General features: G+C 32.7%; 12 protein-coding genes and 1 non-coding gene across 15 annotated transcripts; 7 read left to right on the forward strand and 6 right to left on the reverse strand.

Moving 5' to 3' along the window:
* Positions 1–7,766: 7,766 nt before the first annotated feature.
* Positions 7,767–9,869, reverse strand: LOC123891553. Its single transcript, XM_045941432.1, has one exon. It carries the CDS (start codon positions 9,867–9,869, stop codon positions 7,767–7,769), a length of 2,103 nt encoding a protein of 700 aa, XP_045797388.1.
* Positions 9,870–16,239: 6,370 nt separating this feature from the next.
* LOC123921589 (probable sodium/metabolite cotransporter BASS4, chloroplastic) lies at positions 16,240–29,726 on the forward strand. Its single transcript, XM_045974194.1, has 14 exons — positions 16,240–16,610; positions 17,282–17,369; positions 17,469–17,576; positions 17,687–17,754; positions 18,971–19,049; positions 20,115–20,173; positions 20,323–20,391; positions 22,172–22,285; positions 23,256–23,277; positions 26,651–26,718; positions 27,291–27,376; positions 28,818–28,947; positions 29,098–29,199; positions 29,270–29,726. The coding sequence occupies exons 1-14, from the start codon at positions 16,425–16,427 to the stop codon at positions 29,339–29,341; spliced, it is 1,251 nt and encodes a 416-aa protein (XP_045830150.1). The 5' UTR covers positions 16,240–16,424; the 3' UTR covers positions 29,342–29,726.
* LOC123903425 lies at positions 25,874–25,996 on the forward strand. Its single transcript, XR_006807999.1, has one exon. It is a non-coding gene; the product is annotated as a small nucleolar RNA snoR80 (small nucleolar RNA).
* Positions 29,727–38,478: 8,752 nt separating the features above from the next.
* On the forward strand, positions 38,479–44,626 carry LOC123924057. The gene is made up of 5 exons (XM_045976827.1): positions 38,479–39,289; positions 42,116–42,434; positions 42,645–42,856; positions 43,559–43,820; positions 44,093–44,626. The coding sequence occupies exons 2-5, from the start codon at positions 42,174–42,176 to the stop codon at positions 44,387–44,389; spliced, it is 1,032 nt and encodes a 343-aa protein (XP_045832783.1). The 5' UTR covers positions 38,479–39,289; positions 42,116–42,173; the 3' UTR covers positions 44,390–44,626.
* A 2,196-nt stretch (positions 44,627–46,822) lies between these two features.
* Positions 46,823–50,100, forward strand: LOC123902995 (protein trichome birefringence-like 36). The gene is made up of 5 exons (XM_045952844.1): positions 46,823–47,262; positions 48,464–48,635; positions 48,712–48,893; positions 49,144–49,302; positions 49,541–50,100. Exons 1-5 carry the CDS (start codon positions 46,946–46,948, stop codon positions 49,842–49,844), a joined length of 1,134 nt encoding a protein of 377 aa, XP_045808800.1. The 5' UTR covers positions 46,823–46,945; the 3' UTR covers positions 49,845–50,100.
* Positions 50,101–50,791: 691 nt separating this feature from the next.
* On the reverse strand, positions 50,792–55,007 carry LOC123884743 (lipoyl synthase, chloroplastic). The gene is made up of 8 exons (XM_045933930.1): positions 54,160–55,007; positions 52,886–53,049; positions 52,449–52,539; positions 52,196–52,353; positions 51,804–51,975; positions 51,451–51,561; positions 51,035–51,215; positions 50,792–50,997 (listed from the first exon to the last, which is right to left on the reverse strand). Exons 1-7 carry the CDS (start codon positions 54,505–54,507, stop codon positions 51,129–51,131), a joined length of 1,131 nt encoding a protein of 376 aa, XP_045789886.1. The 5' UTR covers positions 54,508–55,007; the 3' UTR covers positions 50,792–50,997; positions 51,035–51,128.
* On the forward strand, positions 54,674–57,254 carry LOC123884749 (urease accessory protein D). Of its 2 annotated transcripts, none has more exons than XM_045933941.1 (9): positions 54,674–54,813; positions 54,937–55,079; positions 55,370–55,435; positions 55,839–55,913; positions 56,048–56,092; positions 56,179–56,412; positions 56,567–56,649; positions 56,729–56,894; positions 57,015–57,254. In XM_045933941.1, exons 2-9 carry the CDS (start codon positions 54,948–54,950, stop codon positions 57,126–57,128), a joined length of 915 nt encoding a protein of 304 aa, XP_045789897.1. In that variant the 5' UTR covers positions 54,674–54,813; positions 54,937–54,947; the 3' UTR covers positions 57,129–57,254. The 2 variants fall into 2 exon arrangements, with proteins under 2 accessions (XP_045789897.1, XP_045789906.1); XM_045933950.1 differs by having other exon boundaries at positions 54,762–54,813; positions 54,940–55,079.
* Positions 57,255–57,672: 418 nt separating this feature from the next.
* On the reverse strand, positions 57,673–60,604 carry LOC123903207 (L-aminoadipate-semialdehyde dehydrogenase-phosphopantetheinyl transferase-like). The gene is made up of 4 exons (XM_045953135.1): positions 60,427–60,604; positions 59,950–60,339; positions 58,969–59,140; positions 57,673–57,938 (listed from the first exon to the last, which is right to left on the reverse strand). Exons 1-4 carry the CDS (start codon positions 60,540–60,542, stop codon positions 57,750–57,752), a joined length of 867 nt encoding a protein of 288 aa, XP_045809091.1. The 5' UTR covers positions 60,543–60,604; the 3' UTR covers positions 57,673–57,749.
* A 3,610-nt stretch (positions 60,605–64,214) lies between these two features.
* On the reverse strand, positions 64,215–66,903 carry LOC123903048. Its single transcript, XM_045952911.1, has 3 exons — positions 65,993–66,903; positions 64,848–65,002; positions 64,215–64,657 (listed from the first exon to the last, which is right to left on the reverse strand). Exons 1-3 carry the CDS (start codon positions 66,636–66,638, stop codon positions 64,403–64,405), a joined length of 1,056 nt encoding a protein of 351 aa, XP_045808867.1. The 5' UTR covers positions 66,639–66,903; the 3' UTR covers positions 64,215–64,402.
* A 3,569-nt stretch (positions 66,904–70,472) lies between these two features.
* LOC123891564 (LON peptidase N-terminal domain and RING finger protein 3-like) lies at positions 70,473–74,448 on the reverse strand. Its single transcript, XM_045941443.1, has 5 exons — positions 74,176–74,448; positions 72,848–72,902; positions 72,015–72,124; positions 71,219–71,492; positions 70,473–70,531 (listed from the first exon to the last, which is right to left on the reverse strand). Exons 1-5 carry the CDS (start codon positions 74,446–74,448, stop codon positions 70,473–70,475), a joined length of 771 nt encoding a protein of 256 aa, XP_045797399.1.
* Positions 74,449–78,122: 3,674 nt separating this feature from the next.
* LOC123887270 (disease resistance protein RPV1-like) lies at positions 78,123–82,442 on the forward strand. 2 transcript variants are annotated; one of them, XR_006801418.1, is made up of 5 exons: positions 78,147–78,531; positions 79,151–79,692; positions 80,341–80,537; positions 80,879–81,163; positions 81,634–82,442. XR_006801418.1 is itself a non-coding variant. In XM_045936557.1 (3 exons), exons 1-2 carry the CDS (start codon positions 78,464–78,466, stop codon positions 79,575–79,577), a joined length of 495 nt encoding a protein of 164 aa, XP_045792513.1. In that variant the 5' UTR covers positions 78,123–78,463; the 3' UTR covers positions 79,578–79,692; positions 80,341–80,901. The 2 variants fall into 2 exon arrangements, 1 of the variants encoding a protein (XP_045792513.1); XM_045936557.1 differs by lacking the exon at positions 81,634–82,442 and having other exon boundaries at positions 78,123–78,531; positions 80,341–80,901.
* Positions 82,443–122,986: 40,544 nt separating this feature from the next.
* On the reverse strand, positions 122,987–124,618 carry LOC123891578. Its single transcript, XM_045941467.1, has one exon. It carries the CDS (start codon positions 124,616–124,618, stop codon positions 122,987–122,989), a length of 1,632 nt encoding a protein of 543 aa, XP_045797423.1.
* Positions 124,619–136,978: 12,360 nt separating this feature from the next.
* LOC123891587 lies at positions 136,979–138,556 on the forward strand. Its single transcript, XM_045941478.1, has 4 exons — positions 136,979–137,151; positions 137,534–137,987; positions 138,101–138,249; positions 138,346–138,556. The coding sequence occupies exons 1-4, from the start codon at positions 136,979–136,981 to the stop codon at positions 138,554–138,556; spliced, it is 987 nt and encodes a 328-aa protein (XP_045797434.1).
* Positions 138,557–144,179: the final 5,623 nt, after the last annotated feature.

Below are 144,179 nucleotides of genomic sequence, written 5' to 3' on the forward strand. Positions count from 1 at the left end.
ATCATATATAGTATAAGTCATATATTTAATACATGGACCTAAGTTTTTGGCGATTTTTACAAGACTTATGTTTTTACTAATATATTAATAAGGTAGCCTAGTTTTTCATAATTTTTACATTATCTATATTTATATTCATATATTAATATGAAGACCGTACCTAAAGTTTTTTGGTGATGGTTTTACCATTGCTCTTTTTCTTTTCTTTTTTTATCAAATATTATATCCTTTCTATTTTTTTATCTTTTAATCTACTTTTCAATAAATTACTATTTCATGTTACCAAGTGAAGAGCGGCAACATTGCGACTCCCTTTTAACTAAAGCACTATAATTTGACTGAAGATCATACCCCGGTTTAACCCAAAACACTATTAATCCTTAGTCTCCGACTGATGATTATATTTCGGTTGAAGTTAACGACTTAAAAATTATACTTTATATGTTAATAGTACTTCAGTTGAAACGAAATATAATTCACAATTAAATTATACTCCGGAGTACTTTATATTTAAATTTTACTTTAATTATTTGATTTTTAGGATATTAACTTCAACTCAAGTATAATCGTAAGACGAATTATGCTTTATTTTTAAATTTGTATTTATTTAAATATTTTTTAAGTCATTAACTTCAACCGAACTATAATCTTATGTCAAAATATATTTTATTTATATTATTTTTATGTCATTAACTACAACAAGAATAAAACATTCAATCAAAAACTATGACTAATAGTTATTCGGTTAAATCGGAATATAATCTTAAGTCAAATTTTACTGTATTTTTAAACTTTAGATTATTTAATTAATTTTCAAGTCATTAAAGCGGATAATCTTAAGTGAAATTTTACTTTATTTTAAAATTTAAATTTATATTTGTAATTTTAAGTAATTAATATCAACAGGCATATAACCATCAGTCAAAAATTAGGGTTAATATTGTTTCGGTTGAACCAGAGAATAATCTACTTCTAATATAATAAAATTGATTAGGCTAAATTACACTTTTGGCCCCTTAACTTTCACAAAATTGAGGTTTTGCAAAAGAGGCTAAACATAGGGGGCCAAAAGTGCTATTATAAAAGTTGGGGGGCCAAAGTTGCAAGTTTGTGAAAGTTAGGGGGCCAAAAATACAATTTAGCCAATTGATTACTATCAAATTTACTAATTTTTCCTTATCAGTTTTAATAATATTCCAAATTTTGACTTAGATAATATTTTATTCTCAGTCAAAGACTATGGTTTGAATTAGATCAAAGTCTTTGGGATGATAGTAGTTTAGTTGAACTGGAGTATAATGTTAAGTCAAAATTATACTTAATTTTTATAATTTTTAATTCATTAACTACAATTGGAGTATTAATCTTAGTCTAATACTAGTGTTAACGGTGCTTCGGCTAAAAAAAGTATAACTCTCAGTTAAAGATTATGATTTTTGAATTTTTTTTTTCTTTCACCCTCTGATTCCTAGGGGAAGGGGGCCTTAGTAGTCAAGAGTTCGGAGCGAGTTCTGGCATCAAGTGGTTTCAATCCACTCCCAAATGCAGTTGCGGGGGATCAAACCGTGGTCCTCCCTACAAAGTTCAGTGCCAATCACCACCGAACCAACTAACATTTGGTGGTTTTCGAAATAATTTTAGTTAAATTAATGATGTTGCGGCTACTCCGTAATCATTTAAAATTATATAAATCGTATTTACATTTAATCCAAAATAGTTAAATTGAATAAACAGGAAGCAATTAATAATATTCCATATATAACGTATTAATTGTTAATATATAGATAATCATACATATATGTACTAAGTGAAACGTTTTATAGGATAATGTCCTATTCAAATGGTTAAGTTATCTGCTTAATATGTTTAGGACCCGTGTTCAAATCCAGGTTTTATCCAAATTGCTTATTTTTTCTTCTTTTTTTTTCTGTATTTTCTAGGTGTTTATTAAAAAAAAAAAAAATTAACAAAAATGTCAGGGACGGGAATTGAACCCGCAACGCGCTTTTTAAAGGAACAACACTTCAGCCACAACGACACAGGAATAAGTTTTGCCTTTGTTTGCGTTATATGATATATATAAAATCTGAATTGATAAAAATACTAAATTAATTGCATCGCCTTCAACCTTCAGTCGGGTCACATCGACCCGTTTACAGACCCGCGAAACCAGCACCAAACCCGAAAGTTGCAGCACATTTAAATGTCGAAAATAATAATTAATTATCCAGAAGCATCACAAAAACTATTTACAATACATTTATGATTTTAGTTTTGATTCAAATAGTGTAAAACAAAAACCTGGGTTTTAGATCTGAATGCTTACAAAGAGGGAACTCAACAATTTGAATGCTCACAAAAATAAAACGAAGAAGAAGATTATGGATTTTAGATATGAGTTTCTCTCAAGTTTTGAGCTTGTTTATGCCTCGTTTGAGTTGATGCCAAATTTTAACAGGATATTGAGGAAGAGATGAAGAACAATGATGTTGTGATTTTTTTTAGTTGTATTGTGATGTTGTTTTAATTAATTTTTACAATAATAATTTAAATTAATAAACAATATAAAGATTGGGCCAATTGTGAAAATAATAAAAGTATATAGAACATTTTATAAAATAATAATTAAAAGTGTGAGAGAGAAATAATCCAGTTGTCCAATTTTAATTGGATCCACATCAGGTGTGCTGTTTGCACACCTCTTTGTGAATGTAACCTAGAAAAAACCTTTTTTTTTACTAAGCTAATGAGTTTTTTTTTTTTTGAGTGCGCTGGATATGCACAGACAGTGTTAAGTTGTCTTTATACGGTCAACCAATTAAAATTCTTAATTCTGCCATGTCATATTAATAATTAAAAAATAAATAAAATAAACACAATTGTTTATGTGTTGTGCAGCACTCTCGTCTCATCTCTTCGCCCACTATTTTGTGCCCATGTGACAAGTACAGGAGGAGACAAATGGATACTGAATGGTTTATACGGTGGTTCATGGTGTTTAGATACTTTAATCAAAATTTGTTTGCACAAAAATTGTTATGGGATGATTTTTCTTCCAACCCCTCGTCTTTCTTTTTTATCTTCTAAACTGACGTTTTTGTTCTTGGGGTACTTCGATTTGTACGAACAGAATTAGAATTAGTTTTACAGTTTAACAATTTCGGTTAATACAAACAAACTGAATTCATGTTCTGCTGCATCTATGAGTTTAGCAGTCGTCTTCTTTCTCTTACCTGCATCCCATTTGATTTTCTTTTGTTCTTTCGGTTTCATCATATGCAACAATTGATGGACCTTAGAACAAAAATTAACCTTCCACACAAATCAAATTGTTCAAAACACAGATTAGCAATACATAGATTTTAAAAATAAATCTATTTGAGAAATTCTCTCAAGAACTTTGAATCCTCATCTCTAAAAATCTATTTGAGAAATTCTCTCAAGAACTTTGAATCCTCATCTCTAAAAAAAAGATTTTTCTAGCACTGGTGGAAAACACAGAGTGAGAATAAAACACAACTCCTTGCTTTATTTTCTTAAGTGCATTGCAGTAGCCTTACATTGGTGCTGTCATTGACCATGTACTCACCTCCACCAACCCCAACTCCTACCTTGGAGGAAACGCTGCAACAAATTTTCTGTTTGAAAATAGTCATATGTCGAATATCGTCACAATTTTTTTTAAGCTAACACTTCAGATGGCGGTGTTATTAAACTTATTGCTCTAGCTTCACATGTAAGCTTTTTTGAGGTAAAATTTATCATACTATTTTTCTTTAACTTTATAACAAAATTCATCACTCTTTATCTTCATTTAGGATTCTACTTTTATTGCCGAATATCTTTACCTTGATTTGTGTCAAAGTTATGTATTGTGGGAGAGTAGAAGACCCAGCCACCCAACATGCATTTCACCTTTGGATTGGACATTCATTCAAAAGTTATTGAATGAATCTAGAGGTGAAAACAATGACACATGTAGAGATTCTTTAAGAATAAATGAACATTTAAACAAAATATCAATTATCTGTTTAAAAATGGTTCCCTTTCTATCTCACTATCCTCTCACTTGCCGCCGCCGCCATTGTCAAGGAATTTCTCATCGGATGCTGCTTTACAAATGGAATCAACTGATATGAAGAAGAATACAATGGAAAAGCTGCTGGAGAAGAAAGGGAAGTCGGTGGTCTCTATTGAGCCACAAAGAAAGAGGCATTTCCTCCAATCTAACCCATAACCAAAATCTATACATGAAAAGTATGCATGTATCTCTCACTCGACGCTGCCACCATTGTCAAGGAATTTTTTTTTTTGTGGTCTTTTATGTTCTTTAAATTGTTTTTTTTTCTTTCTTCTCCAATTTCTGAATCTAACGACGTTGAGATTCTTTTGCAAGGTTCCTTGGCAAATTAAGGTATTTTTTTTATCGTCCTTTTCATTTTTTATTAGTAAATTGATAAATTTTTCGTTCCTTTTTTTATTGGTTTCATGCGTCGAATTGGGTTGTAGATAGAGTGGTCGATCATGGTTGTTTTATGATTCTTAACTTTAAATGTGATACCATATTATTTCTATTCTTGCTCAATTATTCTAAGTCTCAATACTTACATATCTTGACATTTTATACCGTTAACATTTTAAATTTGTTTATCGAAGTGAAGTTTTTCTATTTACCGGAATATGGACTACGTGATATTATATAAAACATAGTCATAATAAACTAAATTACAAGATTCCTGCCCTAGAAGTTTTTGGGCTATCCGATAATCTTTTAACGTTTTCTCCTCCGATTCTTGTAGCGACAAAACATGGGGAGAGGGCAAATTTTTAGTCATTCAACATAGACTCGAAATTATTATCGTGGATTAGTCGACCCATGCAAAAGTTTGTATGTAACTCAGTTGCCCATACAACTTTGCCCTCGATTCTGGACACAAATTACATAACAATATGTGAAAGTGTTTTGTTAGTCGGTTCAACTCGCACACGCCGGCACTTAAGAATAAATCAGCGTTTAAACAAAATTTCAATTGTCTGTTTGATAATGGTCATATAGATGTGGAAGATCGGCACAAGTTTTTTTAAGCTAACACTTCATATGGCGATGATACTAAAATTATTGCTCTAGCTTCACAGGTAGGCTTTATTGAGGCAAAATTGATCATGATGTTTTTCTTTAACTTTATAACAAAATTGATCACTCTATTATATGTTTATCTTCAATTAGAATCCTATCAAGAGGAATTCTACTTTTATTGCGGGATATGTTTACTTCAATTTGTGTCAAAGTCATGTATTGTGAGAGAGTAGAAGACTCAGCCACCCAACATGCATTTCACCTTTGGATTGAACATTTATTCAAAAGTTATTGAATGAATCTAAAGGTGAAAACAATGACACCTATAGAGATTCTTTTAAGGATAAATTAGTGTTTAAACATAATTTCAATTATCTGTTTGAAAATAGTCATACATTTGTCGATGATCGTCACAAATTTTTTGAAGCTAACACTTCATATGGCGACGATATTAAATTATTGCCCTAGCTAAGTTTTTTGAGGCAAAATTTATCATACTGTTTTTCTTTAACTTAGTAACAAAACTCACTATATTTATCTTCGCTTAGAATCCTATCAATAGATATTATACTTTTATTGCTGGATAACTTTTGTTGGGTTTTGTGTTTGGCTACATTTTGTAAAAGCCAACTTTGCCAGATGCTGGACAAAGATGCTGCAGCATCCTCGTACAGCATCCTGATGCTCTGTTTTAAGTGCAGAATTTTTTCTGTCAATCTCGTTCAAGATTTGCTTCAAATATTAATTCCAGCACGTGTGTATATGCAAGACGAGACTTACTGCACAAGAATTGTCCAAGTCGGCCTAAGGAAAGTTATTAAAAACAAAAATATAATTATATTATATTTTTGTTCGTTTTTTTTTGTTTGGTACAACACAAAACATATTTTCAATTTTAATCTAGGTTTGGCCGCAGCTGTTGCAAGGGTTTTTTCTGCAACCCTAGCTTGCCCATCAAGACATTGAAGACTATAAATATGTGAAGCCTCAAGGCTATTGAATGTGCGATTTCTAAACCTTGTATTTCATAAAGCGTGCGTTTTAAAGGTTTAGTGTGTGTGTCTTTTGTGAGCCTTTCTTGTGTCAATCTGATGCAAGTTTAGGACTGTGTTTGTGTTGTTGTAAGCTGCTCCTAAGCTTTTAAGCACGGAGTTAGTTTGTGTGATTCACTCATAAGCTTTTAAGCAAGAGTGTTGTCTAGTTTCTAGGAGAGTGTCTCCATCCTTATCGTTATTATTTGCAGCAACATAGTACGTGTTGTTAGAAGGAATTTGGGACGGGGTCTCATTATCTAAGAGGTTCTTAGGTAGGATTGCATTGGTAGTGTCTAGGTGATAAGTCAAGTACCGGGTGTTGGTCGAGGGCTTTGAACTAGAGCTATTATAGTGGATTCATTCCTGGATTGGTATCCCCCAGAGTAGGTGACGTTGCACTGAACTGGGTTAACAATTTCCTGTCTTATTTATTGTTCTGCAATTTATTTATTTATTTACTGTGTTCTGCGACTGTCTTGCTGCAACGTGTGCTATAGCATCTTGTGCAGCATTGTGTTCACTGCGTGCCAGATTTCAATTGGCATCAGAGCAGGCACCCTTTCTGGTTATAGGGTGAGCTCCAGGGAAAATGTCTGGCAACATTGAAAAGGAAGGAGGGCTTGTAAGCAGACCACCGCTTCTAGTTGGTGTCTCCAACTATGATTATTGGAAATCACGCATGATTGCTTTCCTAAAATCTATGGATAGCAAAACTTGGAAGGCTGTTCTGAAAGGATGGGACCCCCCCGTGGTCGTTGACAAGGATGGAAAGCCAACACTTAAACTAAAAGCTGAGGAGGACTGGTCTAAAGAAGAGGATGAGCTTGCTTTGGGAAACTCAAAAGCGTTATATGCATTATACAATGGGGTAGATAAACACATCTTCAAACTAATCAAAAAATGTGTCTCAGCAAAGGAAGCTTGGAAGATTCTTGAAACTGTTCATGAAGGTACTCCTCAGGTAAAAATGTCTAAATTACAGATTCTTACTACTCAGTTTGAAAATTTACGTATGAAGGAGGAAGAAACAATTCAAGATTTTCATATGACTATTCTAGACTATGATAATCAATTTGATGCTTTGGGGGAGAAAATTCCCGAAGAAAAGTTAGTAAGAAAAATGCTTAGATCACTTCCAAAGAAATTTGATATGAAAGTCACAGCTATGGAAGAAGCCAAAAACATATCTGAGATGAAGCTGGATGAACTGGTTGGATCACTCCAAACTTATGAAAGTGTTGCAAATGGAAGAAGTGAAAAGAAAAATAAGAGCATTGCCTTCTCATCTAAAAATAATGAAGAAGAACTGGAGGATGAAGAAGAATCTAATGAGAGTATCTCTGAGGCCATGGTGTTATTGGGAAAACAATTCAACAAAGTTCTGAAACGAATGGATAAGAGACCCAGATCAAATTTCAAAAACAATGCTCCAAGCACTATGGAGTTTATTTCTCCCCCTTTTTAGCCATAAATTCTGACAAATAAAGTCAGTACCACAGAATAGGAGCAAAACAAAGATCCATAGAGTACCAAGTAGCACAAAGTCACAGATGTCAGAACATAGGGGATCACATAGTACATGTTACAAACCATAAGGGCTAAGCCTTAAAAAAAAATAACATCCAAAATAAGAAAAAGTTACAGAAGGAAACAGTTCATATTGAGGGACTTTCATCAGAGGCCATCTCCTCTTCAACAGTGTCACCACCTGCAAGATCATCATCATGGGAAGCACCATGGGAAGGACCAACTCCATCCTCATTTGCTTGTGACTGCTCAAGCTCCAAGGCTTGGATTACACCATCTACCAGCTCCTTCTTCTCACCTAGCATATTACTAACCTCCCTGAGATTAGCAATCATCTGTCTCTTGGTCATACCTACAGCTGGTGTCTTCAAAGATGCTACAGCAATGTCTGCAACATGTTTTCCTTCCAATAATCTAAAATCCATGGTTAAAGCTGAGGGTCTAGAGACAGGCACATCAGAGTTAGTGCAGATGTCAGGATGTTGAGACAAGATAATACTACAGATCAGAGTGGGAAATGCTATAGGCATTTTTACAGCAGTAGAAGAGCCATGGAGAACTGTAGCATGAAAAATATGAGTGCCATAATCATAGCATGTACCAGTACCTACAGCAAATATAAATTTTGCCAGACCTGTAGATACACTGTTGGAATGTGTAGTGGGGACCCAGTTAGAAGCTGCAATTTTGTTGAGAAGTGCATATTTGGCAGTCAATTTTGCAGCAGGCAACTTTCCAATCCTAGGCCAAGTCTTCATACCACCACCTGTGAGAATGCTGCAGATCTTTTTCATAGATACTTCTAACTCAGGTGAGGGATCAGTACTCCTTCCCAGACTTTGATTGATGATGGCTGGAGAGAAGTCCACACACCTTCCTCTAACAAAAACTTTCAAGTACTCAGAGCTCAGAGGATTACCACAATCAGCTGTAACATTGACCAAGAATTCTCTGGTCAATTTCTCATAACAGTTTCCAAGACCAGTCACAGTCTTCAGCAGCCCAGCCTTATTGATCACGTCCATAATCTCTTGACATTCAAGAAAGTCTTCATGCAAGTTTCTTTCCAAAGCTAATCTTCTGTTAACCACAATTTTCCACCTTTCTGCATTTTCTACACGATGGAAGGATATATTATCAATAGGAACAGGAGGAATATCTTCCACAGTCTTCTTTTTCTTAGCAGCCTTCTGTGGGGATGCTGCAATAGGTGCTGCAGCATCATCCTCAAAGTCTGAATCACTTGAGGAGACAACCTTTCTCTTCAGGCTTTTCTTCTTGGACTCAGAGGGTCCAATAACCTTACTCCACTGCTTCTTAGGACCAACAACAGTAGCCTTCTTTTGTGGAGTCTTGGCAGGGGTACCAGAGACATCTTTTTCTTTGCTAGCACTACTTCTTAACCTCCTAGACATAGAGGCAGGAGGTTGTCTTACACCACTAGAATTGAAGTTGTCAACATCAATTACAACTTGATGACTATCACCAGGATTATCATTAGCAGCAGCATTAGACAAATGATCAGCATCAGGAGTATTATCAATCACATTATCAGACACAGGATGGATAATAGGAGTATTAGGATCAGTAGAATTAGGGACAGTCTTGTTAGGAGTGTTGTCAGGACCAACATTCCTCTCAGGAGAATCAGCCACCAAAGAGCTATTAAAATCAACAGGCACTGTAGATGCTGTAGCATGATGTGCAGCATCCTGCTCAGTGGAAAATTTCTTAATTAATTCCAACACAGAGTCAAATTTGGCTTTAGAATAAGCCCCAATATCATCATCAGCACTAACAGAGGTCTCTAAATCCTTTTTCCCCAAATTCTCAGCAGACCTAGGGTTTGATAATCCTAAGGGAACAGACTTTAAATCAAACGGAGAGGTTGTTTTCTCATTTACAGTTGCTCCAGCACTAGCATCAACATTTGGTTCTTCTAAGTTCTTAATGTATAGTTCATGCATTGTATGAACAGATTTGGAAACAGATTTAGATTTCGATTTCTTACCCTTTTGATTCGAAACCTTCGTTGTAGCAGGGGATGAAGTTGATTTGCGTGCTCGACTCCCCTTCTTACTCGACGAGACCTTCTTCGTTGTCGATTCTTCTGGAAACACGGTTTGTAAGGGATAAGCAATGGTGATTTGTTGCGAGAGTGGGTCGATTGGGGGTGTTAGTGGTGGTTCGTCGTTGTTCTTGGTCGGCGAAGTGATTGGAGAGTTTGACATGATGATTTTGATAATAGGATGAAGGTTTTGAGAATGGAGATTGAACCGAGAAGTTGGATGATCGCTGTAGTGAGAGAACGGGAGAGAGTAATGCGAAAAAATGAATTGGAGTAGTTGGAGAGATTTTAGCGTGTAATGGAGGAAGTTGTGGTAGTTACTTCCTAATTTTGCGTGCATCAATGAATGAAAACTGAAATCAACTGCACGCTCTCCAAACTGTAATTGCTACAAGTCTTCAAACAGGCAGACTCCAAGTTTGCCTCGCAATTTTTCAAATTGAACTGCGTCAAGAGCTTTAGTGAAAATATCAGCTAGTTGTTCTTCAGTGGCAATGTGCTCAAGCTTCACAACTCCTTCTTCAACAAGATCTCTAATAAAATGGTGCCTAATATCAATATGCTTTGTCCTGCTATGTTGGATAGGGTTTTTTGATATATTGATGGCACTAAGATTGTCACAGAACAATGCCATAGCATCTTGTACCACATTGTACTCCAGCAACATTTGTTTCATCCATAATAGCTGGGAGCAGCTGCTACCAGCAGCTATGTACTCTGCTTCAGCTGTAGATAAGGATACACAATTCTGTTTCTTGCTGAACCAAGAGATAAGGTTGTTGCCCAAAAAGAAACAAGCTCCTGAGGTGCTTTTTCTATCATCTGCACAACCTGCCCAATCAGCATCACAGTATCCTACTAGCATAGAGTTCTCACCATGAGTATATAAGATCCCATAATCACATGTACCATTCACATACTTCAAAATTCTTTTTACTTGAGCAAGATGACTCATCTTTGGCTCAGCTTGGTACCTAGCACACACTCCTACAGCAAAAGTAATATCAGGCCTGCTGGCTGTAAGATACAATAAGCTTCCTATCATACTTCTATAGAGACTTTGATCAACATCAACCCCTTTTTCATCTTTTGAAAGCTTCAAATGAGTTGCTGCAGGTGTTCTTTTATGAGCAGCACTTTCCATTCCAAACTTTTTCACTATATTTCTTGCATACTTACTTTGAGAAATAAAGATAGTATCTTCCATCTGCTTTACTTGTAGCCCAAGAAAGTAGGTTAGTTCACCTACAAGACTCATCTCAAACTCAGACTGCATTTGCTGCACGAAATGCTGTACCATCTCACTAGACATTCCTCCAAAGACAATGTCATCAACATAGATTTGTGCTATTAGAAATTTGCCTTGATCTTCTTTCACAAATAGAGTCTTGTCATTTCCTCCTTTCCTGTAGCCTTGACTAATAAGGAACTCAGTCAATCTTTCATACCATGCTCGAGGTGCTTGTTTTAATCCATATAGAGCTTTCTTTAATTTGTAAACATGATTTGGAAAGCTTGGATCAACAAACCCCTTTGGTTGTTCCACATACACTTCTTCATTTAAGTACCCATTGAGGAAGGCACTTTTCACATCCATTTGGAATAACTTGAATTTTAGAATGCACGCCACTCCTAGAAGTAATCTAATGGATTCAAGACGAGCAACCGGAGCAAAAGTCTCATCAAAATCTATCCCTTCAATCTGTGAGTATCCTTGTGCAACCAGCCTTGCCTTGTTTCTGGTCACAGTTCCACTTTCACCAGACTTATTCTTGTAGACCCATTTGGTACCAATTACATTTGCATTTTCAGGTCTAGGAACCAAGTCCCAAACTTCATTCCTCTTGAACTGATTTAGTTCTTCTTGCATAGCATTTATCCAGAACTCATCAGTCAGAGCTTCCTTCACATTTTTTGGCTCAAATTTAGACACAAAACAAGCATTAGAAACTATGTCAAGTGTCCTTCTAGTAGTAATTCCTTGATTGGGATTACCAATAATCAGGTCTGTAGGATGATTCTTTTGAGTACGAGTAGAAGGTCCTTTCTTTGGAGTAGCAGAGATTTGGTCAGATGCAGTAACCTCTGTATCATTCTTTGATTCATTAGTAGTTTCACAATCTACATCACCTGTTATAGATGCTGTAGCATCTTCTGCATCATCTTCAGCAGTTTCACTTGAGGTGTCATCTATTACCACATTTATAGACTCCATCATGGTTTTGGTTCTATTATTATATACTCTGTAGGCTCTACTATTTGTTGAGTATCCCAAGAATATGCCCTCATCACTTTTAGGATCCATTTTGGTTCTTGGTTCTCTATCAGACAAGATGTAGCATTTACTACCAAACACATGGAAGTGCTTAACAGTAGGTTTCCTCTCCTTCCATAATTCGTATAGAGTAGTTGTTGTTCCAGATCTCAGGGTGACACGATTATGAATATAGCAGGCAATATTCATAGCTTCTGCCCAAAAACCATTTGAAAGCTTCTTTGCATGTAACATTACCCTTGCAGACTCTTGTATGGTTCTATTTTTCCTTTCTACTACACCATTTTGTTGTGGTGTAATGGGAGATGAGAATTCATGTATGATGCCTTCAGAGGCACAGAAGTCAGAGAAACTGGAGTTCTCAAATTCCTTACCATGATCACTTCTGATCCTTAATACCACATTGTTTTTCTCCCTTTGAAGTTGAATACATAGATCTTTGAACACATCAAAGGTTTCTGATTTCTTTCTAATAAAATTTATCCAAGTGTATCTAGAAAAGTCATCAACAACAACATATGCGTACCTTTTACCTCCCAAGCTTTCAGTTTGCATAGGACCCATCAAGTCCATGTGTAGAAGTTCAAGAACTCTGGTAGTGGTAAGATGCTGCAGCTTTGGATGTGGCATCTTGGTTTGTTTTCCAATCTGACAATCTCCACATATGCTACCTTCTTCAATTTTGAGATTTGGCAGTCCTCTGATGGCTTCTTTAGATATTGCTTTCTTCATGCTTCTTAGATTAAGATGACCAAGCTTTTGGTGCCATAGTTTTACTTCATCTTCTTTAGTGATTAAGCATGTTGACATATTTGCTTCTTCTTGGGGAACCCATAGATAGCAGTTGTCTTTTGATCTGACACCTTTCATCAAAATCTCACCTTCGTTATTTGTAACCAAACATTCAGACTTGGTGAAGTTTACTTTCATTCCTTGGTCGCATAGTTGACTAATACTTATCAAATTTGCAGTCAATCCTCTTACTAACAGCACATTGTTTAGTTTAGGCAAGCTATTACTTCTGAGCTCCCCTATCCCAACAATTTCTCCTTTTGCACCATCACCAAAGGTAACAAAGCTGGTTGAATAAGACTTTAAACTGACAAGAAATTTACTTATTCCGGTCATGTGTCTTGAACAGCCACTATCGAAGTACCAGTCTTCCCTTGATGAAGCTCTAAGTGATGTGTGAGCAATCAGAGCAGTAATCTCTTCTTCAGGTTGAGTTGTATCACTTTTCTTCTCATTTTCATCTTTAGGTTTCCATTCTTGTTGAGTAGGGGCAGTTGTGGAAACAGGTTTGTGCTGAGGACGTCTGTTAGGGTACCCATATAGTTTGTAGCAGTAAGGCCTTATGTGCCCTTTTCTACCACAGTAATGACATCTCCAAGCATGATGCTTTCTTCTATTTCTTGACATGGGATGCTGCTGATGATGCTGCGGCTTTTGATAAGGCATCCTTTGCTTTTGAGTTTCTTTAGGCTCCATGTACATGAGGTCAGAACTGTAATTTTTGAATTTGTTGACATTTTCATAGCTAAGCCCAATATTTCTAGGCTTTCGAACATTTTTCTCTAAGATTTCCTCCAGTTGTCCATCAGCCTTATGAAGTTTGTCAAGATGCTCATCATCTTTATACAACATGTCAGAGAATTTTCTCAGCCGCCAAATGTCAGTATTTAATTTTTCAATGACTTCTTTAGCTTCTTCAAGATCAGAGGATAGATAATTTACCTTCTTTTGAAGTTCCTCCATCTTTGAGATATTCTCAAATTTTTCTGCTTTTAACTCATTGATGGTTACCTTTTGTTTCTCAATAACCCTGCAGATCTCAAGATCAGAGGACAGAAAATTTACCTTCTTTTGAAGTTCCTCTATTTTTGAGATACTCTCAGATTTTTCTGCTTTTAACTCATTGATGGTTACCTTTTGTTTCTCAATAACCCTGCAGATTTCTTCACTTTTAAGACAAAGTTCCTTGTAGGATGCAGCAAGCTCTTCGTAGGTTACCTCTCCATCATCAGATTCTGTATCAGATGTAACAATACCTGTTAAGACTGAGATATGTTTAGCAGATACAGATGCTGTATCATCTTCTGAGTCATCATCCTCAGACCAACTGACAGTTAGCCCTTTCTTTGCTCTCTTCTGATATGTTGGGCACTCAGGTCTGATGTGACCATATCCTTCACATTCGTGACATCGAATGTTTCTGTTTAAGTTTGACTTTTCATCACCTTTTGGTTTTCCTTGACTTTCGCTGCTTAACTATTAAGGAGTTTATTTCTCCGATCTTGAATCCACTATGTGAGAGCTTATTTCTCTCTGTCTGTACTTTGAGGCTAAGATGTGTTATGTTCCGCTGTTGCATGCCTCTGATGCTTACATGCTAGCTACCTTTTCATCTGATGAAATTTTACCTTCTTTCCTAGTTGGGTGCTCATGTTGACTTGAAGGAAAGTTTAAATAGCCTAGCATTGTTCTACTTTCTTTCCTAGTTGTGTGTTTATGTTGACTCGAAGGAAAGTCTAGATAGTATCTCTCCATGCACTGGGCCAAAGTTGTTTTGGCCAAAATTTGCCAAAGGGGGAGATTGTTGGGTTTTGTGTTTGGCTACATTTTGTAAAAGCCAACTTTGCCAGATGCTGGACAAAGATGCTGCAGCATCCTCGTACAGCATCCTGATGCTCTGTTTTAAGTGCAGAATTTTTTCTGTCAATCTCGTTCAAGATTTGCTTCAAATATTAATTCCAGCACGTGTGTATATGCAAGACGAGACTTACTGCACAAGAATTGTCCAAGTCGGCCTAAGGAAAGTTATTAAAAACAAAAATATAATTATATTATATTTTTGTTCGTTTTTTTTTGTTTGGTACAACACAAAACATATTTTCAATTTTAATCTAGGTTTGGCCGCAGCTGTTGCAAGGGTTTTTTCTGCAACCCTAGCTTGCCCATCAAGACATTGAAGACTATAAATATGTGAAGCCTCAAGGCTATTGAATGTGCGATTTCTAAACCTTGTATTTCATAAAGCGTGCGTTTTAAAGGTTTAGTGTGTGTGTCTTTTGTGAGCCTTTCTTGTGTCAATCTGATGCAAGTTTAGGACTGTGTTTGTGTTGTTGTAAGCTGCTCCTAAGCTTTTAAGCACGGAGTTAGTTTGTGTGATTCACTCATAAGCTTTTAAGCAAGAGTGTTGTCTAGTTTCTAGGAGAGTGTCTCCATCCTTATCGTTATTATTTGCAGCAACATAGTACGTGTTGTTAGAAGGAATTTGGGACGGGGTCTCATTATCTAAGAGGTTCTTAGGTAGGATTGCATTGGTAGTGTCTAGGTGATAAGTCAAGTACCGGGTGTTGGTCGAGGGCTTTGAACTAGAGCTATTATAGTGGATTCATTCCTGGATTGGTATCCCCCAGAGTAGGTGACGTTGCACTGAACTGGGTTAACAATTTCCTGTCTTATTTATTGTTCTGCAATTTATTTATTTATTTACTGTGTTCTGCGACTGTCTTGCTGCAACGTGTGCTATAGCATCTTGTGCAGCATTGTGTTCACTGCGTGCCAGATTTCAACTTTATATCAATTTATGTCAAAGTCACGTTGCAAATGAGAAATTAATGTTGGTAAGTAGCAATAGTTGATTTTTATGGTACTTATGGAGCTGTTGATCGAACCTACAATCTCTATCATATGACCCAAATCCCCAACCATTAGACCAAACCTAGTGCGTTTTTTTTTTTTTTTTATGGTACTAATGGAAAATTTAGATGTACAAAAGTTCGAATAATGTTTTGGTTTACAATGGAGCTGTTGATCGAACCTACAACCTCTATCATATGACCCAAATCCCCAACCATTAGACCAAACCTAGTGAGTTTTTTTTTTTTTTTTTTTGCTTTCATCACTAGTTTAATTTAGTTCGGGGGTCAGTTCTGACATAAGTGGTTCCAGCCCCCTCCCGATCGCAATTATGGGGGATCGAACTATGGTTCTTCCTATCAAGTTCAGCGCCAATCATTGTTGAACCAACTAACGATTGGTTTGAAGGTCAGTTCTGACATCAAGTGGTCATTTCCCTCCCGATGAGTTTTTTTTTAAGCATATTTTTTTACGGAATTTTTGAAGGAATTTTTAAAGAGCTAAAAATAGAATTTGATATATTTAAAGGGATTAAACATAGATAAATAAAAAGTTAAAAATAGGGTTTTTTCTTTTATTTTTTTTCTTTAAATAATTTAAAATTTGGTTGGTTCCCACTTGACCACAAACCAAAATTTGGTCGCTATTATCAACAAAATCTTTTGCTCGTAGTTCCCATCACCACCATCATATAACCATTCATTCATTTTCAGGACTGTCATGTCATTGTCAACAGCTAGTTTTTTCTACCACTAGTTGCCATTACACACTCCACCTCACCCACCGCACTCCGCGGACCTTATGGCGGGAACCGCCCATTTACTCATCCTCACGGCGCATTCCGCCACCACTTCCTCATTCCCTCGTCCAAACCCTCTATTTCTCGCTTCACGCCGCTGTCATCTTCACTCCGCTGTTAAATCCTTCACTCTACGCCCTGCTGTTTATGTACCATCTCCCTTCAGGGCCTGTGCTCAATCCCATCAGGTTCTTTTTCTCCTTCATCCCCATGATTATAAGCTTCAAAATTTAATTTGAGGAATTGAAACTATCTCTTTTTCATTGAAACTATCTCTTTTTCATTAACATATTTATATTGAATTGAATAGTGGTTAGTTGAATTCCAACTTTATCTGCACTTATTATGATATGTGAAATGACCTGAAGATGAAGATGTCTTTACAAGTAGAAATAATCTTCACCTTACTAGAGTTAGGTCCAACCCAAATTCTAAGATGATATCATAGCCTTCTTCAAGATCTGTTGGGCCAACTGATATCGGGTTTTCACTATTGGATCACCCACCATTTATATCCACACACCACGTCCAATAGTGTTGAGCGTAAAAGGGTGTGTTAAAGAGTCCCAGATAAAATGGCTTGAATATGAGTTTATAAGTAGAGACAATCCTTAGTAAGGAACCCGGTTTTGTAGGGTTGAGTTAGACTCATCCTAAATTCTAAGATGTAATATTTGTTATCTGAACTTAGCTAAATTGCAGTTTCAATATCTGGGTTTTATGTTTTAAATTAAATTTTAAGAATAACTATGTGGTTTCTAAAGTGTAATTCTTCTTTGATAAAAGTAATGGAGTTTAATGATGTTATCTGCATTTAAGAATTATTTTTTTGTTAATTGATTTGATTTTGGAAATTCAGATAGATGGTAGTGGAGGCAAAGAGGCAAAAGGACTGACTTGGGTGGAACCCATTTTGAGATTTGCTAGGGGCAATGTTTTACCCTTAGGTGCCTCTTTGTCTTCCTATGCTTTCAAATTTTGTATTTGATTATGTTTTGAGGGGTAACTTAACAGTGCTGTTTGTGTTCTTTTGAGGCATTTTGTAGCTCTGATTTCTGCGGTGACGTTAGGATTAACATATCCTAGTCTTGGTTGCGCTGTTGACAAATATCATGTGTCCAAAATTGGGCCGTTTGGAATTTTTGTTATCTCAGGTTAATGTTGGAGGCTAATCTTTTTTGCATCTATTTGTTGTTTTGACTTTATGACAACTGGGTCTCTAAAGTGTTCTGTTATGGGTTCTACTGCATGGTTTATCTTGTAGGGTTGGTGTTGCGAAGTGAAGAAATTGGTGCAGCTGTAGAAGCATGGCCTGTTGGACTCTTTGGGCTAGTATGTATGAACTTCAATTTTCTTTTTATGTGTGCATATTATAGACTCATTCACTACAACCTTGTTTGGAAATGCTTCCGTAGATTTGATCAATCTTTCAGCCTAGATTTGATTGATGTGATTGTGCTTGGACTCTCATTGTTTAACTTGAGTGTTACATGATGTTGCTTCAAATTTATGATCAAATTATATATACCCCTATGTTTTAATTTTCCCCACTTAAAGTAACCGAGATAACTAAATAGGATACATTTTTTATACCCTGTCAAACATTATCAGCAATCTTGTGCAAGGAAATAAAGGAATTTCTCATAATGATGGCTCTGAGTCTTTACTTTTGTGGTCAAGAATAAAACTCTTGACTTGTAAGATTCAACTGTGTATGCCTGTATGTATCTTTTTGTAATACAATAGCAACTACTAAGCTTTATCGTGCTAGGTGAGTTTGGCTAGGTTGCTGAATTGACATATGTTAGTTTCCTGAAACATAGATTCTATGGAAGTAGAAATATAGGGGGTGATTTGTTTATAATAAGCTTCACCAAAGGACGAACCTTTCGGGAGAACCCGAGTTTGATTCTTAGGTGGAACCATTTCTTGGCTAGACTTTACTTACCTCGCGGCCAACCTCCAGATTATTAGGGCCCCCTTCCTTCCCCTAGGAATCGGAACGTTAAAAAAAATAAAAAATAGGGGGTAATTTGTTTATAATGTGGAAATTAAAGAGAAGAACAATCAGCAGAGATGTTTCCAAGAAAATGGCTCATTATTGAAAGACACTCTCCCTCAACAACAGATGCAATACAGCCCGTCACTCCAAAACTACCGGAATATCCAGCCTGCAGTACTTGTTACATTGCTTCTCACAATATAATAACTAACTCACCCTCCTCATGCTCCATGGACCTCACTTTCTTAACCAACTCCCAACTTTCAGCATGCTGATTTCAAGACTCATATAACTTTGGGCCTTCTTTTGAAAACCTTCCATCTCTTGGTTTCACATTACTATTGATCAATGGTTTCAAGATTGGGATACCTATCTACACCATTTTGTTCTATCAAATATGGATTATCTATTTATCTCAAAACTTGTTATGTTATCCCAACATCAAAATTTGTTCTTTTTATATTTGCACATGTTTCAAAAACATTCAAATATGGATTTTTTTTTAAATGTCTGAAAATGTAACAATCTCCTTTGTTCTTTATGCAGGTATCTATTTTATTTCTTACACCATACTTTTCTAGGCTAATATTGCAAATTCAGCTCCAACCCCAAGAATTTATTACAGGTTTAGCCATTTACGTTCTAATCTAAGCATAAGTCAATGTTATCCATTTACATAGTACTTTTATCATGATGTTGGATTGCTTTGATCTTGTGTACCCTCATTGGTAAATTTCTGAGCTTAAATCTTTCTGAAGCGGGGAATGGGTGGGGGGCATTTTGGATGGCGGGGAAGTACTCCCCGCCCATTTATATCCCTAGCACAAAATACAAAATTAGTAGGCCCATGACAGACTGCTGGTTGTGGAGTCATGGCTATACAAATTGTGCATCTGTGCTTCTTGTAAGCATGCAAGTTGCATTGTTGGCCATTCTAGTAAATACTCCTCTAAATGAAGATTGCCTGCAAAGTGCACAAGGTATACACCCTTGAATTGTGGGGGTTAGGTAGCTCAATTAGTTTGGTTTGGGATAAGGGTTGAAGGAGTTAAAGGACTAGAGTTCAAATCTCGATGAAGTAGAAAATACTAACATAACAATTAATTACTAACATTTGCCTATCCAAAAAAGAAATACACCCTTGAATTTTAGATCTTGATGTAGTTTTAATTATTGTTGGATGCACTCTTTTGCACATTACAGCTACACTCATTCTAGATGAGCCTTGTCCATTTCTCTATATCTTGAAAATCCCACAATGCTAAAACCAAATGCCCCACAGCATTCTTTCAAAAAGGACACTATGCTTTACTTTCAAAATCTCAATCATGGAAAAGGGAAAAAGGTTTTCTATGTTGAGCGCCACCTGTACTTTAGCTTGATGGTAGCCTGAGACCCATGCTAAATTGTCATAAATAGCCAAACAGCTATGACCATAAAATTGCCCAACAAGTTGCTACTTATTATTACGCTACCACCATGCTATCTCACAATTCTTGGAAAGGTGGAAGCTAATTTCAGAGTTTTTGTAACACCTAAAACAATACGTCGTTCTCTCTCAATTTTGATCTCATATATTGCAAAATTTCAACAGATTACGGTCTCTAATTTATGTACTATTCGATCACAATTGCTCTCATGGTTGCCAATTTTCATGCATATCAAGATACAAATTTTCTGGTTTCTACAGGGCTAGCCATATTTTGCTGTATGCCAACTACATTATCAAGTGGTGTCGCACTTACCCAGGTAATGATTATGTTCTGTTCTTTCTTCAGTTGCCTTTTTCCTTTTTTTTTTTTTCTTTACTTTCTATCCCTCTAAATTTTATATACCTTGTTTCTAGCACTTGCAGTGCAGTTGGTTTTTATCTGAGTTTTGCCACTTTGATTCTGCAGCTTGCTGGGGCAAATTCTGCACTGGCTCTTGCAATGACAGTAATATCTAACTTGTTAGGAATATTAATCGTGAGTCTTGAACAGTTGCTTATTTATCAATCATCTCAATTTTAAATTTGTTTTGCATTGTTTTGTAAAGTTCTTTTGCAGAATAATCATATGCTGTGTTGAAATTTTAGGAATTAAATGGAGAGAAAAACGTGAGAATCTATTTTGATAGAAAATATTGGATCTTTCGGAAAAACTTAAGTGTGCTGGCTTAGGATCTTAGGAGTATGAATGAAAGGAATCTTCTCGTAATCTTTGCAGCCACACTTTGCAACTAACACAGCACATCGTTATATAGAAAACCAAGAGTTGTAACATACCATGAAAACACTTTTAAGGAAGTAATTCCTAATTAGTTCAGTGTCTTGTTGAACTAGTATTTGGATTTATGGACTTGAAACACGACTCTAGGAATATCAGAAATAACCTCTTACCCTTCCTTAGTACTCTGAAAGTTCTAGAGATTGAAGTTTATCACAAAAGTAAAAAAGAAAATTGTTAGAAATTAGGATTCTTCTTCATGAAGATACCTGTAAATTGATCTTTGTATTTGCAAAACCTTTGCTCGTTATTTCTTTTTTCAACCTTTGGTATGATAAGACAAAATCTGACCTTGACTATGCTTTGCGTGATTATACAATACAGATTTCTTAGTCATTGCAATCAGGATTATGGAAAACAGGATTCTTTCCAATTTTACTAAACAACATTTTCAAACTTAAGCCAATAAACAAACATCTAAACATAACAGTAACATAGAAGGATAGAGAAATCAAACTCAGACGACATATACTGGTTGCTCTTGTCCACCACAGTCACATCTAGTTTCCACTAAACTCAGTAGAATTTTCACTATGTCAAAATACTCTTCACAACTTCTTTATCCTTTTCAGGCTTTACTATCCATTCGGCAATTCACAACCTCTTCAGGCTCATAGGTCAAGTATTCTTTTTTGAGACAACTTTAGGCTAAGACACTTTTTCACAGTCACACAACTAGCTAGCTTACTATCCCAAAGTTTATAATAGAAGAGTGACAAATATTTGGTGCATAGCTCGAAAAACACTTAAAAGTGGATTATACTAGTAAAAAAAGCTAAGGAAACAACTACAAACTGATAATAAGTGGAATGGACAATTTTGGCAGTAGTTTTCTGAATTTGGAGTGTAATGATGTAATACGTTTCTATTTCCCTCCTCTGATTGATCAAATCAAACATTAGAGCTTTTTACAGCTTGGGAAACTGTTAGGACAAGCCTCTGAAATAGTTGGCAGGTTTGTGGTAAAATTTCCAACTTTTCAAGCTAGACTAACCATTTATTAGAGTTTGACAGAGTTATTTATACATGTTCTTAGAAACCTACCTTTGTGTTAGAGTATAGTTATTTATATATGTGCTTATTAGGTTATTTTATACTATTCGAAGAACCTATCTTGTCTTGATTTTATTTTTCGGTATAAATATAGACACGGAGTGTCAGACGTTCCTTGTTGTATTCTTCCCATTATTTTCTTTAACAATTAGTATAAACAAGAAATTATGTCAGCATTTTGCATCAACCTTGTATACTTCAATGTCGTATCTTTATAGTAGTAATGTTTTTTTTTCTCGTTTTCTTTCGTCATCAAGTTCCGTTCATTTCAACTGGTTTGATTGTGATTTTATTTATCCTTCTTTATTTTTTATTTTACTATCTTTCTAAACAATGTGAATCTTTTAATCTAGATATTTTTTTCTCCATCTAATCTAATTATTGGTTTCACTGTTTTATTTTTTGACAATACTTCATCTTCTTCTAGGTTCCATTTTCCATCACAAAATTTGTAGCTAGTGGAGTTGGAGTGACTTTACCCACCAAGCAGTTATTTAAAAGTCTTGTTCTTACCATATTAATCCCCCTTATTTTGGGAAAGGTAATTGAGTTTTCTCTTTCACATATCTTTGATACAGAATATGCTATTGTTTGAATACTTTAGAAGTGACGTGGTTTTGGACTGCAAAAATATATCCTTCTATGTGAATTTACTGCTAGGTTTATGTTTGAGGTTGTTTCACTTTCCAAAGTTGTAATGCTGATTTTTGCAACTATGATGTGGTTTGACTAACTACATGATATTCCATAATCAAATTAGTTATTTTTTTACTATCATGAGCCATCTCAAAAGTTAGGTTGCTTCATGAAAGTGTGTGAGTGATTTTAAATCTAACACCCCACTTATACAAGAGCTCTTTGGGCTTAAAGTGTGAGCAGCTTAAGCATAACACCCAAAGCTTTTGATGAAATTCACACTTATTTAGAAGAACGGGCCTGACAAGGACCAAACTCTGAAATATTTTTCATACAAATGTTGATATGATGTCATGAGTCAAATATCCCAAAAGATTAAGCTATTATGTGAAAACACATAAATAGTTTTTATCTGACACCTCCATTACTATTTTTATGGATTATGCATTTTCAAATTCAATGTTCCTAAAATAACATATAATTCTCTTTAGAAACAGGTAATATAGCAAGTAATAGGCCATGTGATTTGGCATTGATATTAAATTGTACAGGCCACCAAATTAAAGTTGAATAATTGAGCCAATATATTGGCCATATTTTTCAAAATGACTCTTCAAAATATCCTATCTTGCCACTTTTCTTATTTCTTGATTGCAGATGTAGTTTTTGTGTATTTCATCTTTTACTGGTTGACCACATCATTTTTGTAGCATCATTTTGTCAGAAATATATTATGTTGTAAACCCTTGTTGTAGTATGCATTTGTGTATGTCTTGTCAACAATTTGAATTTTGTCTGAGGTTGTACTCAAATTATTGTGTTACACTCAGTTTGTTAAAAGTATTTTAATATTTTTCATTGCTTTGAATGGACAGGTTCTACGTGAATCTTTTAAAGGTGTGTCCTATTTTCTATGCTTGTTTGTCACTTTTATTGACAGAAAAATAAAATAAAATGATTCTCATTATTATATGAAGAAATGACAGGTAGTGAGAATGAAATTGTAATGCAGTTCCCTAGAAGTCTTTGTTGCAAAGCACTATACAATAGTTATGGGCAAGTTATTTTGTAGTATTATTTGCTTGTATGGCACTTGTAATTATTTCCTCATATCTGACCATTTTGTGAAGTGAAAGTTGGTCAACATAATCCCTCAATACATAAGAACATAACACATAACAACTGATAAAATACAATCCATGTAGAATAGATAGCTAAACCCTCAACAACACACCATTTAGGGAAACCCCATTTGAAATGTTACTATGTACTTTATTATACTGCATAAAAGCTAAATGCACCTAATCTTAAAAATTATGTGACCATAGAAGCCTCTTTAAACATAAGAAAGGGCTTGATAAATTTCAAAGAGAGGTTGGTAGGCTTGTTATTGTAGTTAAGAAGTTTCTTAGTCAATTAGTTAATGAGGGATGGGAACCCTCCGTAAGTAGCCCTTTCCAAACCACCGAAAACCAGCTCGGGTACCAATTGATGCGTATCCATTCCAAAACACTTGGGCAACCCTCCCTTAAAAGCTAGCTATTAAGGGGCAATAACCAAATCACTTAAATACTTCGCCGAGCTTTCCATACTACCCAATGTGGGACTTGGGGACCACATGATGCAGAAGTCCCTATCACAACACTAGCTGCCGTTCTTATGTACTAGTGAAGAAGATGGAAGGATTACGAGACCCAGAGTGTTGCTTTGCCATTGTTAACTAGCCGGCCACCATTTTGGGTTTCAAACTCCACATATTAATCCCCACTTTCCTTATAATCGTGGTTGAATTGGTTCTCCTCATCTTTTTCTATATTTACAATAAAGGGGACTTGCACGTGTGAGGTTTTCATCATCCTTAGGTTCAACCTGCAACCTATTTGGAACTGGAATCCAGCAAAATGTTATATCCCTTACATCACTGCTCCTTCAAATCCTCCTGCAACTTGATTTTTTAATGCCTCCAACATCGCCATCCATGTTTTCATTACCATGTCTGGGGAGGCTAGTGGCACCAGATCGCCAGTCAGAAAATTGAGGTCCGACCGGCATGACAGCTGCGAGAATTTCTCAGACGTCCAGCGGGAATTTGAACCTGAACTCGGCTTCTAAATGTGCGAACTCAGCGTCGGAGAGACCAGGTTGCACCTGTATGCCTGAGTTATGGAGCTGGGTTATTACTTTATCCTCCACTGAAGAAAATGAGAACAATCCATTGCGTTCTAGGAAAGAAGAGGAGGATGAGGATGTGGTGGCTCGGGTCAATAACCGGCATAGACCGGATACATGAGTCGGGTTTAAGCCAATCATCCTACGGTCCACCTCAACCATTGTATTGCAGTTGAGGAATGACGCGAGGCAATGTTAGTATGTGTGTTGTTTTGGGTGTATTGTGAAGGAGAGAAGTGGTTAAGTGAGGAAGAAGGTGAATGTGAATGGTGTGTTTTCAAGAGACAGAGAGAACTTTTGCTTTTACACAACCTTCTTTGATTTATAGCTCTAAAAAGAATGTAGCCCACTATTTATTTTGGCGATTCTTTATTTTTCATTTTCCTCATTGCCATTGTCCTTTCATTATACAGTAAATGAAACGCTTTATTGCAAATGATGAATTGGAAAACAAAGGGAGATTTGAACACATTTGAAGGGGCAATTGCAGTAACATGCAGAAGAGGAGTGATAGAGAGGGTTTCCCTTTTGGTCGGAAAGATAGATAATTTGCAGGTTCCAAATGTCTAAAGCTTGTAAAACTGAATTTTTGTGTTCAAAGTTTTTTTTTTTTTTTTCCCCTTTCAAAGTTCTTGTATGTATAGAGTATAGTATAAATTATATGAATTATTTATCTTGTATTTATAATCTCTGGTATAGTGATCACCTCACTATTCAAGATTGATAACCATGGTTCCAAATGCTCGCTGCATTATGTAACACCGCTGTTTGCTAGCAATCCGTCAGAACCCAAGAGGCTATAACTACCTGAAGACAAACAGCCTATGTAATGTGACCTAATCCCTCCTTGTTCCTACCACTGGAACTAGTTTTAGACTTCACATTCTTAGAAAACCACTTCAGTTGTGACTCTCTCATGTCCATGCATGGAAATCCTCATAATAAAGTAAGGTACTTCCAACCTTTTCAGTCATTCACCACTCACCACATCGAGTCGTCTCCCTCCTACCGCTTTTATCTCCCTGTTCATCACTTATGCCACCCATGCACCTCAAAACTGTTCTTATTTGTTTCTCCATCCCCGTCATCACCTGCTCCAGGTTCTGGCTGATAGATGACTGAAGCTGCTATCAAACCTTCTCCATCAGACTTTCTACAACTATCAATCTGCTCTCAATTATTGTCAGGACCTTACATGCTCCCCATGATTGGAAAATTCATGGTAAACTCGAGGAATATTTTCTTTCTTTTTATTTTTTTTTAAAGAAAATCCATACAAAATTAAGCAGAAGGAAATGTGTAATGTGATAGGTTTGCATCCATTACCAATTCTGAAGGATTTATTGTTACTTTCAGTGTAATGGCAGACACCAGATCAATGGTGCGGTGATCCTGATTGATGGTTGTTATTCAGTACCATTTGGTCTGGGAAACGCCTCATACATTTTTATTTTTCCTATATTAAAAAAATAATAATCTGATAGGTTAGTTATGTGAGATGAGTGTTAAGTTAGTTAGTTAGGCTGAGTTATTTAATAGAAATAATAAAGCATGTGGCCTATAAATAGGGAAGAGAGATTAGAGTGATCATCTTGTCATTTGTATAGATTCGTGGCCTTGCTGGCAATGGGAAATTCTAAACTCTCTTGAATAGTTAGGGATTTTTTACACCATAAACAGGGATTTTCCCTTAATTCTTCCACTGTACCAGCTGGTTTCTATTATAATGCTGCAAAAGATAAAATCAGAGTTGATTCACTCACTCACCGACTCTTTTCCCCCTTTGCCTTATTCACATGTACATTCTTCCCCAACCACTTCCGCCTAGCCAAATTAGAATTGTTTGTCTTCAGGGAAAAATTTGCCTTTGCCCATGTTATGGTAAACCTGGTTTATCTGCCTTTTTTTTGGGTGTTCAGCTGATGGGTTTTTGCTTTGATTTTATTTGCTATTGGCATACACACTATAGTAGTGTAATTTTTTTGTTCTCTATTTAAGAAGTGTCTTGCTCTCTTTTGGTGTTTTTTCTCCATTTTTCTATGCAATATTGCAATAACATGATGTGTAGAAACTATTTGTCTTGATCAAATTTGCATTACAGGTGTTGCTGACTTTGTTGACGGAAACCGTAAGCTTTTCTCAGGGATCAGTGCATTTTTCCTCAGCCTGGTAGGACCGATTCCATTGCAGTGTTTCCTTATTTCCTTTCTCCAAGTTTTATTTTGTTGTCTTTAATTTGCATGCTTTTTCAGTTTCTTTAAATTAATTATGTCATTGCACCGGTGGTATCTCCATTTGTTGATTTTTATTTTGAAATGCATATAGTTCTATTAACGGCACAAAGTAGAGAGGTAAGTGAGTGAGGCATCTGTTGAAATTGATTCACGAAATCCCTGTTCAAAGTGAGCCATCTAAATATAGATAGATGACTAACTCTCAGTTTCTGGGGAATAATTATTCCTATCATGATTTGACCTTCAGAATTTTATAATTCCTTAGTTTTTTACGCGTATGTTGTATAAAGTATAAAGACAAGGATGTATCAATGGATTTTTCGTGACTGTTTATAGCCTTTGATGATATGTTTATATTTGTCGCGAGGAATACTCTTCCCTGTTTTAATTTTTGTCATCTTTGGTAACCAGGTAGTCAGAGATCAACACTCTTTGTACCGGCAAAATCATATTTTATCATCAAGGTTTTACTGGAAAATTATGGTCTAATCAAATATTATCATGCAGGTACCATGGACACAAGTGAGCAAGTCAAGGTCACTGCTGCTAATAGTGGAGCCCAAAGTTTTTCTTATCGCTATTGGACTGGGAGCGTACGTCCAGCATGCTTGAGTTTGTTTACATTTTGGTTAATATCATGTGATAACTGCAATCTGTTGTCATTAGTTTTCAAATACTGATTGATTATTTTAGAAATATTAATTTAGAGTAAAAAGAAACTAACTAGATTATGCATTTCATTCTACAACTGATAGTTTATCAAAAAATGAGTTCCAATATCAATATGTAAATGTTTTATGGTCTGTGCACCTGGTGCTGTCATTTTTTACAGACACACCACAACAACTACTTTATAGTGGGTACCTTGGAGTCTAAAATAATTGATATTATCCGTTGGTAAAGTAATTAATGATCGATATAAGATTCACATCATAGAAAATCATGAGTTTGTCGAAATAACAAATCTTGATTTGCTCACTTTTTTTTCTGCTTACATGAGAGGAGCCAAATACTTTACAAACTATGTTCTGATTGCCCGTAAATGTTTAATTCTGTTTTTATGTAGGTTATTCTGTTAGGCAAGGCACAAACACTGCTCCAACATTCAAAGTGTATCACAGTAAAAGAATAAAAATAGAAATTAACTTAGTGTCTCCTGTTTGGTTAGTGGCTGTTATAGCCGTTAGAATTAGTTTAGAGTTTGGTTAGTTGTAGCCCTTGTGACAGTTGTGTTAGTTCGAGGGTCAGTTAGCAGTTAGCGTTTATAATTTGGGAGGTCTATATAAGGATTTCCAAATTTTAGTAGTAGGGGAGGAATGACCTTTGCAGATTTGACCGGATTACCAGTGTGAGCAGAGCTATTGTCTCTCATGTTCTCTTTTTCTTTTGTGATCAATGAAGCTCAGGAGTGAATAATCCCATTTCTGCCCATAAGTAATTTGGAGTTCATTAACTTTTGAAAAATGGGATTTTCTGATATTTGAAATTTATGTGATCCGTGTTACTGGTTTTAAGCAACATTGATTGAAAAATGGGAGTTTCTAACACTGGCAGTCATTTGAACATACATATATAGTCGTCTGATCACATGAAGTTTTGTTTAATATTTTCTTTTGCTTAATTTATTACAGAAGGCTATTTTTAGCATTGGTTAGTTAGTTATTTTCTTTCGCTTAATTTATTACAGAAGGCTATTTTTAGCATTGGTTAGTTAGTTAGGTTAGTAAACCAGTTAGGAGGTTAAGAAATTCTTTAGCACAATTAGCTCTATAAATAAGATCATTCGATTTATAATTCACATATTATCAGTTACAATGTTACCTTCAGAGTCTTATGTTATTTACCTTTCACATGCATATGATATGGAACCATGGCACTCTCTGATTACCAACATAATTCGTTAGAGAAAGTATTGGAGGGGGGCACTAGGGTGCAATTTAATTTGGATTAGTCACTATTAATTCATTGTTTTAAAGGACATCCAACATAGATGGAGTTATGGTAACTAACATCGACTTTCATGGTGCATTGCAGACTTCTTCATGTGACCTTATTGGTATTCAATAGCATTGCCGTCCGGAGTCTTTCAGTTATCTCAGGTGGTGAAAAATCAACTTTTTCTCGTGAAGAAAATGCCAACGCACTCATACTAGTTGCAAGCCAGGTGAAAATTCAATCAGTATTTTCTTATTTTCTCAAGATCTACGAAATGAGTTTCAACATATAAGAGGCAATTCTGACAAAATCTATCATGAAATAGTTAGTTATCCTTCATTTGATCTTATCTCCAAAAAAATGTTTTCATACCTTTCAGAAAACATTACCAGTAATGGTAGCAGTTATAGAGCCACTTTGCGGTGCATTTGGAGAATCTGGGTTACTGGTTCTTCCTTGTATCGCAACACATCTAATCCAGGTTATTTATCTGTTTTTTGAACAATGATTTCTAATATTTCATTCTTATGCTAACCCAAAACTCATTGTAGATTATCGTGGACTCTTTTCTCGTAAACTTCATGCATCGCAAAGACAATCCCAATAATGTCAAGTTGGCTTAAGGAGAGCAAATTTTAGTCATTCTGGCAGTTGGTCGCAGCATATTGTTTCCAATCTTTACTATAATTCAATTTATATAATGGATATAGTAGAAATAATCTCTAATTTCTATTCACTTATAGAGGATTTATATTTATTTCTCTATGCTTATACCAAAGCATCAAGTAAGCAGTTCCCCTGATGGAAGTTGGTTGATAGCATATTTGGACTTTTACATGTTCTCATTCTCCAGCTGAGTGTGATGAAGTGATTAGTGAATGCTACTTTTGTTTGTATTTGGGGTAGTGAAATTTACAGAGAATTATTGGCTTTCTGAAAAGCAATGTATATTGTTCCTTTCATTGTTTAAGTTTAATTAGATTTGAGTTAAGTATATTTTGATCACTACAAAATATGAATCATTTACTTCATGCTAAAAATTTCTTCTATAATAAAAAACATTCCTTTTTTAAAAATCCCAAAATACCCTTAATTTTTTTTTATTCAAACTCTTCTTTAATAACTTCCAAAACCAACTACTCTAAGCCACTAGGTTTGGTCTAGTGGTGAGGGGTTTGGGTAGTACGTTATAGGTTATAAGTTCGATCCCCAGCTAATTGTAAAAAAAAAAAACCACCTACCCTTCTTTAATTTCCAAAATCAACTACACACTAGCCATTTCTATTCATTTGTTCCATTCAATTAGTTTACACATCTTCTCCATATTTCTTCAACAAAATTCATAAAAAAGAAATATATAAAAAATTTAGAATATAATCTTTTACACTAACTTAGCATAATAAAAAAATTGGATTACACAAACAGCTCTGACCACTAGTAATAAATAAAGACAAACCTATTTTATATTCCAATTTTAACCCTACCTACGGTTACCAAATACAAAACATGAGTTAAGCACGGACACCGCGACACAACACGGTGACACTGTTAATGTGAAAAATATAGGACACCGACACCACTGCATATTTATAAAATATATAAATTGCGAATCAAAATATATACATGTAAATCTAAGTTGAACAAGTTATTTCTTAAAAAAAGTTTTAAAACAAGATATGATAATATTTTACCTTGATTTATCCATCTACTTAAAAATATTGTAATCCAATTAATGTCTTCAATCCCTCGTTAATCAATATTGTTGTTTTGAAATATCTCCATTTCCATTTTTTAGGATGTTTTTAAAAATGAACTTTATTAATGGGTTCAAAATATTTTTTTCTGGATAATATTTGTCGATACTTTTTCTTTTAGAAAGAAAAGTAAAAAATCTTGTAGATATGTTTGATATCTACTTAGAAAACAATTTTTTTTTGGACACTTGCCCGACACGTATCGTACGAGTGTCTTACAGGTGTTATACACCGATTAAAGGAGTGTCAAAGTAAAGGAAAAATTGAGTTTTTGGGACACTGGTCTGAGCTATCCGACACATGTCTTACGCGTGTCATACGGGTGTCAGATACCGTCACGTGTCGGACACCGCGACATGCCTAATCATAGAGGTGTTCGTGCTTCTTAGGAGTTAAGTAACTTCCAACACTTCTGTCAAAAATAAAGTAACTTCCAATGAAATGGTTTTTATCAGAATATGATCAGTCATTGAACTTGTGTGTTTATCGGTTCAAGGTTCAATTGGTTGAATCGAGGTTCAACTAGGTTAGACTATTTTTATTAAATATATATTTTTTATATTTTAAATAATAATAATAATAATATAATAATAATAATAATAATAATAATAATAAACTAAAAGTTAGATATTATACATAATTTTACACTATTAAAAATTGAAGTCCATATAAAATTTTATAATTGTATAATTTAAATTAAAAAAATAGTTATTGGAATAGTTGGTCATTTTTTTCTTTATATTTATTCACATAGTATTTATTTAAATTTGTTGGTAATTTACAACAAATATAAATTTAAGCGTGTTCCGTAAAATAAAATAAAGTGTTTTTTTTTGTTGTCAAGTAGCCTAGTGGCTAGAATTTCAGCTTTAGAGCTGAATAAGTGGGAGTACCGGGGTTCGAACCTCAGTCCTTGCAATAATATGCAATATCCCTATCAATTGAGCTATGCTATGGGGACAAAGTGTCTTTTTTAATCTCATTATTAATAAAATAAATAAAGTTAAGTGCTTTTTGTAAATAAAAATAAGTGTGTATTTATATATGAACTACTACATGAAGTCTCACATTGGAGAAATCTAATACCTATTGTCTTACCAATGATTATAAATAAGTCTTTGTAAACATGTTTCTTACTGCATTTGAAGTCTCTCACTTGACTGGTCATCATTTAATGTGACTTTTTGGTTGCATGAGATTTGTCCTACTCAATTTGTGGTTTTTTTGTTAATTAATTTTTTCAATTAAAAAACTAAAGTAAAATTTTACCGGTTCGGCCGGCAGGTTTGTCCAACCCACTGGTTTTTAACTGGTTCATGGCCAGTTTTCCGGTTTCAACTTTGGTTCCTAAGCAGGACAATTTTGGGGTCAAATCTGCCCGGATGCAGGCCCGGTTCCTAGTCCAATCGGTCGAACCGCGTGATATGGTTTTCACAATCTTGATTTTTATATTATCTTCCACTTTCATAAGGGAAAAGTGATTTAAAAAAAAAAAAGTAAAGTGAGAGAAAGAGAGGGTGCAAAGATGGAAAAATGGAAGTGTGTCATAGACATGTCGTGTCCTGTTATGGTGATGGAGCATTCAACCTTTTTAACTATTCATAACACAAGCAACGCCATTAAATGATACGAAAAAAAAATTAGGGCAAAGGTATGGAATGATTTCATTTTCTTTGTCAAACTGTTAATTTTAGTTCGTGTGTTATCTGCCTCTAGCATGAGATGAGTATTTTTTTCTATTATGATTTTGTATGTTTTCATAAATACTTTTGTATTGTATGAGTATTTTTTTCATATCATTTTGCATTGTATGAGTATTTTTTTCTATTATGATTTTGTATGTTTTCATAAATACTTTTGTAATATGAACAAAAAATAAAGAACGACTGATTCAATGTCTAATTACCGACCCGAATCCGCTGAAACCGAGAAAAAAATTAATTGTTGGGTGGTAGCAGGTCGGGTCACAGGTTGACTAGATGAAATAAATTGGGATAAAATAACCAATTCACGTTCTCATATAAAATAACCAATTCACGTTCTCATATAGTGGATTATTGGGCTTAATGATTGGATCAAAATGGAAGCCCAATTCACAACATATAACCATAACATTCTCAATCAGTATAAGTACCACATTCATTATGAACTTTCGAGATTGAGAGAAAGAGAGAATGACGAATTGAAACCCTAATTTCCGCCGCCGCTATCCCTCTCCATCGACCACCTCATCTCTATCGGGATCTTTTGTTTTGAAACCCAGAAAATAAAATGTTTGTCTCAAAGATGTGTAAGTTTTCATACATTCGTTTTCTTCACTTGTTTGAAACCTTCTCTCATTTTTTTGATTCCCGTAATTCGGTTTCATTTTTTGTGTTAGGTTTGACAGACTTTTCCTATGAATATAGATCCATTGAAAGGAAGGTATATGTTTGTTTAAAGTGTTCGCTATTTTAGTTTTGGTTTTAATTTTTTTTCCCTTATAGAGTTTTAATTGTTTGTTTTGTTTTTCTTTGTATGTTGTTAACCGGTTCTCTAAAGAAGAGAAAGAGTTTGATTTCAAAGAAGGTATGTGTTTTTTTTTATTGTTAGGGTTTCGATTTTACTAGTATTTGCTATGAGAGATTAGGGATTTGCATTGAATTAGACCATCAAAACTAAAATTGGAGAATACAAACCATAAATAAAAATGAATAAACTTCAAACCTAAAATCCATTCATGTCGGTACCCATAAATTCATGAAAAATATCTTGTGACTAAAATTGCATAATAATGGAGAAAAACGAGATTTACCCTGAAATGTTGTAGTCGAACCGGGACAAAGAAGAGAGCACGTAATGTTGTTACAATATAATTTTAATGGTTACTGTTGATTAAATCATTGCAATTGATCACAATGTTAGAAAATAAGTGTTCTCATGAGGAGTCTCTCAAAGAGAATGAGGAGACCGACAAGATAAACAATCGGCAGGAGCAGTTCGAAGATGAAGATGGTAAGATTTTTTCTTTTCTTTCTTATCTCAATTATGTAAATATTGCTTAATCCTTAATTGATGTTACAGCTTGTGGAATCACTTAAAATTCCAATGTTGGTTGGAGGCAAGCAATTCTCCGAGAGTTAATTTAGACTCTGTGTGGGAATAGGCTAGGCAGTGCTAGGCTTTGCCAAGCCTGAGCCTGACCTGTCATAGGCTTATCTTTTAAGCCCAAGCCTGACCTTTTGAAAGCCTATCTGGCCTGTTAGCCTGTTTAAAAGTCTATTTCACATGAACATATTTATATAATTAATTATATTTATTTTTAAAGATACTTATGAACTAATAAACCAATGTCCTTTTGATATTTAACATGATTTTAAGACTTTGACTATATATGTTAATCATATTTCAATTCTAGTTTATAATAATACATTTATATATGTGAAAAACTAATGTAGTAATAAAAAATTATTTATATTAACTTAAATAGGCCGGTCTAGTAGGCCAAAAGACCTTTTTAATGGCCTTCAGCAGGGCCTATTTAATTAAATAGGCTTATAAAAAAATCTTGGCCTGCTCTATTTAAAGAAATAGGTTGGTCTGGCCTGAGCCTATGTAGGCTAGGCCTTAAGGCCATGTAGGTCTGACCTATTCCCACCTATAGTACAGAGGTTGCCATGCCAACATGCGTCTATTATGAAATTCAACCGAAAGTATTCCTTAATTTACGAAAGGAATTCCGGGGATTGAAGAGGGTGTGGTGAAGCTTGTAGAGCTATCCTAAAAATCCAAGGATAGTTGGAGGCAAGCGATTCTTAAGGAGGACGAAAAGGTACAATATGAGGGATGAAGAGGGCATGGTGTAGCTTGTAATGTTGTACTAAAATCCAAGGATAGTTGGAGGCAAGCGTTTCTTCGGGAGCACAAAGAGATACACTTCGGGGGCCGAAGAGGGTGTGGCGTAAAGTTATGGAGGTACCTAAAATTCCTATGGTGGCTGGAGGCAAGATCTTCAAGAGGGTGGAAGGCATTCCGAGGGTTGAAGTGGAGGTGGTAAATCTTGTGGGACTACGAAGGGTAGTTGGATGCAAGAGGAAAACTCAAACCGGGAAGCTTGCGGGTCTAGCAATGGTTGTTGGAAGCAAGTGGAGGTTGGTGTCAAGATCAATATTCATGTGAGACTTGAATTTGATCTGGTGTCTTGAATGGTAGTTCAAGGTTAGAGAGAGCAACACACTGGTTGAATAAAGTGGAGCACATTTAAGTGACTCGTATAATTGTAATGCAGAGCTATAATGGAGATATGTGGAGACATAGATGATTGTATTTCAACAACTAAGGCTGTAGAGTTGGCGTTTAAATTTGATGATGAGAATGATTTGAGTAGTTTTCCCTTGCCTAGGCAAGATGATTTCAGTAATGGGGGTCCTCCATTCTAGGTTTGTATTGTTCTTTCCTTTGTTTCCTTTTGCTGACAATAATATTTTGGTTGAGCCTAACTTAACCCTACAAAATCACCTTGTAAGCTGAGTTATGTCTATCACTTAAAACACATTTTTAGGCTATATCTTAGCCACTACCAGACTCTTAATACACTTCCTTATGCCCAGGACTAGACATTTGGAATGCTATTCGAGTGACCCAATAGTGGGTGGTCCAATGTGTCTAGGATAGATTTCGAAACCATATTAGAATATGAGTTGAGGTTAGCTCAATCCTACAAAATTAGACCTACCACGTATAAACTCATTTTCTATCAATATTTTCATCCAATGTAGGATTCTTAACTAATAATTTGTCCTTTATTAAATGACACAAAGTTTCTTACATTCTCCAATAGGAAATACCTTGGCCATAAATAATCAGCAAAGTATAGGAACGCTAATATCATCTTACATTGGACTTTACTCCAAGTGCTTGTATTATATATATTCATCGCAGAGAAACCTTGGAAAAATAAGTTATTCAATAATCACCTGCTAATACTTTGGTGATAAAAAAATGTTGAAGATGAAAAAAAGTTGAATTAACAGGTGATTATTGAATAATTTATTTTTCCAAGGTTTCTCAGCGATGAATTGATATAATATAAGCACTTGGAGTAAAGTCCAGTGTAAGATGATATTAGCATTCCTAAACTTTGCTGATTATTTATGGCCAAGGTATTTCCTATCGGAGAATGTAAGAAACTTTGTGTCATTTAATAAAGAACAAAATATTAGTTAAGAATCATACATTGGATGAAAATATTGAAAGAAAATAAGTTCATACGTGGTAGGTTTTGGTTTTGTTGGACTGAGCTACCTCAACTCATATTCTAATATGGTATCAGAGTCTATACACATTGGACCACCCACTATTGGGTCGCTCGAATCACACTTCAAATGTCCAGTCCTGGGATAAGGAAGTGTATTAAGAGTCTCATAGTGGCTAAGATATAGCATAAAATGTGTTTTATATAAGTGGGAGACATAACTTAGCTTACAAGGTGGTTTTGTAGGGTTAAGTTAAGCTCAACCAAAATATTATTGTTAACAAAAGGAAACAAAGGAAAGAGCTATACACACCTGGAATTGAGGACCCCCATTACTGAAATCAACTTGCCTAGGCAAGGGAAAACTACTCAAATCATTCTCATCATCAAATTTAAACTTCAACTCTACAACCTCAGTTGTTGAAATGCAATCATCTATGTCCCCACATATCTACATTATAGCTCTGCATTACAATCATATATTAGTCACTTAAATGCGCTCCACTTTATTCAACCTTGTGGCCCAGAATAGTTTGTTTCTAGGCCACAAGGCTGAAACGCGTGTGTGTTTGCCAATTTTTTTTTGGAAAAATTAGCTTTTTGTAAGATACTTGATTTAGATTCTGTTTTATTTTAAAGCAGATTTGGTTCTAGTTTTTAGGCATATATTTTTTCTATAAATAGAGGTTGCTATTGGTATAGAAAAATAAGAGAGTAGAGATGTAGGGAGTTCAATTAAGATTTGCCGCCAACACAAGGCTAGAGTTTTAGAGAGAAACAAGGGGGTTGTCTCTAGATATAATCCTAGGGTTGGGCAAATGGTTATTGAATACATCTTGGGTAGTCTAAGCCTATGTTAGGTTGAGCGTCAGAAACAACCAAACGCACATTAATGGCATAAAAAGTGATTTTACCATGTTATTTTGTTGTTTGGGTTTTCAAAGTAAAAGTTATTTTCTATTCCAGACTCACGTTTACTAGAAGCAGCAATTAGTAGCTTCTGCGTTTCATTGAATCAATTCTAAATTTTAAGTTTTGTTTTCCAAAACCATCTTCCCTTTTTACCCTTGTCTGCCATTGTTGTTGTTCAATTGAAATAAGTCAAACATAGAACAAAACAAGGAGTGGAGGGTTTCCACTGAAATAAGTCGTACATGAAAATTGTAAAAATATCATAGCTTGTAATTGGATAGAGGAGATTTGATTTCATCTCTTGCTGGTTGGCATGTGCGATGCAGTTTCACTGTTACAAGAAGAGGAAAGTTTCTTCTTGTTTTTTTTGTCAATAAGCTGTTTTTTCTTTTTAACAATAAAGAGTAAACTATTTTTTTTTTTTTTGTAAAAGAAAGCTAATGTACTCATATAAGGATAAACACCCAATTTGTGTAATAAAAAAAATGTAAAGACCCGATATATTATATAATAACTTGAACTAAACAATGTCCATTATAGTAATTATACCTTCAAAAACAATTTTAAACTAAAATATCCAAACCACATCAATTGATAATAATCACTTTTATATTGACATATCCAATCATAACTCAATTTAACTAAATTCACTTTTAACTAGCTAAAATCAATTCTGTCAAACTCAATTCTACCAAACTCAATTATTATCACCATCAAACCAAACACATACTAAATCATTGAGTCTTTCCTTTATTGTGTTCTTTCTTCTCTCCTTTATCTTCTTTATCGTTGTTATTATTGCTTCTTATCCGCTTCATTTTGATTGTCGTTTTTTTTGCTCCACACATCAAGTATTTCATTGATGTGATTTTCGACGAATTCATAAATGTTTGTCATCACAAATTCATTCATGATAATGAGATCAACAAACATATAAATGAACTTGTTGCTTACTATGGGTGAGTGTGCGCATATAAATAAAGGTATGTATGAAAAAATTAACATCAATTTATACATACATTAGCGCAATATAAATAGGCCGGGATTTGAATTCCAAATTCCCTACTCCAAACTTAAAATGTATGAGTATCCACTAAGCCACTTGAAAAAGAAAAAAAGTAAATAAAGTTACGTGAATTTTTTTGTCCGGACTTAAAATAATTGTTATTTTAAAAAAACTATCTATTCCCAACAAAAAAATAATTTGTACGAAAAATTATTTTTATGCCAATCAATAGAAAAACCACACAGACGGGCTCGTCTGACCGCTAGTTCAAAAATTACTCTCGAAAATATTAGAATGCAATGTGTATTGTTTCTTTGCCAAGTTTCCCACATTCTCTCGAAGACTGATATACCATTAACTTTTGAAAAATGCTAATCAGTATTTTTGAAGTATTAGTTAAGAAAATTCAATATAGGAAAATTAGATTGAATTTATGTAGTCAATATTTATATATTATAAAAAATGTTATTTTCAATACAAAATTTTCTTTTCAGGACACTAATGCATGATTCTTAATTTTTATTGTACTATCTGATTAATATTATTTGTATGACGTTCAAATCTTTATTTTTGTGTATACTATAGGAATATCAAATATTAATGATAATTTTGTATATATTAATGATAATTTAGTAAAAGTACTATTACCTCAAACTACTAGGTTTGATCTAGTAATGAGAGATTTGAGTGGTATATGTCATACCCAATTTTTGACCTAAGATCCCACCTCATATTCTCATCTTTGGATTCCATGCATCCCTAACAAAAATCCAAAAATATGTCAAATTAGGTAAATTTTTATTTTAATGACCATTATTTTTTTCCTTTTCCTTTTATTAATATTATTATTATAATAAAAAAAAGAAAAGGGAGAACACGCAAAACAGCAGCGAGCACGCATTCCTCTCCCCTGTTTCAGCTTTCTCCATTCCTCCCATGCTTGGTCAGTTTTGTTCCATCACTTTTCACTAACCCTAACCAAATTCCACACGCAAAGGCAATCAGAAAAGAACAACAGTACCATTCCTTCAACTTTTCATGACTTTTTCTTCACTAAACTCACACTCTAACATAAAGCACAAATCAATTCATTCTTTCTTTGCAATACCAAATTTTCTTCCAAACCTCACTTCAATCAACACTCAAAATTATCCATTGAACATAAGCCTTCATCAACAAATCTATAAATGAGAAACCAAATCAGAACAAAAGGGGAGAAAAATGGAAGAAAAGAACAAGAGAAACACAGGAAATTGGGGGGAGTGAAATTGAAAACAAAAACAGAGAGGCAAAAACAAAACAAACACATCAGTAGCAAAATCCCATTTTCACCGATAATCTCCTTTGAACCTCATCACCATATTCGACCATTAATCTTCCATCTTTCACTCAACCTCCACCATCTCCAAACACAACCAATTTCGACAAGCCTCAGCAACCACATCACCGGACCACCACCGAACAAACAGAATAGAGATAAGAAACAGAGGAAGGAAAAGAAACCGCCGCCGCTATTCCACCGAACCTCCGCCACTACCGAATCCCATCCAACACCACACACCACGGTGAATCCCGCTCACTGCTGCTGTCGCTATTTTCAGACGACCACCGCATCCAGTCGCCGGCGTCTCTCTCGCCGCCGATCTCCCTCGCCGCTGCAGTCTCGGTTCACTCTATCTCTCTCATTTTTTTTTTCATATGCGTTTTATCTGTGCTGTTTCAATCCCATTTTTAAGTTGTTTTATTTATGGCAAATGCTAAATAGTGTTTTCGGGGCACTCTTTAAGTCCTTAAATAATAAGTTTTTTATAGAATTTTTATGAGAATGCGTAAAGTCAACTTATTGAAAATTGTAGTGTTTAACTTTTTGAATAAAAAGTTTCTTTAAATAGAATGTTTAAAGAGTGCCCGGGGACGTGCCCCGGGGACACTCGTTAGCAAGACCCTTTATTTATTCTATTCTCTTTTCTTTTGGGCTGATGTGTTAATATGAACTCTAATCCATTTATCTTTTTGCACCCATTGATTTGCTAATAATAACTAAAAACACAAAAAACACCAATTTTAATTTCTTTTCTTTTGAATAAAAAATGACAAAATACAAAAAATATCTCTTTTGTTAGTTTAATTTAATTTTGTCTAAATTCAAGGGAATGAATTGTTTCTGTCATTGTGTAATTCTTGTTTGCTTACATGTTTATTTGTCTATCTTTGTATTTTTAGACATTTAAAATATAAAACCCTAAACATTCAAAAAAAACCAATCTTCAAAAAAAGAATCTTATTTTAAGAAACCTTGACTTTCGTCAAGAGATTTTCAACTTTTTTTCAATAAATGCTTTAACACACTTAAGCATATTCAAATATTTTCAAAAGAATAAAAAATACAAAAACTCACCCAAACCTTTTTGCCATTTGGCTTTTGACTTTAAAACTTTTCTCAAAGAGTTTAGACATGAGTCATCTATGGTTGAAAACTCAAATTCCCCATAACATTTAATCAAAAGATATTGATTCTTTTCCACCTAGTAGAGTTAGTGGCATACTTGTTGATTTTATATCCAAGTTGGAGCCCTTCCCTATTGTGAAGCAAAAATCTATTGTCATCATGTTTGTGGTGGATTAAAGGAGTTTTAACTTAAGATGACAACTTGTCTCTTCTCCTAAAAACAATCAAACAAACCACTTTATTATTTTTACCCCGAACTACGAGGTTTTGATCCTTCATTGGGACGTAGGCATGAGACTTTCAAGTCTTTCCAAATCAAAATTAATAAAAAAAATATTTCTTTCCTCATCTCCCCAATCATTTACAAGCAAACAATTTTAGCCAAAACATATATATTGCAAGAGGTTCCTATAGAGTACTATAGATGCTTAGGGTGCTAATACCTTCCCTTTGCATAATCAACCCCCGTACCTTGATCTCTTATTGCATTGTTTATTGCTTTATTGCTTCTTTAGTTTTGCATGTTTATTTGTGGGTTTTATTCGATCTTTTCCCTTTCCCTTGGATAAATTAAAGTTCGGTGGTGACTTCTTATTTTGCGAGTCAAAGTCTAATCAATAGCTTTGATCTCCGAAAATCACCGCGACAGTATACATGATGTCCTAGACTCGATCCTCATTGTCAACATTGTAAACAAAAAAAGTGTTATTACCTCTCCTTTTTCTTTTGCGGAATTATCTCTATATTTATTAAATTTTTTTAATATGTGAAATTGACAAATGGGTTACACAAGAAAAATCAACTGTTTTCATCCCACTTAATTTAATACTTCCGATCTCTTTTATAAGAAGTAAAACAAAAAAATTACAAAGATTAAGGAAACACATTATAAATAGTTATTTTTATTCAATACTCATATACATTTAAATTTATTCTAACTTTTTATTGCTTTAAATTTATACTTTGTTTGGTTCGAGGTAGATGGAGGGGAAGTGAGAGGGTAATCTTGACCAAAAAATGTTTCTTTTTATTAATTTTTTTTAAAAAAAGTTTTTTATTCTTGAAAAAAAAATTTAAAAAAATTTTAAATTGGTAAAGGGAATATTTGTTTTTGTTTTTAAATTTTGTTTTTTTTTCGAGAATAAAAAGGTATTTTTTTTAAAAAAAATGATTTACTAAAAAGAAATCATTTTTTGTCAAGATTACCCCCTCACCTACCTCGAACATTTCTATTTTTGTTTACAATGTTTTAGGATTTTCTTTTTATTTAGATATATGATCCAATTTTTTTTTTTGTTGACAATATAATGTTATTTAATTACTTTTAATTCTACTAACTTACTTATTTTTAATATTCTCTTTCATAATAAATAAGAAAATAAGTGAAATTAAACATTTAATACATTTGAAAATTGATCAAAATTTCGTATAAAAATAACCAACAAAATTTTCAGTTTTGTTTCATATAAAAAGGACGGGAGGAAGAAATGGTATATAAAAGATGCCCTTCATTTAATGTCCAATTGCTTAATGCAATTAAATGAGACGAGGTGTAGTTTAGGGAGATATTTTTAAATGATCACGTCAACAAATAATTTACTTTCTTTACATTTGGTCATATAGTCACCAAAAGTGAAATAAATACTTAAAAAAATAATTAAATAATATTTATTTTTCAAATTATTAAATAATGTAATATTTTTTGTGAGTGTGACCAAATATAATTTTTTTGGTCATGTGACCATCTAAGAATATCTCGTACTTTAGGTAATAAAGTTGAATTTTTAATATCTGAATACATAATTAGTTTGACACCTATGGATTCTACGAGACTCTATTGATTAGTCTATGTAATTACTTACAGAGATATCCGGTCTATGCAAAAAAAATTATCACTTTTTTACGAAGTAATTAATTTTGGTACGAAGTCATCGCTGCTAATAAATAATTATCTTTTTTTTTTTATTTATAAATAATTATCTTTAATAATTGTTTAAGTTGTTAGCTTTGCTTATATTTAGCATGTTATGTTCACTTGAGCAGGTGAGAGTGTTGGCAGTGACATAATTTTTTATAGTCTCTCTACTTTTCAACCAAGAAAATGTTGACAAAAATTGCTTCAATTTTCTTGATTGGAATTTTGGCTTTATCATATCAAGCCATTATACCACCACCACCAAGAACATGTGGTTTACCAGGTGGTCCACCTATAACAGCACCAAGAATAAAGCTCAGAGATGGAAGACACTTAGCCTACAAAGAATATGGTGTTCCAAGACAATTAGCCAACCACAAGATTATATTCATACATGGCTTTGGTTCATGCAGACATGATACAGTGATTGCAACAAACGTTCCATCGGTAATAATTAAAGTTGCATACTCCCTCCAGATACATCTGGACTACTTTTTAGATTCATTGAAAAACTGATATATCTGGACCAGATACATCAGTTCTCTATTGAACTTAAAAAGTGAATTTTTGTTTATAATAGTACCGGAGAGAGTATTCACCTTGTTTTGGTTAATTTTTCCTTCCATTTGTTGATTTTTATTATTTTAATATTTTCAGGGGTTGCTTGAGGAATTGGGAGTATATATAGTGTCATTTGATAGACCAGGGTATGGAGAAAGTGATGCTGATCCTAAAAGAAGTGTGAAAAGTTTAGCTCTTGATGTTGAGGATCTTGCAGATAAGCTGGAATTAGGATCTAAGTTTTATGTCATGGGATTTTCTATGGGAGGACAAGCTGTTTGGGGTTGCCTCAGATTCATTCCTCATAGGTAACACCATTAATGCTCCTTATTTTCTGCTATATCAGAGACCACACATTTTTTGCTGTTGATATTATGGTAGACCATAGTACTATGCCATACCATAGGTTTGGTATTATGTTAAATTATTATAGTCAAACATTTGGTGCAAAATAGTAGTATTAGTTTTAGCCTTTTAAGTCCATCCTAAAATGTAATTCAACATCAATGATAATGACACTTCATAAAAAACTACAAGAATGAAAGAATTAAAATATTATTTGAGTTAAAATAAGAGACTAGAAATGCAATTATGTCAATTTTAGAATATCTATGCATAAAATTTAACCTAAATATTCAAAATCGTATTAAAAGTAAATTAATCTAATTAAAATTCATTTCTTATGTCCCGTAAGTGTAACTCAGTTGAGAACTACAAAAGATATTATTGGAGGGGAGGGCCGGCCCTGAGCTTAGGCCAAGAGTGCCATAGGACCCAATATTTTAGGGGACCAATTTTATAAGGGTCTTGTTAACATGTGCCCTAAGGGCACATGTTAAGATATCTCAATATAGAATTTCCATTTTTGCTTCCTTAACATGTGCCTTAAGGGCACATGTTAACATTATCCATTTTATAATAGTGCTATAAAAAATTTTACTTGAGATCATCAATGTAACAAGGTAGATATAAAAACATAGACAAAATGACCCTGGATTTTATGATAACAGACTTGCAGGGGCAACATTATTGACTCCGGTGATAAACTATTGGTGGCATGGGCTTCCTTCAAACATGTCCACAAAGGTCTATTATGACCAACCTACACAAGACCAATGGGCAGTTAGAGTTGCTCATTATGTTCCATGGCTTACATTTTGGTGGTTTACTCAAAACTGGTTTCCTACTTCAAGTGTAGTACAAGGCAATCCTGCTATTTTCTCTCCCCAAGATTTATCCATTATTTCCAACTTCGATAAAAATGAACATAAGGTACATACATACATACTGCACCTATGAAGCACGGACACAGATACCAGACACGACATGGACACTGATAATATTTGAGAAAATGATTTAATTTAGTGTAATCATAAGTGTCAGTGTCATGTTGGTGTCTGACACCGCAACACGGCTAACCTGAGAAGTGTCTGTGCTTTATTGGTACTGCACTCATTTTACATTAATTGTTATATGCAAAATGACCACAATATAATCAACTTTAACTCCATTTAATGGCATCATTCTTTAAATTTTTAATGCAGTCACAGGTGAAACAACAAGGTGAGCATGAATCTATATGCCGTGACGCGATGATTGGATTTGGAAGTTGGGATTTTGATCCACTTGATCTTGACAACCCTTTCCCAGATAATACAACCCAAGTTCATCTATGGCAAGGTGCTGATGATCGGCTTGTCCCCGCTACGCTGCAACGCTATATTGTTCAAAAACTTCCATGGATTCAATACCATGAAGTGCCAGGTGCTGGACACTTGTTTCCATATATTGAGGAAGTGAGTGCAGCTATCATCAAAACACAATTGATGGATACAAAATAGTGTACCAAGTTAAGCTACCATTGTTACTTTTGTAGTGTTTAAGGCTTGTTAATTTGTTTTAGATTCTTGGTGTTTTGATCCCTTTAAAAGTGCAAATTGGAAGTGGTATTTAACTGTTTACACTTACCAAAATTTGAAACAAACATGCACTAAAGTTAAACTTAAGACATGAACCTATTTTGTGTTTCAACTATGTTGTTTGATCATTGAAATTCTGACACTGTATGAGTTTATCTTTTCTCTCTTCTACTTTTTATCTTTTACACTTTAAGCACATTTTAAAAACACACACAAGAAGCAAAGGACATACCGTATTTGACATCAATATTTTGATGTTCGAACATCATTTCTTTTAGCGTTAGCAATCTTATACTGTGCATTTATATTCCAATATTGCATAATTAATTAATATGCTCAACTAAATATAAAGTTGTTTCCATCAGGTGAAAGTTTGCTAATTAGTATTGACACCAACCAGCTTATAACTTTATAAGTAAATATACACTTTTGGGTTACTGTGCATATCCATATCCGTAATGAAAGTTTTTGTTACTTGGGAGGAAAGGAAGCATGACAATGGATTGACAAGATGAAGATGGATAGTTTCAAAGTCTTCGGTACATTCGTGAGACGGAGGTGTGAGGTTGTAAAGGGGCCATTATAAAATCTAGGTTTCTCTGGGTCAATGTCTAAACAATATAGCACTTTCAAACTCCATTAATTAAACAAACATCTTAACAAAACAGTAACAGAGAAGGATAAAGAAATCAAACCCAGATGACATATATTGGTTGCCCTCGTCGTCTGCCTCGGTCTCGTCTAATTTCAGTAGTATGTCCGGTACTCTTTATTTCTTTATCATTTTACAGCCTCTTTAGGCTCATAGGTCAAGTATTATTTGTTGATTTAGACAGTCTCTTGAAACTAAGACAGTACTATTTTGCTGTCATTAGCACAACTAGCTAGCTTGATACCTCAAAGTTTCTAATACAAGAGTGGCAAATATTTGGTGCATAGCTCTAGAAACAGTACTATTTTGAACTGATAATTGCATGACCTAATTACCAAGTTGCTGACATGCCTCATGCCTTGGATTTTCAACTATGATTTTCACAAGGAGCTAAAGAATGACTTCTGCACCATACACCACTTGAACCACTCATTCATGTTAGACATGGCCAAGAAACAAATCAACTAGGATTTCACAAGGGCTCAAGTGCCTCATGCCTGTTCCCTTTTTGCTTCCCAAGTTGCTGATATATTTACTAAGGCCTCTAACCCAAAATTATTGCATGACCTACTTACCAAGCTTGGGTTGGTGGACATTTTCCACTCTCTATCTTGTGGGGGTAATAGATGAAGAAATTGAAGACAAGTCAAAGCAGAGTCAACACTAGTCCCTTTTAATATGTGTCATATTCTATTAGGAGATTGTTAGTTTGTTATGCCATGCTGGCATTCAGCTATGGTTTTAGATCATTACTTTACTCTTTTCTTGCTTTGTATAAATACAATCTGTATTTACTTTATTTCATATATTTAGAATCATAAATTTTTCTTCATCTCTGAGATTCTTGGATCATGAGATCCACCGAGAGTTGTATATGTTTCTAAGGCTCTGAATTTTATAAGACTGTTTGAGAAAATTTATGAAATCAACTTATGAAAATTGTCATAAGTTCCCTAACATGGCTTATGAAAATAGTTCGTAAAATATATAAGTACAATTAATTTATCTATATTTTATCTTTTTCTATAAAAAATTTCTTAAAACAAAATCTTTTGCCATAAAAATAGCTTATGTAAGCTTATACATAAGCATTATCATGATAAGCGCATGTGCTATTAGCTATTTATCCAAACTTGCCCCTGAGACTTAAATTTAGGTTTAAATATAATATTACTCCCTGCAATTATAGCGTGTATTGGTTTTAGTCCCTATAATTTTATTTGTTTGGATTCGGTCCCTGTAAAAACAATTGTTTTTAGTCTCTGAAGTCACCTTATTGGACCATGTGGCGCTATGTGTCTCTGAAGTCACCTGTCCTTATTGGATTCGGTCCCTGTAAGTTGTAAAACCATCAATTTTTAAATTTACAGGGATTAAAATTAAAAAATACTATATTTGCAAAGCTTAAATTTAATAGCTATTGATTATAGAAAATGTATTGTGTGTATAATCTTATACCGAAGGAAAGAAAAAACAAGTCATCTACACTAAAAAGTACTATATACTGTTAATGTTAAACCAAATTAAAATGAACAATATTGGCACCAATCATACCAACCAAACACACACCTACTTATTCTATTTTAAGGATCAATTTAATCATGAAAGAGAGTAAAAGGTGTCTGAAAAAAAGGTAACATAAAGAAAAAGATGATATATATGAATTACTACTACAGTGTCAGCAATGGCATTAAATACAAGTAACATATATCAACTGGTCCACCACCACCCCGTAACTCATGCCTTAATGAAACACTTTACTTCAAACACCAACCCTTTCAACTCTACAAATCCCTTCTCTCCCTTATTTGACACACTTCACTTCAATGGCAACACTAATCACTCATTTGCTTTCTTGTATCTTGTTGTTCAGCTTCTTTCACTGCACATTGTGTCTTCTTAACCCTGAAGATGAGGTTGGCTTTCTAGTTGAACCTGATGGTTTTAACATGGTTCAAAGGAATAGAGATTCTAGCAAGATATGTGACTTTTCAGTTGGGAAATGGGTTTATGATGAATCTTACCCTCTTTATGATCCTAACTGTCCTTATCTCAGTACTGCAGTTACTTGTCAAAAGAATGGTAGGCCAGATTCTGATTATGAGAAGTGGAAATGGAAGCCAAATGGTTGTTCCATCCCAAGGTGTGTTCACAATATTGCCACCCTTTTATTTTCTTCTATATACACTCATTTATTCAATATTTATTTATCTTGTTATATTTAGAATATCAAAATGATTCATGGAAACCAATTTTCCCTGCATTAATTTAACAATGCAAAGTTGTAGTTAATTTAGTTAAGTATTATATGGTTAATTTGTTATTTGTTGGTATTTAACCCTCTGGTTCCTAGGGTAAGGAGCCCCAGTAATCTAGAGTTCGGCCACGAGGTAAGTAAAGTCTGGCCAAGAATTGTTCCCACCAGGAATCGAACTCGGATTCGCCCTAGGGGGAGCTCTTTAACCACTTGAGCCCAATGTCTTGGTTATTATACGGTAAACATTGGTTATTGAAAATTGTGAAATTGTAGTTTAATAAACAACAATTTTGACAGTGAATTGAATCAATCATCTACTTAACAAAATTAATCACAGTTTTGAATGTGATTAACTAGGTGTCTTAGGTGTAGGAAAAAAATGGGTGTCTAAGACTGAATATCATTACCATGGTTAGGCACAGAGAATTGAAATTTCAATAGTTAGTATACCTTGCATCCATTTACTTGATAAACAAAGTTTTATAAACTTAGTTGGACTTTTTAGTTAATTGGTTTGAGTATTTACTTTTCACAAGCAGAGAGTAATATATTATGTATTTGTTACTGTGATTTGTGGCACTCTTGTCACCTTTTATTTTTATCTATGTTATTCTTTATCAACTTTGAGTAGGAGAGTGGAATATGGAATGTTACTTCACCTTAACATTTCATTGATCTCAATTAACCCCATCTCCTACATGTAAAACTTCCACAGATATGTTAAGTTGTGCATAATGAGGTCGTAAATGGAATAAATGATCAAATTCATCCTAAAAATTGTAAATGTTGGTCATTTTAGTCCTTGAATTTCGTGAATAGACAACTACGTCCGCAAATTTTTAACACATCAATCCTTTTGGCCCCTCAAGTGTTTTTGTTAAAGAGTATGAGCTAGACGTTAATTGCATACGTGACATCCTACATTGACTCCGCATCATTGCAAAGTCACAAGGACCATTTTCATGACTAAAATGACCGTCATTTACGAAATCAAGAACCATGTTTGTATTTATGTAAATGGCTTTCAATACTTTGGTATATGAACAAACTCCTTCTTATAAACTTAACTTGTTCATCACTTGTACAGATTTGATGCACTAAGGTTTCTTGGAAAAATGAGAAGGAAGAGAATAATGTTGGTAGGTGATTCAATAATGAGAAATCAGTGGGAATCTTTAGTATGTTTAGTGCAAGGTGTAATACCAACTGGTAGAAAAAGGGTGACTTATAATGGACCTGCAATGGCCTTCCATGCTATGGTAATAAACACATTCATCAGACATATTATTTTTTCTTTCTATGTAAAATTATTGACCTCATAATTTTCTCATGAAGGATTTTGAGACATCGATTGAGTTTTTCTGGGCACCACTGTTAGTAGAACTGAAGAAAAGTCCAGAAAACAAGAGAGTTTTACATTTGGATTTGATTGAAGAAAATGCAAAGTCTTGGAGAGGAGTTGATATCCTTGTATTTGATTCAGCTAATTGGTGGACTCGCTCTGATAAAACAAGCTCGTAAGAAAGTTTATTCATCAAACTGTTTTTATTAGTATCATAGAAAACTTTTGAAAATAAGCTGAAAGTGAAAACAGATAATGAACCAAGGTCAAATAAGTTTTCATAAGCTATTTTCATAAACCCTCTCAAACAGTCGCACAAGTGCTTATACCGACAGATAATGTCAAATACGTCTATCCAAAGAAGCTTAATCTTAAATTTTGAATGAATGTTTCACATTTATATGCTTCTTTCTTGACTAGTACAGGTGGGATTACTACATGGTGGGCAATAATCTGATAAAAAACATGAATCCTATGGTTGCTTATCAGAAAGGACTCAGTACATGGGCAAGGTGGGTGGATCTAAATCTAGACCCTCAAAAAACCAAGGTCATTTTCAGAAGTATGTCACCTCGGCATAACAGGTACTATCTATTTTTATATGCCTAAAGCTTGTTTATCTTTTTCTAAACAACAAAAACCAAGTCTTATATCCTACTAAGTGAAGTCGGCTACATGGATCAAACGACACTATAATATGCTATTAGAAATCATGTTCATAGCCAAACCAACTATTGACCTCTAAATCTTTCTTAATAGTTTTTCGCCTATAGTTTTTCTTTTGGTCTCTCACTGCCTATAGCGATTTGGTTTCTTGTGCAGAGAAAATGGTTGGAAATGCTACAATCAGAAACAGCCTATACCGTTTCTCAGCCTTCAACAACAAGCTCCTGAACCTTTGGTTGTGCTCCAAGGAGTGCTGAAGAAAATGAGGTTTCCAATATACCTGCAAGATATTACGACGATGACTGTCTTACGCAGAGATGGACATCCTTCAGTGTATAGGAAGGCAACACACCAAGACGAGAAACAAAAACAAGGAATAGGCCATTCCTCTGATTGCAGTCATTGGTGTCTCCCTGGTGTGCCTGATATTTGGAATGAGATGTTGAGTGTACTACTTTGAGTGTAGTAGAATGTAACGTTAATATGTTTTGGTTCCTATACTCGCTTTTTAGTTCTTAAATCACAAAACCGCATGCTATTAGTCTTTTTTAGCTTACTAGTACCTGTTGAGTTTGCATTTTCCTCTTTCATTGTGATTCCATCTATTCCCATATGTGGTAAGTTACTTGTTTGCAAACATTATTTTATCATTTTCAGTAACTATCTTCTGCAAATTTATTTTTGGCGAGTTGAAGAATGTGCGGTTGGGAAAGACAGAGGCAATGTTGTGTGTAAAAATACGTTTCTTTCTTTTTGTCTTCAACAAATCTAGATAATTTGATTAAATCTAATGGTATATTTCTTATGCTCCGCCGGTGAGGGATTTTAATGAGCTCTCACCTTAGAAGTCGCCATATATTGAAACACATGTGTTGATTCTTAGAAACATAAGGGGAAAAAAAAGAAAATAAATAATTAACATTAAAAAAACCTGAAAAATAAGCGCATGAGAGAGTGAAATGCTAACCAAATGAGTGAAAATCAAAAGGGAGCAACAAGATGGCTCTAAAAAGAAGCTTTTGGAGCTGTTGCAGTTGTAATAATGTTGTTGGCTAAAAGTACAAAAGCAGATATGCATACCATAATATAATAGAGAAAAGTAACAGCACAAATTCCAGACATCCACCATTTCCTCCTTTGATTTTGTGGCTTTTGATTTTGAGAAATTTTACACAGATGAAAGAATCCAACCAAAAAGAAACCAAGGAGCAACAATAGTGGAAAAAAGAGGCAAAAACAATTACAAATTTGCCATATTTTAGATGTTAATTATCAGCTACGTTTAATTTTTCAAAATTATTATCATCATTATTATTAATTAATATTAGTTTGAATTCTATATTTCAAACATACAAAAGAAGAAAATATAGAGGCGCCGAAAAGAAAAACAAATTTGTACATGAGAAGTGTGACAAAAATATTAATTAGTTTACAACACAAGTCTATCCACTATTATCGTATTGAAAATAGAACTATAAATATCTCTAAATCATATGTGATAATGAGTTATGAATGAATCAAATAGAATTTCTTACTGAATTAGTTAATATAGTTGACTAAAATTAAAAAATCTGTATGTCTTTGCTCCAAAGCAATAGAAGACACTTGTATATTTGGATCCAAAAAAAAAAAAAGAAGACACTTGTATATAGCTGATCATCTTTTTGTGCAGGAATTGCAAAAGCAGCGAAAATCTCATCGTCTCTTGCGGCTTGCTATATATCCATAATCACATAGCGAAGAGTTACAACGATGACCCATTTGCATTCTTGGTATTTTCTCTTACCATTGTCTGGACAAACAGCTCCCCAGCTCGGTATGAAGATCGTACCTTCACAACACAATTATAGGGCTCACGATCAAAACGACGGAAGTTCAATAATGACAACAATCAATATGTTTGAACAATCTATCCATCAAGATGGTTTATCCAAGAGGACAGTTAGAGGCACAGTGCACATTGTTTTAGTCTATTTAGATAAATTTGTTGTTTAATTGCATTGCATAAGGTCATATACCAAAAGAAGGGATGCAATGACATTTTAATGCGTCTGTAAAGAGCTTACCAGTGGGCCGCTGGCTACATAACGAAAACCGATAGACTCTCCATATTCTTTCCAAAAATCAAACTTCTCAGGCGTAACATACTCTTTGACAGTCAAATGCAAAGGAGTCGGCTACAACAATAACATTTTTATTAAATTACATACAATCCACAACAATGAATCAATAGGCCATAAATTTAATTAAACAGTCAGTAGGCCATAAATTAAATGAAACATGAAATATATAGTAAGATGGTGTGAATGATTAGTAGCATCATCTCTAATCATGCACTGAATATTCAAGTTCATTTTCTAAGGTTACGAGAAGAATGCAAGGGAAGAACCAAAGCACTTCACAATTCACATAAGCTTACCTGCAAATACTGACCAAGAGTCAGAATATCTACATTTATGGCCCTCAAATCCATCATTGTTTGCTTCACCTCATCATCAGATTCTCCAAGTCCCAACATTATCGAAGATTTTGTTATCATGCCCTCTTTGCTTTGTTTTGCATGGTTTAGAACCGATAAGCTTTGTTCGTACCTGCAACCATACTACACATAAGAAATGGAACTAATGATGATTCGGAATGGAGAAAAGCATGCGTAAGAAAACAGAAGGTAAGTTTTAAACCATGTTCCATTATACTAGTAGGGATATTAATATTGAAGAATGAGGTAACTGTAATTTATAACTCAAATAACAAATGAGTCTGATTTTTAGGGTTCTCTGGCAAAGTAGTTGAATCAGCATTTCAACTTACCCAGCCCTTGGATCTCTAACAAGTCTTTGAAGCCGTTTGACTGTCTCAATGTTGTGAGCAAAGACATCTAAACCTGAGTGAACCAGAGTTTCTACAGCCTTAAGATCTCCCCGAAAATCAGAGGTTAAACACTCAACCATGATCTCAGGTTTGAGATTCTGCAAAAGTAATAAGAAAATGTTATACTCACAATTTGCATTGTATGCTTTCTGTAAAATGAATTTTTAAACAATAAAACTATATATCAATGCACCTTCATAGCTTTCACAGTTTGTGCGAAATGCCCACTTCCTCCATCAGGTATATCATCACGATCCACACTTGTTATGACAATATAATCCACCCTGAAAAATTAGGAACTTGTAAGTAATAAGGTATTACAATTACAACCGCAACCAAGCCTTATTTCATTAGGTGAGATCAGTTATAACGACCAATCAATGTCGTTAACAGGGAATTGGATGCAAGAAAAATCGTATGGAGAATGTCATATAGCCGTGTAAGAATTGAAGGTTGCACAGTGTGTGTGTGTGTGTGTGTGTGTGTGTGTGTGTGTGCACACGTGTGCGCGCCTCTGCGGATTGTTAAATCATGTCAGACCCATTACGCAGGAATTAATGTGTTGTTCGTGTGAAGATTGTTAAATCATGCTCCAACTCATTATAACATATTAGCATGTAATATACGCACCCCCAACTGGCAATGGCCTTGGCAGTATTTTCCGGCTCCATAGGATCAGGAGGTGCTGGGTTTCTGCTGGTCTTTACAGCACAAAATCTACATCCACGAGTGCAAGTATCCCCAAGAACCATGATTGTGGCAGTTGCAATACCATCTTCGCCTCCATTCCAACACTGTCCATCAGAATGTAAAGGTTGAGTTGAAACTATTTAGACTCAAACATATAAATAGGAAATAATTGTAATCAAATACATTTAAATAGTTCTCTTTCTATTTTGATTCAAAATTAAACATTGTATTAAATGATACTACATAATGCAAAGTAATGTGAAATATATAATATAATTAAGACCAATCATACCATAAAGCTATGATCAAATATTAAACAAAAGCAATGTAAGCAGTCTCTGTCACCCGTAACCCCTAAGTTATAATCAAATATTAAGGAAGTATGTAAATGCTCATACCAACAACACTGAATCAGACAACAAACACGACACTGACACAAACACACTGACATAGACACCGATAATAGTTTTAAGAAATAGAAGTCATTTTTTTAAGCATTTTTTTAAAACATCAAAATATATTAAAATTCAACAAGAGCACAAGAAGTACTAATGGAGCAAAAGAGTATAATTCCTGTTAAAACACACGCCATTCCAATGCAGACCAGAAAATAAAACAACTTGACAGCTATCAGAACCAAAACAGATAGCCACAAAAACCTGACCAACAAAACCTCAGCATCACAGAGAGAAAACACAGAACAAAATCGGAACAGAACCTCAACCAGGAATTACACAGTTTCTATCGATTATTGGGTTTTTGTAGGTGTCATGTTACCGACACTACATTATACATGTTAGACACCGGACACGCCATCAATCTAAAGCGTCTTTGCTACATATCTACATGCCACTCTTTGCTTGTATCTTATAACTTTCTAGTCTGTTTACCCAAATCACTTCCTCAGCAACACATCACTAAAACAAAACAAAAAAAAACTAATAGCATAGAAATATATATGAATCAAAATGAAGCAACTATCTTCATCAAAAATCAAACTTTCAATCAACCCACTAACCAAAATCAAATTTTTAACAAACCCATCTACTAAAAACCAAAATTTCATCAAACCCACTTCATCAAAAATCAAATTTTCAAATAACCCACTAACCAAAAATCAAATTTTCAACAAACCCATCTACTAAAATCCAAAAGTTGAATAAAAAAAACCAGTAAACTGAAAAATTCAAAAAGAATAAAAGTAAAAATAGAACCTCTCCTATATTGGGACACTGTGCTTCTACACAGACAGTGTTGAGTTTCAACTGAGAAATAGATTCCTTAATTTGAGAAAACCTTTCACCCTGAGGAGCTTTCTGTCTCAACCACTCCGGCTTCTTCACATTCGGGTCTCTACCAGTAAATGGACCCAACCCACCTGGGTAAGGTCCATTCTTTTTCTCCGATTCCATCAGCTTTGGTATCGCAATAACCTCGGAAGATGCAAGAGATTGATCATTGGCTTGACATCGAAGTGTGAAAGAGGAAGGTTTTGTTGTTCCATGAAATGGTATTGTGGAGAATGAAAAAGAACAAGGTTGGAAAAGTGTTTGCTGAAACATTATTGAATTATGCAGAGGAAGAAGAAGAAAACTATGTTTTATGCATTTTGCAGTTGGTTGTTGGAGCCCAACTTTGGTTCCTCCGTCTGTTCGAATCGAAGTGTGGTTTTAGCAGCTCAACAACAAACAACAACGAAAAATTACAAAAAACAATTGTAAAAATATAAAATAAATAATAAAGGAAAGGGAATTGACAATTATGCCCTCTGCGTTCTCTTTCTTCTTCTGCCGTAAAGGAGTATTTCTCTGCTTGTTTGTTACAGTACATTACCTGGACAGCTGCTTTTTGTCTTCATCAAATCACGTGTAAGAGATTCTTCTTTTTTTTTTTTAATTAATATTTTTTTTAGGAGAATTAGTATGATGAAAAATATTACATTACTTTATTTTGATTTGTGTTGTCAACTGTGAAAATGTTTTTCAATCCAGCAGATGCAAAGATGAATAATGGCAAGGAAGAAGAAGAAAAAGAAAAGGAAATGTGTTCAGTGGTAGTTGAAAAAGTGGGAGGAAGATCATCAATCATAAGATGCTTATCAAGATATCCCCTCAAGTTCATCACACCTAATAAGGTTTTCATTTTCAACAATCATTTATTTTATTTTATTTTTGTGAATTAGTTTAGTAGCTAGAAATTCAACCCCTTTAGGTGAATAAGTGGAGAATTCCCGGGTTCAAACCCTGGCCCCTGAACATATAATTGTGATGTTTCTACCAAGTAACAACTGAGCTATGCTCACATAAACATCTTGTTTTTTTATCAGTCACCTTAAGTGCATAGTTGCATGCTTAATGATTGTTCAAAAATGTTAGTTTGGCAAGTTGGAATAACAAGGTGGTTTTTTGTTATTCATTTGTTTAGGTGGGGCCTTCCAAAATTGATGCTGTTTGGGTTTATGTTCTTAATTATGGAGGTGGAATTGTATCTGTAAGTTGCTTTCGTTTTATTTTTTATCCTGTGCTTGCTTTGTGACCATTGTCATCTGTATCTTTCGATGCATGCGAGTTGTATTTCATTTCAAAGTAAATTTGAATTCAGTCATGAATCGCGGTGTTATCTATTTTGTACAAATTCACAATGTGAAATTGTGAATTTGATTCATTCTGATGAATATAGAAACTTGAATATTGAGTAACTTTGAAGTTCCTATATGATATATTGATTATGTTTTTTGACCATGACGCCTGTTTTTACTTACAATTAAAAAGCCCATATTTTATTGATCATGTCTCTTAAATTAAAAAGAAAATATTCATTCACGGTTTGTAAAATAGGTCTTCTAATTCACAATTTCAATCGGATTTGATGATCATGCTTGTGTGGTGTGTAGGGTGATCAAATTTCATGCAATTTTTCTGTTGGAGACGATTGCACCATGGCGTTAACTACACAAGGTTCTACTAAGGTTGCCTATTTTTACCCTTTAAGTGGTTTATTTTAAACTGTGCTGTCTTCTGGAGACGATTAGCTGTTTTGTATTCACCCTGGTAAGCTCAGCTTATCTTTATGTTATTGATAATATTGTTGTTTCTTTTTTAGGTCTATAAATCTGTGGGATCTAAGTGTTCTCAACAAATATTAGAGGTAAAGACAGTGTCTTTCTATGACTTTTGGCGGGTTTATTGGTTCCTAATGACAACTAACAACAGTTAAATTCATCTGTGTAGTAGGCTAGAGTAGGAAGCAATGCGCTATTTGCCATCATTCCAGATCCTGTAACATGTTTTTCCACCGCAAGATATCATCAGAAACAAGTCTTCACCGTGTCTTCAGACTCAAATTTGGTCATTGTTGATTGGATTACTAGTGGACGCCATGAAAGTGGAGAAAAATGGGATTTTGATCTGTATAGAAGCACGAATAATATATTCTTGGATGATGGTCAACCTTTGTTTCTGGATACGGTAATAGTTTTTCTGTTCTTGGCTATGCTTGTTACCAATTTTACTTCCAAATTGCTTGAGCTTGAAAGATGTATACTTAGTTAAAATATCTTATTCTCTATTTTAACCTTGTTTTCCTTGCTATGCGATTTTTTCTTAACCTTGTCGCAAACAGATGTTACTAGAGAAAGACAAATTTGGCCGCGTAAAGGAACACATGCTGGACTACCAAGTAATTGCAATGATTGTACTCTTAGGGTGAGTGGTTTGTGTTGCCTTACTTATTATTCTAGATTAATGTGTTATGTTATTTATATGACATGCTTTATAATTTTAGGCCAAAGATGCAGTATATCCAAAATATAGTGCAAGATAATGTGAAAAGAATTATGTATGAGCAATTACACAATCCTTCTGCTGCATCGAGTCACCAAAAAAACAAGGCTGACTTTTTCACGACAAAACCAACCTTCGTGGCCTCTTGCAGTGTCTTTGGTCCTAAGGTAAACTATAAATTAGTTTCAGGGTTATTGTTTTCGTTTTCGACATATTTTGTTTATATCCACAACTTTTGGTTATTATGAGTAGTACTTAAGGTTAGAATTATGTTATTTTGTGTGCAGAAAATCGGTCTTATTGTTCGAGTGGCTTCTGTGACAACTGAATCTGTTTACAAGTTTCTTCGACAGCAATTGGCTCCATTGGAGCCAATGATCGGGGTGCCACCGTACAGGTAGAGGAAGTGTTATCTGAAGGAGCATAGTGGTTTTAATTGCAGACCTAGATTTGTATAATAAATTTTGCATTCCTTCTGTTCATGTATATTATATATTCATGATAATAAATCTCCCTTCTATTTAAAATGGTGTTTTACTTCATCTAACTGAAGCCATATTGTGAACCTTGTATAACTTCTCTTGCCATGTTGTCATAACTCTGCTGAAAAACTTGCAAATCTTGTTCATCATCATGGATACAGTAAAGCTCATTTTTACTGAGTATCAATTCTGCTGCTATTTTGTTTGAACAAGGCACATTGCATGTCCTTGCCTTCAATAGGATTTAATAGCCCTGTTGTAGGACAAAGTGTTCCTAACATTTTACAGCTAATTGAACCAAAAAAAAAGCCTTGTTATTTTTGGATTTCAAATACTCTTTTCACTTGCTACTTCTTTCCCAAATTATAAATTGTTTTGAATATGTACCAAAAAAAAATATTAAATTGTTTTGAATATTTCACACAATTTAAGAATGTAATCAAGTTTGCATAGAAAAGAGAAATTAAAAGATATTTTACAAAATTATCTTTCGTCAATGTTTTTATTATATAGCATTTCTTCTTAGATTTACAATAACATCTAACTTATGTGTTCACAATATAATGATTGCTGTAAAATTGAAATAAGTTGTTCTACACTTAGTTCCACAAAGTCTACATTTGGAAGATGAAGACCTATATTATATTCCTCTTCAGTAAACTCTACTTTTTTCAATGTTGATTTGTAACTAATATCAGCTGATTTTGGAGGACCTCTTGCAATCGCCACCTGTAAAACACGAAAAAAGAACTCAGTTTAAGATACGAAAGTTTAAAAGTAGAAGCATAAACTTTAGAATTCGTCATTTTAGTGGTTCTGTAAAATCTACATTTTGCTTTCACCTAACTGAAACTTTAGAAATAGTTGGTTTATAACTTGGTACAAAGTATGAGAGATTTTGGATTAAGATTCCACATAAGCTAGGTATATTGCTGCTCCATATAATAGAGTAAATTAATACCCTAAATCGTTCCTAAGATTTAGCACTTGCATCAGTCAAGTCCCTTTGTCGAAAGTCCAAAATCTTCTCTAGCTTTACCAAACGTTGATCATTTTGGTCGCTCTGTCAGTTTCAGACTTTCAGTTTGTTAACACAGTTGGTAGAAGCAGATTGTTACTGCAGCAAGTCAAAATGGAACACTTTTTCCATCAAATTTTCCATAGGGAGCCTCCGAAAAAGAAACCATCATGATGTTAGCCATATCTCTTGCTTCTAATTCATTCAAACTTGGAAGCATAGCTATGGAAGTATCAAGAGAAGCCATTTATAACAGGGGCAGAGTTTTGTTAAGCTGACTTCATTCTTTGTTCTGAATTCTGATAGTAGTCTTTAAGTTTTCTATTAGATACTGCAAGAACTTCTTGTGATGAATTTTCATCCAAGTCATTGTGTTTGCATGAGCGCACACGTGTCCAAATTTGCATGAGAATGCATTCAATATCAGCTGTTTTAAACCACCTTAATAGCCTTCATTGAGCAGTCAAAATTTATTCATCCCTTGTACCGATTTGAACTCGAAAATCGAAATCCAGCAAAATGGTCATGGCTAAAGTATTCCTTTTGTAGAACTATATGATCCACCATTCAATAGAAACATTATCATAGGAATCGTTCCTATGTGTGTAAATTTCATGCCATTATGATCATGGCAGTTCCCCTTAATTTTACTCAAGGGAAAGGAAATGAAATGCTAACAATATTGAATATTGATGCAAAAACAATGGAATATCTATCTACCAGAGTTAATGAGGAACTCACACAGTGTCTTTCTCCAAGTTCAATCAACCAAAATCTCCACAAAGCCATAACCTCCCCATCCATTGTAGCTGATATATTAGTCCAATTCGTGTGAGAAAACTCCACTTTGTTCAACCCTTCAATAAGTCCACTCCCCATGGCTTTGACATATGCTTCTTTTAGGCTCCAATACCTGCAAAGCAAATGCAGCTTTAAATTTTACCATGTCCCCCTATATGGTTCAAAGAATCATGTGGCATTCTACTATAGTTTCATGCTAGATAACAATATATCATCAGATCAGACACTATCATGATATGCATAAAAAAAACTTGAATGTCTACTTCATGTTATGCGTCAAGGAAAAAAAAATCTACTTCATGATATTTTTCTGAATTATGTGACAAACTGAATAATAAAACTGAACAGGAGCATAAATCCACAGCTAAAACCTAATTGGGCATTTTTCATTAAGGTTATGAACATAACATAACATCTCTTTGAAAATAAGCTAAAAAAACATAGTCCAGGCTTTAACTGATGTCCTTTCTTGATTTGCAATCATGTAAAGAATGTAAATACTGATATTCTATAAATTTGGACAGAACTAATCTGAATTCTGAACCACAAACATTTATATCTAGGGTGCATTTGATCTGCTACAAAATAAGGGACTATACAATACAATTTCAGTTGTAGTGCATTTGATTTTAAAATTGTTTCTGAAACTGGAGAAAAATTGAAATTCTTGTCTTTCGCTAAACCACAAAACAATTTTTTGTCTTAGGTACAAGTTGTCTAAAATACTTAAATAACCTTTTGTCTACCCAACATCGTACAAGAGAACAAGTTGTTCAATACCTTAAAAGTTAAAAGGTTGTCCTATGTTATTATGTCATGTGTTATTATATTATATCTAGTACTTATCTTTTGCAAATCGAACATCTTGTCTAGAATGATAAAAAAGCACAGAATGATAGAGTATAAGCAAAGTGTACATACTTGTAAAATTCAATTAACACATGATTAGAAGTGCCGGCATTGATAATGTTATCCCATTCCAAACTCGAAAAATAGGATGAAAAAAAGCGAATGAATTCTGCAACAGTTTCTCCTTGAGGTGGTATATCAAAGGAAACAATGTCTATCCCCACAAGACATAAAGGTTCAGATGCTATGGCCACATAATCACCATGATGAGATACATTGAAATTAAAATTTGGGAATATTGTAAGACCCAATTTATCATAATCTAACAAATCCAGAAAAGGTTTGTTTTGTGAAGTTCGTTTAATTATGAATGGAATATTGATTTTGATGAGATCATATAGAAGGGTATATTGTAGCATTTGACTGATAAGTGCTCTTTTTCTGTCTTCAATTTTGAAAAACCTGGCAGTGGCAGAGACAGTGAGCAACACAACTACATGATCATTGTTAAATACTTAAATTGATTGATGAGAAGGTAGAAAGAAGTACCTGGTAATGGAAGAGTGTTGTTGGGAAGGGAGAAGGGAAAGAGCGAAAGAGAACTGAGTGGGTTTTGGATTCCATTTTGATATGTCTACTACCCATCTTCTCACTCCTTCCTCCATTCTTCTTTCTTTCTTTCCAAACCAAACCAAACCAACCTAAAGTCAACTCACACAGATTCTGTATTAAATTTGTGGAGTATTAATTACTCCCTCATATCGCAACGAAAAAATTGTAGCACAATTTATGTCGTTTTATACTATCAATGAAGTATTTAATATTATTTTTTTTATTATACTCTTAATTATTTGTTACTCTCTCTTATTTCAATTCTTCAATTTATTATTTTCATATCATAAATGAAAGACAATTTTGTAAATCAACTCATAATCTCTTTTTTCCATACAACATTGATTATTTTTCTTAATATGTGTAAAAGTGTCAAAACGACATATATCGTGGTACGGAGAAAGTAATTTTTTTGTTAAGTAGTGGCTAGACTCTCGCACATTTAAATGTGAAGAAATATGGAATACGGGGTTCGAACCCCGGCCACTCTAATGATGTTTCTGGTAGCTACCCTTTGAGCTACACTTATGAGGCAAATTAAATATGTTTTTATCCCTACATTTTGGTACACTTTTAAAAATTAGTCCCTACATTTTTTTATTATATTTTTAGTCTCTCACGTTTTTGTAGTTTTAAGCCTCTTTATATGTGTTGGCCTCCTGGGCCGAGGCGGGCCGGCCCCTTGGAGAGTTCTATGGCCTCACCACTTGACCAAATATAAAGGCTTATCCGAATCGATTAATTATTTATATTTCATTAAATTAAATAATTTTGCAAAGGAAATTGGAATTTTAAAAGAGTTTTATTGTAAATGAGATTGCATACTATTTATCATTATCATGGGTGTTTGTTATCATCAATGGTATACTATTCTCAATTTTGAATAATGAGATGAGATTCCACATTTTCGCTCGTTTCCTAAGGATACTTATTATATTTTGTCCCTCTCGTCAAGTGTTTGGCTCTACTTTTCTTTTTTTTTTATAATTGGCTTTACTTGTTTTTTTTTTTATATAATGATGAGGGCCTAAGCCCAGGCTCTACTTGTTTTGTTCATGATGTTTCTCCTGGTTGTGATAGATTGTCTGCAAATGTTATTAAACGTGTATTTTTGGGTTACTCCGAGTTCAAAAAGAGTATCAATGTTATTGTCTATATGTTTTTGTAGATGTTACTTTCTTTGAGGATGTGTTTTTTTCTTTTTATGATTCATTGTCTATAAAATCTCAAGATAAAATACCACTTAACACTTTTGGTATTGAAGTTTAGTATTTTCAACGTCAAAATTACGATTTTATGGGACAAAAATGTAAGTTGGGACAAAATTAAGTCAATTAAAAATTGAGAGACAAAAAAGTTTGATTTTAAAATAAAGAGAGTATTTTCGTTGGTGTCATAAAGTTAATGATGAGTTTACGTGAGAAGAAAAGAATATGGAAGCGACTAGAGGTAGGAGAAGAGAGGAGTTGAGCGTAAGTTTACTCTATGGTTTAGTTCAAACACACGGTTTCACCATACGCCTTTCTATTTTTCTCTCATGGAACACCTAATAGTAGATTTTCGTCCATCCTTGATATATATATCTAAAGATTGGTACAACTCGTGACCCATCAAAAGATTTTGTTCCTGCTTCCCCCACTGCGTTTTGCCTCTTTTTTAGCTTTTATATATATATATATATATATATATATATATATATATATATAGGGGTTGCTAATTTACTCTCTCCCCCCTATCCCCTTCTCCTTCTTTGAATGTTTTCCATGTATATGTAAACACTAAACAAGAAAGGTGACAACATGGTGCAAAAGAAATATTGGAGAACGAGCAACAATGGGGGGTGGAAAGCACAACACAAAATGAAAGATATGAACAATCAAAGCTTTATAATTTAAGGTGATGAATAAAATGTATATTTTCCAAGGTAGAAGAGGAAAATAGTGCTCTAAAAATTTATGACTTTACATTCCCATTAATAGGTTTTGTGCGTCATGTTTAAATGATTTAAATTGTACAATATATTTTTAATATTTATAGTATGCTAGCAGCACACCCTTCTATGGGTGATATTCAGATTGATTTCACTAAATTATGTAGACTCTAAATAAATTTAGTATGATTCATTTGAATATCAACCAATAAAATAATGTATGTTAAATAACATAATTGTGATATGACAATACCATTTGACTTTTGATCCATGATTTTTTTTTTTAATTTTATTATATTATATATCCAAAATAATTGCCATTAAAATAAATTCAAAATAATACACATGATAGGCAAATGGATAACAAATTGCGCTACTAATTTTTCTTTTTATAGGATCAAATTACCTGAACTAGACTTGGCTAAACCCAAGGTATCAAACTTAGCTAGACAGATCATACAGTGGACACACTCTAAAAACAAACAATTACTTCTTGACGGGGACACATGAACCACCAGTTCATGCCGTCTGCCATCAGGCAACACTTATACTAAGGACAAACTTATCAGAGAATGTTCTAAGTCCTTACAAGCCCTAATTGTCCTCCTATATAAAATTTGCCTTAGATGCTTAGTCATGTATGTCTTATCTACCCCTAAATACTTCCCATCTTCGACGCATATTGACTTCATCGTCTGAGTGTCTACATGTACCACCATCAACGACCACCAACAATTCATATTCAACGACTCACTATCAGCCTATCATCCAGATATCAAGTCCAGAGAAGATTAGTTTATTTTATATATATATTTGAAATACTTGCAAGATGTAGAAGATTGCCAATGATGATATCATATACACCAATTACCAAAAAAAAAAAACTTATTACATTGACATATGATGTTTGTATTTTATGTCCAAATCACAATTCACTAACTAAGAACATCTCTTAGGCCTACAACACTTATCTGAGATTGGTGAACCGTATTAATACGATGTCTTGGAGATAGGAAAATTTCTTTTAGCACACCCCATGTTTCTCACACATCGTGCTGATCAAGTCTTCTGCACCAATTAAAGGCCTGTCAAGTGGATGACAAAAAAATTCAAAATTTTCCCAAGAGATCTCCGGGGAGCGTTAAATCTTAAAACGTTAGTGAATTTAAATATTTTTTACCCATCCATTACCTAAATAGCAGTCAGAGATATTTTAAATATTTAGCAGGGCTCACAAGAAAATGCAGGAGGTGCCAAAAGAAGCTCTCTGGAGATGGTCTGTGGCTCAGTCCAAATCCGATAACTGTAATTTTATTTGGGCCCCAAGGATTGCCTCTCCAGACAACAGTTGGATAATTTCTCAATTTATCTCTCAATATTGTATAAAGATGTTTTCTCTCCCCACCCCCCGTGATTCTTTTATACCCCTTGAATTTCCAAAAAACTTCGGTTTATAGAAACCGAAGTTTTTTTTGCCTTGAAAACCGAAATTTACTCTGAATTTGTACTAGAAAAAATTCGGTTTCTGCGAACCGAAGTTTTTTGCAAGGGCAAAATCGGAATATTGGGAGGTATAAAAGAATCACGGGGGTGGGGAGAGAAAACATCTTGTATAAATCTATCAAAGCACCTTTCAGTAAAATAAATAAGGGAGGCGAATTTAGAAAATAACAATAGTTGGGAGTGGGGTGGGCACACCTACTTTTTTGGTTTTCTACTTTAGGTGTTCCATTTTTGTATTGAAATACATACCCCTGTATTTCCTTTTAAATCATCTCTTATGCTATTGTCGAAAAAAAAAAAAAAAACTCTAATGCTACTTCACAATTAAAAGGATAAAATTACAAGTTTACACAGGGCATTTTACTTAGAAAAATGACATAAATACCCAACTTTGAACATTTTGTGTTGGCTATATGTAAGCTTCATAATTCATCCATGTGAGTGTTATAGTTGGACAAATGATCATGTGAAGAGTATATCTCATTCAATTATCATTCTGAGCATATATTCCATTCTCTCTCTGTCCCTACACATGCTGATCAAGTCCAAGTATTTCATTGCATCTTTAGGTGAGAGCCCTTCAACAAGGAACTTTAACAACCCACTATGTGTTGCTTGCATCACATCAAAACATTGCTCTAGTGCTCTTTCATCTTGCTCTCTGCTCAATTCCACTGCCTCCATTAATGGAAGTAATTCCAACTCCTCTTCCATGAAGTGTTGTTTGCATTGTTCCTAAAAGGAAATTGGACCCAAGATATCTATTAATTTAATTTAGACATCAAGTTCATAATTTTAGTAAGATAAACAAGTACAATATATTTTCCTATTTTAAACAGAAATTAACTATTAAAACTTCCCTTTCACATACTACAATTAGATATTCTAGAAGTTTTTTGTAGGGAATTAAATAATGCTTATTTACCTGAAATGAATTGAGCCTAGTAGAAAGATTGTACAAAGCCTCTCTGTAATTGGAACTTCCTGAGTCTAAAACCTCAATAGATTTGATGATTTCTTTGATGCCATTCATGATAGGAAGGTCCCTAGCATGTTCCTCCTTTGCAGCTTTAGTTAGCCCTGCATGCACATTAATTAACTTTGTTCATATGGCCGGAGTATTGCTCCAAATGCAAGCAATCTAATCTCCTTTTTCTTAATGTGCTTGCTTTTGGGTGAACCAAATACTATCAATGCTGAAATCCTAACAAACAATTAAATTGCTCTTTATGGTAGTGTATATAATACTAGTACTTACGATAAATACCACAAAAAAACTCACATAAATGGAAGATCGTGGATCCAAACTCTAAATTTACACCGCAAGCATGCAGCCTAACGATTTTGGCATTTACCAGTGTATAGGACCAATAGATCGTATGTATTTTAATCATAAATAAAATATGTATCTAAGTGAAATATAACCACTCTTTTAACAATTATGCTATATTTACCGTGTAAATCTAGACTTACTACCCTGATATTTACTGTAGTTGGATACTGATACACACTATATAAGCAAAAAAATTTGTCATGTTATACTTTTATAACAATTTATATTAAAATTAAATTAAATTAAATTTTAAATGAATTTTACTTACTTACAAGATACTAATGTCAAATAAACACTAGGGTCGTACTGTCAAAAAAAAAAATAAACACTAGGGTACCGAAAAATTTACCATTTCAAATTGAAATCTAGCACTACTCAACTTCACTAACCACAAACTCAACTCAACTTCTATAATATTTTTTTTTTTCTATAATATACTTCGAAGGTGTACAAGTGACATAAATATTTCATCATACACAAATAGATATGTGCCATTTGGAATAACTTATTTTTGAGTTTATGCAAATATATAAGTTTTTACGTATTATTATAAGTCGAGGTAGTTTATGAAAAAATAACTTATATAAATACAGTTTTCATTAGTGGAACTTATAAATTAGCATAAAAACTTATTTATTTGCCTAAACTGTTTTGCATAAATTTAAAAATAAGCTATTTCAGACGAGTCCATATACAATAAACAAATAGAAATTGTTTGGTGTTATTTTGCTGTGTACCTCGATCAGCACGATCAAAAATAGGGAAGATGAGTCTTTCTTCCATTTGAGCATGCTCCATCATCAAATCCAACAACTGAGAGTAACTCCTTCCAAATTTCCTCACCTCCATCTTCCAACTTCCCATTTTCGGATCAACGGCCTTCTTCCCTCCACGTGTCGCCAGATCCTCCGCCCATCTCACCAACCTCTCCACATGCCACGTCACACTCTTATGCTGCAACCGCGTCACCCTCACCATTAACGACACCGTTCCATCCTCACTCTCACCATCACTCAGTACCACCGCCTTCGACGATTCTTCCGGCACCGATAAATCCGGGAATCGCGTGTCGATAAACCGTAGAAGCGCATCGCGGGAGCCTGACTCGAAATCCGACTTCATTGGAACAGTAATCGAATTCTCCCAGTTGGATCGTAAGCCACGCGCCGTCTCATTCGGCGGTGCCGGCAGCGAAGGTCTGGAAGATGAAACAGTATCGGACGAAGTAGTAGTAGTATTTTGGAGAATGGCGAAACGAATGTATGTAGAGAAAATACTGTCCGGCGTGCCGTGTAACCGAACGGTGGGGTAGACGGTGGCTCCGTCGTTAGGTAAAATCTCCGCCGTGAGTGTTTCCGTTGAATTACTTAAACAGTTTCCCATTGAATTGAATTGAATAAAATAAAATGAAAAGGTTTGAGAAGGATTAGATTGTAATTAATTAGTGTTTGTGTTGATGTGTAAAAATGAAGTGATAGGAAAGTAGAAGCAGTTGTAGTAAGTAGAAAAGTGAGTGAGTGAGTGTATCTAACATGTGGGGTTTGGCTTAGAGTTGAAGCGATGAATCATGTGAAATGGTGATATAGTGTGAAGTCAAGTATGATCTGTTAATGTCATGTTTTTTTGGGAGGAAACAAACTAGATTCCTTCGCAAATTGAACCAATGTTATTGTTATCTATTTAAATATTATCGTATATAAAAAAGTATTTTTCTAAAAATATATAAATATAAATATTACTCCTTTTGTCCCAAAATATAAGAGCTATATTGTTTTGATCATATTTTTTTTAATAATATATAGATATAAATATTAGCATATAAGATCTTGTTTGATTTATTTTGATGAATATTTTCAAAAGGCAAATGCTAACATGTGCTCCAAGGCACATTTTAAGGTGCATTTAATTAATTAATATCTCACTTAATTGACTTCAAAAATAGTAATAATCATCTTTATTAATTAAAACATATGATCCACTATATTTATTACCCATTTAAAAGAATTGGAAAGACAAAATTATGATATGCTGCTAAATTTGATTTATGATCACACGTCTAGTAATACGACCATAATTATATGCATCCAATTTTTTTTGGTTTGTTAACAATCAGACTTATAGTATTCCAGGTAATACTAGATTTATGCTAACTTGTGTTTTATGTTTTTCTTTTTCAGTGAACAAGATCGAGTATTATAGTATTATGTTGTAATGATAACGATTATTACTATTATTTAGCTTTCGAATTGCTAATATGTTTTACAATTTTATAATACTTACTATAATTTAAGTTTTTTTTCAACTTAAAAAAAGGTTTGACAAAAAAAAAAGCTTTGTAGCAAAAAAAAATTGACCAAACGTGTGATCATACATCAAGTACTTGGCAAGTATCATATTTTTCCTATGCAATTTTTTTAAATGGGTAATAAATATAGTGAACAATATCTTTTAATTAATAAAGTTGATTATTGCTATTTTTGAAGTAAATTAAATGAGATATTAGTTAATTAAATGCATCTTAAAATGTGCCCTTAGGGCACATGTTAGCGGAACCCTTTTCAAAATATCAAATTTTTATAATTTTTACTAATAGAGAATTAAAGTTATTAGTGATCAAAATTGTGTGTCGACATACATGTATTAGTCAAACTAACTCTTATATTTTGGGACGGAGGGAGTATCGTATAAGATTTTGTTTGATTTGTTTCGATGAATATTTTTAAAATATCAAATTTTTATAATTTTTACTAATAGACAATTAAAGATATTCATAATCAAAATTATGAATTGACATACGTGCAATAATCGATGATTTTTTATATTTTGGATGGAGAGAGTATGAAATAATTATGTAAACACTCCAGTACGCATCTTACTTAGATATATACCGCTCGCTACCTATCTCTTTTTAAAAAATTGTCCGTGTGCAAATTTTTTATTTTTTACTTTCATCACCAATTTAAATTAGTTTGGGGCATCAAATGGTTCCAACCCCTACGATCGTAGTTGTGAGGATCGAACCGTGGTCCTATTCTTTTGTTTTGTTTGAATATTTTAAGTTTTTTTAGACAAATCGGTGTAAAAGATAAATCATTTGCATATCCTAAATAGATAAAAATTAAAAAGTGAGAATCTAAAATATTGAAGGGACATAAACTTGACTCAGTCAAGCACAACAATAAATAGTAAACAACCCAAACAAGTATAGGAACGATATTCTCTGACTTTATGGCGGGAAAGTCAGGTGACTTTGGGTCTATATTGTTTGTCTGATCAATCCTGTGGTCCATATTATGCCACGTGTTCTACTTTTTATTTTCTTGGTGGTAAAACATCTTAACAAAAACGAAAAAAGGAAATAAATCTCAGATCTCCTTCCGGTCGGTCTTCACCGCCGCAGTGCTTCGTTGCTTCTATCGTCGTTGTGCATCCAACCGATAGTTTCACTTCACCGCATGGGTTCTCTCAATTGTTACCTGCTTGAACATTGAACAGTGCCGCTGGTGGGTCGACGGCGGAGCGACGAGAGTTTGATAGTTTGTTTCATTGTTCCCTGCTTTTTTTTTTGTTAAACTTAATTGTTGCTAATGTTTTTTTTTTTCTTTTTTCCTTCTGACCATGGTTTTTGCTGGTGGGTCGACGTGTTGCTGATACAGGATGAAGTAAAAATAAAAAACATGTGGCATAATATGGCCCACAGGATTGATCAGACGAACAATATAGATACAAAGTCACCTGACTTTCCCACCATAAAGTCAGAGAATATTGATCCACAAGTATAACAGGCACGCACGATAACCTACTACAATAAAGTGGTGTAGAAACCAAAGCATGAACAAAACCAGACCCTTATGAATTTCAAACCGACGTGAATAAATGCGTTTGAGACATATATGAACAAATTTAGATAACCTAAACTAGAATGGGTTAAACAATTTAATTTCCTAGTTCCATCACTGGGTGCATGTGACGGTGGTGTGGAGGCTCTCGTCGCACCACCACCGTGTGTAGCTACATCACGACGGTGGAGTTTAGATTGGGATGAAAAGGGGTGGTGGTTGTTTTAGGGTTAGAGAGAAATTTGAGAAAGGTTTTAGAGAGAAAGAGAGAGATAAAGTGAGAGCATTTCCTCGGAAGTCCTAAGTTAGTGAGTCTCCCTTTCTCTTTTTAAGAAATTGCCGATGTGGAACTTATTTCTCTTGCTTTGTTTGAACAGGTGGAAGTCCTAAGTTTGGGGAGCAAAATTTAGGATAGTGATTTATTCTAGTGGATGTAAGCTACCGATTATAGTGATTGAAGTCCATTTAAGATTAGAGGACAAAATTACTCTGATTAAGATGGACTGAACTAACTTACATAACTTTTTTTCTCTTCTCTATTTTACTTTTCTTAAATTATTTATAATTTAGCTTCTTCTCTAATTTATGTTTTAAATTGAAATTAGATGTTGCCTTTAAAAAGAGGCTAAAATTATTGTTTTAATGTAGATTTAAAAAAAAGAAACCTTGCAGTTTTTTAATTGTCTTCATATATAGCTACCTTTTTAATCTTTTTTCGTCATCTTGTTCCACATGCAAATATGCAATGCAATTTCTTGTATTTTTTTTAGTTTATAATAGAGTTGTGGATCGAACCTAAGACCTCTATCATACTATTCAATTCCCTCACTAGTACATCAAACCTAGTAGCTTGCACTTTCCTTAGATATATCCAACAAATTCTTCCTCTCACACGAGCCGGTTTTTCATATATACTCATTAAATGTCAAATTAATCTAAGAAATTTTAACTTGTGCTCGATCAACATTCTAATCTAACCACAAAATATACTAAATCTAATACGCTATATTTCACACTTAATTAAAGGTGGTCATAATTACCAGGTTGCATGGAAGAAACTTGCACTTTTGACAGTGATTAGCGAAGTAGAAGAACGCTTCAAATTCGTCAATGGAGTTTTGAAAATTGCACACAAAGCAGCCCTAAAATTTGATAGAGCCAATAACATGAAAGATAGAAGAAATATAGAGTTAACGCTTGTGAGTGCTTAAATTAAAATTGACGTTGAAGAATTTAGAGCATTTTATCTTGTTCACTAATTAGAGAAAATGGCACAACGGAATTCCAGACTAAAATTAAATCTAACCTAACCCAAGAAAGCTTCATCCCCAAAATCGCCCAAAAATTGAAAACAAACGTAACAAATTCAGAGGCATCACTAATAGCCGACTGCACTGCGGTCACTAAATTGCTGACTGCACTGAACCCAAATCCTCACTAACAACCACCATAAACACATAAATATACTATGTTTATAACTTAGATATAAATTTTGAAAATAAATAATTGATTCCCAACGATATTCAAACAGAAATGTCACATTAATAAAGCAAATGAACTCAAATGTCATGAAACATACATAAAATGAACACATAAATTTCTTGTGCCAAGAATATTTAAGAGTCATAGATCTTAACACCAATAAAGTAAACAAAATAAAACATAAAGATAAAAACCCCAAAGCATCCAATTGATCCAATTGTACCGGTCAACAAACAAATCTAAGTAATAATGTAACAGATGACACATGCAAGAGAAAACATAGTCTCTCAACAATCTCCAAAGAAACACAATGAAGCTTTTCAGGTAGTCTCACTTTTCCTCAGCATAACTTGATGATCCTGTTTTATATATAACAAAAGAGAAACAACATGAGATTATAGATTACATCCTAAAAATTAAATCATATAACATAACATAAACACTTCAGCTAGCTGTTGCAAATTGATTTACATCCTAATAATTTGTAATAGTAGTATAATTTGACGATATAAATTAGGATTAGATCATAATATCATTTTATACAAAATTATACTAATAATAATGATGATATATAAAAACAAATTAGTCATATCATATCATAAAATATAATATACCAACACTTATGATAAAAAATTGACATACATTCATCAATTATTCTGGAAGATGGAAGAAACACCCTGACTAATCCCCTCATAGTAGCATTTTTTCCGCACGTCGGGCATTTACGACGTGACAGTAGTGCAGGTGTGATGCACTTCCTGCAAAAAATATGGCCACATTTTGTTGTCATTTCCTCCACAGTAGGCTGCATACATATTGGACATGTTATGCTAGGCTCTTTTGGAGGTTCAGGTGTTTGATTTTCAGGCTCAAGAGTTTCCTTGTTAGTATCAAGTGACTTTGTGGCATTTTCAGTCTGCAAAAGAAATATTCAAGTAAAAATTAAAATATAAACTCAAACAAACCTTTGCAATTAAATTATGTTCTTTATATGTTTAAGGCAATTGCTAGACATCAACAACAACAACAAAAATAAACATATTAATACATGTTATTCCCTTCCTCTTATTTTGTTTGATGTTTATGATTTTGACTTAGAAATTAAAAATTACGATGAAATTTTTATTTTGTAAAAGAGAATGCAATTTTTTAATATACCCTTCATCTCTTTTTTTGTGGTCAAGATATACCTTCATCTCTTCTAATCCAATTTATGATAATTAACAACTAATACTATTATAAATTGTATTTAATGGTCAAACGTATAATAAAAAAACAAAATTGAATATTTTGTCAATTTTATAAAATGACAAACAAATTGTGACAAATGCAATAAAATTCACGTATATACCATAACAAAGAAAGACAACCACCGTACCAAAACAATTGAGATAGGAAGATAAGAAGAAAAAAATTAGGTACATAAGAATTTTATTACCACTTCACTGGTGCCTCCTTCCAAACTGATATAAATAGCATCAATTGGTATGAAAGAGCTATCTCCCTCCTCTCTTTCGTGCATAAAATAAGTTGGCATGGTTTGATTTTCTGCAAAAATCATGAAAGATAAATTTCTTAAATAGACTATAACAAAAATAACAAAAATATTCAATTTATTATATTCCTTTAATTTTTTTTGAATGACATATATATATATATATATATATATATATATATATATATATATATAGTTTCATTTATATATCCACCGATTGTAAAAAACTATTTTACACATGCATCCAATCAAATCATGACATGTAGACATTTGATGCTATATTTTAAGAGAAAATAGGACACTCATCAAAAGTGTAAAATAATTTTACACTATCATCTAGTAACAACTATGTATTTTAACAAATCACTCACTACATCCTACTTTAATGGTATGATATGAAAGAATAACTTGTTCCTCTTTGACGTTAGTATAAAAATAATTTACACTGACAGAGAATGTCCATTAAACTCATATTTCAGGAACAAATCTATAAATTTGACACTATAATATGATTTCAATGAATGCATGCGTAAACAAGAAATTCACAATATACAAGTACTCAAGAAGGGGTACATAAGTAATCACAACCAAAGGCCAAACAACTATTTATATCACGCTAACTTTCTTATTTAAAAAAGTATTATATGATTTTGTAAATTAGTCAAAAACATAAAAAATGAAATGTAAACAATCAAAATTCATATAGAATTGCACAAATTTCAGAAAGTTCATTTCCCTTTGCCACTAACAACTCGTAGAAAGAGTAAGATTGTTACCCATATTTGAGGCATGTCCAATTCTTCTACGTGTTCTTCTCGAGTTTGCTACGGCCTAAGTTAAAAAAGACAAAATCACAAAAAGAATACATGTTTTAGCAAATGAGTCTTAACCATCCACAAAGACTATGGTAAATGTAGTCATGATAAAAATATTATTAATTAAATAATTAAATGATATATAACTTTTTATATTGTTGTTTACATATAAATTATAACGCTTAATTAGTATTTTGATCCCTTAAAGAAATTTTAGGCTTTACGATGGTCCCTTAAAAAAAAAGAAATCTGGATTGGTCCCTAAATGTGAACCATTGGATATTTTTGTCTAAATGAGAACCATGGAATCTTGTAGGTCTATTGTTCTAATGATAAATGATCAACACCTAATTTTTTCCCTTTCTTCATCATCTTCATTCATTTGTTCAGTTGTTCTTGATGTTCGTCTTCAACATTTCATAAACTTAACCCATTTGGTATTGGTCTAGTGATATTGGCTTGGGTCCTTAGAGTATACTCCTTTCAAGGTCTCAAGTTCGATTTCCCTGGTGCCAATTTCGGTGGGTTAAGTCCATACAGAGCAAAAAAAACTTTGGCTTTAAATGGGGCCCCCGCAAGTGGACGGTGGGATTGGTTCCCTTGGATTAGTCGGTCATAGGACCGGATACCAAGTTTCAAAAAAAAATATAAAATTCAACAAAAAAATTCAGATCTTCTAACATTAATTTTCTGAGCTTCATTCTTCTTCCATCTCTATCTTAATCAAACTCTGATTTGGTTTTTGATTTCCCCTTATAGTTTTTTTTGTCTAAATTTGTTTATTGTTGAGACAGATCTTGTTGAGACAGATAGTTAGGGATTCATGTTGTTCGGGAGGAAGATTGAATGTTGCAGGGTTGTTGTTGGGTTAATTTTTTTTTAGCAGATCTGGATTTTTTTTGTTTGAAGATATCGGTTTTTAGGGAAGAAGATGGAGAAATAGAGAAGAAAATTAGTTGATAATGGTGCATTGTCAGATATAATGGACATTCAAAAATTCAATGCTTTTTTCAATGAGATCAAACGGTTTAGATTAAAAGAATTATTGAGATCTATGGTGGACCAAATTTAATGGTGGTCCACCTAATCCATTTGGTGTTAAAATTAACGGAAATGACCACTGTGACTAACGGTCATATAGTTAAGGGAACAATCCAGACTTTTTTTTTAAGGGATCATTGTGAAACCTAAAATGTCTTTAATGGACCATTTAACTAATTATGCCAAATTACAATATTGTTTTAAATTGATAAATATAAATTGAAAAAAAAATAAAAATGGATGCAAACCTCAGCAAAGTCTCTTGACGAAGTTTCAATGACATCATCGTCATTTTCAGCATAATCAACCACGGGAACTTGTATTCGTTCAGAGGGTCCCTCTCCTTGTGAAGACACCATAGCTGGTAGTCCCGAAACAGCTAGCAATTGTTCAGAGGGTCCCACTCCCTGTGAAGACACCCAAGTTGGTTGTCGTTCAGAGGGTCTCTCTCCATGTGAAGAATCCCAAGCTGATAAAGTTTCATTTCTTCGTATGTTACTCCTCAAATTCCGAAAATTCATCATTGAGCAATTCTGCCCTAAAATATGAAGATCGAATTAAGGAGGTCATTTAAAATTCAATTAATAAACTAGAGAGTGAATAAGAAGAGGAAAAGAGAATTGACACAAAAAAACATATTTGAAAGTGATAACTACAATGAACAAAAATTTTGAGAAAACATACACCAAGGGGAGATTGGAGAGATTTTGAGAGTGAAATAAAGAGAGTTTTGGGTTCCCAATTTATAATGATGGTGAGAAGTGGGGAGAGAAGAAGAACTTAATAGTTTTTTTTTTTTAATTGTGGACACAAACAGATAGAAATAAACAAATGACAATTATGGACACTAACATTTTTTTAATAAGAAAAATGTTGTTTTTGTTAATATTATTATTAATTATTAAAATAGTTACTGATTTTTGTTTATATAATTCATCCATTTCTCCAACGCCAAATTAGATATATATTTATGATTTTTTGACGGTATAGATATTATATTTATTATTATTGTTATTATTTATATATTTTTGGAAAGTAGTTAAATTTGCCTAAAAGAAAATATATTTAGGAATTACTCTCTCCGGTCCTTAATATAAGAGGAAGTTTATTTTTTAGATTTATTTAAAATTTAATATATTTTTTTGGTCAAGTAGCCTAGTGACTAGAAAACTCACCTTAAAGGTGAATAAGTGAGTGTCTCGGGTTCGAACCCGGGCTCCTGCACATATAGTGCGATATCCCTACCAACTGAGCTAAGCTCACGGACCATTGAAAATATAATATATCTAGTCTATATAACAGGATAGATACAGACTATTCTCAATGAATCTAAAAAACAATCTTCCTCTTCTATTAATGACCGGAGGGAGTATTAAATATATTCGCAAATTATTTAATCTATTAATTTATTATATGATATTTTTTTATAAAATTTGATATTAAAATTATTAATTTATTATATAATATAGTAAGTTTGACAAATTTAAATGTATTAATATTCCTAGTTAGTATTTTTTTAGCACTTATTATACTATTCAACGAACCTAAAATGTTGGTATTTAAAAAAATTAGAAATTTTCAAGATAATAATAAGTGCTTTAAATCCGGTAAAAGAAATAGTGCTTTAATATTTGTTTATAACAATTAAATATTTATTTTTGAATAATTTATTCTTTTGTTTATAAAATACCAAAACAACTCAAAAATAAATTGAAAATTCATTAAAAAGTATGAAATATTCCATCCCTCATCGAATGAGGTTGTGTTTGATTGTGAAGAGAAAATGAGTAGAGATAAATATATTAGAAAGATAATAAAAAGACTTAAATGGATGAATAATTGAGATAATCTTATGTGTTAGGTGTTAGAGCAAACCAATTGATATATGGTAGAAAGAAGTATTTATTATATTTAAAATATATTTATAATATGTTCACATGGTAAAGACCGTGACTGGAGTCATGGCCTCTAATGACTTTAGTAATTGTAAAAATGAAGATGATCCTTACTTCTTTTGACCTTGCCGAATAAACGATCTAATATTTAAAATAGTACTTGTAACACTCATCATACTTATCATTATTATCAATGTAAGCCACCTTTATCATAAAATTAAAATTGAAAAGTGATAACCATTAATGAATTAGTTTAAGTGGTAAGGATTTTTTTTTGGTACCCTTAAGAATGTAGTCAGGAGTTCGATTCATGCCTCATGCATATGGAGAAAATTTGGTTGGGAGAGCATAACCCACCTTGTGTTGTGCCCCACAGATTATCCGACGGAGATTAATTATCGTTAACGGGAGAGGAAACTTCGTACCAATATTATTATCTAGATAGTTCTTGATTTAATTTTACGCCAAGCCAGAGTTTTTCTATAAATAAGCACAGTATTATTTTTCCCCAAATGATAACGTGTGATGTATTTTATTTTTTTTTAATTTTTTTGAAGAATTTTTTTATTTTTTTTATTTAATGTAATTTCACTCTTGGTTGTAATGAAAATCAATTTTGCTTTTGTCTAATGTTGTTTGTCTTTCTTGCAATTTTTGCTATGTTTTGTAACAGACGTGTTCGCTCTTTAGAATGCGAACTCCAAAAGATTTGTTCGCTTTGTACGAAGTTGGCGAAGGCGCGTACTATTTGTGTATGAAGGTATATATATGTTGACGACAGTCAATTATATGTTGTTTTTAGCAGTAATTTAAGTAGTTTTAACAGCAATTGAAGCCCAAAAACAAGCAAATACCTGGAAAAGTGAAGTTACTTGGCCAAGAAGCAAGAAAAGTGGAAAAATCAGCAAAAAAGGACAAAAATGTAATAAAGCAGCACAACCATCGTAACCACGATGAATCTCAGCGTGGCGCGATGAGAAGGCGGTTACAATTGAAGAAAATCTGCAGAAAATCTTTTCCATCGTACCACGATGGCTTGTCATCGTGGCACAATGATGACTTGAAAAGCACGCAGAAAATCCTGAAAAATTTTTTCATCGTACCACGATATGATCCATCGTGGCCACGATGAGGCAAAATTACACGCCATCGTGACCACGATGGGTGCAATGGACGCGCAGAAAAAGCCCAATCCCTGCTGAAAAACTATAAATAGAGCTTTCTTCCTCCACTATTATTCATTCCAAAATATTCAGAAATATTGAGACCTATTCAATATTCACTTTAGAGTTAGGACAACTCTAACGAGGAGACAAGGAGGACAATGAACTCCAAGGCTAATAAGGTTCTTTTCTTTTTGTCTTTGTAATTTATTTTTCCTAGGTTAGGTGGAGTCCAGGAACTCCTTACGAATGCTTGGTTTGTAATTTATACAATTTGGGTATAATTCAATTGCTTTCTTATTGCTAACTCTTTTATCGTCTGATTTTATATTTATTTTAATACTGATCACATTAGAATAAAATCTAAGGACCTAGTTGATATCGCATAGGAAACGAAGCAAGTAATCCCGAACGAAGAACGGCATGCTAGGGCCAACACGAAACCATTAAATTCAGTATATGAGGTCTTAGTATAGGATTAGAACGCACGATAATTTCTACCTTACAGAGTTGCTTCTAGGTAAGTAACTAGTTTTAGGCACACGTGACAGTTTATGACACACGGAGTCACTGAGGTAATGATACCAACGTTTTTAACAACAAAGTGAAACTTTGGGGCGATGATGCTTAAATAGAGTAAGAGTAACTACTACCTAGGCTCTGAATAGTTTGTAATAGAAATAGGGAACAAGTGCTTCTGAACCTATTTTCAATAGTCTAATTCATGATAGAGGGAAACAAGGGAATAACCACCAAACAGGAGTAAGTGATGAATCCGACCACACTTAATCACCCCGTGTGGTCACACACACAATATTTATTTTCTGTCATTTAATTTTTGTCTTTAATTTCTTGCAATTTACTAATTACCCGCAAAGATATCTTTCAAATAACCAAAACGAATGCAAACTATCTATATTCCTAAGCGAACTAGTAATTTTGGCACAATCCCTGTGGAGAACGATAAACTCATCACTTTATTACTTGGTAGCGATTCTGTGCACTTGTGCACTTGCAGAACCACCATCATACTCATATGTATAGGCACCATTCGCCACGTAGAATGTCAAATGCTGGGATGCGTTCGCATTGTGCGTAGCGACTCAACAGTCGTATTTTGTAACATTCGCTACCCAATGTGCGAACTGAGTTTGCATTCTAAATAGCGAGGAGTTATTTTGATAATTTTAAGGGGCACATGGAAAATGATGGGGCGTCAAAAGAACAACTCTAAATAAAAATGAAATGGGCCAAGTTAGACATGACGTGAAGAATTGGTTTCTGTCTTCAATTGCTTAAAAAATACTTTAAATAGCAGAGTATCATGCTTAACCTACTGTCAACCAAATTCAGCAACTATCAAAGGTTGTAGAGAATCTTCTCCTTTTCTCTACGCTTCACTATCATAATAATTTTCCGATTCAATCCTTTCATGTCATCCAAAGCAGGAGGAGAAAGATGATCAGCTGATTTCAGAGATGAGTTGGAGAGAAGCGCTTCCAGAGGCTCCTGACCTCGCAGGAGGATTTGTAGTTCTAAATTCAAGGTAATTTTCATTGTTGCATGTTATTTGACATTATATAACTAAAATTATCTATAGCTAAAATTAGAATAAATTGACCAACAATAAATTGATTCAAGTTATTATAAGATATTTAGATTTTTTTTTTTTGACAATAGATATTTAGATCTTTTAAACAAGTGATTAGAGGTTGATCCAGATCTCTCTTGCTGTGACTTAGATCCAACAGAATCAGAGAGTAGTTTGAAAAACAAGTGATCTAAGATTTAGATCACTCAATCAATTCACTTGTTTAAAAGTTTCAATCTAAATCACTTCTTTAAAAGATCCAACATAATCAATTGAATCAATTCAAACAATCTAAACTTAATCCAACAGAATCAGAGTACTTCTAATTGTGCAACTAAATTGGAGTTGCTTAATTTTTTATTGATATTTGATAGATCGTAACATTTTACATCAAGTTTAATTAATTTATATTCAAAGCATGCAATGCAATTTATTAACAAATTAATTAAGTTAAAATGCTGTAACTAATGCAAATTATATTATAATTAATGTTTGAAACAGATTCCTTATAGAAAGTTTTTTAAAGTTAAGAACTATTTCTATGTTCGCCTTATCTTTGGACTGTTTTTTGTAGGAATGGAAGTGAGGAAGTCAAGGATATTGTTGAAAATGCTACATGTTTGTTTGACATGACAGACTTGTACATTGTCGATGATCCTGTTGGAATCAAATCTCGAATACGAGATATGATTCAACGGCTAAACATCCAACAATCAAATGATATCATGCCACTAGGTTTGTGGGGCATGGGCGGAATTGGTAAAACCACAATCGCGAAAGCGATTAATGATAAACAGATGAAAGTGAATGAATTGAGCTTTTTAGTTGGCATGCATAGTACAATTGTCGCTAGCTCAAAAATATTCCTAAAGATCAAGTACAACAAAAATGATAGGAACAAACTTGGAATGCATGATTTGATTTGTTACGAGACATGGGAACAAACTTTTGGTGATTTCTCTATGTCCTCAGTTCATTCTCCATTCAAAATGAAACTATGAACATTTCATCCACAATTTGTCTCAGTTGCTCAAGTATCAAATATTGGAATCAATTGCAACTACATTACATACTCCTACATTTAATTCAATGTTATAGTCAAGTGCATGTTTACAGGTTTGGCATACTCTCTTTGTCCCCCCTTGTATGTCTGTTTGTGTGTTTACCACCTCATTTGAATTATTTTGTGTTTAAGTCTATAACAATACATGTAGCTGTAAATAATTGCTTGCTGCAGGTGTAAAATACTTTCAAATTAAAATGATGAAATCCTCCTTAACATATTTATTTTAATTGTATTCCATATTCTCACAATTTTGCTCAATGTTGTCTAATATCAGCCATGGAGGCTTCATGGCAGATATCAGTGGTGGGTTTTTTCCGCCTGACCAATTTTGTGAAGGATTGAGGTGCCATACTCAGATATGGCAGCGCATATGTTGGCCGGTATGGCAGGTTGTTGGCTCTCTGCCATCCGCCACCAACAGCACTGATTTTGCTATCAGTCATTAATAACTTACGTGATACAAATGCGAGCATGTGGAAGAATTATCTTCTTTACATCTTTTTTTTTTTGAAGATATACTCTTATTCTTATAGTCAAATTTAGACCAGTTTGCATCTTTCATGCTAGTGTAATATCGGATTTACAAGTAATTCATGAATATGGGTTTTGGCAGCATGTATAGTTGTGAGTTGTGACATTATCTTTATGAACTTGGTATTTAAATTTCTTCTTTGATGAAAAAGAGGTTTTTGGTGCAGGATGAGGTCATATGAAAATGTTTTCAACCACAAAATGGATGATGAAAAGTTCAAACTCCCGGTTGGTTTTCGATTCCATTCGACCGATGAAGAGCTCATAAATCAATACCTTGTCAAGAAGGTTAATGACAATAGCTTCTTTGCTATAGCTATCACAGAGATTGATATGAATAAGTGTGAACCATGTGATTTGGCCGGTGAGTTTAATGTTTTTTTATAAGCAGATGTTAGTTTCTTACCATATTATATAGTTGTCATCATAATTTCAAAAACTACGTCTTGAAGATATTGTTGTTGTCTTAATTTAATGGTTATATACCTACTCTTAATTAATATGTAGCACCGACACATCATAATGTGTCAGGAGTTTTTTTTTTTGAAGAATAATGTGTCAGGAGTTGCGCCGACAAGATAGTAATAAATTCAATCATTTTATTTTCTCAAATTATTATCGGTATTGATGTGTCAATTTTCTGTTATGTGTCTGTTTCAGTGCTTTATATATTAATTATGCTTTCCATATGTTTGGTTTTTAAAGAGTTAGCTAAAATGGGAGAAATAGAAAATACCCAACTGGTCAAAGGACAAACAGGGCCACTAATGCTAGCTACTGGAAAGCCACTGGCAAAGACAAAGAGATTATCAAGGGAAATGAATTAATTTGGATGTAGAAAACACTGGTTTTCTACAAAGGAAGAGCTCCAAGAGGTGAAAAAACCAATTGGGTCATGCATACAGACTGGAGGGAAGTAACACAGTTTCTGAGCAGAATCTCTCCAAACAAGTAACAGTTTATGAGCAGAATCTCTCCAAACAAGGAACGGTAATATTCCTAAGTTTTTTATATACTTTTTTTTTTCTTTCTATGTTTTCTACTCTAGCAAAAGGTTAACCTTTTTTGGTGCATGTTTGGATAGATAGTAAATTTGATATAATTATTGTGCACTATTGTGATTTTGCCTAAAATTACACTTTAGAGCTTCAACAGAATATTGGTGTCACCACCATCAAACTTGTCGCTATTCCAAACATGCACTTGAATCCGTTTGTGACAGATTATAAAAAGTGATTTTGATTTTCATGGAATTTTCCCTCACTGTTGTTTTGGTTCGCATGGAATTTTTAAGTGGGATTGAAGTCTGTTTGTGAATCCAAGCAAATATTTTCAAAAAACTTAACAACCTATGGTTAATTACCTTATTAGGAATATTTTATCTTTAATTGTTGAATAAATGATAATGTGATATTAATATACTTGTCAGTTAAATTTTGAGCTTATCTTTATTTTTACAGAATATGGATGTCAACGGGTTTGGTGCTTATTCCCTAATGATAGTTATCCAGATTGGATAACCTTTAGTTCTAAAGGTTCTTCTGTAACTTTTGAAGTACCTCAAGTGGTGGAGTATAACTTGAAGGCAATGATGTGCATTGTCTATACTTCAACCTCAAATAACATAACATCAGACGGCCTCAGAAATATGTTAGCGAAAATTACATAAAACTACCATTCAACTTTTTAATAGAGGCATTAATCTCCTTAGAAGATGAGGAGGGGACGAGAGTAGTATCATGTATACAATCCGGTAACAAAGTAGACGTTGCTGTTTTTGAGAATGGTTTTATCCTAAAGAAGGTAGCAGTTTATCCTGTAAATGATACCAGATCTGAGGAGTTGCATTCCTTTTAATGTCAGAGCGGAAGAGGTAAGAAATCAATGGTGTTAGCCGTGAAAGCTTCATGTCTGGTGACCATTCAATGCAAAAAGTTGAAGCTTTTTCTGTTTTTCGTGAAGAGACACCATATCTTCTTCCATTCAACCAATGCTAGTAAGGGTTTATCGACAACTCTTTGTTATATATCAATTAGTTATATTATAGATAAATGGAAGTTATATTGTAATACAAAATATGTATCAAAGTTATTAGAGTAACTAATAAGATTGTCCAAGGTTACCTATATGTATCAAGTCCTGAATCGATTATGTATCTAGTAAGAATTAGAGAAAATAACCATTTTGCTCCGACCATGTGAGAGACATTGTCACTATGGTTCCTCAATGTATTGAAATTACAAATATATTTAGTTGTAACTATTGTGACCACACCTTCATCCAAAGTAAATATGATTATTTAAGTTGAAAATAGTGCAAATTAGTAGCAATATGATTCTTGGCCTCATTCTCTTTGATCACTTCTACTCTTTCCCTTGTCAAAACTGGCCCTTCTGTTGGTATTCCCCTTTCCTCCTAACTATTTTTCCTTCTTAGTATGATAACTTTGTTTGATTGAGATTTTGTTTGAATCCATGATGACCCTTTACTTTTTCTAATTTGATTTTTGGCTTCTTTCTGTTTGGGACATTGTTTGGTTAATGAGAATCTCAGGTAGTCAATGTTGTGTGCTTATTGCAAGGGGTATAATTTGAACCCGGTATTTTGAGATTATAAAATTAATATCTTACCATTGAGCTAACACATCAAGTGCAAAAGTTAAAAACTGTTGCACCGTGAGTTGGAGATCAAACCTTGACCACTTGAGCGATGTTTAGAATGAAAAGAGAACAAATAAAAGAAATATAATAAAAAAGGTAGAGATCGACTTCAAAATTAAAGTACCATCTTGTCCTACAAAGACCAGAAATAAGGTTTAGTAATGAAGTTAAATAAAAAAAAAAGTTTTATTAATTAACCCGAAAAGTTTAAGTTTTCAGAGAAAATTGAAGCTGAACTTTTCATATAAAACTAGTAATAGATTCGTGCTATCGCACATAATGTAACAGACAGTTAAGATTTGTGAATAGAAAATTATAGCAATTACAATTTAGGTGTAAATGAAAATTATAGCAGTTATTTTTTAACCTCATTTAAAATATGTATGGAAGTTTTTTTTTTTTGACGAAAATATGTATGAAAGACTTTTATGTTGAACAGATCTCCATATCCATGCGTGAAACTTATTTTTTTTTTTTAACTAAATCCATGCGTGAAACTTGATCCTTGGCATAATTGTTTTTTTCCAATTATAGTTATGGTATTTGTCCATACTAATCCTTGAAATTTTTATCAATGATAATTTGTCTCGTATACGATAGTTAAAATTTATATGATAATTATTTTGAAATTTTGATCAGTGATAGTTTATCCTGTATATGATAGTTAAAATTTATGTCAGTTATAATTTATCCCGTGTAAAATAGTTTTTTTTTTTTTAAAAAAAAAAAAATAATAGTTAAAATTTATCTCCTATATGATAATTTTTTTTTAAAATTTTTATCAGTAATAATTTGTCCCGTATATGATAGTTAAAATTTATATCAGTTAGAATTTATCCGTGTAAAATGTATAGATTATATTCTATTCCAAAAATATGTATAAAATGAGAGGGAAATGAGAAGTTATAAAGACTATAATTCATGAGATTTGAATTCAAATTTCAAAGGACAAAACTTACATGCATTTCCATACATGCATTTCTTACTTTTCCTCTCACAAAGAGGTAGTTTTTTTTATTAAAAAATAATTTTTTTTTAATTTTTCAAAATGAAAGAACACAAATAACTACCTCTTTGTGAGTGGAAAAGTAAGAAATGCATGTATGGAAATGCATGTAAGTTTTGTCCAATTTCAAATTGTTCTTTGGTGGGATAAAGAGTTTAATATGAGTATGACTCATTGGGTAAGTGTATGACAAAGTTGAAAAGATGACAAGACTATTATTATTATTATTATTATTATTATTATTATTATAATCTTATATGATGTAAGACTTCAATTACAAATTTGGATTCCTGAGATTACCTTATAATTCACGCATCTTGTGATATAAGAGGTGATTAATTAATTAGATTAAAAGATCGAACGATACAAATAAATTAATGGATTTTTATTTTATATTCTAAAATGCTAAGCTTAAATTAGGATCGTTCGATCTCAATTAAATGAATATATACCAATGACACAATGCATAAATATTGTGCGGAAGCCCAAATACAGGGGAGCTAGATTCGAATATCTAAAAGTGTAAAAGGTTAAATATTGAGTCTCATGCACTTTTATTGAAATGAGATTCATCATCACTCAATCGAACTGATGCTTTTGATCATGGTTAGAACCCTACTGTTTAGATTGTCATTTATTGATCAGAGAGTCCACAGTTTGATTGAGATGTATTCTCTTTACCCACAAACCCAAAATGGAACGTTATTTATGTATTGTTGTGTGACACAATGCATAAATATTATGCGGAAGGCAGCTAGATTCGAATATCTATAAGTGCAAAAGGTAAAATATTGAATCCCACACTTTTATTGAAATGAGATTCATCATCACTCAATCGAACTGATACTTTGGATGGTTAGAACCCTAGTCTTTTATTGTTCAGAGAGCCCATAATTTGATTGAGATGCATTCTCTTTACCGACAAACCCAAAATGGAACGTTTTTTATTTGTTTGACGACTACTAAGTCACGTTGAACTTCACTTTAAGCAAAATATATCTAGAAAGATTTACTCTCTAAATGACATACACGCTAAACCCCTAAATGATGACCACATAATTATGAGAGATACAGAGAAACTCATGCATGACCACATAATTATTTACATGAAAATGTTTATTATTTATTATTACTCATTATTAATGGTATTTATTAAACTAAATATTCTAAACCCTTTCAATTTGTAACTTTTCTAACGTTAAACAGATAAATAAAATTATGAATTCCACTAAAAATTGAAAAACTATAATAGATGAAAAAAAGTAAAAGGAGAGTACTCGATGTCTATAACTTGATATCATCTCTCTCCCTAATTATAAGACTTTGTTTGAAAAAAATGTACTATTCATTTACTTTGTTTTGACCGTATTTTTTTAATAATATATAAATGTAAATATTAGCATATAAGATCTTGGTCAATTTTTTTTTGAGTATTTTCAAAATATTAAATTTTTATAATTTTTATCGATACACAATTAAAGATATTACTGATCAAAATTGTGCATTGACGTATGTGTACTGGTCAAACAAAGTCTTACAATTAGGGACAGTAGTGTTTACTTGGGTCCTTGGAGTATGTTCCTCTCAAGGTCTCAGGTTCACTTTCCCCTGGTGCCAATTTCGGTGGCCTAAATCTATATATAGAGAAAAAAAAACTCTGGCTTTAAATGGGATCCCCTAAGTGGGCGGTGAGATTGGTCCCCTTGGATTAGTCAGTCCTAAGGCCGAATACCAAGTTTTTTTTTTAAAAGAAAAGGACGGAGATAGTATAAAATTTTGAATATAAAAAATTATGGGTAAATGATCATTTACCCCCTGCAAAATAAGGAAATTTTCGTTTACCCCCCTGCACAGATTTTTTTTCTGTTTACCCCCCTGCAAAAAATAGATTCTTTCATTTCGCCCCCTGGGTGTACAGCAGGACAAGTGACTGTGCAAATTTGCTGACGTGGCTTGTACACATGGAAAAAAATCATTTATATTTATTTTTAAATTCCACGTCAAATAATATTTTTTAAAAAAAATTAAAATTAAAATTATTTTTCCTACAAAATTTAGAAAACGAATTTTTTTTTTCTTCAAAATTTTAAAAAACATTTCCTAGAAATAACTTTTTTTTTTCATACAAAATTATTGAGTATTTTTTTCCTAAAATAAAATAAAAAACGAATTTTCTTATTTTACTCCAAAAATAAAGATTTATTTTCAAATCTTTTTGAATTAAAAAAAACAGAATCTTCACCGTAATCGTTTGCTTCCACCGTCATGATTGTATTCGTCGTCGTCTTCTTCAGTCGCCGAAATCATCTTCTACTTCATTATTGTCTTCTGCTTCTTTATATTTTTCTAGTTTTAGGGCAAATGGTTTTGATAGAAGAAGAAAACACCAATAAAACTTGTTTTTCTATTTTATATTTTTTTTGAAAATCTTTTTCTATTTTTTTTAATTCAAAGAGAATAACAAAAAATAAAGTTTTGTTTTTAAAAAATAAAGATTATGTTTTTTTTTAATTCAAAAAGTTTGAAAATAAATCTTTAAAATTTTTATTTCGGAAATAAACTTTATTTCGGAGTAAATCTTTATTTTGGGAGCAAAATAAGAAAATTCTTTTTTTTTAAAATTTTGGGAGGAAATTTTTTTTTTGTTGGAAATTTTTTTAAAATCATTTGTATGAAAAAAAATGAATTTTTTTTGTAGGAATTTTTAAAAAAAATTTTGTGGAAACAAAACAGAATTTTTTTTTATTTTGTAGGAAAAAAATATTTTTTATTTTTTTAAAAAATATTATCTGACGTGGAATTTAAAAAATAAATATAAATGATTTTTTCCACATGTACAAGCCACGTCAATAAGTTTGCATAGTCACTTGTCCTGCTGTACACCCAGGGGGCGAAATGAGGGAATCTATTTTTTGCAAGGGGGTAAACAGAAAAAAAATCTGTGCAGGGCGGTAAACGAAAATTTACTTATTTTACAGGAGGGGGTAAATGATCATTTACCCAAAAATTATTGACTCCCAACATTACTTAAACAGAAATGTCAAATTAAATAAGCAAATGAACCCAAATGTCATAAAGCATACATAAAACGAACATATAAAATTGCAAGATTTAAGAGTCATAGCTCTTAACACCATCTTTTCACCAATAAAGTAAAACAACTCTTGTTCAAAAAATAAAGTAAAACAACTTAAAGATAAAAAAAACCCAAAATATCCAATTGATCTAATTGTACCCGACAAACATATTAAGTAATGATATTAGAAACCACAATCTCCAAAGAAGCACAATAAAGCTTCTTAGGTAGTCTCTCCTTTCCTCAGCATAACTTGATGATCCTGTTTTATATACAACAAAAGAGAAACCACATAAGATTATAGATTACTGTACCTCCTAAAGACTAAAACATATAACGAAAACACTTCAGCTAGCTGTAACTTTATTTACATCCTATAATGATTCCTAATATTAATATTAGGATCATATTGATATAATTTGCATTAGGATTTAGGACTCTTTTTTTTTTTGGTGATAATTAATTTGCATTAGGGCTCTATTAATTAGTATTAGAATATCTCATTTTATACAAAATTATACTACTACTAATAATGATGATAATACAAACAAATTACTCTTATCATATCATAATATAATATATAATGTATATCAACTTAATAAAAAATGGACATACATTCATCAATTATTCCGGAAGATGGAAGAAACACTCTGACTAATCCCTTCGTAGTAGCATTTTTTCCGCATGTAGGGCATTTACGACGTGCCATTAGTGCAGGTATGATGCACTTACCGCAAAAAATATGGCCACATCTTGTTGTCATTTCCTCCACAGTGGGATGCATACATATAGGACATGTTATGCTAGGCTCTTTTGGAGATTCGGGTGTTTGATTTTCAGGATCTTTTGTTGCATTTTCAATCTGCAAAAGAAATATTCAAGTAAAAATTAAAATATAAACTCAAATAAATCTTTGCATCAATTGGTTGAAAATATACACGTTACTCTCTTCATCTTATTTTATTTGACATTTATGATTTATTACCACTTCACTGGTGCCACTTCCTTCTTCCAAATCGATATAAATAGCATCAATTGGTTGAAAAGTGTTGTCTCTATCCTCTCTATCGTGCATAAAATAAGTTGCCATGGTTTGATTTTCTGCAACAATCACGAAAGGCAAATTTTTTAAATAGACTAACAAAATATTCAAATTCAATTTATTAGATTCCTTTATTGTTTTTTTTAATGGCATATATATATGGTTTAATTTATATACATACAGCGTACAATTATTTTACACATGTATCAAATCAAATCATGACATATAGATATTTGATGCTATATTTTAGGAGAATATAGGATACTCATTAACGGGGTAAAATAATTTTACACTTCCATCTAGTAACAAACAACTATATATTCCGCTAAATCACTCACTACACTCCACCGTCAGTGTATAATAATTAATCTTATATATTTTAAAAGTAGAGAAAAAAAAAGTTCACAATACAAATACTCAAGAAAGGGCCGGTACCATAAGAAATCAAAACCAGAGGCCAAACAACTATTTTTTTTTTTTTTTTTGAAGTAGTCTAGTAGCTAGAAAATCCATCTTAAAGGTGAGTGTCTCAGATTCAAACCCAGACTTCTGCACATATAGTGCAATGTCCTATCAACTTAACTAAGCTCACGAGGACCAAACAACTATTTTATATCACGCTAAAAAAAGGTATTTTGACTTTGTAAATTAGTCCAAAACATAAAAATAAACAATTAAAATTAATATAGAATTGCCCGACTTCCGATAGTTCATTTCCCTTTGCCACAAACGTAACAACTCATAATTTCTACTAAATAAGACAACAATAGAATGATAATAATCTCTATAAGTATACCCTCCGTCCCAAAATATAAAGAAAAATTGGTCAAGAAAAATTAATGTATTTGGTTAAAAATTTGGATTAGATACATCAATTTTGTTTGACCAATTTTTCCGTATATTTCAGGATGGAGGGAGTATATTATAAGCTTTCAAAAGTAATACCACTCTAAATTTTTATATAACTAAAATCGTAGAGATAGTAAAATGTTACCCATATTCGAGGCATATTCAATTCTTCTACGAGTTCTCCTCGCATTTGCCACCGCCTAAGTCAAAGAAGATAAAATCACAAAATGAATATATGTTTTAGCAATCGAGTATTAACCATCCACACTAAAGACTATGATAAAAGTAGTTTATGATCAGTGGTGGAATAAAAAATAATATTTTGTGGGCCACCAAAAAAATTATAATATATAAGTTAAATATGACTATTGTATATTGCATATATTATATAACAATGTAAGCTGTAAAAAAAAAAAAGAAGATATAAATGCAAAATTTTCACTTATGGCTCAAAGTTTATAAGCTTATATTGAAGAAAAAATATTTGTAATAATACTTAAAATAATATGTGTATCAAGTGATTTACAATTATCAATAATGAATTATAAATTAATATTTACATTAATATTATACGAATACGTGTATACTGAATGTCTGAACATCATTATTAATATATTTAAACTAGTATTCTACCTATAAAAAAATTATTTTTTTTTGGGTGGGGTGGGCCGTGGGCCACCTCAGGTATTGCAAGTGGTCATGATAAAAATATTATTAATTTTAAATGATAGTTTTTTATATTATTTTTTTTTACAAGCAGTTTTTTAAAGGGTTAAATATGCAAAACGTCCCTGCACTTACGAGTCATTTGAGTTTTAGTCCCTGCATTTTAAAAACATTTCATTTTGCCACTGCACTTTTATTTTACTTTAAAAATGATCCCTAGACCTTTTTTTTGTTGAAATGACACATTTTTGCTGATCTGTCACTGTTGACTGGACTTTAGAGTTAATGACTCATTTAATTTTGCAGTGAATCGATCAAAATACCCTTAAATAAGTAATTTTTTAAAAGTAAAATAAAATTGACACATCATAAAAAAATGTGCCACATCAACAAAAAATGGGTTCGAGGACCATTTTTAAAGTAAAATGAAAGTGCAGTGGCAAAATGAAAGGATTTTAAAATGCAGGGACTAAAACTCAAATGACCCGTAAGTGCAGGGACCTTTTGCATATTTAAGCCTTTTTTAAATGATAGTTTTTTATATTGTTGTCTACATATAAATTACAATATTATTTTAAATTGATAAATATAAATTGAAAAAAAAATTAATGGATGCAAACCTCAGCAAAGTCGCCTGATGAAATTTCTATGACATCATCGTCATTTTCAGCAAAATCAACCACGGGAACTTGTAATCGTTCGGAGGATCTCTCTCCCTGTGAAGACACCGAAGCTGGTAGTCGTTTAGAGGGTCTCTCTTCATGTGAAGAAATCCAAGATGATAGTCTTTCAGAGGATCTGTCTCCCTGTGAAGACATCCAAGCTGGAAGTCGTTCAGAGGATCTCTCTCCTTGTGAAGACACCCAAGCTGGAAGTCGTTCGGAGGGTCCCACTCTCTGTGAAGACACATAAGCTGGTAGTTGTTCAGAGGGTCCCTCTCCCTGTAAAGACTCCCAAGTTGGTAAAGTTTCATTTCTTCGTCTATTACTCCTCAAATTCTGAGAAATCATCCTTCAGTAGTTCTATCCTAAAATATGAAGAGCACACTAAGAAAGTCATTTCACATTTAATCAAAAAAATAATATAAAAATAAATAAATTAGAGATTGAATGAGAAGAAAAAGAGAATTGACACAAAATTGAACATATTTAAAATCAATAACTACAATGAATAAAATTTGAGAAAACATACGCTAAGAGCCTAAGAGGAGATTGGAGAGAGATTTGGAGAGTGAAATAGAGAATTTTAGGTTTCGGATTTATAATGATTGTGACAAGTGGGGATAGAAGGAGAAATTAATAAGGATGATTTTATTGTGGACACAATCAGAGAAAAAAAAAATTGTTTTTGCTCATATTATATTATTATTAAAATAGTTAACGCTTCCTTACCGTTTCTATTAGTTTTTCCATTTTTGTTTTTTCTTTTTTTGTTTTGATTCTTTGAGGGTTAGGTTCATCCCCCCATATTACATATATGCTAATTTACAACCAACTAAAAATATTAAGGTGTAAATTAACAATGCGCACCTTTTTATTTTGGACAAAAAACTCTCGATATTTAGTTATTTTACACTAGAAAATTGAGGGTTAGTTAGGTAACTTTTATTAAATGTCGTACATCCATTTACTAATTTACACCCCATAATTATAAATATGTGCAACCTATTTAAATTTTTTTTTTCCCAATTTGCATAGTTTTTCTTTCGAGAAACTTGTTTCTTCGTTTTTTTTAAAATAGATTGGAGCATGGAAAATTCATATCGTTTTTGGTTGTAAGGTGAGTAGAGGCAATGAAGCATGTATAAAAAAATAAACTGGAGTATGAAAAATAAAATAAAATGTAGTTCACGTGAATCCAAATAGCATACGCTTACATAATTATTATTTTACGCAAGCAAGGCTTATATAAAATTAGAAAATAGTTTTTTTTGTTAAAAATAAATAAAATTGGATTGTATATATTTTCTCAAGTTGTCTTTTTTTTTTTTTTTTTATTTCCTAGGTTGTCTTGTATTTACTATGGTTGTATATATTTATAATTGTTTGGGTGTAAATTAGCAAATGGGTGCACATCATTTAATAAATTTTACCAAACTAACCCCAAATTTCGTAGTGTTAAATAAGTAAATATCAAGGATTATTTTGTCCTATTAGAAAATGTGTGCATTGTTAATTTACACCTTAAATATTTTTAGTTGGTTGTAAATTAACAACTCCTATATATATATATATATGGGGTTTTCTAACTTAGACCCTAGTTAGGTCTAAGTTAGCAAGGTGCACCTTTTCAATTGGACCAAAATACCCATTCTTTTAATTTTTGAAAGAATAGAGCAACAGGGGCATTTCTGTTATTTTACATAAAAAAAAAAATAACAACACGCGCCCCACCTTCTTAAACAATTAATAGACGTGGATCCAGTGTCACGCGCGTACGGAAGGACCATGGTTACAGACCGTTGATTTCCATCAGACAGCCAAGATGTGATCTCATTAAGACTGTCTGATCAATCAGACAGCCCAGATCATCCTGATCTATCAGATCATCCTGTCTGCGCGACACTAGATTATAAGCTGGAGAGAGAAAATTTTGCTTTTGAAAAGGCAGCCACGTGTCAGCATATGAATGGGTCTGCGTGATTTTTTCCATTTTATACTTTAAACTCGATTATTTCGTCGTAAATTAATTTTTTATTTTTTATTTTTTATACCAAAATTCATAATTTTTTTTTCTCTACAAATAGAGACTTGGTTCGTTTGATTTGGATACCGAAAAAAAAACGCAATTTTTCACTACTTTAAACTCGATTATTTCGTCGTAAATTAATTTTTTATTTTTTATTTTTTATACCAAAATTCATAATTTTTTTTTCCCTACAAATAGAGACTTGGTTCGTTTGATTTGGACACCGAAAAAAAAACGCAATTTTTCACTACCTTAATCTCATTTTATTGTTTACTAAATACGTTACTTGTGTGTTGTAAACTCAACCAACTCACTGAAACCATTATACCAGGAAAATAGTAGATAATATTCTGGAACTTTTGGTATATTTTATGAAATTTTTGGAGACCTGAAACTATTTTTAGTTAATTAAATGAGATAAAACGGTAATTAAAAACTAATGTTTGCTTCTGAAACCATTTAATTGGTAGAATGGTTGCACATAGTTGTATTCTGAAACCATTTTACTGGTAGAATGGTTTCAGTGAGTAATTTATTAATTGTGTTTGCTTCTGAAACCATTTATCTGGTACAATGGTTTCAGAGAGTTGTAATCTGAAACCATTTTGCTGGTAGAATGGTTTCAGTAAGTTGATTATTAGTTATTTGCTTCTGAAACCATTTAGCTTGTAGAATGGTTGCACATAGTTGTATTCTGAAACCATTTTACTGGTAGAATGGTTTCAGTGAGTAATTTATTAATTGTGTTTGCTTCTGAAACCATTTATCTGGTACAATGGTTTCAGAGAGTTGTAATCTGAAACCATTTTGCTGGTAGAATGGTTTCAGTAAGTTGATTATTAGTTATTTGCTTCTGAAACCATTTAGCTTGTAGAATGGTTGCACATAGTTGTATTCTGAAACCATTTTACTGGTAGAATGGTTTCAGTGAGTAATTTATTAATTGTGTTTGCTTCTGAAACCATTTATCTGGTAGAATGGTTTCAGAGAGTTGTAATCTGAAACCATTTTGCTGGTAAAATGGTTTCAGTAAGTTGATTATTAGTTATTTGCTTCTGAAACCATTTAGCTTGTAGAATGGTTTCAGAGATTTGTACTCCGAAACCATTTTTCTGGTAGAATGGTTTCAGTGAGTTGATGTAAGGTAGTGAAAAATAAGATTAAGGTAGTGAAAAATTGGGTTTTTTTTTCTGTGTTCAAATCAAACGAACCAAGTCTCTATTTGTAGAGAAAAAAAAATTATGAATTTTGGTATAAAAAATAAAAAATAAAAAATTAATTTACGACGAAATAATCGAGTTTAAAGTAGTGAAAAATTGCGTTTTTTTTTCGGTGTCCAAATCAAACGAACCAAATCTCTATTTGTAGAGAAAAAAAAATTATGAATTTTGGTATAAAAATTAAAAAATAAAAAATTAATTTACGACGAAATAATCGAGTTTAAAGTATAAAATGAAAAAAAATTAACGCAGTCAATCAGCTTCTGACACGTGGCCTGCTTTTTCAAAAGGCTTTCTCTCTCCTCGTAATGCTTCCACCCACGCGCGCCTGTCGGCGCGTGTGATGCACGCGCGTGGATTTTGTCAAATGAGAAGCTGCCACGTGTCCTGGGGGGGGGAAAAAGAAGTGGGGGGCGCGTGTATTTTTGAGTAAAATTACAGAAATGCCCCTGTTGCTCAATTCTTTCAAAAATTAAAAAAATGGGTATTTTTGTCCAACTCAAAAGGTGCACCTTGCTAACTTAGACCCAACTGGGTCTAAGTTAGCAGCCCCCTATATATATATATATATATATATATATATATATATATATATATATATATATATATATATATATATATATATATATGTTCAGCAAACACTTGTCACATTTATATGATGAGAGATGACCACTACTAGAATCCTACGTATTTCCTACAAAATATTTAGTAGGAATAGTGGCTATTTCGTCCGAAATGTAACATTTCCGACGAACATGTTTGTATGTATAAAGCTGACTATTCCGACACCATTTCCGACAAAATTCTTAGGAAACATATTTGTGTCAGCTGGTGTCAGCATGAGTGCCATGTGTTAGCACATTACCTACGAAATTTTCGTAGGTACTGTATTTGATATTTAAAAAATAAATAATAGCTATTTTCAGCAAAATTTAAATAAAAATATTTTAATTGGAAATGAAAAAATTAAATTTAATTAAAATCATTTGAACTTTGCGCCAAAAAATCAAATTTTCAAAAACTGAAAATTCGAATTTTCGTTTTTAAGAAATATTATTACACAATATTATAAATACTTTTTTTTAACAGCCAACAAATGTATGGCAAAGATAGGACAAGAGAGACAAGTCCCCCAGCCTATACAAAAACTGAAGCAAAAAATGGCGAATCAACAAACACACAGAAACTTATAAAACACTTATATTACAAATAGCTAAGAGGAGCAAATAGTAAAATAAGGGAAGGCTCATCAACCTATAACCAAAAGAAAACAACGAAACAGCAAAATACCAATAACTCGTACAAAAACCACCGACCTGCACAACCAAAAACACCAACCAGCACGCAATCCTCATTTGGCTGGCGGTCATCATCGATGCAAATAATCTCTGCAGCCTGGGTATTACTGGCAGATAAAACATTGACTTGACTGAGACCCTTTTTTGCTTGCGATGAATGTCACCGTTGCGGACTTTATACCTCGGTGCATTGCAAAATTTACACTCCAGCATAGCATCATTTGTACCGAACTCGTTGTCTAAAACAACATGCACTCATTAACGCAACAATCAATCTTTTTAACTTGCAATCCCAACTTCGACACCAACTTATTCGCATCGTAATAACTTGTCAGTAGACTGTCTTTTACGGGAGTTGCATCCAACATCATTTTTTAGAAGAACTCCAAAGCAATCTTCATATACATTCCAATTTGACTTCGAGTCAGACGCCCCTTCAAACATGGATAACTTCGAGTCAGACACCCCTTCAAACAACGGTTTGTTTACTTCCTTTATCATTGCATAAAATTTCAACGCTTTGTCGTTCGGGATTATTTCTTCTTCGCCGCCCCCTTCATAGGACATGTTCACCCCGAGAGCGTCACCGACTATTTCTTGCATCCGACCTAAGTTTTCACACTCCACTTGCGCTCCACTGCTCGAAGCGTCGACATTAAAATCAAACGCGGTATTAACATTCGCCGGCTCTCGTTCACCATGATGTCTCAACACATAATAATCATTCATAAATCCGGCCTTCTCTAAATGAGCTATGACATTTTCTGGGCTCTCAATCGATCCACACATACATTTAATACAGAGACATCTTATCCCTCCCTCACTTTTAACAATATCTTGCGACTTCGCACCTAAGTAACAAATTTTTCAACTCCTTCCTTAAAACGCGCTTTAACTGTTCTACACCCGGATATTTTCTATCATACATCCAACTTCGATGAGTCATATATTGATTCATCTACTGCATATATCGTTGACATTAATTCAAATGAGTTAGTTTCTATCTTTTATTTGTCACTGTGTAAAAATAAGTTTTTTACTAACTATATATAATATAATAACATTTATATATAATAACTATATATAATAAGTTTTTTATTTTTTTGTCAAGAAAAAAACATTTATTTTAAAAAATATATTTTTAACTACACTTTTTTATCAACTAACATTTTTATGAATAATGATAATATTTTATTTTTTTTGGCAAAAATGTTAATATTTTTTTTATACCAACAATTTCAAATAAATTAGACCGACTAACCTCAAACAATGTAATATATATGATGACAAAAAGCCTCAAAAAACAACAGCAGCAACACAGCAACAATCAAATTACAAGATAAGAACAAATTAAATGGGTGGGGATTGTCTCATGTGACATTACCATCCTGTTAAATCTCACCCTTTGATTTAGGTAGGAGAGAGAGAGGAAAAACAAAAAATGGTGGATTGAAAGGTAAGGATACACACTTGAGTCCCTGCAGTGATATTTTCACTGGAGAGAAACCTTTCCCAAATTAAATTAAGATCAACTAAAAATAATATATATATATATATATATATATATATAGGGTATTGCTACAAGACACCCATGAAGGTGTTTGTTAGCATCAAACACCGCCCATACTAAAAGATAAAAAAACTCAAAGTAAAAGTAAAATTCCCTATTTTATTTGCCGCTACTTGACATTTTTGCGGGAAAAAATGATTGTCTTTGGACCAGTTTCATCTGTCCGATTAATCTGATTTACCAAATTTTGCCACGTGCGCTTCTCATTATTTCATTCCCTTATTAAATTTTATAAAATAAATCAAAACTGCTTAAAAAAATATAATCAAAACAACCCACAACCCAGAAAAGTTCCTTTCTTTTCCTTTCGTCTCATCGCCGCTGGATCTCTAACAATATAAAATGAAAATAGATAATTTGGTGCGGTTTTTTGGTTTGCAGCTGTGATGGGGGTTTGGACTTTTGCTGGTTTTTTCTCTATTTCTGCAATTCTGTTTTGTTGTGTTTTCTTTATTGGCCTTTGCTGTTTTGTAGTTTTCGTTGATAGCTTTTTAGGCTAGTTTTTGTAGCTCTCTTATATTAACTTTTATCCACCTCTCTTGGCTTGACTTATGCCATAGCTTGAGGTTTGTTAATAAAATTTGATGTTCAAAAAAAAAATGATTGAGTAAAAAAATTGAGAGATTTTTGTATAGGTGGAAAAATGAGAAAAAGATTGTATAGGTGGGAAAATTAGTTTTTTTGTAATGAATAGATATATAGTATTTGCTTTATAACTACTAGGTTTAAAATCACTCACAAAATTGGTACGTTCTTTTTAAAATCTTTCACTTTTAGTAACTTTTTTTTGTGTAAAAAAAAAAGTAACTTCATCATTTTTCTACTTCAAAAATGGTGATAGGATATATCAAAATTATCCTTTGATATATTAGTAAAACAGGATAAAGGTAGTAACTTTATCATATATCATACCCATATCCAAAAATCTTTTATAAAGTAAAAATTATTTTCATACTAAAAATGAGATATATCAAAATTCTTAATCATAGTAGAAGTTCATTTGAGATATAGGATAATTGTATTATATATCATGCGCATCCAACAATCTTTTAAAGTTAAAATTATTTTCATACAAAAAATGAAATATTTCAAAATTCGTAATCATAGTAGAAGTTCATTTGTTAAATTAATATGAAAATTATAATTTAAAAAGTATTCAACTATATGCATTTGATATCACTAACATATATCATAAGATCTTAGTATAAATTTGTTATTTATATACAAAGCTTGATGAAAGCGGCCATATTTTCAACAAAGTCACCAATCAATACAATATCGGTCACGACGAATGGCACAAAAATTAAATGAAAGAACTTCAACTCCAAAATCAGTGATTACATTTTTTGGTCTCAATGGTTCTCTACAAAGAGGACAAGTATGATTTTTGAAACCAATCCATTTATCCAAACAATGTTTGTGATATATATGGTTACACCTCAATACTCTAATCTCATCGTCTTCTTCTATTTTGGAGAGACAAACAACACATTCTACATCTTCCTCTGAACTAAGGGTAGATTCGTAATTGCATATATTGTACATTTCTTCATTTAGTGGAAAATGAGAATCATGAAGCTTATAGAAGGGATAATATGTAAGGAAATTCAATACCCATTTTAGATGAGTGTATAGTAGAGTTAAATACTTCATGATCATGTTGAATGCTTGGTGGTGAGGAATAGGATTAAAGGATTATTGGTTATATATACTTTTGTTTTGTGCTTAGAAGTAGTGGGAACTTTTGGTGATATTTATAAAAAATACTTTTCTTTTGTACTTAGAAGTAGAATGTGGAAATATGGAAATATATAGATTAAAAAATATTGATAGAGCAAGTAAGGTCAACTAGTGACGGCTTATTTTAATAAAGAATATGCACATGCTTAATTAATGTTATATTTGTTGTGTGCTGTTCTTAAAAAGCTTTTAATATTTTAAACTAGAGTTAAATATTTATTTTGTTTCAGAGTTGTATTATTTTGATAATCTAAAATAATACCAATAATCATTTAATTTTTAAATAATCTAAATAATTTTTTTATTAAAATATAAACAAAAAAACCTTTTAATGTTCGCTTTGCAAGAGCTATTTCACAGCATATGAATTTATTTCAAAACAAACAAAAGATTGCATAAATGGGACATAATGACATATGGAAAGCATAGATATAAAAAGATTTATGTGGAAAAGTGATGCAATTGAATGTAAGTGGTTGATGTGGCTAAAATAAAAATTGTCATTGATTAAATGGATTAATGTTTAATAATAATATAACAATAATATATAGAACACAGAGGAGGCTCGCATGCATGTGCGAGGTGTGCGACGGCATAGGGCCTCAAAATTTTGAGGGTCTCAACTCAAAATTTTGAGGTCCTATAATATTACTTATATATTATTTAGACCTATAAAATATCATATGTATATTAATAGATTAATTTTTAGGTCCTAAAATAATAGTTATATATTGTTAATGTTCATAAATATCATGAGTATCAATATATTAGTTATCTATACTCGTAAATATAGTTCTAGTCCATTTTTATCTTTGCATAAAATTTAATCTTAAATTATGATGTTACTTTTTGACGTTATATTCAAAGATAATTATTTTGTATTTCTTGTTCCATTTAATTTAATGTAAGATTTAATATTGATAATTTATATGTTTACAAGAATGTTTTTTTTATATTATATGCAATTTAAATCGATAATTTTTTTAATTTTTTTTATTAAGGGGCCACTTTTATATTTTGCACAGGGTCTCCTAAAACTCGGAGACGCCCTTGATAGAACAGATATACTAGTATGCATGAAACATATGCATGAACAAATATGTGCACGTTTTTATGAATAGGGTATGTATATATAGTCAGCAAACAGTTGCCACGTTTTTATGGTGAGAAAATCATGAAACATATACAAATGTATTCATAGAAAGAAAAAAAAAAAAAAAGTCACGTACCGGAGAGAGGAAACCATTTCTCAAGGAACAAAATATTAATACATTATGACATAAATAAAGAGATTATAGTTTGACTCTCCTCCTCAAAGAAAATAATTCAGGTTCAATTTTAAGAGTCATTTATCTGAGAGGTAATCCAATAAATAAATAAAATACATTATACTTCATTTTCGACTGGAAGATTTGTCTCATAACACATTCAAGTGGTATATATATATATATACTAGTCATACACCCGTGCGATGCACATCAGCACATGTGTTATATTGTATTTTATATTATAATGTTGGAAAATTATTCGTATAAATTGTAACAATAAGTATTATAAAATGAAAATAATAATAATAATAATAATAATAATAATAATATAAAAGTGATGTACTTATCACTTCCTCCAACCAATATATATATATACCTATATGTACAGAGAATGAGTACGGACCATCAAAATTGAATGAAATATGATAATGATAATGGTTATATATTTCAATCTCATAACCTAACTTTTTGCATAACATTCATTCTTCTCTACAATTATAATGTAATTAAGTCAATAATGTATACACTCTTCGTATTTTTTTGTGTGACTAAATTATAAACTCTTTGTTGTTTCTATGAAAACGATTGACATTTAAATAGGATAAATGTTGAAAGAGAATCCAACTATGCTCATCTTCATTGTCACTAAGGAATGTTATAATAATGTAGAAAAGTGTAACATCTTGTGACATCAATTTTTGGATAATTGGAGAGGTATAATTCAATAATAATGTAGAAAACTGTAACATCTCGTGACATCAATTTTTGGATAATTGGAGAAGCATAATTCTTTATTATTTATTATGAGATTGATATAATATAAAAACAAAAAAAAAATAGAGATGAGAATGGTATAATATAAGGAAGTGATGTGGAAACAAAAAAAAAAATAGAGATGAGAATAATATAATATAATATAAGGAAGTGATGTGGCATTATTGTGTGATTTAATTGGATGTAAGTGGGTGATGTGGATTAGGGTTAAGATGGATAGTAGGAAAACTATCTAGGAATTTTATATATATATATATATATATATATATATATATATATATATATATATATATATATATATATATATATATATTACTCCCTCCGTTTCAACTATGTGGAAGCATGCTATTCACACATGCTACATACACAAGCAATACAATTCAGAGCATACACACTCTCACAAATTGACTTAGTGCAAACTGCAACTACAGTCAATCTCGAATTTCCGATATATTTTCATCAATCAAATACCAATTATGGCGGTGGTTGTTGTTGGTGATGCTTTCCTCACTGCTTTCATTGAAGTTGTCCTTGACAGGCTCACTTCTCCTCAGGGTGTTAACTTGATCCGTGGGTAGAAATTTGCTGTCAGTTTGGTTCAAAGATTGAAGAATACTCTTTATGTTGTTGAAGCTGTACTGAATGATGCTGAGCAGAAAAAGTTCAAAGACTCTGCTGTTAATTAACAAATGGCTTGATGACCTCAAAGATGATGTCTATGTTGCTGATGACATTTTGGATCACATCTCTACTAAAGTTGCTACTACTTGGAAGAAAAAGGAGGTGAGTACTATTAACTTAAATATAATAGGGTTTAATGTTTGCACAATCAATCATATACCATGTATATAATATATAAACCTATATTTATTGTACTTATAAATTAAATAAATTAAAGAAAAATGAAACAAAACAGATAAATTGCTCAAAGCTATGTCTTCCATCTCCAGATTCTCTAGCTGCAACAACAACATCAATAGATCACTGAAGAGAGTTGAATCCGAACAGATCCGACCATTGATTTGGAGTCAAAGCAGCAGAACCACCAGTACCACCGTTACCACTACCACCAGCACAACTACCATTCCTATCAGAATTACCACCAGGAATGGAAGTGATGCATTCTGAGAGTACCATTATTGATTAAGCTTTGAGGCCAATTGTTATAAGCAACATCAACACTAGTATTTGACATGGTAGATGAGGGAATCAAGTCCAAACCTTTTTGTGAGATAAACATTGTACCTCCATTACCACTCATTTGATAGTATTGTTGCAGCGATGGACGATTTGACCCATGTGATGAATTTAAAGATATCATTATAGATTCATCACAAGGGCCAAATCGTTCATCGCTGCAACAATACTATCAAATGGTTGGTAATGGAGGATCAATGTTTACCTCACAACAAGGTTTGGACTTGATTCCCTCATCTACCATGTCAAATGCTAGTGTTGATGTTACTTCTAACAATTGGCCTCAGAGCTTCAACAATAATAGTACTCTCAGCACCACTTTCATTCTGGTGGTAATTCTGATAGGAGTGATAGTGGTGCTGATGGTAGTGGTAACGGTGTTGCTGGTGCTGGTGGTTATGTTGCTTTGACTCCAAATCAATGGTCGGATCTGTCCGGATTAAACTCTCCTCAGTGCTCTATTGATGTTGTTGTTGCACCTAGAAAATTTGGAGATGGAAGACATAGCTCTGAGCAATTTATCTGTTTTGTTTCATTTTTCTTTGATTTATTTAGGTTATAAGTACAATAAATATAGGTTTATATATTATATACAGGGATGCTAATATGGTTGATTGTGTAAACATTGAACCTTATTATATATATTTTTAATGTGATATTTTCTTTCCTCGCTTGATTTTCTATTTCCTTCACAAATGAAATGGAAAAAAAATAATATTTTCATTTCATTTGTGAAGATCTAGAAAATCAAGTGTTTTTATGACATTTAATGTATGAAATTTTGAGTTTCTAATTAATTGATTTTTTTATGGTAATATAAATAATTTAATTGATTTAATTGATGTAGGTGCTGTGAGAGGGTTGAAATACATTCAAAATTATTTCAATTTTTCATTATTATTCTATATACAATCCTGAATATAAATAGATATTTATAATAGGGAATTTAGATTAAGTAAATACTTTATTTGATAGTTTTTTTTGGTAATATATAAATAATAAAATCGATGTACCTGTCAGAGGATTGGAATATGTACCAAAATGCTTACTCTATATTGATGCATGTACATAGAAATTCTTTCATATAATATTTAAAAAACATTTTTCCTAATAAAGGTTTTTACCAAAACTAAAAAAATAAATGCCTGAATGTGGCAAGTAACTCTCTATAGATGTATGTACATAGAAATTATTTCATATAATATTTTAAAAAAAAAAACATTTTTCCTAATATAATAAAAGGTTTTTACAAACTTGAAATTTTGGGCTCCGGCCAAGTCAACTCAAATGTGGTAAGTGACTCACATGAAACGTCAGCATAGGTGGCAAGCTCTGATGACATGGCATGTGTGTCACTATCCACGTGGCAAGATATGCTGATGCATGTGGCATGTGAGTCACTTGCCACGTGTCCATCGACTTGGTCAAAATCGGTGACCTTTTGTAAAAATGGGATAAAATTAAGGGGTCGATCAAAAGAACTATTTTAAAAAAAATTCATGGGTGTATTCATCACAAAAATACCAAAACCACTAAAAGAAAGAGATTAAAACAAAAATTATGAAGAAGAAGAAGAAGAAGAATGATGGTCACCCATCATCTGTAAAAAAGAAATATTACAAAACAATGGTAACAAATAATCACAGAATTTGGACAAATGAAAAGAAGCATAAAAGTTGCATGAATGAAGGTAATATATATATATATATATATATAGGGGTAAGGGGATAGGCACATCTAAGGAGAAAAAAAAACTTGAAAAGAGCATATGAAAAGATAATACATAAATGTTGATTGGTAGACATTGGAAGAGAAGCAAGAATTAAATTAACTACTAAATTGAGTTTTAGAGAGAAATAGGAAGTGGTGTGGCATGATAGAGTGATTTAATTGGATGTATTGGATGACACCGCAAAATGAAAAAATTTGATTGGTTTAAGTGGATTAGGGTTTAGATAAGCATTAGGATAACTATCTAGAAATTATATATATAGAAGGGTTTAGATAAGCATTAGGATAACAAATCATAATTTTATTTCAATGTGTGAATATATATATATATATATATATATATATATATATATATATATTACTCCATCCGTTTCAAATTACTTGATGTTTTAGAAGAAAAATAAGAAATAAAAAAAGTGTATTTTTGCATCTTATTTTCTTATTATACCCTTATTTTAATTCACCAATATTTTTTTTTGCACACATTTTCTCTTTCCAATAAATTTAATATGTTATGTACCAATTTTTTTAAAAAAAAAACAATAAAAAACATTATACAAAGAAGTTTAGTAAAAAAAAATACAATAAAAGATTTAAAATAAAACGATTTAAAATAAGGATAGTATAATAGACAAAATATAATCTTAAATTATCAAAACGACAAGTAATTTGAAAAAAATAAATTTTTCTAAAACGTCAAGTAATTAATTTGAAACGGAGGGAGTAGTTTCTTTATTGCCGGATCAGAATTTATGAAGTTATAAATCACCTTATATATGGATTAATTTATGAAGTTATAACTGAAATTCATAGGAGATATTATTTCATGGGTGTTAGATCATTCTTCTTTTTTTTTTTGGTACAGGGTGTTAGATCATTCTAAATCATCATATTGTATATCATGTCATTTTAAAATGATGATGGACCAAAACAAGTAAATTTTAAAAAATGGGATCAATTTCTTGAACAAGTGAAAATAGAGGATCAAAGTTCTATTTAATTTAATTACTTTATCCGATTCTATATATAAGATAAAAGTTATTTTTTAGATTCATCCAAGTTTCTAGACTATATTTCTAGACTATATTATTGTCTAGATACGTTAAATTTATAATGAATCTAAAAAGTAACTTGTTAAATTTGTATAAATATATATCACAAATTTTATCCTCACGGGTGAAACTCATCATTAGAGAGTCAGGGGCGCGCGGATGCAAGTAATAAGTATTGGGGGCTCAAGCCCCCACAAAAAAATTTAGTTTTCCTTTAATATTGGTAATATTTTTTAAGCCCCCATGACTAAGCTATTATCTACTCACTATAAATTTTTCTTTTTATTTTTCAACATTTTACTACTTCAACTATTTAATTTCCATACAAAATCTACCGGGTTTGGATCCTACCCATGCTCTTTTGGTGCTACCTTCTCTCATTTTCCTCATCTAAAAGTGGTGATTCCTGGGGAATGAAAAGATAATAGTTTAGAAGAGAGAACAAATAAATGAATGGTTGGGATTGATCCTGAATCAAAGCATGAGAGGATCTAAATCTCTTTCTATCTTAACTTTACTCTTTTTCTTTCTTAATTCATCTAAGCAACAACCATCTTTTCTCCTAACATCTTTTGAGTTTTTATTCCACTTATAACTGTGTATTTTATAAAAGTTCGTAATTTTTTTAGTCAAAATATATACACTATACTTTCTAGCCCCTACTAGGAAAAATTTATGGATAGGCCATACAGTAATATCGAATTATTGTTATCCAGCTTATATTATATCTTATCTTTATCCTTTTTTTTAACAATATCTTATCTTTATCCTATTTTATATTATATTCTGTTATTATCATATCATGCGTATCAAACGTGGTCTTAAAAGTTAAAATTATGTTCATACTACAAAAAAAGAGATAAATAAAAATTTGTAATCATAGTAGAAGTTCATTTGATAAATAGATATGAAAAACATATATCATAAGATCTTGTATAAATTTGTTAATTGTATACAAAGCTTGATGAAAGCCATATTATTCAACAAGTCACCAATCAATACAATATCGATCTCTACGAGTGGCACAAAAATTAAATGAAAGAACTTCAACTCCAAAATCAGTGATAACATTTTTTGATCTCAATGATTCTCTACAAAGAGGACAAGTATGATTTTTGAAACCAATCCATTTATCCAAACAATGTTTGTGATATATATGATCACACCTCAATACACTAATCTCATCATCTTCTTCTATTTTGGAGAGACACACAACACATTCTACATCTTCCTCTGAGTCAAGAAGGGTAGATTCGTAATTGCATATGTGGTACATTTCTTCATTTATTGGAAAATGAGAATCATGGAGCTTATAGAAGGGATAATATGTAAGGAAATTTAATACCCATTTTAGATGAGTGTATAGTAAAGTTAAATACTTCATGTGCTTAGAAGTTGAATGTTTGGTGTTGAGGAATAGGATTAAAGGATTATTGGTTATATATACTTTTGTTTTGTGCTTGGAAGTAGTGGGAACTTTTGGTGATATTTCTAAAAAATACTTTTGTTTTGTACTTAGAAGTAGAATGTGGAAATATGGAATATATAGATTAAAAAATATTGATAGAGCAAGTAAGGTCAACTAGTATGACGGCTTATTTTAATAAAGAATATGCACATGCTTTTTTAATGTTATATTTGTTGTGTGCTGTTCTTAAAAAGCTTTTAATATTTTAAACTAGAGTTGAATATTTATTTTGTTTCAGAGTTGTATTATTTTGATAATCTAAAATAATACCAATAATCATTTAATTTTTAAATAATCTAAATAATTTTTTTATTAAAATAGAAACCAAAAAACCTTACAATGTTCCCTTTGCAAGAGCTATTTCATACCATATGAATTTATTTCAAAACACACAAAAAATTGCACAAATGGAATATAAAAACATACAATTGATTAAACGTGTAAAAAGCATAGATATAAATGGGACATATGGTTAGATAAAAAAAAAATGGGACATATGGAAAGCATAGATATAAAAAGATTTACGTGGAAAGTGATGCAATTGAATGTAAGTGGTTGATGTGGCTAAAATAAAAATTGTCATTGATTAAATGGATTAATGTTTAATAATAATATAAAAATAATATATAGAACAGATATACTAGTATGCATACTTTTTGTAAAAAAAAAAATACTTCTTCCGTCCCAAATTATAATATATATATTTTTCTCAATAAACAATAACCAATAAAAAATGTTTTTACATCTTCCTATGCAACTTATTCTAAGGAAAACCTACAAAAACATATTTCAAATTATCATGTTTTACTTTTTCTTAATAAGTGTGATTTTTTTATTTTCTCTTATAATTCGGGACGGAGAGAGTATACTAGTATGCATGAAACATGTGCATGAACAATATGTGCACGTTTTTATGAATAGGGTATGTATATATAGTCATCAAACAGTTGCCACGTTTTTATGGTGAGAAAATCATGAAACATATACACAAATGTATTTAGAGAAAGAAAAAATAATAGTCACGTACCGGAGAGAGGAACCCATTTCTCAAGGAACAAAATATTAATACATTATGACATAAATAAAGAGATTATAGTTTGACTCTCCTCAAAGAAAATAATTCAGGTACAATTTTAAGAGTCATTTATCTAAGAGGTAATCCAATAAATAAAAAAAAAATACATTTGATCTTAACTGTTATCAGAACAGGTAGATGTACCAGCTAGCAGTCCGTTGAGCAGGTGGTTGACGGCGGGTCGAGCTGATCCACGGAGGGGTTGTACCTGCAGGTGCTCCGATGTCAAAGTCAGACAAGGAAAGAGAGCAAGAGAGATACTAGAGAGAGAAAGTAATTGAGAGAATGAATAGTGTTGTCTTGCTCTTCTATATAGGAGAACTTATATAGCCCTCAGCTCTATGCCAAAGGTCCTCTTATTGGGTTGGACTTGCCAAGGCCCAATAAGATGGACTGTCAAGATATCACCCTTAGATAGGGAGTAGAACAGTAATTTGCTCCTATCTTGGAGAGGTTCAATCATGTTCTGCTAACATGGATATGATGGGGCAAGTCATGTGGACTTTAGAGGATATGAAGTGGACTAGTTCTAGTCTAGTCCAGAACAACATTATACTTCAATTTCGACTTGATGATTTGTCCCATAATAACACATTCAAGTGGTCGAAATTTGAGGATATATATATATATATATATATTTCCTACGATACACCCCGCTGCGACGGCACTGTAGCACTTCCGTCTTATTATAAAACAATTCATACTTGTTGGTATCAGAGCCTTTCACATATTGAAAGATTCAGGTATATCTTAATCTTTAAACTTACTAATTGTAATGACAATTAGTTGCTAAATTCCTGTTATGGCTTGACAACTTAGTAATTAGATCTGATGAAAAAATTAGTAAAATTTTGTTTACCAATCTTCTTTGTTCATTTTGAACTTGACATACTTCTTAGTGTAAGGCTTGATCCCGTTTTCCCCGGGGTAGGGGTTTGGTTGATCTTTTGCCTGTTTTTTCCTAAGAACTATGTAACCTCTGAGATTTGAGACTTTGTCTGTCTATCCCTCCGGGTTGATAGTTAAACGTTTGTTGCGTTTGCTCAGAAGACTGAAGATTTGTTGAGAAAATTTTATTGGTAGTTTCATCAGACAAATTTACTATCTTGCCAGCCATAACAATTTTTGTTTGTGTTATGGACGAAATTGAAGATTATGATAATAATCAAAATAACTCAATAAAAAATGAAGACTCAATAGAATATCCAAAGAATTTGGAAAAATTAAACAGATGGACTATTCCTTCTGTTCCTTCTAAACAAATTTATAAATTTGGAACTTTTGATTTATTATCTCGTTATGCTGTCAAAACAGTTGAAAGAACAATTCAAGTTACTGGTGATACTAAGACCATAAACTTATTAAGTAAAGCAGATTTGCTTCCTTTTAAAGGATATAATTTTATTCATATTGGACTAATCCAAGTGGCTTTTAAACCTTTTGTTGGGTTTTTGAGATTGGCTAAAATTTTGCAAAAGCCAACCAGCCAGATGCTGGATCGCGATGCTGTAGCATCATCGTACAGCATCCTGATACTCTGTTTTGCGCAGAATTTCTTTTTCAAATCAAAGGAAGATTTAAGTCGTTTTTATATCCAAGCACGTGCGACTATTCAAGACGTGGCTTGTTCTACAAGTTTTCCTGAAGGCGGTTTGAGAATTATTATTGAAAACAAAAATATAACTTGTTATATTTTTGAAAATAATAATTTATGTTTTTTTTGTTTGGTACAACATGAATTATATTTCTGGAAATAATTTAGGGTTGGCCACAATTCCTACAGCTGTATTTGTCTGAAGACCTAGCTTGCCCATCAAGACAATTGAAGACTATAAATATGTGAAGCCTCAAGCTATTCTACTCATGATTTCTAAACCTTGTATTACTAAAGTGTGCGTTTTTGAGGTTTAGTGTGTGTGTCTTTTGTGAGCCTTTCTTGTATCGTTTTGATGCAAGTTTAGGACTGGGTTTGTGTTGTTTATTGTCAACTGCTCCTAAGCTTTTAAGCACGGAGTTAGTTTGTGTGATTCACTCATAAGCTTTTAAGCAAGAGTGTTGTCTAGTTTCTAGGAGAGTGTCTCCATCCTTACAAATATTATTGACAGCAACATAGTACGTGTTGTTAGAGGGAATTTGGGACGGGGTCTCATTATCTAAGAGGTTCTTAGGTAGGATTGCACGGGTAGTGTCTAGGTGATAAGTCAAGTATCGGGTGTTGGTCGAGGGCTTTGAACTAGAGCTATTATAGTGGATTCATTCCTGGATTGGTATCCCCCAGAGTAGGTGACGTTGCACTGAACTGGGTTAACAATTACTTGTCTTATTTATTGTTCTGCAATTTATTTATTTATTTACTGTGTTCTGCGACTGTCTTGCTGCAACGTGTGCTATAGCATCTTGTGCAGCATTGTGTTCACTGCGTGCCAGATTTCAATTGGCATCAGAGCAGGCACCCTTTCTGGTTATAGGGTGAGCTCCAGGGAAAATGTCTGGCAACATTGAAAAGGAAGGAGGGCTTGTAAGCAGACCATCGCTTCTAGTTGGTGTCTCCAACTATGATTATTGGAAATCACGCATGATTGCTTTCCTAAAATCTATGGATAGCAAAACTTGGAAGGCTGTTCTGAAAGGATGGGACCCCCCTGTGGTCATGGACAAGGATGGAAAGCCAACACTTGAACTAAAAGCTGAGGAGGACTGGTCTAAAGAAGAGGATGAGCTTGCTTTGGGAAACTCAAAAGCATTATATGCATTATACAATGGGGTAGACAAACACATCTTCAAACTAATCAAAAAATGTGTCTCAGCAAAGGAAGCTTGGAAGATTCTTGAAACTGTTCATGAAGGTACTCCTCAGGTAAAAATGTCTAAATTACAGATTCTTACTACTCAGTTTGAAAATTTACGTATGAAGGAGGAGGAAACAATTCAAGATTTTCATATGACTATTCTAGACTATGATAATCAATTTGATGCCTTGGGGGAGAAAATTCCCGAAGAAAAGTTAGTAAGAAAAATGCTTAGATCACTTCCAAAGAAATTTGATATGAAAGTCACAGCTATGGAAGAAGCCAAAAACATATCTCAGATGAAGCTGGATGAACTGGTTGGATCACTCCAAACTTATGAAAGTGTTGCAAATGGAAGAAGTGAAAAGAAAAATAAGAGCATTGCCTTCTCATCTAAAAATAATGAAGAAGAACTGGAGGATGAAGAAGAATCTAATGAGAGTATCTCTGAGGCCATGGTGTTATTGGGAAAACAATTCAACAAAGTTCTGAAACGAATGGATAAGAGACCCAGATCAAATTTCAAAAACAATGCTCCAGGCACTATACGCAGCAATGAAAATCAAGGAAAACCAAAAGGTGATGAAAAATCAAACTTAACAGAAACATTCGATGTCATGAATGTGAAGGATATGGTTACATCAGACCTGAGTGTCCAACATATAAGAAGAGAGCAAAGAAAGGGCTAACTGTCAGTTGGTCTGAGGATGATGACTCAGAAGATGATACAGCATCTGTAACTGCTAAACATATCTCAGTCTTAACAGGTATTGTTACATCTGATATAGAATCTGATGATGGAGAGGTAACCTATGAAGAGCTTGCTGCATCCTACAAGGAACTTTGTCTTAAGAGTGAAGAAATCTGCAGGGTTATTGAGAAACAAAAGGTAACCATCAATGAGTTAAAAGCAGAAAAATCTGAGAATATCTCAAAAATGGAGGAACTTCAAAAGAAGGTAAATTATCTATCCTCTGATCTTGAAATCTGCAGGGTTATTGAGAAACAAAAGGTGACCATCAATGAGTTAAAAGCAGAAAAATTTGAGAATATCTCAAAGATGGAGGAACTTCAAAAGAAGGTAAATTATATATCCTCTGATCTTGAAGAAGCTAAGGAAGTCATTGAAAAATTAAATACTGACATTTGGCGGCTGAGAAAATTCTCTGACATGTTGTATAAAGATGATGAGCATCTTGACAAACTTCATAAGGCTGATGGACAACTGGAGGAAATCTTAGAGAAAAATGTTCGAAAGCCTAGGAATATTGGGCTTAGCTATGAGAATGTCAACAAATTCAAAAAATACAGTCCTGACCTCATGTACATGGATCCTAGAGAAACTCAAAAGCAAAGGATGCCTTATCAGAAGCCGCAGCATCATCAGCAGCATCCCATGTCAAGAAATAGAAGAAAGCACCATGCTTGGAGATGTCATTACTGTGGTAGAAAAGGGCACATAAGGCCTTACTGCTACAAACTATATGGGTACCCTAACAGACGTCCTCAGCACAAACCTGTTTCCACAACTGCCCCTACTCAACAAGAATGGAAACCTAAAGGTGAAAATGAGAAGAAAAGTGATACAACTCAACCTGAAGAAGAGATTACTGCTCTGATTGCTCACACATCACTTAGAGCTTCATCAAGGGAAGACTGGTACTTCGATAGTGGCTGTTCAAGACACATGACCGGAATAAGTAAATTTCTTGTCGGTATAAAGTCTTATTCAACCAGCTTTGTTACCTTTGGTGATGGTGCAAAAGGAGAAATTGTTGGGATAGGGGAGCTCAGAAGTAATAGCTTGCCTAAACTAAACAATGTGTTGTTAGTAAGAGGATTGACTGCAAATTTGATAAGTATTAGTCAACTATGTGACCAAGGAATGAAAGTAAACTTCACCAAGTCTGAATGTTTGGTTACAAATAACGAAGGTGAGATTTTGATGAAAGGTGTCAGATCAAAAGACAACTGCTATCTATGGGTTCCTCAAGAAGAAGCAAATATGTCAACATGCTTAATCACTAAAGAAGATGAAGTAAAACTGTGGCACCAAAAGCTTGGCCATCTTAATCTAAGAAGCATGAAGAAAGCAATATCTAAAGAAGCCATCAGAGGACTACCAAACCTCAAAATTGAAGAAGGTAGCATATGTGGAGACTGTCAAATTGGAAAACAAACCAAGATGCCTCATCCAAAGCTGCAGCATCTTACCACCACCAGAGTTCTTGAACTTCTACACATGGACTTGATGGGTCCTATGCAAACTGAAAGCTTAGGAGGAAAAAGGTACGCATATGTTGTTGTTGATGACTTTTCTAGATACACCTGGATAAATTTTATTAGAAAGAAATCAGAAACCTTTGATGTATTCAAAGATCTATGTATTCAACTTCAAAGGGAGAAAAACAATGTTGTATTAAGGATCAGGAGTGATCATGGTAAGGAGTTTGAAAACTCCAGGTTCTCTGACTTTTGTGCCTCTGAAGGCATCATACATGAATTCTCATCTCCCATTACACCACAACAAAATGGTGTAGTAGAAAGGAAAAATAGAACTATACAAGAGTCAGCAAGGGTAATGTTACATGCAAAGAAGCTTTCACATGGTTTTTGGGCAGAAGCTATGAATACTGCCTGCTATATTCATAATCGTGTCACCCTGAGATCTGGAACAACAACTACTCTGTACGAATTATGGAAGGAGAGGAAACCTACTGTTAAGCACTTCCATGTGTTTGGTAGTAAATGCTACATCTTGTCTAATAGAGAACCAAGAACCAAAATGGACCCTAAAAGTGATGAGGGCATATTCTTGGGATACTCAACAAATAGTAGAGCCTACAGAGTATATAATAATAGAACCAAAACCATGATGGAGTCTATAAATGTGGTAATAGATGACACTTCAAGTGAAACTGCTGAAGATGATGCAGAAGATGCTACAGCATCTATAACAGGTGGTGTAGATTGTGAAACTACTAATGAATCAAAGAATGATACAGAGGTTACTGCATCTGAACAAATCTCTGCTACTCCAAAGAAAGGACCTTCTACTCGTACTCAAAAGAATCATCCTACAGACCTGATTATTGGTAATCCCAATCAAGGAATTACTACTAGAAGGACACTTGACTTAGTTTCTAATGCTTGTTTTGTGTCTAAATTTGAGCCAAAAAATGTGAAGGAAGCTCTGACTGATGAGTTCTGGATAAATGCTATGCAAGAAGAGCTAAATCAGTTCAAGAGGAATGAAGTTTGGGACTTGGTTCCTAGACCTGAAAATGCAAATGTAATTGGTACCAAATGGGTCTACAAGAACAAGTCTGATGAAAGTGGAACTGTGACCAGAAACAAGGCAAGGCTGGTTGCACAAGGATACTCACAGATTGAAGGGATAGATTTTGATGAGACTTTTGCTCCGGTTGCTCGTCTTGAATCCATTAGATTACTTCTAGGAGTGGCATGCATTCTAAAATTCAAGTTATTCCAAATGGATGTGAAAAGTGTCTTCCTCAATGGATACTTAAATGAAGAAGTGTATGTGGAACAACCAAAGGGGTTTGTTGATCCAAGCTTTCCAAATCATGTTTACAAATTAAAGAAAGCTCTTTATGGATTAAAACAAGCACCTCGAGCATGGTATGAAAGATTGACTGAGTTCCTTATTAGTCAAGGCTACAGGAAAGGAGGAAATGACAAGACTCTATTTGTGAAAGAAGATCAAGGCAAATTTCTAATAGCACAAATCTATGTTGATGACATTGTCTTTGGAGGAATGTCTAGTGAGATGGTACAGCATTTCGTGCAGCAAATGCAGTCTGAGTTTGAGATGAGTCTTGTAGGTGAACTAACCTACTTTCTTGGGCTCCAAGTAAAGCAGATGGAAGATACTATTTTTATCTCCCAAAGCAAGTATGCAAGAAATATAGTGAAAAAGTTTGGTATGAAAAGTGCTGCTCATAAAAGAACACCTGCAGCAACCCATTTAAAGCTTACCAAAGATGAAAAGGGAGTTGATGTAGATCAAAGTCTTTATAGAAGCATGATAGGAAGCTTATTATATCTTACAGCCAGCAGGCCTGATATTACTTTTGCTGTAGGAGTATGTGCTAGGTACCAAGCTGAGCCAAAGATGAGTCATCTTGCTCAAGTGAAAAGAATTTTCAAGTATGTGAATGGTACATGTGATTATGGGATCTTGTATACTCATGGTGAGAACTCTATGCTAGTAGGGTATTGTGATGCTGATTGGGCAGGTTGTGCAGATGATAGAAAAAGCACCTCAGGAGCTTGTTTCTTTTTAGGCAACAATCTTATATCTTGGTTCAGCAAGAAACAGAACTGTGTATCTTTATCTACAGCTGAAGCTGAGTACATAGCTGCTGGTAGTAGCTGCTCCCAGCTATTATGGATGAAACAAATGTTGCTGGAGTACAATGTGGTACAAGATGCTATGGCATTGTACTGTGACAATCTTAGTGCCATCAATATTTCAAAGAATCCTATCCAACATAGCAGGACGAAGCATATTGATATTAGGCACCATTTTATTAGAGATCTAGTTGAAGAAGGTATTGTGACTCTTGAGCATATTGCCACTGAAGAACAGCTGGCTGATATTTTTACTAAGGCTCTAGATGCGGTCCAATTTGAAAAATTGCGAGGCAAACTTGGTGTTTGCCTATCTGAAGAGTTATAGCAATTATTGCAAGTGTGGCGTGCAGTTTTCTCTTCAATTTATTTAGTAATGCACGCTGTTTCTATGGGTAATGTTGAAACATCTGAAGATTTGGTAAGAATTGTGTGTTTGTTGATGATAAGGATGTTTCTTGTGGAGAGAAAGTATTTGTCAGAGAAAGTTATGTGGTGTTTTCCCCTGCTGTGTTTAACATTTGTTGGTAATGATATTAGCGCTCCAACTGAGGTCAAAGATGACTTTGTGTTGGAACATGTCAAGAAGAGTGTTCCTGAGAAAGATGCTGCACATGAGGCTACAACATCTGCAGCACGGGAAAATTTGGATAACATCGTTATACCCGAGTCTCCAGATGATGTTATTGTTCCTGACAAAGAAAAGGGTTCTGAAGCAACTACTACTGATAATGTTTTTGTTCATGATATCTATGTGATCCCTTATGTTGATGATAGTGGTAAAACTATGTTTGTTCCTTTGAATGTTGATGAATCTGCTGAGAAAGATTCAAATGTTATTTATGTGGACAATCTCAACCTTACTGAGAGGACTTCTGCTTCTAGTACTAGGAGGTTAAGGAGCAATGTTGGTAAAGGTGTAGTTGTTTCTAATGTTCCTGTCAAGACTGCCAAGGAAAAGAAAATCTATGGTCTTAAAAGACAGTGGAGTAAGATTACTAGGCCCTCTGAGCCAAAGAAGAAGCTTTTGAGGAGGAAGACTATTTCCTCTAGTGATTCAGAGTTTGAGGAAGACCAACATGCTACTGCATCGCCTGCAGCATCCTCAAAGAAGTCTGTGAAGAAAAAGAGGATCCCTCAAGATGTATCCCCTGTACCCATTGACAACATTTCCTTTCATCGTTTTGAAAATGTTGACAGGTGGAAATTTGTGATAAAAAGAATGCTTGCTGTGGAAAGGAATTTAAGTGAAGTTTTTTTTACAATGCCAAAAGCTTGTTGATTTGATTAATGCAGCTGGATTGATGAAAACTGCAACTGGGCTCCAACTACTCATTCCAATACTGTGGCTACAGGTTTGACTAGGTTTATATATGTTGTAGGGACCAGATCACCTTTTGCCTTTGGTTCTTATATTCTTGATGAAACTGTTTTGCATGACTGTTTGAGGGTACACATGCTGCAGACTGTGCTGCATCATATGTCAATCAGTCAACTGATGTTTTGCCTAGGAAGCAAATGATTGTTGACCTCAAGGTGTCTTCCAATGTCAATCCTGGTGTTCTTGATGATAATGCAGGTGGTGATACTAAGGTAGAGGAGGAGGACTCTGACGCAAGTCCTTCTATGTGACCTGCTTATGCTTTATTTGCATGTCCTTTTGGATTTTAATTTGTTGGGCTACGCCCTGATGCTCTCTGGATTGTAACATGCATAATCCATGTCTTTGGGTCCGATACTCCAGGTTTTCTATGCCCTGATGGTTTGTATATGCACTTTATGAGTTCCTATGCTCTGATTCTCTCTACACTCTATGTTCTCTATGATCTGATAACTCTGTGGAAATATGTATTTTGCTCCTACTATGTGATACTGACTTTATTTGTCAGAATTTATGGCTAAAAAGGGGGAGTAATATGTTGTGCATGATGTGATGCATAATGCTATAGCATCTAGTATAGCATGTCTGTTCTATGTGATATGCAAGTTTTGAGGGGGAGTGAAGTTTATGCATATTTTGAGGAGGAGTGAATTTACGCATGTATTGAGGGGGAGTAGAATTTATTTTTTTACTACTTATGATATGCATGTCTGAAGTATTCATATAGGAATTTATTTTTCCTATTCTCTGTGGCGTTGCTTAAATATTACGGAGTTTATTTCTCCTATCTTGAATCCACTATGAGAGAGTTTATTTCTCTCTATCTGTACTTTGAGGCTAAGATGTGTTATCTTCCGCTGTTGCATGCCTCTGATGCTTACGTGCTAGCTATTTTTTTTCATCTGATGAATTTCTTACCTTCTTTCTTAGTTGTGTGCTTATGTTGACTCGAATGAAAGTTTAAATAGCTTAGCATCGTTCTACTTTCTTTCCTAGTTGTGTGCTTATGTTGAATCGAAGGAAAGTTTAGACTGTATCTCTCTATGCACTGGCCTAAGGTTGTTTTAGCCAAAATTTGCCAAAGGGGGAGATTGTTGGGTTTTTGAGATTGGCTAAAATTTTGCAAAAGCCAACCAGCCAGATGCTGGATCGCGATGCTGTAGCATCATCGTACAGCATCCTGATACTCTGTTTTGCGCAGAATTTCTTTTTCAAATCAAAGGAAGATTTAAGTCGTTTTTATATCCAAGCACGTGCGACTATTCAAGACGTGGCTTGTTCTACAAGTTTTCCTGAAGGCGGTTTGAGAATTATTATTGAAAACAAAAATATAACTTGTTATATTTTTGAAAATAATAATTTATGTTTTTTTTGTTTGGTACAACATGAATTATATTTCTGGAAATAATTTAGGGTTGGCCACAATTCCTACAGCTGTATTTGTCTGAAGACCTAGCTTGCCCATCAAGACAATTGAAGACTATAAATATGTGAAGCCTCAAGCTATTCTACTCATGATTTCTAAACCTTGTATTACTAAAGTGTGCGTTTTTGAGGTTTAGTGTGTGTGTCTTTTGTGAGCCTTTCTTGTATCGTTTTGATGCAAGTTTAGGACTGGGTTTGTGTTGTTTATTGTCAACTGCTCCTAAGCTTTTAAGCACGGAGTTAGTTTGTGTGATTCACTCATAAGCTTTTAAGCAAGAGTGTTGTCTAGTTTCTAGGAGAGTGTCTCCATCCTTACAAATATTATTGACAGCAACATAGTACGTGTTGTTAGAGGGAATTTGGGACGGGGTCTCATTATCTAAGAGGTTCTTAGGTAGGATTGCACGGGTAGTGTCTAGGTGATAAGTCAAGTATCGGGTGTTGGTCGAGGGCTTTGAACTAGAGCTATTATAGTGGATTCATTCCTGGATTGGTATCCCCCAGAGTAGGTGACGTTGCACTGAACTGGGTTAACAATTACCTGTCTTATTTATTGTTCTGCAATTTATTTATTTATTTACTGTGTTCTGCGACTGTCTTGCTGCAACGTGTGCTATAGCATCTTGTGCAGCATTGTGTTCACTGCGTGCCAGATTTCACCTTTAACTATGTTAGGATTAAATTCTAGTATAATGGCTTATATTAGAGATGGTAGGTGTAAAGATTTTAAACAATCTTTAGCTGCTTTAATTGAAACAAGTCTGTGTCATGGACCAGTATACTTTGATGTTTCACCTAATTTAAGTTTATCCTTAACTGATAAGCATCTAAATGATGCTATGCAATTAACTATTCATACCAATGGTTATAATTATAAAACTGGTAGTGAAATAATAGCAGTATGCTATAGGATTTACTACAGAGTTTTAAATACTCTTAACCCCAAAGCGAAACAAATATCGTTTCCTGGAACCACAACTTTAGTCCATACCAATTTATTAACTTCTAATATTGCACAAAACAAGTTAATAAAATGGGATGATATAAATTTCCCTCAAACATGGACATTACCTCAAGAAGTTGACCCTGATCCTATAATAAATACGGATGCAGATCAAATCTCCCAAACTACTGAAGGAGACATTGAAATAAGATTTAATCCTCAAAGAATTATAAAAATTCCTAGAGCTATGTCGTCTAGGTATTCTACTAGTGAATTCCACACTGCCCCGATAGAGCTTTCTAGAGCCTCTACTTCTCAGATAAGAGAAGATATTGAGTCAGTTGAAAATATTCGTATAAGTGAAAATAAAATTCCTCAAGGAATATATCAGAAAAATACTTCTCAAAGTAGGGAATCTCCTACCCAATCCGAAATGAGCTTTCATTTATGATGGATTTCTCCCCAGGAAGTAATTGGAGGCAACTCATCAATGATGAGTTTAACCAAGATAGATATAAAGATTTTAGGAATTGGTATTTCAAAAAATTCAAAGATTTTGAATTAAAAGAATTTAAAGATAATTATTATGATTATTTATCTCAAATACAAAGCTATGTTCCTTTTGTAAAATGGTTTGTGAAACATTTTCATAACAAAGTTAAAACCGAAATTATGGTGTTACAAAATAAGAATTGGAATACCCATAATGGAGGAATTATAGTTTCGCCTTTCCCTCCTGAACAAACTATAAGTCTAGGGAAAAATGTTGAAGCTACAGCTTATCTGAATCTTCAGAAGGTGGAGAGTGATCATATTACTCTCAAAGAAATAAATGCGATAATTAAATCTCAGAATTACACTAATTCTTTCCTTATTTGTTTAGGTGACCAATTTATGTCCCTAGAAAAAGATATTACTGATTTAAAATTACTTTTTGAAGAACAATTAACTAAGCAAAATCTAATTTTAAAACAATTAGAAAAGAATAAAAGTGATATGGAGTCTTCAGAAAGTATTATTAATAAAGATGTCCCTATCATTCAACCACCTATAGCGGTAGAAGGATTTAAATTAAAATCTAATAATAATGAATTTATTCATGTTTTAGAAGAAAAGCTTAAGCAGATGCGCTTAAATGTTTTATCTCAAAAAAGTATGTCTGACACCTCTGATATAGAAGATATTGACCAATTAACAGAAATATTTGCGAATGAAGAGATTAATGATCAGGTTGCACAAATAAATCCTATTTATGCTCCTAAGCCAGTAGAAAAATACTACTATAAGAGGCCATCGCCTCAAGATTTACTCTTTGAAGAAACTGAACCCTTTCAGAATTCTTATTCTGGAAAGGCCATTTATGAATGGAATATTGATGGCTTAAATGATAAGCAAATTATTGATATGATACATAGGATAATCATGTATTCCTCTGTGTGTAAACAACAAGGGAATTCTGATAGTTCTATAGCTTCGTTTATAACGACTGGTTTTATTGGCCAATTAAGAGGTTGGTGGGATCATTTTCTCACTGATGCTCAGAAAAAAGAAATTCTTTCTCATAAAAAACTTATTAAAACTGAAACATCAAGTAGTAGTACTACTATCACTACTACCGGAGAGGAAGATGCAGTTTATACACTATGTCTTTCTATTCTACAACATTTTGTAGGAACTAATGTACCCATTGCTGAGAAATTGCAAACATTATTGCAAAATCTTAGATGCCCATCTTTAACTCACTTTAGATGGTATAAAGATACTTTTCTATCTAGAGTTTTTCAATTAAATAATCCCAATTCTATGCATTGGAAATCAAAATTTGTAGATGGTTTGCCTCATCTTTTTGCTGAAAGAATAAGACAAACTCTTAGAAACAATAATGATGGAATAAATATTAATTATTCTGATTTAACTTATGGCCAAATCATTAGTACATGTATTAATGAAGGCTTATCTTTATGTAATGACATAAAACTTAAAAACCAACTTAAAAAACAGAAATTAACTGAAAAACACCAAATAGGTGAATTTTGCGAACAATTCGCTTTTGATCTTGAAAAACCCCCTGAGAGCAGGAAGAAGGGTAAAATAGAAAGGTTCAAACCTTATAAAGGTAGAAGAAAAAATCCCCCAGATACTTATAAGTATTCCTACAAGAAAAAACGTAGAAAAAATTATTCCAAGCCAAAATATAAGGATTATACTCCTAACTTTAGTAGAAAAAGAAAAGCTAAAAAGCTTGACATAACTTGCCACAAATGTGGAAAGGTCGGTCATTATGCCAATCAATGTAGGACTAAAAAAGCCCTAAATGAAATTGAGGATGAAGAACTTAGAAATCAGCTAGAAAAGGTTCTTCTTATTAATTCTAGTTCTGAATCTGAAACTGAGTCCTCTAATGATGAGGTTAGCTATAGTTCTTCTTCAGACACATCTGACAATAATAACTGTCAATGTAATGAACTAAGTTATTGGAAATCCATAGTAGAAATGAATGGTCTAAATGTTTTGACCAATGAACAGGATGAAGCTTTAAAAGCTTTAGAATCTATATCAGATGATAATCTAAGGAGAAAGTTAATAGAAACTTTAATAAGGGATAACTCTAGAGAAAAAACCCCCCTAGTTACAGAAGCCCCTTATCAGCTTAGCGAAGTCTTATCTAGGTTTCGTCAATCTAATAAACGAGAAACTCCTGTTTCTATAAATGATTTAAAAAGAGAAATAAATCTTTTAAAATCTGAAATTTCTTATATTAAGAAAAACAATGATGTTCTAGCTAAAAGAATTAGTTTATTAGAAAATTCTAATAAAATAGAAAATATTGTTTCTAGTGATGACAGTCCATCAAGTAGCAATAGCTATCTCAGTCTTCTTGAAAGAGTTACATCGCAAAAATGGTTTGTTAAAATAACTCTTGTTATTAATAAAAGTTTTATTCTTGAAAATGAGGTTGCCCTAGTGGATAGTGGTGCAGACCTTAATTGTATTCAAGAAGGAATAATTCCGACAAAGTATTTTGTGAAAACTACTCAATCTTTAACTCAGGCAGGAGGAGATAAACTCCAAGTTAATTATAAATTATCTAATGCCTATATTTGTAACAAAAATATTTGTTTACCAACCCATTTTATATTAGTTAAAAATTTAACTCACAGGATTATATTAGGTACTCCCTTTTTGCATAACATTATGCCTATTATTAATATTGATCAAAAGGGAATCACTACTTTTATAAATGATCAAAAAATTACTTTTGAATTTATAACAGATCCTCAAACTAGGATGTTAAATGAAGTCAAAGATATCCTTTTGAAAAAAGAAAAACAATTATGTTTTTTAAAAGAAGAAATTAGTGTGCTTAATATTAATGAGCAACTTGAAACTTATGATATTAAAAAGAAAATTAAGTCTTTAGAACAAGAATTTACTACAGAAATCTGTAATGATCTCCCAAATGCTTTTTGGGATAGAAAGAAACATGTTGTTTCTTTACCTTATATAGATGACTTTAATGAAAGTCAGATCCCTACTAAAGCTAGGCCAGCCCAAATGAACAATGATTACCTAAATTTGTGTAAAAAAGAAATACAATCTCTTTTAGACAAAGGTCTAATTAGACACTCTAAGTCTCCTTGGAGTTGTACTGCTTTCTATGTTAATAAGGCAGCTGAGAAGGAACGAGGAGTTCCTAGATTAGTAATCAATTATAAACCTCTTAATAAGGTTTTAAAATGGATTAGGTATCCTATTCCTAATAAAAAAGATTTATTAGATAGATTAAGTGATGCTTTAATCTTCTCAAAATTTGATATGAAATCAGGATACTGGCAAATCCAGATAACTGAAAATGATAAATATAAAACAGCTTTTACTGTACCGTTTGGACAGTTTGAATGGAATGTACTTCCATTTGGATTAAAAAATGCTCCTTCTGAATTTCAGAAAATCATGAATGATATTTTTAATCCATATTCTGAATTCATAATAGTTTATATTGATGATGTTTTAGTATTTTCTAAAACAATTGATCAACATATAAAACATTTAAAGATATTTAAGAATGTTGTTAAACACAATGGTTTAGTCTTATCGGCTACCAAGATGAAAATATTTCAAACTAAAGTTAGATTTCTGGGTCATATGATTGACCAAGGAACTATAATTCCTATAGAAAGAAGCATTGAATTTGCTTCCAAATTTCCTGATGTCATGTTAGACAAAATTACAGAGATTTTTAGGAAGTTTGAATTATATTTCAGACTATTACAAGAATTTATCCAGTGATACTGCAATTCTTTATAATAGGCTTAAAAATAAGCCTGACCCTTGGACAGATGCTCATACAAAGGCAGTCCAGAGAATTAAAACTAAGGTTAAATGCCTTCCTTGTTTATCTTTGGCAAATCCAAAGTTGTTTAAAATAGTAGAAACTGATGCTTCTAATATTGGCTATGGAGGAATATTAAAACAAGTCAATCCTGAAACTAACAAAGAAGTTTTGGTGAGATTCACCTCTGGTAAATGGAACCAGACTCAGTCAAAATATTCGACTATTAAGAAAGAAATGCTTTCTATTATTAAATGCATTTCAAAATTTCAAAGTGATTTATTAAATCAAAAATTTCTTTTAAGAATTGATTGTAGCTCTGCTAAATCAATCATTGAAAAGGATGTAAAAACCCTTGTAGCAAAGCATATTTTTGCTAGTTGGCAGGCTCAATTATCTGCTTTTGAATTTGATGTTCAATATATTAAAGGAGAAAATAATTCTCTTGCTGATTATTTAACCCGTGAATTTTTGCAGGGTAATGACAACCCCTTATAGGGGAAGAGGCCGAGGCCGTAATTCTGGCCGTAGTGGAAGAGGAGGTAACAATATGTTACCTTACCAAGAAACTAATATTCCCCTAATAGGGGATTGGACCTCAGTGGGAAAACCCAGGCAATTGCCTGCCCCACCTAAGAAGGAAGATCAGCCTTCTTCATCTTCATCTTCAAATAAGATAATATCTTATAAAGAAGTAATGGTCAATGAACCACAAGAACAGGCATTAGAATATTTTATAATTAACTTGGAGTTTATCTCCTCCTGCCTGAGTTAAAGATTGAGTAGTTTTCACAAAATACTTTGTCGGAATTATTCCTTCTTGAATACAATTAAGGTCTGCACCACTATCCACTAGGGCAACCTCATTTTCAAGAATAAAACTTTTATTAATAACAAGAGTTATTTTAACAAACCATTTTTGCGATGTAACTCTTTCAAGAAGACTGAGATAGCTATTGCTACATGATGGACTGTCATCACTAGAAACAATATTTTCTATTTTATTAGAATTTTCTAATAAACTAATTCTTTTAGCTAGAACATCATTGTTTTTCTTAATATAAGAAATTTCATATTTTAAAAGATTTATTTCTCTTTTTAAATCATTTATAGAAACAGGAGTTTCTCGTTTATTAGATTGACGAAACCTAGATAAGACTTCGCTAAGCTGATAAGGGGCTTCTGTAACTAGGGGGTTTTTTCTCTAGAGTTATCCCTTATTAAAGTTTCTATTAACTTTCTCCTTAGATTATCATCTGATATAGATTCTAAAGCTTTTAAAGCTTCATCCTGTTCATTGGTCAAAACATTTAGACCATTCATTTCTACTATGGATTTCCAATAACTTAGTTCATTACATTGACAGTTATTATTGTCAGATGTGTCTGAAGAAGAACTATAGCTAACCTCATCATTAGAGGACTCAGTTTCAGATTCAGAACTAGAATTAATAAGAAGAACCTTTTCTAGCTGATTTCTAAGTTCTTCATCCTCAATTTCATTTAGGGCTTTTTTAGTCCTACATTGATTGGCATAATGACCGACCTTTCCACATTTGTGGCAAGTTATGTCAAGCTTTTTAGCTTTTCTTTTTCTACTAAAGTTAGGAGTATAATCCTTATATTTTGGCTTGGAATAATTTTTTCTACGTTTTTTCTTGTAGGAATACTTATAAGTATCTGGGGGATTTTTTCTTCTACCTTTATAAGGTTTGAACCTTTCTATTTTACCCTTCTTCCTGCTCTCAGGGGGTTTTTCAAGATCAAAAGCGAATTGTTCGCAAAATTCACCTATTTGGTGTTTTTCAGTTAATTTCTGTTTTTTAAGTTGGTTTTTAAGTTTTATGTCATTACATAAAGATAAGCCTTCATTAATACATGTACTAATGATTTGGCCATAAGTTAAATCAGAATAATTAATATTTATTCCATCATTATTGTTTCTAAGAGTTTGTCTTATTCTTTCAGCAAAAAGATGAGGCAAACCATCTACAAATTTTGATTTCCAATGCATAGAATTGGGATTATTTAATTGAAAAACTCTAGATAGAAAAGTATCTTTATACCATCTAAAGTGAGTTAAAGATGGGCATCTAAGATTTTGCAATAATGTTTGCAATTTCTCAGCAATGGGTACATTAGTTCCTACAAAATGTTGTAGAATAGAAAGACATAGTGTATAAACTGCATCTTCCTCTCCGGTAGTAGTGATAGTAGTACTACTACTTGATGTTTCAGTTTTAATAAGTTTTTTATGAGAAAGAATTTCTTTTTTCTGAGCATCAGTGAGAAAATGATCCCACCAACCTCTTAATTGGCCAATAAAACCAGTCGTTATAAACGAAGCTATAGAACTATCAGAATTCCCTTGTTGTTTACACACAGAGGAATACATGATTATCCTATGTATCATATCAATAATTTGCTTATCATTTAAGCCATCAATATTCCATTCATAAATGGCCTTTCCAGAATAAGAATTCTGAAAGGGTTCAGTTTCTTCAAAGAGTAAATCTTGAGGCGATGGCCTCTTATAGTAGTATTTTTCTACTGGCTTAGGAGCATAAATAGGATTTATTTGTGCAACCTGATCATTAATCTCTTCATTCGCAAATATTTCTGTTAATTGGTCAATATCTTCTATATCAGAGGTGTCAGACATACTTTTTTGAGATAAAACATTTAAGCGCATCTGCTTAAGCTTTTCTTCTAAAACATGAATAAATTCATTATTATTAGATTTTAATTTAAATCCTTCTACCGCTATAGGTGGTTGAATGATAGGGACATCTTTATTAATAATACTTTCTGAAGACTCCATATCACTTTTATTCTTTTCTAATTGTTTTAAAATTAGATTTTGCTTAGTTAATTGTTCTTCAAAAAGTAATTTTAAATCAGTAATATCTTTTTCTAGGGACATAAATTGGTCACCTAAACAAATAAGGAAAGAATTAGTGTAATTCTGAGATTTAATTATCGCATTTATTTCTTTGAGAGTAATATGATCACTCTCCACCTTCTGAAGATTCAGATAAGCTGTAGCTTCAACATTTTTCCCTAGACTTATAGTTTGTTCAGGAGGGAAAGGCGAAACTATAATTCCTCCATTATGGGTATTCCAATTCTTATTTTGTAACACCATAATTTCGGTTTTAACTTTGTTATGAAAATGTTTCACAAACCATTTTACAAAAGGAACATAGCTTTGTATTTGAGATAAATAATCATAATAATTATCTTTAAATTCTTTTAATTCAAAATCTTTGAATTTTTTGAAATACCAATTCCTAAAATCTTTATATCTATCTTGGTTAAACTCATCATTGATGAGTTGCCTCCAATTACTTCCTGGGGAGAAATCCATCATAAATGAAAGCTCATTTCGGATTGGGTAGGAGATTCCCTACTTTGAGAAGTATTTTTCTGATATATTCCTTGAGGAATTTTATTTTCACTTATACGAATATTTTCAACTGACTCAATATCTTCTCTTATCTGAGAAGTAGAGGCTCTAGAAAGCTCTATCGGGGCAGTGTGGAATTCACTAGTAGAATACCTAGACGACATAGCTCTAGGAATTTTTATAATTCTTTGAGGATTAAATCTTATTTCAATGTCTCCTTCAGTAGTTTGGGAGATTTGATCTGCATCCGTATTTATTATAGGATCAGGGTCAACTTCTTGAGGTAATGTCCATGTTTGAGGGAAATTTATATCATCCCATTTTATTAACTTGTTTTGTGCAATATTAGAAGTTAATAAATTGGTATGGACTAAAGTTGTGGTTCCAGGAAACGATATTTGTTTCGCTTTGGGGTTAAGAGTATTTAAAACTCTGTAGTAAATCCTATAGCATACTGCTATTATTTCACTACCAGTTTTATAATTATAACCATTGGTATGAATAGTTAATTGCATAGCATCATTTAGATGCTTATCAGTTAAGGATAAACTTAAATTAGGTGAAACATCAAAGTATACTGGTCCATGACACAGACTTGTTTCAATTAAAGCAGCTAAAGATTGTTTAAAATCTTTACACCTACCATCTCTAATATAAGCCATTATACTAGAATTTAATCCTAACATAGTTAAAGGTTTAAAAGCCACTTGGATTAGTCCAATATGAATAAAATTATATCCTTTAAAAGGAAGCAAATCTGCTTTACTTAATAAGTTTATGGTCTTAGTATCACCAGTAACTTGAATTGTTCTTTCAACTGTTTTGACAGCATAACGAGATAATAAATCAAAAGTTCCAAATTTATAAATTTGTTTAGAAGGAACAGAAGGAATAGTCCATCTGTTTAATTTTTCCAAATTCTTTGGATATTCTATTGAGTCTTCATTTTTTATTGAGTTATTTTGATTATTATCATAATCTTCAATTTCGTCCATAACACAAACAAAAATTGTTATGGCTGGCAAGATAGTAAATTTGTCTGATGAAACTACCAATAAAATTTTCTCAACAAATCTTCAGTCTTCTGAGCAAACGCAACAAACGTTTAACTATCAACCCGGAGGGATAGACAGACAAAGTCTCAAATCTCAGAGGTTACATAGTTCTTAGGAAAAAACAGGCAAAAGATCAACCAAACCCCTACCCCGGGGAAAACGGGATCAAGCCTTACACTAAGAAGTATGTCAAGTTCAAAATGAACAAAGAAGATTGGTAAACAAAATTTTACTAATTTTTTCATCAGATCTAATTACTAAGTTGTCAAGCCATAACAGGAATTTAGCAACTAATTGTCATTACAATTAGTAAGTTTAAAGATTAAGATATACCTGAATCTTTCAATATGTGAAAGGCGATGATACCAACAAGTATGAATTGTTTTATAATAAGACGGAAGTGCTACAGTGCCGTCGCAGCGGGGTGTATAGTAGGAAATGGTTTTAAGAAGAAAGTATATAAGATTTTATTTATGATGATAATACAACTGAAGCAAATTGCTCCTATATATAGGGAAATAAAGGATCACTATTTGATCCGGTAACAGGTTATACTAACCTACAGCTGTCCTGACTATAAACCAAAGTGGGATAATGCCGGGTGCTCATTGGGCCCCATCGTCACATCTGTCCTCACTGACAAACAAAAAAGCATGAATATAAAAATTACAACTGGACAACTGGCAAAACTATAATAAAGTTGATAGAGACTTATTTGTCTTCTTATGCCGACAGCGGTCAATTAATTATCAACCGGTTAGCTATTACATTTTTACTGGCTTTTGTCCCTCTTGGTCTTGATTGACTGGATCAAAGCATCCCAGAAATCTTCTTGGGTCGGTTCCTCATCAGGCTGGGACTCTCCAGCTAGTCCTTCAAACATATTTTGGCTCATTGATCCTTGAGAAGAGGTAGACATATCATCTCTTCTTTCTGCTGAGGGGAAAGTATTTAGGAATTGAGTCTTCATATGGTCCAGAATTCTGACCATGATTTCTTCTTCTGTCTCCTTAGGATATTTCCTTTGGAAGTAATCCTTTAACTCAGCCATAGAATATTGGTGGCTTTGTTGTCTGGTACCTGAGGCTTTATCATTGTTGATATTCAATTTTATTTTTGATATTAAATTCTGAATATCTTCCGAACTCATTTTTGTCCACCATTTAAAAAAGAAATTTCTTTCTAATATGGGGATGTTAAATTTATCCTTTGATATGGTTACAGTCCACCTCCATATCCAGGGAATTTGAAAATTAATAAAGAATAAGCAGGGACATTGTCCTGTAATAATCTTACTAGAAGCTATTTTTGCTATCAGTGAACTATTGTCACACCATGGAGTATACAAATCCCCTATTTCTTTGGGTAAGATTTCTAAGGAAGGACCAATTTTGATCCACCATTCAAAGAACCAATTTGGTATAGGTTTATTTACAATTTCTGGATTTACCGAAAAGAACCAAGAATGTTTGTTCTTTGGGTTTCTGGATATAATCCCAATAATTGAAGTATATATATTTTCCTTCGGCAATTTTTATTGCCTTTTCTCCATTTGGATTTAAACCCCATTCTCTTGGTAATAATACCTTGTTTATATGACATTTGCTGAAGTTTATGAAACTTTCTGGATTATTATTTTGGTAATAGTGGGTTATGGTCACTGATTCAGTGATTGTTAATAATATTCCAAATTTGGCCTAGATTTACCATAAAGCCCAGCATATCCTCTGGACTCTAAGTATCTTGTTTTAATCGACCACCCATCATTATGGGTTAATGACAAATCTTCGTCATCTATATGAATTATCTTTTCAGTAATAGGATTTTGAATTACTCCATTCGTTTCAAATTACTTGACGATTTAGAAGAAATTAAAAAAGTGTATTTTTGCACCTTAGTTTCTTATTATACCTTTATTTTAATTCACCAATATTTTTTTTTTGCACACACTTTCTCTTTCCAATAAATTTAATATGTTATGTACCAATTTTTTTTTTAAAACAATAAAAAATTAAACAAAGAAGTTTAGTAAAAAAAAAAGATACAATAAAAATATTTAAAATAAAAAGATTTAAAATAAGGAGAGTTTAATAGACAAAATATAACCTTAAATTATCAAAACAATAAGTAATTTGAAAAAAATAAAATTTTCTAAAACGTGAAAGTAATTAATTTGAAATGGAGGAAAGTAGTGTCTTTATTGCACGATCAGAATTTATGAAGTTATAAATCACCTTATATATGGATTAATTTATGAAGTTATAACTCAAATTCATAGGAGATAATTATTTCATGGGTGTTAGATCATTTTTTTTTTTTGGTATAGGGTGTTAGGTCATTCTAAATCATCATATTGTATATCATGTCATTTTAAAATGATGATGGACCAAAACAAGTAAATTTTAAAAAATGGGATCAATTTCTTGAACAAGTGAAAATAGAGGACCAAAGTTCTATTTAATTTAATTACTTTCTCCAATTCTATATATAAGACAAAAGTTACTTTTTAAATTCATCCAAGTATCTAGACCATATTATTGTCTAGATACGTTAAATTTATAATGAATCTAAAAAGTAACTTGTTAAATTTGTATAAATATATAGCACAAATTTTATCCTCACGGGTGAAACTCAATAGAGAGTCAGGGGCGCGCGGGATGCAAGTAATAAGTATTGGGGGCTCAAGCCCCCACAAAAAAATTTAGTTTTCCTTTAATATTAGTAATTTTTTTTAAGGCCCCATGACTAAGCTATATATTATCTACTCACTAAAAGTGGTGATTCCTAGAAAATGAAAAGATGATAGTTTAGAAGAGAGAACAAATAAATGAATGGTTGGGATTGATCCCGAATCAAAGCATGAGAGGATCTAAATTTCTTTTTATCTTAACTTTACCCTTTTTCTTTCTTAATTCATCTAAGCATCAACCATCTTTTCTCCTAACATCTTTTGAGTTTTTTTTCCCACTATAACTGTGTATTTTATAAAAGTTCGTAATTTTTATAGTCAAAATATATACACTATACTTTCTAGCCCGCACTAGGAAAAAATTCTGGATAGACCACAGAGTAATATCAAATTCTTGTTATCCAGCTTATATTATATCTTATCTTTATCCTTTTTTTGAACAAGATCTTATCTTTATCCTTTTTTATATTATATTCTGTTATTATCATATATCATGCGTATCAAACGAGCTCTTAAGAGTTAAAATTATGTTGTTACTAAAAAAAAATAGATAAATAAAAATTTGTAATCATAGTAGAAGTTCATTTGATAAATAGATATATGAAAAACATATATCATAAGATCTTGTATAAATTTGTTAATTGTATACAAAGCTTGATGAAAGCCATATTATTGAACAAGTCACCAATCAATACAATATCGATCTCTACGAGTGGCACAAAAATTAAACGAAAGAACTTCAACTCCAAAATCAGTGATAACATTTTTTGGTCTCAATGGTTCTCTACAAAGAGGACAAGTATGATTTTTGAAACCAACCCATTTATCCAAACAATGTTTGTGATATATATGATCACACCTCAATACACTAATCTCATCATCTTCTTCTATTTTGTAGAGACACACAACACATTCTACATCTTCCTCTGAACTAAGGGTAGATTCGTAATTGCATATGTGGTACATTTCTTCATTTAATGGAAAATAAGAATCATGGAGCTTATAGAAGGGATAATATGTAAGGAAATTCAATACCCATTTTAGATGAGTGTATAGTAGAGTTAAATACTTCATGATCATGTTGAATGCTTGGTGTTGAGGAATAGGATTAAAGGATTTTATTGGTTATACTTTTGTTTTGTGCTTAGAAGTACGTAGTGTTAGTGATATTTATAAACGAAGGGTAGATCACTAGATTGGTCGAAATATTGATAGAGTAAGGTCAAGTAGTGACAGCTTATTTTAATAAAGAATGCACATGCTTAATTTAATATTTGTTGTGTCCGATGTTCTTAAAAAGATTTTAATATTTTAAACTAGAGTTGTATTTTAATAAAGAATGCACATGCTTAATATTTTAATATTTTAAACTAGAGTTGTATTTTTTAATATTTTTACCATATAATGTTTAGTAGTAAATTAATTTTGTTGAAGAATCTATGAAGCACATTAATTTTTTTCTTCCAATCAATTTTTTCCACATACAAAACTGAGAATTGAATCCGTAACCATTTGCATAATATGTACAAATATTTTACCTCTTGAACTAAGTATGTGTTTGGATTGACGTTTGCATTACATATTAAGTATGTGTTTGGATTGCCTTGAAACGTGATTTCTCTCCAAAGTGTGTTGTTTGGGTTTAAAAAGGTAAAAGTGCTTTTAGGCTTTAAACGCGCGTTCACTTGAAGCTCCAATTCCTAGCTTCTGCGTTGAGCTAAAATCGATTTTCAATTTCATGCCAGAAGATTTATATGTTGGACGAAAATAGCATGGAGTGTGCGACCCATTTTTCCATCCAAAATACCCTGCGTTTTTTCTATTCTGGTTTTGAATAGGAAGACACTAGGTTAGGGATGAAGAGATATTGGGCTAATGGGCTCAAAGGCCCTATTTGTTCCAATTAAAATACCCATCAGGATTTTTAACTATAAAATAGGTTTAATTTTTAGTCAAAAAAATGCACATAAAAAAATATTACGTGTTCAATAACAATAAATATTTATATATAATACATTTAAAATAATAAATATCATTTAGCAAAAAAAAAAAAAAAAGAAATATCAGATTTTTTTTGGGTACACTATCAGATTTTATTGAATTTTTTTTTTTTACTAATCTTTGATTTATTTTATTAAATTAAATTTGAATAACTATCTAGTATAATATAAATGAATTATATAGTTTTAATTTATTTTTTTTGACAAAAATATATTTTTAACTTTTAATAACAATTAAAACCCATTTTGGTCATTACACATCTAAAAGTAATTCTGATCCAAACTATCCAAACAACATAAATTGATAAGAATCACTTTTGCATAAAGTTATCCAAACATAAATTCATTCTACCCAACTCACTTTTAACCAAAATCAACTCTGTCAAACTCAATTCTACCAAACTCAATTCTAACCAACACTAAACCAAACACACACTAATTAGAGTCAGTAATAACCGTGTGATCTTTGAAAAGGCTAGTAAGAGAGTGTTTGACTCGTGAGTCGTGATGATAATACCATATGCTTTTTATTTTATTTTTTATAAATGATAAAACCATATGTTCTTTTTTTTTGGTAGTGTTCTTTTATATATATATATATATATATATATATATATATATATATGAGTTTTCTAACATAGACCCTAGTTAGGTCTAAGTTAGCAAGGTGCACCTTTTCAATTGGACCAAAATACCCATTCTTTTAATTTTTGAAAAAATAGAGCAACAGGGGCATTTCTGTAATTTTCTGCAATTTTGCCAACCATATACACGCGCCCCACCTTCTTAAACCATTAATAGACGCGGATCCAGTGTCGCGCGCGTACCGAAGGACCATGGTTACAGACCGTTGATTTCCATCAGACAGCCAAGATCTGATCTCATCAAGACTGTCTGATCAATCAGACAGGCCAGATCATCCTGATCCATCAGATTCAAGCGCCTGCGTCACACTGGATTACAACCTGGAGAGAGAAAAATTTGCTTTTTAAAAGTAGGACACGTGTCACACAATGGTTGGCTGGGCGTGATTTTTGTTCATTTAATACTTTGAACTCAATTATTTTGTTGTAAATTAATTTTTTATTTTTTTATTTTTATACCATAATTCATAATTTTTTTTTGTCTACAAATAGAGACTTGGTTCGTTTGATTTGGACACCGAAAAAAAAACGCAATTTTTCACTACCTTAATCTCATTTTTTGTCTACTAAATACGTTACTTGTGTGTTGTAATTTAACACGCACCACTCAACCAACTCACTGAAACCATTATACCAGGAAAATAGTAGATAATATTCTGGAACTTTTGGTATATTTTATGAAATTTTTGGAGATCTGAAACTATTTTTAGTTAATTAAATGAGATAAAACGGTAATTAAAAACTAATGTTTGCTTCTGAAACCATTTTACTGGTAGAATGGTTGCACATAGTTGTATTCTGAAACCATTTTACTGGTAGAATGGTTTCAATGAGTAATTTATTAATTGTGTTTGCGTCTGAAACCATTTATTCGGTACAATGGTTTCAGAGAGTTGTAATCTGAAACCATTTTGCTGGTAGAATGGTTTCAGTAAGTTGATTATTAGTTATTTGCTTCTGAAACCATTTAGCTTGTAGAATGGTTTCACATAGTTGTATTCTAAAACCATTTTACTGGTAGAATGGTTTCAGTGAGTAATTTATTAATTGTGTTTGCTTCTGAAACCATTTATCTGGTACAATGGTTTCAGAGAGTTGTAATCTGAAACCATTTTGCTGGTAGAATGGTTTCAGTAAGTTGATTATTAGTTATTTGCTTCTGAAACCATTTAGCTTGTAGAATGGTTTCAGAGATTTGTACTCTGAAACCATTTTTCTGGTAGAATGGTTTCAGTGAGTTGATGTAAGGTAGTGAAAAATGAGATTAAGGTAGTGAAAAATTGGGTTATTTTTTCTGTGTCCAAATCAAACGAACCAAGTCTCTATTTGTAGAGAAAAAAAAATTATGAATTTTGGTATAAAAATTAAAAAATAAAAAATTAATTTACGACGAAATAATCGAGTTTAAAGTATTAAATGGAAAAAAATTAACGTAGCCAATCATATGCTGACACGTGGCCTTACCTTTTCAAAAAGTTTTCTCTCTCCGCCCATCCTTCCACCCACGCGCGCCTGTCGGCGCGTGTGATGCACGCGCGTGATTTTTGTCCAATAATAGCGTGACACGTGTCCTGGGGGGGAAAAAGAAGTGGGAGGCGCGTGTAAAATTGCAGAAAATTACAGAAATGCCCCTGTTGCTCTATTCTTTCAAAAATTAAAAAGAGGATATATATATATATATATATATATATATATATATATATATATATATATATATATATGGGGGCTGCTAATTTAGACCCAGTTGGGTCTAAATTAGCAAGGTGCACCTTTTGAGTTGGACAAAAATACCCTTTCTTTTTTTAAAAAAAAAAAAAAAAAAACATATTGGCGCTGATCCAGTGTCGCGCGCCTACCGCAGGACCACCGTTACAGACCGTTGATTTCCATCAGACGGCCAAGAGATGATCTCATCATGGCTGTCGGATCAATCAGACAGTCCAGATCATCCATCTCCATGATAAGCCAGCGCGTGCACCACACTAGATCTGCGCCTGGAGAGAGAAAATTTCATTTTAAAAAAGCAGGACACGTGTCAACTGCTGGGTGGTTGGCGTGTTTTTTTTTTCATTTAATACTTTAAACTCAATTATTTCGTTGTAAATTAATTTTTTATTTTTTTATTTTTATACCAAAATTCATAATTTTTTTTTGTCTACAAATAGAGACTTGGTTCGTTTGATTTGGACACAAAAAAAAAAAACTCAATTTTTCACTACCTTTAATTATCTTTATATAATACTGTGAAACCATTTAGCTGTTAGAATGGTTTCACAGTATAACTCTCTGAAACCATTTTACTGGTAGAATGGTTTCAGTGAGTAATTTCTTAATTGTTTGCTTCTGAAACCATTCTGAAACCATTTAGCTGGTACAATGGTTTCAGAGCGTTGTACTTTGAAACCATTTCACTGATAGAATGGTTTCAGGGGAGTTGATTTTTAATTGTTTGCTTCTGAAACCATTTTACTGCTAGAATGGTTTCACAGTATAACTCTCTGAAACCATTCTTCCAGCTAAATGGTTTCAGAAGCAAACAATAGTTTTTAATTACCGTTTTATCTCATTTAATTAACGAAAAATAGTTTCAGGTCTCAAAAAATTTCATAAAATATACCAAAAGTTCCAGAATATTATCTAATATTTTATTAGAAACAAATAAAAACACAATTGGTTTCAGAGTACAAATCTATGAAATTATTATTATTATTTGTTAAATGGTTTTAAATAATCAGCGGAATTTGTGAAAATAATTTCATGACTTGAACTAGGGAGAGTGAGGTACACAAGAGGGTTCTAAATAATTCATAGTACTTTACATAAAATTTTGGAAATTTTTTATGGAATTATAATATTTTTAATTACCTTTTTACTTATTTAATTAACTAAAAATAGTTTCGGGTCTCCAAAAATTTCATACAATATACCAAAATTTCCAGAATATTATCTACTATTTTATTATGAAACAATAAAAAAAAAATAGAGCTTCCCTGAGGCCGCACGCGCCCCCACTCGCCGCCGGTGAGAGTGGGCGTGGGCGACGCGCACTGTTCATCGTCCCTCCCACCCGTTTTATGCAGAAACGGGTCGTGCGACCCGGTTTTTGACCCGGTTCGATCTCCCTCAATACTCAACGAAACTCGACGTTCCTTATATGGATTTTGATCGTTTTTCAATTTTACAAAGGTTTCCGGTATTAGTTTTTGAAATCGGCGTTCGATTCGCACGTAAAATGAGGTCGAAATTTGGAAGAAATTTAAAAAATGTAATAGTTGTTCAAATGTTTCAAAAAAAAAAAAAAGGGTATTTTTATGATGCAAATTACATACATGCCCCAGTTGCTCTATTGTTTCAAAAAAAAAAAAATGGGTATTTTTGTCCAACTCAAAAGGTGCACCTTGCTAACTTAGACCTAACTAGGGTCTAAGTTAGAAAACCCCTATATATATATATATATATATATATATATATATATATATGTTTATTATTATAGTATTTGCTTTATAACTATTAGGTCTAAGAACGCTCACAAAATTGGTACTTTCATTTTAAAATTCCTCAATTTTAGTAAGTTCATAATTTTGCTAACTCAAAAATGATGATATCATATGTTTTAAATTGCACAATATATAACTCGGAGGTGTAAATCACCTATATGGATTAATTTATGAAGTTATAAGTCAGATTTATAGAAGATGTTTTTACAATTTCATAGGTGTTGATCATTCTAAATCATCATACTGTATATAATGTATTTTTTAAAGCCTAAAATTAAGTGATGGACTAAAACAAGTAGATTTTAAAATGTGAGGACCAATTTCGTGAGAGGGACCAAAACTCTATTGAATTTAATTATTATTATTATTATTAAAAGGAAAGTTAAGTTTGTGTCAATAGCACAAATTTTATCCTCTCGGGTGAAGCTCGCTAATATTGGTATCGGAAAAATCAATTTTCAGTAAAGGGTATATATATCAAGTAGAAAGGTAACGATGTTACAAGTAACTATATTATTATAGTCTATGCGTCTATCAAATGTCACTTGAAAATGTCAAAAGTTTGTATGGAAAATTAATGGACAGGTAATAAATAATATTTAAAGATAGAATTTTTTTTATTGCATAAATATTGAAATTTAGAAATGTATTGAAAAATTATGTATAAAGTAGTGTGTCATTACATGTTTATCATAAGTACTCCCTCCGTCCCAAATTATAAGGGAAAAATGTCCATTTTTTTTGTCCCAAATTATAAGAGAAAAAATCATTTTCAAGAATGTTTTTTTTCCTTATTTTCATAAAATTAAATGCAAATTGCATTTAATTTCTTCTCTCTCTCATTCTCTCAATAAACAACAACCAATAAAAATTGTTTTTACATCTTCCTATGCAACTTATTCCAAGGAAAACCCACAAAAACATACTTCAAATTCACATGTTTTACTTTTTCTTAATAAGTGTGATTTTTTTATTTTCCCTTATAATTTGGGACGGAGGGAGTATCTCGAAAACATCAAAGTTTGATTGAGAATCAAAGTTGCTTTGAAAAATGATGTTTGATTTAATGTGTCACTAAAGCTTGCGCATTTATAAAAGGTTATATAATGCATATGGATATGTAGACAGAAGTTATAAATGCAATATATGAAATGAGGAAAAAATTTGAGATGTTGAAAAATGTAAATTTAAACATTGGAAACCAAAATATCTCACTAATGAATGAGTATCCTTGGAAGTTTTTGTTATTTTAATGAAGAATAAAGAGCAAGAGAGATTATAATCGAGTATTTTGGAAGTTGTTGCTATTTTATGGGGAATAAGAAGGATTTACATGGATAATGTGATTAATTTATAAGAGAAAGTAGTACATAGTAGAATATTAAAAGGTGTACATCAATTTTTAAAGCAATGAAATAATTAGATTCAATGTGTAACTTTCCAATGCAATGCGATTAATTTAAGAGATTTGGACATATTAGGAGGGATAAAAGGTTTATATTAGAGTTTTCAAAACTTTAGAGTATTTAAAAATAGAAAATTTTAAACAATACCCCCGGATACTAATTAAACATATCAATATCAAAATGTTATCTTGGAATTTGTCAGGGGCAGAGCCACTTGAGGGCTGGGCAGGGCCATGGCCCGCCCCAACTTTCAAAAAATTTACTTTTTATAGGTATATATACATATTTTTAGTTTGCACTTATATTATGTGTCCTATTGGTTATGAAGTGCGGCGCCAGTTCGATTCCTGCGCCCAGCACCCAATTTTAGTTTTTAACTCTGTTTTTAACAAAAAAATCCAGTTTTATTATTATCAACTCTGTTTTCAACCTTTTAAAAAAAATCTGTTTTATTATTATTGCTTTTAGAGAATTTGTGGAGGATATGGAGGTAGTGGATATTCCAGTCTTGGGGAAGAAGTTTACTTGGTTCAGTGTTGACGGTAAGTCCATGAGTCGCCTTGATAGGTTCTTGGTCTCGAAGGGATTTATTGCAAATAGCGGTATAACAGCACAATGGATATGTGATCGTGATATTTCTGATCATTGTCCGATTTGGTTAGTCCGTGAATAGAGCAATTGGGGACCTAAACCATTTAGGGTGATTAACGGCTGGTTTGAGCACCTGGAATTTTTACATTTTGTTGAATTATATTGGAAGAGCTTTAATATTCAAGGGAAAATTAAACATTTGTATTGAAAGAAAAATTTAAAATGTTAAGGGAACGTTTGAAAGTGTGGAATAAAGATGTATTTGAGTTTCTTGATCTCAATATCGAGAAGACAGTTAAGGAAATCAACGATATAGAAGGCTTGTTGGAGGACGGTGGGAATACATAGAATTTATCTAGAAGGGAAGGTTTGAATAAGGAGTTCTAGAAGCAGTTGAATTATAAAGACAGTCTGCTGAAAACAGAAATCTCGGTCTCAATGGGTGAAGGAAGGCGATTCAAATACTAAGTTATTTTCATGATATTATTAAGGGGAGGAGAAGACAAAATCAATTGGTTGCTTTCAGAGACGGTGACACATGGGTGCAAGGTGTGGATGATATTAAGCTATTTGTGAAATCCTTCTTTGAAACAAATTTTGATGAGTATTGGGTTGATCGTCCTTCTCTAGACGGTCTGGATTTCGATACCATTTCAGATGTAGACAATCTGGTGCTTTTAGAACCTTTCATTTTGGAAGAAGTACGAGAGGTAATATGGAGTTGTGATGGTAATAAGTGTCCCAGCCCTGACGGTTATAATTTCAACATTCTGAAGATTTGTTGGGAAATCATTAAGGGAGACATTATGGAATGTTTGCATGAATTCCATCATACAGCTTTTCTTCCGAAGGCGGTTACTGCGTCCTTTCTGACTTTGATCCCTAAAAAAGATCATCCACATGTATTATCAGATTATAGGCCTTTTGTTTGGTTGGTTGCATGTATAAAATACTCTAAAAAATTCTTGCAACAAGATTAAAGAAGGTTATGTCTCATTTAATATATGACTGTCAGTCAGCTTTCCTACCTAACCGACAAATTTTAGATGGTGTTTTAGTTGTGAACGAACTTATTGATTTTGCAAAGAGGGGGAAAGATAAATGTTTGATGTTTAAAGTTGACTTTGAACGTGCTTACGACACAGTTAGTTGGAATTACTTGGAGTATATGATCAGACGGATGAGGTTCGCTCCAAGATTGTTGAAATGGATGCAAGCATGAATTTTTAATAGTTCGATGTCAGTGTTGGTTAATGGCAGCCCTACATATGATTTTATGGTGAAGAAAGGGCTGCGACAAGGTGATCCGTTGTCCCCTTGTCTCTTTTTAATTGCGGAAGAAGAGCTTACCAGACTAATGCATAGGGCAGTTGATATAGGCAGTTTCCATGAGTACAAGATCATCAATGAATTAATGTTCCATACTCTTCAGTTCGCGGATGATACAGTTATTGTTGGTGAAGGAAATTGAGACAATCTATGGTCGATCAAAACGGTGCTGAGAAGTTTTGAGCTAGTGGCGGGACTGAAAGTTAATTTCTTCAAAGTAAACTTTGTGGCATTAATTTGGAGGACAACTTTTTGTCGGCAGCCTCGGCGTTTTTACATTGCGGGGTGGATTCAATCCCATTTCAATTCCTCGGGATTCCAGTAGGCTCAAATCTGAGGAGAAAGGTAACTTGGCAACCTGTTGTGGAATCTCTGAGGAAGAAACTTAATGGATGGAAATGTCGTAAATTTTCTATTGGAGACAGAGTGACTTTAATTAATTCGGTACTTTCTAACTTAGTCGTTATTTCTTTTCTTTTTTCAAAGCTCCGGTTTGTATTTTAAAAGAGTTGGAGAGCATTCAAAGGAAGTTTCTTTGGGGTGGAGGTTTGGATACTAAAGTAATATGTTGGGTTGGATGGGACACCATTTGTTTGCCGAAAGATCAAGGTGGTTTGGGAATAAAAAATATTGAATTATTTAATTTAGCTCTACTTAGTAAATGGCGGTGGAGGGGGTTGACAGATAGTAATAACATTTGGCAACAACTATTGGTTTTTAGATATGGTAATTTCGCAACCAACTTCTTGCACCGAGATATCCCTTTGTGTAACAATTCGATGTCCTTGTGGTGGCGAGACCTTTTGAAGGTAGGTAGATTACCAGACACCCCTTGGGTTTCTACGAATGTTAGCAATGTGTTGGGAAATGGGAAGATGATTGATTTTTGGAATGAAAAATGGATTGGCATGGTACCACTGAACAATATCTTATATTTATCATGTTTTCTATTATATTCTGTTATTATTATATCATGCATATCAAACGAGCTCTTAATAAAGTTAAAATTATATTCATACTTAAAAAAAAATAGATAAATAAAAATTTGTAGTCATAGTAGAAGTTCATTTGATAAATAGATATGAAAAACATATATCATAAGATCTTGTATAAATTTGTTAATTGTATACAAAGCTTGAAGAAAGCCATATTATTCAACAAGTCACCAATCAATACAATATCGATCTCTACGAGTGGCACAAAAATTAAATGAAAGAACTTCAACTCCAAAATCAGTGATAACATTTTTTGATCTCAATGATTCTCTACAAAGAGGACAAGTATGATTTTTGAAACCAACCCATTTATCCAAACAATGTTTGTGATATATATGATCACACCTCAATACACTAATCTCATCATCTTCTTCTATTTTGGAGAGACAAACAACACATTCTACATCTTCCTCTGAGTCAAGAAGGGTAGATTCGTAATTGCATATGTGGTACATTTCTTCATTTATTGGAAAATGAGAATCATGGAGCTTATAGAAGGGATAATATGTAAGGAAATTTAATACCCATTTTAGATGAGTGTATAGTAAAGTTAAATACTTCATGATCATGTTGAATGTTTGGTGTTGAGGAATAGGATTAAAGGATTATTGATTACACTTTTGGTTTCTGCTTAGAAGTACGTATTGGGAATTTTTGGTGATATTTATAAACGAAAGGGTAGGTTGTGGAAATATAGATTAAAAAATATTGATAGATCAGTAAGGTCTACCAGTGACAGCTTAGTAATAAAGAATGCACATGCTTAATTTTATATTTGTTGTGTGGTGTTCTTAAAAAGCTTTTAATAGTTTAAACTAGAGTTGTATTTTTTTTTGATATATATTCTAATATATATAATATACTAATAATTATTTTATTAATATAATAAAGAGCTATAGGCGTAGTAGGATAAAGGCGAAAATCTACTTTGAGTCTGTTTGGTAAAATTAAGTTATAAGCTAACTGATAGCTGAAAAGCTAGCTTATAGCTGATAGGTGAAAAACTAGTTGATTTAAATTGAAGTGTTTGGTAAAATTAGCTTTTCAAGTGGCTGATAAATATAAAATGACGTAAAAGTACATGTATGTTTAATTTTAAAAAATTATATTTATAAACATTTTTAACTATAATTTATTTTAAATATTTAATTTATTTAAAATTATAGTTTGAAAATTATAAATGTGATATGTGAATTTAATTGAGATTTGTTTAATAAGCTTATAAGCTCATATAATAAACTATAACCTAGCTTATTGGGGTTACCAAACAACCCGAAGTAGCATCTCAAAAAATGTTATAAGCTAGTTAGAGAAGCTCATTACCAAACAACGTCCATTTTTATCAAACAAACTTATAAGCTAGTCCAATAAACTATAAGATAACTTATTGGACATACCAAACAGACCCTTGTCTCTGATGCTCTTTAACTTATCAAAAAATACTAATAATTTAATATTTAAATAATCTAGATATTAGTTTTTTTTTGGCTTAATTAGTCTTTTGGTCCTTTAAAGATATTTTAGGTTTCACAATGGTCCCTTAAAGAAACAAAGGTCCGAATTGGTCCCTTAAAAACACATCCGTTTCGCAATTGGTCCTTTCCGTCAATTTTTTACAAAATACGTTAGTTTTAGTTGATTGAATTATGGATGTCATTAAGTGTAAGTGGTCCACCAAAAACTTTATTAATTTTTAAAATTTTAACTGTTGAAAGTTTTTGTTATATTTGAAGTTAAAATCCGTAATCATTTGCATAAAATGTACAAATCTCTTACATCTTGAACTAATTAGAGTCAGTAATCCATATAACCATATGCTTTCCACATACAAAAGTGATCTTTGAAAAGGCTAGCTAGAGAGTGTTTGACTCGAGAGTCGGTAATCCATAATAACATATGTTATTTTTTATAAATGATAAAACCATATAGAACAAGATATAATATATGGTCTTCGTGCGACAATTAACAATATAGTATAGTATAAATAGAACAAGATATATATGGTCAGCAAACAGTTTCCACGTTTTTATGGTGAGAAATCATGAAACATATAAATGTATATATTCAGAGGAATAAAAGAAAAGAAATAGTCATATACCGGAGAGTGGAATCCATTAATCCCCATAATTTGACTTTCCTCGAAGAAAATAGTAATTGATAATTTTATATATTTCATTTCTGACTCAAAGATTAGTCTCATAACACATCCAAATAGTTTAAGTTGCCAGGATATATTCGAGTCCTTGTTGGAAGATCCTGAATCTTAATTATAGTGGATTTAATAACGATAATTTATATATACGAACAACGTACAAACATATTTAATAAAAAAATTAATGAAATGAAGAACAGAAGGAGGAGATATATATGTTATAGTATTTGCTTTATACCGTAACTATTAGGTCTAATATCGCTCACAAAATTGGTACTTTCATCTTAAAATTCCTCAATCTAAAATTCCTCAATTTTAGTAAGTTCATCATGTTCCTTACTTAAAAATGATGATATCATATGTTTTAAATTGCACAACATATAAATTGGAGATGTAAGTCACCTATATGGATTAATATTTATGAAGTTATAGCTCAAATTTATAGAAGACATTTTTACAATTTCATAGGTGTTCATCATTCTAAATCATCATATTGTAATATGATGTCATTTTTTTAGCCTAAAATTAAGTGATGGACCAAAATAAGTAGATTTTAAAATGTGAGGACCAATTTCGTGAGAGCGACTAAAACTCTGTTTAATTTAATTATTATTAAAGAAAAGTTAAGTTTGTGTCAATAGCACAAATTTTATCCTCTCGGTGAAACTCACTAGAAATATTGTTGTGATAACATCAATTTGAAGTAACAGCTGTGCTATATGGTGCGAGAAGCAAAAGCCCGCGAATTGCATGAACACGTGTTTCACTGCTTTGTGCCACCCAATTTCCTTTTTTAATTAATTAATAATTAATTGTTATGCTTTTTGTTAAAATTAAAATAAAATAAAAAAAAATCTCTCATCACTTTAACTCATCACCGTCACCAGTCATTGTCAACACAACAATTTGACTCATCACCGTCATCGACTTGATATATCTATTGTTGCGTCTTCGTTGTTGTTATTGTTGTTATTGCGCATGCCTATCATTTTTGTTGTCTTCGATGTCCTTGTCTTTGTCGTTATTCTCGTCTTCGTTGTTATTCACTATTGAATATCTAATCTAATCCAATTGGATATAAGCCAAAAAGCAACAAATAATTCCAACTATATAATTCAAGTTTGGTAATTGAAATAGAATCGCACTTCCTGTGTTTTTGACAGCACTGTCCAAGAACACACGATTGAAGAGTGACTAAAGTTTGAAATTTCACCACTTGGGAGAAGTAAAGCAAACGTCAGTTGGCTTTGCAAAAACCAAATTTCCCAAAACAAATAAAGCAGATAAGAGGAGAAAAAGCCACACTTTTGTGGTGGCGTCACACCAGTGAATTTGTGAGGCGTCAAGTGGAAGGAGGGTTTTCCAAATTGTCATCGAAAATGGAAAATCGAAGCTGCCTGTCAGAACAAAGGGAGACGGCGTAGTTGCATGTAAGAGAGACGATGGGGAGTTTAGTGATAGTTGAGGCAACGACGACGCTTTAGACGGAGGGATTTTGTTGCATCATTTAATGAAGTAAGAGATGAAACTCTAGGGTTATATTGGACATTTTGGATGAAATATAATGGAAAGTTGGGATGCCAGCTCATTCGCGGGATTTGCAAGAAGATTGTATCGTGCCTTTCAGCATTTTCCTGGAAGTAAAGGGTATATTATCAAGTAGAAAGATAACAATGTTACAAGTAAATATATTAGTATAGTCTATGTGTCTATCAATTATTAGAAATGTCAAAATAGGAATAAAGATCGATATTATTAGAAATGTCCATCAAATGTCACTAGAAAATGTCAAAAGTTTGTTTGAAAAATTAATGGCCAGATAATAAATAATTAAAGATACTGTAGAAGTTTTTTATTGCATAAATATTGAAGTTTAAAAATGTAATTGAAAAATGATGTATGAAGTAGTGTGCCATTTAAGGTTGCGTGTTTATCAGAAGTTTCTCGAAACATCAAAGTTTGATTGAGAATCAAAGTAGCATTGGAAAATGATGTTTGATTTAGTGTGTCACTAGAACTTGTGCATTTATAAAACTTGATAGAAAAACATTAAATGAATGCAGTGCATATGAATATGTAGAGATAAGTTATAAATGCAATATATGAAAATGAGGAAAAAATCTGAAATGTTGAAAAATGTAAATTTAAACATTGGAAACCAAAATATCTCACTAATGCTACTTTAATTATCCTTGGAAGTTGTTGTTATTTTAATTGAGAATAAAGAGCAAGAGAGATTATAATTGAGTATCTTGAAAGTTGTTGTTATTTTATGGAAAATAAGAAGGGCTTACATGGACAATGAGATGAATTGATGAGACAAACTTACATAGAACAGTAAAGGGTTGCATCATTTTCCAAAGCAATACAATAATTATAATATGCAATAACTTTCAATGCAATGCAATTAATGACCAATTTATAGTGTCTTCCACATGCTTGATTAAGGGATTAGGGCATATTAAAAGGGAAAAATATTTGAATTAGAGTTTTCAAAACTTTAGAGTATTTAAAAGGAAATTAAAAGTGAAAAATTTACATTAAAATAGGTAGTATTTTGACATTTAAAAAATTAAATGCATGACTTTTAAGTAAATAAGTAGTGTTCTGGTGAACAC

The sequence above is a fragment of the Trifolium pratense genome, linkage group LG1 (assembly GCF_020283565.1).
Source record: "Trifolium pratense cultivar HEN17-A07 linkage group LG1, ARS_RC_1.1, whole genome shotgun sequence".
NCBI lineage: Eukaryota > Viridiplantae > Streptophyta > Magnoliopsida > Fabales > Fabaceae > Trifolium > Trifolium pratense.

Coding starts and splice junctions, on each gene's coding strand:
- LOC123891553 (XM_045941432.1), bottom strand. CDS start 9,869: ATGTCAAACTCTCCAATCACTTCGCCGACCAAGAACAACGACGAACCA.
- LOC123921589 (XM_045974194.1), top strand. CDS start 16,425: ATGGCGGGAACCGCCCATTTACTCATCCTCACGGCGCATTCCGCCACC. Junction 20,174..20,322: donor GTGGTGTCGCACTTACCCAG/GTAATGATTATG, acceptor TTGATTCTGCAG/CTTGCTGGGGCAAATTCTGC. Junction 27,377..28,817: donor ATCGCTATTGGACTGGGAGC/GTACGTCCAGCA, acceptor GGTGCATTGCAG/ACTTCTTCATGTGACCTTAT.
- LOC123924057 (XM_045976827.1), top strand. CDS start 42,174: ATGTTGACAAAAATTGCTTCAATTTTCTTGATTGGAATTTTGGCTTTA. Junction 42,435..42,644: donor TTGCAACAAACGTTCCATCG/GTAATAATTAAA, acceptor TAATATTTTCAG/GGGTTGCTTGAGGAATTGGG. Junction 42,857..43,558: donor CTCAGATTCATTCCTCATAG/GTAACACCATTA, acceptor TTATGATAACAG/ACTTGCAGGGGCAACATTAT.
- LOC123902995 (XM_045952844.1), top strand. CDS start 46,946: ATGGCAACACTAATCACTCATTTGCTTTCTTGTATCTTGTTGTTCAGC. Junction 48,636..48,711: donor CAATGGCCTTCCATGCTATG/GTAATAAACACA, acceptor TTTCTCATGAAG/GATTTTGAGACATCGATTGA. Junction 48,894..49,143: donor CGCTCTGATAAAACAAGCTC/GTAAGAAAGTTT, acceptor TGACTAGTACAG/GTGGGATTACTACATGGTGG.
- LOC123884743 (XM_045933930.1), bottom strand. CDS start 54,507: ATGTTTCAGCAAACACTTTTCCAACCTTGTTCTTTTTCATTCTCCACA. Junction 53,050..54,159: donor AGTGTCCCAATATAGGAGAG/GTTCTATTTTTA, acceptor TCTGATGGACAG/TGTTGGAATGGAGGCGAAGA. Junction 51,216..51,450: donor ATGTAGCCAGCGGCCCACTG/GTAAGCTCTTTA, acceptor TGTGTTGTGAAG/GTACGATCTTCATACCGAGC.
- LOC123884749 (XM_045933941.1), top strand. CDS start 54,948: ATGAATAATGGCAAGGAAGAAGAAGAAAAAGAAAAGGAAATGTGTTCA. Junction 56,650..56,728: donor GCAATGATTGTACTCTTAGG/GTGAGTGGTTTG, acceptor TTATAATTTTAG/GCCAAAGATGCAGTATATCC. Junction 56,895..57,014: donor GCAGTGTCTTTGGTCCTAAG/GTAAACTATAAA, acceptor TTTTGTGTGCAG/AAAATCGGTCTTATTGTTCG.
- LOC123903207 (XM_045953135.1), bottom strand. CDS start 60,542: ATGGAGGAAGGAGTGAGAAGATGGGTAGTAGACATATCAAAATGGAAT. Junction 60,340..60,426: donor CAACACTCTTCCATTACCAG/GTACTTCTTTCT, acceptor TGCCACTGCCAG/GTTTTTCAAAATTGAAGACA. Junction 59,141..59,949: donor GTGTTAATTGAATTTTACAA/GTATGTACACTT, acceptor TTTGCTTTGCAG/GTATTGGAGCCTAAAAGAAG.
- LOC123903048 (XM_045952911.1), bottom strand. CDS start 66,638: ATGGGAAACTGTTTAAGTAATTCAACGGAAACACTCACGGCGGAGATT. Junction 65,003..65,992: donor TTTTGATCGTGCTGATCGAG/GTACACAGCAAA, acceptor ATGTGCATGCAG/GGCTAACTAAAGCTGCAAAG. Junction 64,658..64,847: donor CTAGGCTCAATTCATTTCAG/GTAAATAAGCAT, acceptor ATTTCCTTTTAG/GAACAATGCAAACAACACTT.
- LOC123891564 (XM_045941443.1), bottom strand. CDS start 74,448: ATGAATTTTCGGAATTTGAGGAGTAACATACGAAGAAATGAAACTTTA. Junction 72,125..72,847: donor TGGACATGCCTCAAATATGG/GTAACAATCTTA, acceptor TGATTTTTGCAG/AAAATCAAACCATGCCAACT. Junction 70,532..71,218: donor TTCCAGAATAATTGATGAAT/GTATGTCAATTT, acceptor GGTGGTTGTTAG/TGAGGATTTGGGTTCAGTGC.
- LOC123887270 (XM_045936557.1), top strand. CDS start 78,464: ATGAGTTGGAGAGAAGCGCTTCCAGAGGCTCCTGACCTCGCAGGAGGA. Junction 78,532..79,150: donor TTTGTAGTTCTAAATTCAAG/GTAATTTTCATT, acceptor TGTTTTTTGTAG/GAATGGAAGTGAGGAAGTCA.
- LOC123891578 (XM_045941467.1), bottom strand. CDS start 124,618: ATGGAGTCTTCAGAAAGTATTATTAATAAAGATGTCCCTATCATTCAA.
- LOC123891587 (XM_045941478.1), top strand. CDS start 136,979: ATGGAGGTAGTGGATATTCCAGTCTTGGGGAAGAAGTTTACTTGGTTC. Junction 137,988..138,100: donor CTAAAAAAGATCATCCACAT/GTATTATCAGAT, acceptor TATGACTGTCAG/TCAGCTTTCCTACCTAACCG. Junction 138,250..138,345: donor GTTAGTTGGAATTACTTGGA/GTATATGATCAG, acceptor GGTTAATGGCAG/CCCTACATATGATTTTATGG.